The 144,179-nt window shown below is 41.0% G+C and overlaps 1 pseudogene across 1 annotated transcript; it reads right to left on the bottom strand.

Annotated features, from left to right (window-relative positions):
- Window positions 1-10,465: 10,465 nt before the first annotated feature.
- Window positions 10,466-78,539, bottom strand: LOC308339026 (tubulin beta-5 chain-like; annotated as a pseudogene). Its single transcript has 3 exons — window positions 77,138-78,539; window positions 11,232-11,328; window positions 10,466-10,551 (listed from the first exon to the last, which is right to left on the bottom strand). The product of its transcript is annotated as a tubulin beta-5 chain-like (transcript).
- Window positions 78,540-144,179: the final 65,640 nt, after the last annotated feature.

Below are 144,179 nucleotides of genomic sequence, written 5' to 3' on the forward strand. Positions count from 1 at the left end.
CTCAGCCTTGGTGTCTGCTTCTAGAAGGATCAGCCTTGTCAAGAGGCACCCATGCCCTTGCCCATGTACATGGTCTCCATCCCAGCCACTAAGACCACTCCATCCATTGACGTAATGTGTAAACCTTGAGAAGGCTGATGAGAAAGGCTGAGGGACCCCAGAAGTCCATACTCACTATCCCCACTACCAAGAGTTCAAGCACATATCTCTTCCCCAGATATTTTTGTTCCCAACATACCAACCAGGTTCTCTCCAGGCTCCTGACTGACTGACCAATCCCTTTGCCACTGCCCAGGAGTTAACATCTGTACATCAGATCACCTTTCCCCCTATAGGCACAGAGAACTCAGAGCTCTTCTTCCTGGAAAGACTTCGGTCTACCACTGCGTTTCCAGCTCTTCCCTAAGCTGCAGAGATAATATGCCAGCAGCACATCTGAAGCTAACTCACTCTACGATTTGAAATGCATCCTGCACAACATAAAATTCCAAGCCCAGTACCTGTGAAGGTGACCATGACCCTGCAGACACCTTGATTTAGACTTCTAGACTCCAGAACTGTGAGAGAATAAAGGTCTACGGGTTTAAAGGCCCCGGTTGGGGTATTCCGTTACAGAAGCTCTAGGAAACAAAGACACGTATGATGCCAACCCTCTGTGACCCAGACTCTAGTTCTTTTCTCCTCCCTGTCAGTCATGGTTTGAAGGAAAAGAATAATTTAAACAGAGAATCGTGACACAAAATCATGCTTCCTGAGCTGCCCAAATCTGATCGTGAATGTACCACTGAAATCACACAGTAGAGAACCACCAGGCCCTCCCCACTTTCGGTTCCCTGGATTCAACAACACACAATTATGTTGTATCCCATGTTCTCAGTCTATACTGGTCAGGATAAGCAAGCAAGGTGTTTCTCAAGTTGAGAGTGTTTCAGCCTGAGAAGGGACTAACCTTGCTCCTGAACCCCAGGGGGCCTGTGCTACCTACACCTACTAGGGATTGACACGCTTCATTCCACAGCCTCATGCCCCACAGTGATCTCTAGCGTGAACAGCCATGCTGACACCACGGCTTACATGACAAAGGGCATAAATCACAGCCAGTGGCAGCTGGAGTCCTCACTTGCTTTGTGCCCTAGAATCTGGGGGCCTTCGGGGTCATCTGATAGATGGATCAGAGCAGTGCTCCCAAATGTGATGGATTCCCTGCCTGCAAAATTCAGAGAGGCTGTCACCCATAGAGGGGGCCAACAAGATGTTCTCCAGAGCGTAAGGCGATCAGGGTTTCTGTGGACTGGACTACAGGTTGTACTGCTCTCCTTGCCATGCAAAGACAAATTGCTTCTCTTTATCCCTACTGAATGGCATCAGAACAGAAACCCTGTCCAGTCGAAAGCTACACACCAAGCCTGCAGCCTCTGTCTGTCTGCTCTGGTCAAAATCTCCCACCTGGCACTCAGCATCGCAGCTACCATCACGCTGGCACCTGTTGTGGTTTAGGGCTGTCCACGATCCTCTGTCATGACACAGATTATTTTTGTGCAGGTCAGAAAGGTCAACCGAGTGAAGACAGATGGGGGCCAACAACGCCCAATCCTTCATGTGTGATGGCAGCTCTTGTCTCTTCTCTTCCTCAGAGAACGTGGCATTACTTATGATTTACATTTGTGTGTGCGTGTGCGTGTGCGTGTGTGTGTGGAGAGAGAGAAAGAGAGAGAGAGACGGGGCTCACACTTATCTCTTCCTGCCTTGATGTCCCTTCTTCCACAGGTCAGAGAACCAAGGTAAATGTTCTCCCAGCTGCTAATTATATCGACTCCAACTTTATATTGTGGGGAGAGAAATTACCACAGGGTGGACCCACAGAATCATTACATTCACTGTGAGAAGGGACAATGTTTTGCTTGGCTTCTATAAGCACCGCCTTCTATATGGGGAGCAATCATGATGTTTGGGCTTCCTGGCTTGAGTGAGAGCTCAGACACCATATCTAATAATCCTCAAAATCCGATCATTACCTGCCCCTCTCCTGAAAGTACAGACTTCCTGGCGTAGGACTGTAATTACCTTCAGGGAAAGATAGGAGAAATGATCTTGAAGAGATACCACAGAGGTTTTCCTTGATGAGACCTGACCTCTCCTACAAAGAGTTCGTGTCCGTGAACTGCCACAGAATAGTAATCTGAGCTAGAATCCACAATTTTCCACCACAGTGATGGCTGCCTAGCTTCTGCTTGGCAGCCCTTGCTTTCCTTCTGAATGGAAACACAGAACACCCTCATCAACTGTCCATCTATTTAGTGCCTAACGTCACCATGATCCGTCAGCTACTGCCCTAGATCCCGGTGGAATCTGATTGCTATTCCAGCCTCGCAGACCACCGTGGCAGGGCACTGCCTCTAATGGATACATGCTTCTCGTGTTCTCTTATCCCATACCCCGGTGACTGCCACTGATACTGAGGAACCCAGTTAAACGGCAGATTTTCTTAGCCCCAGAATCCCTGGATTCACCACGATATGGAAAATCTATACTTTTTACTTGGTTTCTCTATGCCCGCATTCACCACTAATTCAGATCTACAGAGGACAACCACAACAGAGTTTTTTCAAGGATCCCCTGATCCCCTCACCGCTGCATGTCTTACTGTCTTAGTAAAAGGAATGTTCTCCCGAGCAAACGATGTCAGTATTAGGTTCTTGGGTTTCACAGAAAAAAAATCCTTTCCAACATTCCTACCTTCCTGAACTTTCTGACTTCTTCCCAATAAAATGCCAGAGAGGTTCTGACATGTCCACCTTTCCCTCTTTGGGCATTTTGATGTTTCGGGAACCATACCAGTGACACTTAAGACAAGCTCCAGGTGTCTCTGACAAAATTTATGTCATCAGAAGTGCCTGCCCCTGCAATTTCCCCCATACGCAAGCCTACATTACACCCTAGATGAACATTCTCGAGCTCCAGTCCAACCTGTGACCCACACCCCCAACACCTGCCAGCACTTGTCATCCAGGTCCTGAGTACCTCTGGCACCTAATGTTTCTTTCTCAAGCAGTGATTGTACGTATTGGGGGTATCAATCAATCAACTGGGGAGAGGCGTGTCAAACCCCATCTTGTGAGGTTCCTTCTCTAGGAAGTATCATCACATGTTCTCCAGGAAACACGAAGCTGTTTCTTTCTGGTAACTTATAGGATCTGCTTCTGTCAACGGACGGTCCAGGGGGATCCAAGGATTCAAACTGCTCAATCTCAACCCTCAAAGGCTTTGGGGATCTTTTGAGGGACCTGACATTGACACAGGGACCTCTTACATCTGTGTGTTCAGTTTCCTTTCCAGATCTGTTAGTACTATGATCAGATGGGTCTGATTTTTGGCACAGTTTGTCCTGTGGCTGCAAAATTTAAGTGCCCTCCACAGGTGCATTTAGGGTGACCTTGCATTCAGCTCATGTCCTAAGTTGGGAACTAACTCACAGAATTCCATTATTTTCTTTCTGCAATGCCTTTAATACCATTTTGAAAAGTGACTTCACTCTGAATTTAACAAACAAAACAAATGAGCAAAGGGAAAAACAGAGGCAAACCAAGAGAACAGATTCTTAACTATAGAGAACAAACTGATGGTTACTAGAGGGGAGGCGGGAAGGGGATGGGGGGATAAGTGAGGGGGATTAAGGAGTACACCTCGTGATGAGCACTGGGTGACATATGGAACTGTTGAGTCACTATATTGTACACCTGAAACTAATATTACATTGTATGTTAACTAGAACTTAAATAAAAATGAATGAATGAATGAATGAATGAATGAAAAATCTATCAGAAAGGTTATTTCAGTAACTCTTGAGTGCAGATAAAGCTCTCCCTAGTGGTTAGAAAAGAAAAGGTTTGAATCTTCTTAAAGGTTATGTTTTTTAACCAGTGAAGAGATTATCCTATAAATCGAATATTATCATTTTATTTCCTGTTATAGTTTAAATGGCTTTTTGTGTTAAACTGATTGTTCTAATCATAATTTTATCTTATCATTTGTTCACAAAAACTAGTGAATCAGCCATTATGTTCTTGTCTTCACAAAATTTATATTCTATTTTAAAAAAATAGAAAACAATTACAGGAAAATACACCAACATGTTACTTCTGGTTGTTTGGGGGTATTAAGATTATAGATAAATATTTTTATTTTACGTCATCTAATTTTTTACCTATATGCATGCGTTACTTATTTTAATTATAATAATTTATTTGTAAACTACTTTGGGATTCCTTCATACTTAGGATCATTCCTTTCTAACCCTTCTTCCTTTATTTCTTCTTCTGTTATCGCACTGGCTATGATCTCTAGTTCAATGCTGACCACAGGCCGTGACAGTGGGCACCCTTGTAGTTTATCTAATCTTACAGGGATTGTCTTCAGGGTTTCAGTAATTTTTCTATTTCCTAGATTGCTGATGGACTGTTTATATTGAATGGATGTTGATCTTTATCAAATAGCTTTATTTCTTACTGTCATATTTTTTCTTGTTTGATAGTATGGTAAACTATATCAATCCATTTTCTTACATTAAATCAACTTTCCACAAAAGAAATAAACCTGGCTCAGTAATGATGTATTACCATTTGTGTACATAGATTTTGACATTGTTTTGTTTATGGTTTTGCATGTATGTTAATGAGCGAGAATGACCTCTCATTTTTCCTTTCATGCACCATCCTTGTCAAAATTATATTAGTGTCATAAGTCAGGAATATTGTCTCCTTATCTATACTCCAGAATAGTTTAAGTTTGGAATTATTTTTTTGCTTAAATATTTGAAAAAATCTTCTTATAAATCCAAAAAAAGAGAAGAAAGTGACTTCCCCCATGAATCCTATCATCATCCACACTTAGCCGCACGCTGCACTTACAAGTTCTCCCCGCACTCAACCCTGGGGAGTAAGAGTGAGGGCCAGTGGGAGGAAAACACTCATGATGCACGACAAAGCTGCCCAGGGCTTTTGAGGAAACCCTGCTTGTCGCCTGGATTGAAGGATATTCCTGGATGACCTTAAAGAAACCACATGCCTTGGGATAATCCACGGGGAGCAGGGAAGGAGGGGGAATTAATTGGCTGGCATCTTTAAACTTCTACTATTTCTTTGATCAAATTTTATCTCATGGAAAGTTAACTTCCCACACAAGTGAACAAGTGAATGTCTAAGGCTCAAGGAAACACCTGAGACCATCAGAATCCAGGACACGGACCTACAGCTCCAGACAGCTGCAGAACATGGATATGTTCAAACACAGCAGTGTCTCCCATTTCGTTGCTGTTGTATGATGTGATGCAATGTGGCTTCCCCTCTGTCACTATGAATCTTTAGCATCTAAACCCCCGTATGGTGGTCTTCCCCCACACCAAGCAATTCTCAGACACCAGTGGGGTATCCCACAACTTACCTCAATTCTGACACTATCTACCCAGAGAGAGCGTCAGACGGAGCACTGGGTCCCACTGGATGGTTTCCTCCTTAGTGCTAGTCACCACTCCAGGCTATCACCAGTGGTTCTGATGGCCTGGACATGGATCAGCTTCCCATGATCCCTTTCTTGGGTTTGCTTAATTTGTTAGAGTGGCTCCCAGGACTCAGAAAACCCATTTATTCACTAGACTACTGACTTATTATGAAGGCTCTTAAAGTATAAGGATCAACATCTACATGAAGAGAGCTTGGGACAAGTATGACACCTGGAAGGATTCTGGATGACCAATTGTAAATTCTCTGAACCTCTTCCTTTGTTTTTTTTGGGAATTTCATCACATAAACATCATGGATTAACTCACTGGCCATTAGTGATTGATTCATCCTCAAGCCTCTCCCCTCCCTGGGGGGGACTGAAATTTCCAACTCTTTAATCAGGGTTGGTTCCCCTGGCAACCAGTCCCCACAACAGGTTACCTAAGGGCTTTCTAAGAGTCACCTTATCAACATAACAAAAGAAATCGCCAGGGGTCCAGGAGCTCTAGCCAGAAACAGGAAAGAGGATCAAATATCTATTTCTCATGAAAAATCACAGTATCACAAGGTCTGTTAAGGTAAAACCACTGAACTGTGAGAATGGTATTTGTAGGGAATCAAGGCAAGGGGACAGTTTCCACACCCAGGCAGTGTGAGGCAGAGAGATAAGGACATACCACAAAGGGAGATTCAGGCTGAGTCTCGTGGTCAAGACATGAGAATGTGAGGATATAAACCATTGGAAACTCAGAGAGGCTTGGAGGAGGCCTTGGATTTACTAGATGTTGAACGACGGAGAATGCAGTCCAGCTCTATTTACACTTGCAAGGGCACATGACACCAGCTCACTAATGGATGTCACACAGCTTGCTTATGTCACCAGACAAGGACTGAGTTAAACCAGGTCCATGTTGTGAGTTGGTGGGTACGTGGGAAAGTTCATTCTTGCCTGAGTCTCAGTGACCCCAAACAACTTGTAAGAGACTTGATCCAGGTGCGACTCAAACCTTCCAGTTCTGTGACTGCAGTTCTGGTCAACTGAGAATTTTGGTAAACACATTTAAGTAGGGATTAAAGAAAAACAAAACAAATGCTCTATGAGTCACTTTGCCCTTTGGACCCAATCACATCCCTGCAAATCTCTTATCATGGCAGCTGGGGACAGAAATTCTGCCACACCACACCTCACCATCTGTTCCCTGGTTCTGAAGTAACTGGTTCTGTTCAAAGAATGGGTCATCACTTTATTAGCTGCATTAGGACAAATTATGTTGTGCTTTAATTTAATCTCTGAGAGCCACTACAGGTATTTTAAAAAATTTGATCAAAGTCCAATCTAAGAAAGAAAACACCTATCACTGAATGTGAGTTCTGTATTAAAGTGGCTGAAAGTCAGTATAAGAAAAGACAAACATAACAAACGTCATTAATATGCTGACCTCATTTCTGATCAAAGCCCACATAGTTTCAATGGGAAAGGACTTTAAGGCTCTGGGAGCTGCAACTAAGGTAAATGTGCCTTGAGGTAGGAGGTCCCTCTCGTTCAGTCAGAACTGGATATCGATGGCTTTCCTGTGTCTTAGCACCAAACATTGCCTTCTAATTGATGCAAAGAAGGTTCTCAGTGCCCAGTATCACTCCCCGGCATATCTGGCTTAGATACTTAAATGCCTAAAGTGTTCAAGAGCATTCTGGGTTCTTTAATTACTTCCCCTTGTCTTTTGGCCCACTTTCTAAATAGAGTAGGGTGGCCAGAGTTTAACAATGTTCCTCACAAGGCTTTCCCCTCGGTGGTTAATGGGCAGTCATGAAGGCAGATCTGTTGCATTCTTTGCCAAAATGCTTGGCGAGAGTTTCAAAATTTTAATTAACCTCCATAGTTTTTATATTTAATATTCCCCCTTCTATTTCATGGATAGAGTTGACTTCGAATGGATTTTTGTTTTGTGGAAACTGATTTGGAATGGCTTCCTATTTTAGGTTTCAAAGAAGAGGGCAAGGTGCTGCAAAAGGATAAAGAGAACCACAGACGATCAGCTGTGGCTATGTTCTGCAAGACAGAGTTTCTCCTTCCTGCTATACTTCGCTGTCTTAAAGCAACCACGTTTTGTGGTCAACTAAGTCCCTGGAACATTCTAGATTCAAGCATAAAGCGACAGTGCTATGAATTTTCTTGTACAGCCAGAAACTTCAGGAAACATCAAACTTATTGGCCTGACCACAGTTCAATCAACTGTTAAAATTAAGGGGATGCAGCAGGCACAACCCAACCACTCAGTCAAGAGCTTACATTCCCTCCTGCTCCAACTGCTTTGTTGACTTGCAAATGGGCACCTCTCTGAAAATAAGTGATTGCATTTATGTAATGCCTGTGGGAGAAAAATCTTAAATTGCCTCTCAGATATAATAAAGTTATAAATACATTTTGTGAGCCCCTATTTGCTGTGAAGACCAATAAAAATGCATGTTGCAATACAATTAGAAAATAGGACAGTAATTTGTAGTTCCCTATTTTATACTGAAACCTGAATTTATTTATTGAACCTAATAGTTCAGCATCATCATTCTGAGCCTGAAAATATTTACAGCAGTCTTGAATCTAGAAAAGTTCCACATCAGTAATATATTTGCTATAGCAGAATTTTAAAATGTTACTTTAATGAGAATTAACATGTGCAAATACTATATACATACATGTGTACAATGTATACATATATGATATACAAAAATAGCCCTTTGGTGAAATATCCAGTATCTCTATCCAGATCACAGCAAAAAACTGCATTAAAAAATTTTAGAAAGGGACGCCTGGGTGGCTCAGTTGGTTAAGCGGCTGCCTTCGGCTCAGGTCATGATCCCGGCGTCCTGGGATCGAGTCCCGCATCGGGCTCCTTGCTCCGCAGGGAGCCTGTTTCTCCCTCTGCCACTGTGTCTGCCTGTGCTTGCTCGCTCTCTCTCTCTCTCTCTCTCTCTGACAAATAAATAAATAAAATCTTTAAAAAAAAATTTAGAAAGAAAAACTTTCTAATAACTATAATCGTTACCACAAAAACATATGTAATTAAGTTCATATACTCCGCTAATTGAGAAAGTCTTCATTTGTAGACTCTGATCTGATATCCTAAGATGCAGAATATTCAAAAGAGAAGACTTAATCCTGTATCTCTGTCACATGAATTTTTTGAGGTAGTTGGTCTGATGGCCCTTTTCCCACACTCTTTTCTCTAATCTGAAATTGTGCATGCCACCATTACAAATTAACAAACTTGGTCACAAAGGTTAGCCAAAACAATAATACACATACACAACACTAAGCATGGAGGAGGTTTCTAAGCTCTGGAAATTTACTGTATACACTTGTGCTTTGCTCATTCTTTGGGGATCTGTTTGAATTACTATTGCTACATAATAAAACACTCCAACTTTAGTGGTGGGAACAACCACCTTCTTATTATGCACTTGGATTCTGTGGCTTGGGAATTCAGAAAGGGACCAGCAATAGTGGCTGGTCTTTACAGTGTCTAGAACCTGAGCAGGGACAACTCTAACGCTAAGGGTGAGGACCAGAATCCTCTCAAGACTGGTTTAGTGATTTGGTGCTCAGAGTATGTACCCAAATGTGCAGACTTACAGAAGGAAATTATATTTCACCTCTTAGTGGAGGAGTGGCAAGCAAACATAAAAAAAAAAACAAAAGCATGTGGAAATGGGAAATACGGTTGTAGTCATCCTTGGAAATCACCATTTGCTATAGCATACGGACCCTTGGGTGGGCTTCCTCCCTGATCAATCTTCCAGTTTTAATATGGAACGTTAACATGGACTGTTCCATATGGAATACAGAAATATTTACTGGGGCAGATAAGCCACTCCTCTCCTAAGGAAATTTGGTAATTAACACACGTGGAGGGCCAGCAGAAACCCTCTCCAACATCCACTAGGAAGATGGCGAGCTAACTACCTGCATGATGCTGGAGAACTTAAATCACCTAAGCCTCAGCTTTCTTATTTCTGAAATGGGAATAGTAAGTAATGTATAGGATTTTGGTGAAGATTACAAAAAGTGGCTTTAAAAAGTGTTTACAACAGGCAAGGTATTTTGTATATAACTAGTAACTGTAAGGACCTAGTTTATATTTTTATATTTTAGCAAGAGGCTTTCATTGAGTTTAAACAAAAACCTTGTTGTTTAACCCTTAAACTGTCCCTGCTCCCCTTCCCCCAGGGAATTCACTTAAAAACAAGTCTGGGAAACCAGCTCCAGGTAACAAAGCCCAGATACAAGGGTGGGTCAGGCCAGGTGGAGACATCTGATCAGTGGGGGGTTGCATACTGTCTCCCTAGCTACCAAGGAGCATGGGCCCCCGCCCTTTGGGAACCCTTTTGGCACCAATCCTAATCAAGGTGTAATAGGCTGGTTCAAATGTCTACTAGGGTAAATTGTAACTCAGCTGGTCACCTAGCATCACTGTGAAGTTTCCTGTGTGTGTTACAATCTCATTGGTCACTGTGCGTGGCCAGGCCAATCACATGGCCTTTGCCCTTAAAAGCTAGACTGTGAAACAGAGAAGGGTCGCCCTCTTTTGTAAGAGGTGCGGCCCCGAACGTTCGGTCTGATTCTTGATGCTTGGCACGAAATAAAGCTTTGCTTGACCTTCGCTTTGTATCAGTATCGCTCCTTTAATCACGGACCCATTATTAGGGCATAACAGTAACATCATAAAGACATATTGTCACTGTTTTTCTCTAGTGACTTCTGAAACCCCCATGTGGGTCTTCTGACAGGACTCTGAAGGCTGCTTACAAGGTGTTCCTGAGGTGCGACTCTACTATGAAGAGACCCAACCAGAAGCAAATTCTGTGAGTGAAGACTGTCGCATTCAGAAAAAGGATGGCTAACAGCCCAGCTAACGTGTTTTGTTACAACCTAAACCTATTGGCTAAAATCTACTTTTCAAAATCTCTTGCTATGCCCGTCTGATCTGGAGGCGGAATGGGACTTCCTCGGGGGCAGGAACAAAAACACCTGAATCCACAGGGGTAAAGCGAGAATCTGGAAAAACACCAGAGCCAGGATTCACCCTGAATAATTCAGGGCGTCTCTAACTGGTGATTTCTGGTATCCTGAGGTCTGGGTTTAAATGACATGCATGACCAACGAACAGAAGAGAAGTGTGAGGCCACAGTAGGAGACATGAAGACACTGAAGGGTGAACTCCACAGAAGCGGACAATCCCAAGAACAACTTCACCCCTTTCCCACAGGGTGAACTAGAAGAGTATGTGTCTGTCTCAACCCTGGATAAAGAACATATATATGACCCTGGAAATTCTGGCACGGGAATCTGCACTTAATATATTATCAGCCCCTTAAAAAAAAGAGTGAAAAGACAGGTTTATGTGAGTCCCAAAGTGATAAGCTACCGAGTACCTAGCAGAAGCAAACCTCTTCTGAGGAGATTCACTTTAAAATCGGGTGGCAGGGGATTCTGTTTCTGATCTGAAGGAGGGAGTTTCTAACAAAACGGCCTGCCTGCAGAGAGCAGCTACAAACTCTGGGCAAAACTGGAAATAAACAAGAAAACCTTTCTGAGTGAATTAGAGACTGCACAAAAGCAGGCAGATTGGTTAGGGGAGTTGAAACTTGAGGGAAGCAACCAGTTCTGGTGGGGGGGGGGGGGGTTGGAGGGCTTGGGGGGAGAAGGGGGTCCCGTCTTTGCAGCTTTTCCCTGACCACCTGCACAGGGAGGAGGCAGAGATGGGAAAGATCCTCTAGCGATGCCGTCACAGTCCTTGTTGAAGGAACCAGTGACGGGAACCCGGGTGCGGAGCTGCAGAAAGGAGAGAGCCATAACGGGGAAGTCCAAGTTCTGTGCACAAACTCTGTTACATCTCCAGCATATCAGTGAACCCTGGTGTGCAGGGCAGAGTGAAGAGTGCAGAGACCTGACCAGCCACCTGCAGCACGCCAGACAGAATTTGCAATTCGAGGAGAGCCCATTTCCTGGTGTGTTGAGGCAAACCTTCCTTCTTTTTGGGAAGAATATCATCAAAAAAAAAAAAAATTTTTTTTTTAAGAATATCACAGATTCCAAACCTCCACAACCAAACATTCTCAATGCTGAGGAATCCACAACTCCTCAAGATACAAAGAGGCAGGAAAATATTTTCAATATATTTCCAGAGAAAAACACAATCCACTCTGTGATAACCTGCACGTCCGAATTGTCAGGCAAGGACTTCCAAAGAGCTGTTATAATCACAGTTAGTGGGGCAAAGGGAAATCGCACATATTTATATGAATAAAACAGTAGTAAAGCTCAGAGACAGCGTGATCTGTAAGTACACTCGTGTGTATATATACACACACCAATGTACACACAAAACAAAATATATAATCCCTGAATTTTTTAAAAGTTATTGAATGCATCTAGGAGTGAATACAGATAATAATGAAAGTCAATGAACTTGAAGGGGGATATATATAACTGTGCAATCTAAAAAAGAGGAAAAAACTACAAAAAAATAATAATAAAAGAGCCTCAGAAATTTGTCACAATAACAAAAGTTACAATGGAAGCCCAATTAGCACATCAGAAGAGAAGGCAGAGAAAGAGGCAGAAAAATAATGGGAAAATAATGACTTTAAACTTGCAAATTGGTGGCATCTATTTTCAGATTTAATCATGTCAGCAAACCGAGAAGGGGATAAATACAAATAGACCCATTCCAAGGCACCTGCAGGGTGACTACTGCCAGTGAAAGATAAAGGGACAGTCAAGAGTGCGGCAGGAGAGGAGACAGTCCCCCCAGGGCACTTGTCATGAGGGACAAGACCTCTCCTCAAACTGTGGGGACAGAGACTGAACCATAGCACCCCAGATATGCCCTACAAGAAACATTAAAGGAAGTTCTCCAAGGTGAAGAAAAGGATAAAACAGGGAAACTCAGATCTTCAGGAACGAATGGAATATAACTGGAAAGTTCATGGGTAAAAATACAAATTATAGAAAAAGGAAAACATACACTAAACATATCAATTATAAACATACATTAGTGTGCATATATTACGCTATAACTTGTTTATATATTGCTAATGCATAATTATATAATTTAAAAATATAAAGGTTTATCATCTTAAAATATTTAAATACATATACCTTTTAAAGCAGAAAGTAAAATCTTCTCATGAGGCTTTAATGTATATAAATGCAATAGATATGACACCACGTATAATGAACAATGGGAAAAAGATAGACAGGGACAATATGCAAAAAGGTAAAACAAATAGAAAACAAACCCTGAAAGGCACATCTAAAGCAACACATAGAAAAAACTTCATTAAATATAAAACAGTATATAAATGTGTGTGCATATACATACTACCTCTTTTTTTTGGTGTACATGTACTATTTCAATGAAATAACTAGGATGATCACATTGGATATAAAAAGCAAGAATATACATTGTGCCTATAAAAAATGCACTTTAAACATAAAGCCACACAGCGGTCGAAAGTAAACCAATAAAAAAGATATATTACACAAACAGTAAGAATAAGGAGGCTGAGTGGCTTTGTTAATATTTGATAAGGTAGACTATAACAGAAGTTATAGCATTACTGAATACAAACAGAACAGTGCCTAAGGATAGAGTTGTCAATTCATCATGAAGACAGAACAGCCATAAATGTGTCCTCCCAAAAGAAGAGCTTCAAATTATGTAAAGAATAAACTGATGGAAAAGACATATAGGATTCCATCATTAAAATGGGAGATTTTAAAATCCTCTCAGCAACTTAGGTAACTATCACTAAAGATAGAAAAACCTAAGAAAAGCATAATTAACTACCTTAACTACCATCTATAAAATCCTATACCTAACAACTGAAGAATAAACATCACTTTCAGGTGCACGGGGCACACTTGTGAAGATAGATCCATTTTATGGGCCATAAAATAAGTCTCAGTACATTTCAACAAACTGAAAGAATATGAAGTGTGTTCTCAGGTGTTAACAGAAATAAAATTAAAAGACCAATAAGATATGTTAAAAAACCTCAAACTTTTGGAAATGAAACAATATATCCCTAAATCATCCATGGGTCAATGGAAAAATTACAAAAGAAATTGGAAAATACTTTATACTAACTGATAATAAAAAAAATTAACATTTACATTAACATTCCTTTGAAACAACTAGAGTAGTGGTTAGGGGAAATTTATGGTTTTAAATTATCTTATTAGGATACAGATTTAAGACCTTCCCTAAACTACCGCCTCAGAAGGTTAGAAAATTAAATACAAAGAAACAAGGAAAAAATACAATGAGCAGAAATCGACAAAACAGAAGACAAATAAAAGAGAAAAGAAACAAGGTCAGTATCTGGCTATAGGAAATAATCAACAAAAATGGTATATAGTATACTAAACTGAGGAAGAAAACTGAAAAATCAGGAAAAAAAGGATAAGTTCTCACTACAAATCATACAGAAGTTGAAAGTATCTCAAGAGAATCTAGTATGACGTGTTTATGGCAACAAACTCAACATCTTAGATTAAGTGGATAAATTACTTGAAATGTACATCCAAGCCAAATTGGCACAAAATAAAAGAAACCTATGGAAGAAACTGAATTTACTATAAAAACTTGTCCCATGAAGAAAGTATTGGTACAGGATAACTTTATTGGTGAATTCTATTGAACATTACAGAATAAATACAATTCTTACATACATTTTTTCACAAAATTTAAAAAAAAAAAAAAGGAACACTTCCCAACTTGTGTTATTGAGTCTGCTAGGGCTCTGATAACAAAAACAAGTCTTTAGAGAATCTTAGATTTAGAGAGAGAAAGAAAGAAAGAAAAAAAAAAAGAGCAGTGTCCCTCGGGTTTATAAAAGTAAAGATCTTTCACAAATATAAGTAGATAGGATATGACAAACTTGATAAGGAGGAAAATCTAAAAAAAAAAAAATAGGACTTCTTTTAGGAATATGAGGTTGCTTGATATTAAGATATTAGTCAATGGGACATCCACATTCAGCCAAGATAAAGTAACAGAGGTTATATTTATATTGACCTATAAGCCGCTGTGAAGTCAGAAACTGCACAAAATATTGTAGATTTTGAGAAAAGATAGAGCAGAATCATAGTTTCCAAGGGATGGAAAATAAACAAGTCATATGTTTACACCGGTTTTCAGCGACAACTCTGCATACATGTGGAGGGGTTCCGGAGTCTTTGGCTGAGTTCTCAAGTGCACATTTTACGTAGAAATACCGACAGAGGAGAAAGAACCGTCAGAAAGATACGCTCATGGTTTCTCGAGCTCACACAGGGCTCCAGCCATGGTGGGAAAGCTTTGTAATACGTAGGGCAGAATCTTCAGAAGGATGTTCTTTCCGACAGGAATAAATTTATGCTAGACTGAAAGCTTCTCTGGGCCCACCGTATAACAGCTTAACAGGAAGTCTTGAAAGGTCCCAGTAACTAAGGGCATACAAGAACAAAATCTTACAGTGTGTTAATGAAACAAAATCCAGTAACAAACAACATAAAATTTTCCAGGTCTGGTATCCAATCAAAATTTATGAGGCGTGCGAAGCTGAAGAATATTATGACTCACGAACACTAGTAAAGTCGATCTATAGAAAGAGACCCGTAAATGACAGAGATGATGGATCTAGCCGAAAGTAAAAACTACTAATTAGAAATAGGCTCCATATGTGAGAAGGTGGAGAAAAATATGAGTGTGGTGAGGAGACAAAAGATACAAAAAAGAACTGAATAGAATAGATATGAAATTTCTATTCTAAAAATATCTATTCCATTCTAAAAAATAGAATAGATATGAAAAGTATAATACCAATAACTAAAAACATACTGCCTGGGATGAACACATCAGACATTCCAGAAGAAATGACTGGTAACCTTGAGGACGTAGCCATAAAAACTATTCAAAATGAAGCACAGAAAGAAAAAAAAAAGTTTAAAAAAATAATACAATGGATCATCACTACCTTGGTGGGCATTAGTATGTAGTCCAATATACATATAATTGAGGGAAAAGAAACAAAAATATTTTAAGAATAGTGCCAACTTTTTCCAAATTTATATAGGGTCTAAATCCGAAGATTCAAGAAATTCAGCAAATTCCAAGCAGAATAAACATAGGAAACCATTCCAAGGCAATCCTGATCACGACGCTGAGCACCAAGGATAAAGAGGAAAATGTTATAAGCATCTAAGAAGGGGCTGGGAACGGTGAGCTCATTGCACATCAGAGAAGACAAAGACAAGAGTGGCAGATGATTCATCAAATACCACAGCCAGCAGTCAAGGCTGAAACACCCACGCACCGAAAGAAAAAAAGAAATTGTCACTCTAAAGCTCTTTGTCCAAGAAACCATCTTTCAAAAAAAAGCCAAATAACAGTATTTTCAGCCAAAAAAAAGTAATTAATTGCCTGTGTATCTGCACTGAAATAAAGGTTAAATGAAGTTCACCAGACACCAGGAAAATTACAGGAGCTGGCAAGGTGCTTAGAAACAAAGGAATGAGGAGCAGAAGAAATGGTGGGGATGACTCTGACATACACAGACCCCTACAGCATCCCTCTCACGTTTACATCTTTAAGAGGCAGGACTTCCGGCTCTGACTGCGTGAACAGGCTGAACAGCAGCTTACACGCATGTGCACACACATGCACACACACACACACACACGGACACACGCATAGACATATACACACACACAGAGTCCACCACATTTACAACATGTTCCGGGCTCTGGAAGCCAAAAAAAAGTCAAACAATGACTGGAGACTGTTTATCCATGACATGCTGGCAGAATTTGGGTAAGAAAGGTGGAGATCTGGGAGCATCTTACCGAGCCCACTCACTCAGTGGAGATGGTCTCTGAGGGAGCAGAGCTGGCAACAAAAACAAGCAGCTTTTCTGCTGAGGGGCCAACGCGTATCTTGATGGTGATGATCATTTCTTGGATTGTACCAATCTCCAAACCCAATGTATTTTGGTACATTATAGATGTAAATTATAGCCCAGTAAAACTGATTTTTAAAAAAATGTAGGTCTCAAAGAACTGACATAGATTTTTATAGAACATGAGCTCAAAACTGGAAACACCCATTGTTAAGAGAAAGCATCGACAGGAGCGAAGATCACAAATTCACGACATTGACAATGATGTGGAGACTGTATTAGAATTACACGATCCCAGTTATTTAAAATTTGTTTAATGTGAATAAATAAGATGGTTTTGGAAGTATAATTAACTAATAGGAGACAATCAAATTTATCGTAAGATCCAAAGAATAAACAACAATTCAGCGAGAATCTCAGTGGAGAGTTTAAGCAGACTAGAGAAGGTGGCAGAGGAGTTAGTGGAGAGGTTACTAAGGAAGCAGAATGCAGCAGAGAAAAGGAGATGAAAAATGTGGATGAGAGGGAAAGAGGAAGGGACTCAGTGAGCCGAACCCATGTTAAGTTAGCAATGCAGGGGACCATAGAATGGGGAAGAAGCAATATTCAAGGAAACAATAGTTGAGAATAAATGAACAAGTGGAAATAGAGTCCCAAATTGTGCCAAGTTACAGAACACCAAACACAAAGTGAAAATGCTAGGGGGAAAAAAATTAAAAACATCTATAAACAAAGAAAACGGGACCAAACAGCAGACTTTTCAAGCCTACATTAGAAATTAGAAAAAGTAAAATGATATCAATAAAAGTACTGAAGGAATTTAATTACTGTATTAGTGAAGGTTCTCCAGAGAAATGGAACCAATAAGATATACAAAGATGGATGGATGGATAGATGGGTGGATGGATGGATGGATGGACGGACAGATGGATGGACAGACAGATGGGACATTTATTATAAGAATCAGCTCACATAATTGTGGAAGCTGAGATAGCCCATGATCTGACTTCCGCAAGCTGAAGCTCCAGGAAAATCAGTGGTGTCACTCGGTACACATCTGAAGTTATGAGGACTAGAAGCACAGATGTCTGACGGTAGAAAACAGATGTTTTAGCTCAAGCAATGAGCTCACTGCTCCCTCCGCTGCATCCTTGCTCTATTAGGGACCTCAGTGGACTGGAGGATACCTACCCACATTGCAGAGGGTGACCTCATTTACTCACTCTACAAATGCCGACGTTGATATCTTCAACAGACACACCAGACAGTGTTTTGTCAGTTCTCTGGGCATCCCTTAACCCAGTCAGGTTGACTCATAACATGAGCCATCATGACTATCAACTGGGCATTCCATCCCCTCAAAATCTAGAAATAATGAGGGCAAATAAGGGTATCTTCAAGAAAAAGATGGGGGAAGAAGAAGAGGAAAGAAGGGAGGGAGAAAGAGAGAAAGAAAGAAGAAGAAAGAGGAAGGAAGGAAGGAAGGAAATAGAGAAAATTATACTCAAGGAAAGTAAAAAAGGAATACAAGGAAAGTGATTGCAGAAGAAGGTCTAATATGCAAAAAGAAATGCTGAACAAAGGAAATGTGAGGATGTTGGATGTTATGATTTTCTTTCAACTTTGCATTTCCTGAACTTTCTTTGCATTGTCTTTATATTAGTAATTTTTTAAAAAAAGAATTATGTGGGACCATTTATTACAGGAACAAGCAGTACTGGACTCCCAGCAGGCCCAGAGAGCATGGCATTATCCCACCACAATGATGGATGGAAGAGTCATCACTTAACTGTGTGAAGTCAAAGGCGGAAGGGCTTTGTAGAGGGTCTTACAGAGCCTCTCCCAATTTTTAGTGAGTAAAGAAAGGTCACATTATAATACATTCTTTTTTAAAAGTAGAAACATTTGTAGGTATGTTTTAGGAAAATTTCTATCCAAAACAGTTGAAACCTTTGAAAAGGTTTAACACTTTCAGGGTAAAGTACAACAATGTGCAAAGTTACGTTGAGTGAAACGCTTTATTATCTAGTATCGCCAGATCGATGCAAGCATTAATTGCATCTAATTGCTTAATAAAGAAGTTTGAATTAATAAGGAAACACTTCTAATATAGAACACGGGGAAACAAAGTCTTCCTTTCCAGATGATGAGCTGATAATGGCAAGAAATGTTTATTTGCTTTTGTCCTTCTACACTTCTCCCCATGGGGTACCCAGCCTAGTGCTTTATGGTAAAACATAATCAGTGAACTGCAGGAGAATTCACTGAATCTATTTAAAGTTGTAGTCTCTTTTCATGGGCAGAGAATGGGCAACATAATACAAAAAAGGTCGATCCAATACTTAATAATTAAATATTTGTTTTCCTGATGAATTTAAGATCAAGAAGGAAATCCAGTTTGATGATCCAGAGTATCCAAAAAATAATAATAATAAAAAGAAGAATCCTCTAATTCCTCAGTCTGGGTAGAGTTTGGAGCTATATGGATTAGATCAATAAAAGAGTGTAGGTGAAGTATATGGTGGGGGGGGGATGGGGGAGACAGTCAGAGAGAGAAGGAGAGACAGAGACTGTCAGAAAGAACAAGCACCATCAAGACTACGTTAAATACTCTTGGAAAACATAAACAAGAGGCTGTCGTTAGGGCTATGATTTAATTGTATCAGAATAACAACACGAGATTGAATGTAATGCATCAATGGAGAACTAAATCAACTAACCCAAGAGACAGAAAAAGTACTGTGGCACTCAAAAGGAAGGAAGGAAGTCTTTGTGCACTGAGAAGGATACGAAAAAGAGGCAAAATTGTGCATACAGTACAGCATCTTCCAAGGATGAAAGGGGAAAAGGACACTACACCCTGCCACGTCATTTTGAGTTTTAAACATGTGAGTGTGCTGCTGACTTCAAAAAGATACACACACACACCCCCTCCCAGCTGAACAGTATACCCCCCTGATTAGTACATTTGCTCATTTGCTTTTTACATGTGTCCCATTTTCACATTTCTGCATGAATCACAGATACAAGATGGTATTTAAGTTTGAAGGCCACAGATCTAGCAAGGCTCAGAGAACAGCAGGAAAGACGTAAAAACACCAAACACAGTGAACGTTTCCTGCTCACATTTGCGGGAGGTGCATTGGCTTGTGGGATTCTGTGCATGTATAAGCCAGAAAAACAAAATTAACATCATCTCAGCCCCCTCCCCTCCCCACCACAGAGAGACTGCCTTTCCTGCCTCATGTGAAAAATTGGCACAACAAATATAGACCCAAAACCAAAGACACTGACAGCCCAGGTTGATTTACTTGGCAAAGGCTGAGAGTTTCCAGAGAAAGGTATATAATTCATCCAGAAGTTGAGGAGACCAATGAGAAAGAAAAGAGTGAGCACAATTGGTTGTTTGCATAGAGCGGGGAGAAATATTTGAGGGATTGCTGCCATGACTGTTTTTTTTTTTCTTTTTCTTGCTTTTTTTGGTTGACAGATTGGTTTTCTACTAGTTTTTTTCTTTTTCTTCTTTGAATGTTTTATTGTATTGAACCCTAAGAAGGGATGTATATATACATATATGTGCATATAAAATATGTATACATAGGTACCTGTAATACACATATATACCTGTAATATGTGTGTAATGTAATCTATCTAGCTATCTATCTATCTATATATTACAACGACCAAATGAGAAAATACTATGACAGTGTTTTGTGTACCACAAAGCACTATCATATAGTACTTTCCTCATTTGGTCATTGTAACAAGCTTCAAAGAAAACATTCTTTTTTTTTTTTAAGGAAGCAGGATCAAAATGGTCCAATGCCTTATTCATTACAGCACAGCTAACACTGGAAAGTGGCAGAGTTTAGTTTATGTATCCATTCATGCATGCACGCATTCGTTCAAGAGCTTAGCCTAGGCCAAATACTTTCGTTGGCTTTCAAGATACAAAGAAAAAGAAGTCGAGTCTCTGCCTTGAGGGAGCTCACGTCCTAGCAGAGGATGACAAAGGTCAAGCACCCCCGTGCTGTGGAAGAAATGTCCCATGTATGAGGCAAGCACGAAGCCTGCCAGCTGGGTCACACAAGATTTGATGAACCAGGCCACCTGGAGCTGACCTGGAAAGCTGTGCAGGCATTCCCGAGGTAGATGGGACAAGGGAGAGGGAGAAGAGACGTGCGGAGGGGGAGAGGAGACATGGGGAGGATATCTCTGGCCAAGGAGCTTCCCTAGTGCTCAAGAGCCACACCCCTCCAAGGAGTGTCCCCCAGCCTGCCATTGTGAGACGTGAGAAAGGGCAGTGCTTTCAGGCGGTACAGAGTCAATTCCCAAAAACCCTTCTGTCTCTGAGCCCAATTTCTCCTATGGTCTCCAAACTTCGATGCACGTAAAATCACTGGGGTGAACGTTCGAAAGTATCTGAGGCCACTTTGGGGTTCTGATTTTGATTCACACAGTCAGGCAGAACAGAAGCCAAACTTCCAGTCTTCGGGCTAAGGAGAGATTGTGTGGTGTAGGAGAACAGCCAGTGACGGAGTGCCCAGCACATCCGCCAGCACTGGCTCGACCACCATGAAGCCCCTTCTTGTCTTGGGGGCCACATTTTAGCATCTGCAAAGTGATCACACGTACCGGGGGAGCAGTTTCCAAAACTGTGATTTTTGTTTTCCTAGTAGATGTTGTTGTCGCTGTTCAGACACTTCTTACATGGAACAGGAATAAATAAATAGCCAGTATTGGGATTATTCAGATGCGAAGAGAACAAGCTCTCATGTTTGCTCTGCTGCTCACCCAGAACACTTCTGTGACCAAATGCATGGGTTTTCCCCACACCGAACAATTCCCCAGCTCTCCAGACACAAGCTGGGGACCCCGCAATTTAGTTCCATTCTAACCCTATCAACCTATCAACCTGCAGATCCCACAAGCCAAGGGCTCAGTCCCACAAGATGGCACCCACTGCCGGTGCCAATCACCAGCCCTGTCACTTGTTATTGTCACCTGTAGTTCTGATGGATTCTCTATAAGTCAGGGGTCCCATGAGCCATCCTCAGTTTCAATGATCTGCAAGAATGGCTCACAGAACTCAGACTACCTATGTTTGCCACTTTGTTACATAATAAGGGATATGCTAAAGGATACGGATGAACAGCCATATGAAGAAATACATAGGGTGAGGGCTAGATGGGTCTAGAGTGGAAGCTTCTCACCCCATGGACCTGGGAGGTTAGCCATCCTTCCAAAGTGTGGATGGTCACCAATCCAGATGCTCTCAGAACTCTGCTGTAAGGCATTTTTGTAGAGGCTTCTTCATATAGGCATGACCGATTAGTAACGCAATCTCTAGCCCATTCCCCTCCCCCACGGACAGGAATTGGGCTGAATACATAAAGTTCATTTCCTCTGACCCTACAGTCCCCTGGGTCATCCAAAAACTTGTGGTAAAGCTAGATTGGACTGTGCCTCACAAAATTTATCTGAAAATATCCCAGAGAAACGCCACAAGAAAAACGGGCATAACATATGTGCATCTCATTCATGTGCATCTATAAGTGAACGTCCTGATAAATGATCCCGTCTCTGACCTGTTTCAGACTTTCTCATTGAAAGTGATGAATTGGAGAAGGGAAACAGCTAAGACATGGTTGGAATTACTTGGTACCTACACTGAATATTTTAGAGGTGATATTTACTTTGACCTACAAGGGCAGCCTTGACCATTTTTACTCATTAACACATCTCCTTTGGAGGCTGAGATGCACATCCTGATTTTGGGGAGGTAACAGGGAAAAAATTATTTAGCTGCCCCTAAAATATATAAAGAGTCTGTACAAAAGAGAAATGACTTACACCACCAGCAGCAGCGGGATTTGATGCCACGAAGGGGTTAAGAGATGTATTAATACAGAGACCAGCACCGAGTTGCAGGGCAAGGCTCCCGGAGTGATCCATCACCGGCCACGTGTATGGCGCAGAAAACCGCACAGGTAGCCAAAGAGCACTGATTAGCACAAACAGATGGTAAGGTAGTGACAGCCCAAAGTCAGTCTAGAGCTCACAATTCAATATGCTTTGGCTTCTTCCTAAGTGTGCAATGCACAGAGGAGTTTATGGTGATTACACAATAATTATTAAATAACACATTTGAGTCACACAATCCTGATGGGCTCGCAAGACATTAGCCATGGTTTCCATGTAGCCAGCACAGAGTTCGTGCTTAATGTTAAATGAATAAGGATGAAGGACATAAAACTGGAAAAAAAAAATCAAGTACAATATGAATATTGAAATTAATTGTAAGATAAATGCCATCACAGCTATCTTCTAGAAACAGTTAATAGCTATGTTAATCTAATACTTTTTGTCTGCCTCAGATCTTTTTTTTTTTTTAAGATTTTATTTTTAAGGACTCTCTACACCTGGGGCGGGGCCTGAACTCTCAACCCTGAGATCAGGAGTCCCAGCTCCACCCACCGACATCATTTGCAAAGCCACGAACCTCGGGACTGTCCCTTCGCTGGCCTCTTCTGAGCCCCCCAAGAAAAGCTTTTGAGAACCTACGGACCATGTTAAATACAACGTGAATCACGTTATCAACGAATCCCCAGCCACAGGCAAGTGGGAGAAACGAAGTTCACATCAAATTTGGAAAAAGAAAGAAAGCCAATTCAAATAAATAAGTCAGAATCATCAGTAAGCAATATGGAAAATGAGGTCAGCTTCCTTCTCTCACTCTCAGTGCTGCCGAGAGAAAGAAAACAATTAGCCACTGGTGCTAACTGGAAACTACAGGACACACAGGGCAGCGTCCCTCCCTGCGCAGTAGTGGTGATACAGTGGGATTCTCCTTCTTACTAGGAGGGCTCTTTCTTCTTCCCTTTGCTGTTTTTCACTGTCAAATATTAAACTGGTGGGTGTTTCATGTTTACTTACTTTTCTGGCTTTCGGTATCTACACCTGCCCTGGGTTTGCAAAAAAAAAATTATTAATTCATTATTTATTAATTTATTACTGCGCTATCCTCCTGTGCCTTCTCAGAAACAGAATATTTCGTTTCTAAAGCGACTGTTCCCAATCTAAGAAGAAATACCAAGAGTCTCACTTTCTTTGTATTAATTTTTAGACTCTCTGTTTTATCTTTCTGAGATTTCAGGGCTTTCAAGAATGTACCACGTGAGAAGATGCACCCGTCTCATCTTTCGCTCTCCTACGGACGCCTCGCTTGCTCTGAGAAGCACAGAATATTCCTTCAACAACGTCCGGCTTCCACATCCCGGTGCTTCAGTGCACGATAAAATCAACGGTCTCACCACGTAGGAGTGAGAAACAAAGTTGACCTCCACTGACAAGAAATGATTTAACCAGATTCAGTGAACTTTCTCAAGATCACTGAGATCAATGTGTGATGTTCCTTAGGATCTTACACGAAGAGGGCACCACACAGGTGAAGGAACACAGAACGGGGATGGGATTCCTGTCTCTGAGTAACTGACATTCCTTGAAGCCTATGTACCAATAACCTCACTCCCAGGAAGAACAGAATAAAAGCTAGAGTGAAAGGGAAAAGTCCTACGTGAAAAGCAGAGGAGAAGGAGAGGTTAGTGGTCAAAAACCCAGGAACCCTTCCCACGAGAAATGATATCCGAGGTGCACGATCATTGCAGCTAGAGGTGGTGGAACAAAGCATCTGTGTAGGGTTTGCATTAATCACGTGAGGCTATATGCTTGGAACATGCGTGTTGGCAGAAGGAGGAGGAAGGAAGGATGGTCAAGGACACGAGTTGGACCAGAAGGAACAAAATGCCCGAATAATTAGTTGAGACTTTAATGAGTGGGCACGAAAGATTCCTAAGCAAAGAAATAACATAATCAGGGCTGTGTTCTAAGAAGATTTTGGAAGCAGAGAGTGTTACTCTAGATGTGGAATGAATCTCAATTATGTTTAAATCATTGATGTACCTAATTCATAAAGATTTGTGGGATGACTCTGCATTACTAGAGGACTACTTGTGACTATTACTACTTTATATTTACAGAATGCTTCACAGTTAAAAAAATAAATTTTCTGTTTAGGATCTCATTGTAGCTTTGCAATTGCCTCAAGAAGTAGGGAGCATTATCCTTGTTTATACAATTTTTTTTAAGATTTTATTTATTTACTTGTCAGAGAGAGTGAGCACAGGCAGATAGAGAGGCAGGCAGAGGCAGAGGGAGAAGCAGGCTCCCTGCTGAGCAAGGAGCCCGATGTGGGACTCGATCCCAGGACCCTGGGATCATGACCTGAGCCGAAGGCAGCCGCTTAACCAACTGAGCCACCCAGGCGTCCCTATCCTTGTTTATAAATAGAGAGTAATCTTCTGTCATATACATCATATATATACATATACATCATAATTAGGAGAGCAAAGACCAGAATCCAAGATTCTGGAAAATCTCATGTGATGTCAACAGTTATATGAATTAAATGTCAGTGAGAGAGGAAGAGAGTGGGGGACTTTGGAAATAACAGTGAATAAAAAAGTAAAATTTTAATAGGTGCCAATTCAGGAACAACTCAATGATTTTACATTTGTCCTACTTGAAACACATAATTTCACTTTAAGAGAAAAAAAACAGAGGTTAACATAGAAAAGGGGTACGTGGGTGGCTCAGTCACTTGAGCAGCAAATTCTTGATTTCAGCTCAGGTCATGATCTCAGTATTGTGGGACTGAGCCACTTACTCACAGAATTTAGAATCAGAATGAATTTCAGAAGGGAAACCATTGAGAGGAGGAAGAATCTTAAGATGTGCCCCCCTGAGATTCCTGGGCTCTTGTGTATACACACAGGTCCCAAATCAACTGATCCTAAGATAGGGAGATTATCTGGGTAGTCCTGACCTAATCAGAGGAGTCAAGAGGCTCTTCCTCTTCATGTCCGATTGCACCCATACCCGTGTCTAGGGCTGTGCCCTCTGCCCTGTCCCTGTTCCCAAACCTCAGTATAGAACAAGGCAATTTCACAGTTCTGTGTGTCTGACCCAGCTGGGGCCCCTTGAAGGACCAGAGGCAGTGGAACGGCATGGCCCTCAGGGTGGGACAGCCTCAGATTCAGGTGGCCATCAGTTTTCTTTCTTGGATTCCAAAAATGGGTTTCTGGCAGGACTCTCCACATCCCCCCACGAATCCCGAGTGTTCTCTTTTCTGTGCTGGTTTTCTTCATTGAGTTTCAGTTTCCACACTGGGAATCTGGTGTCTTCTGCTGACAGATCAACTTCCAAGATCCCACACATGACCTTTATGGCTTTAATCCTATGGAGCAGTTCATTAATCTCTCATTGTAAGAATACCATTAAACTCAGAAGGGCAGGTATCCTTACCTATTGGTGCTTTTTGTTCTTATTCGTGTCAGTTAGCACTCCAACATCATATCAGTCAGAATCAAGAATAAAAATCAAAATTATTTTAATTAAAATATACTTTTAGGGACACCTGGGTGGCTCAGTTGGTTAAGCCGCTGCCTTTGGTTCAGGTCATGATCCCAGGGTCCGGGGATCGAGTCCCGCATAGGAGCCCCTGCTAGGCAGGGAGCCTGCTTCTCTCTCTCTGCCTCTGCCTGACATTCTGCCTGCTTGTGCTCTCTCTCTCTCTCTCTCTCTCTCTCTGACAAATAAATAAATAAATAAAATCTTTAAAAATAAATTAAAAAAATATACTTTTACATTTGCCAAGAACCAAAAAAAAAAAAAAAAGATCACAGAGCATCAGATCAAATTAAAAGTACCATTCTTAGTTGTAATGCTAACAGCCATCAGCTACAAAACAGATTATGTCCCAGACTGAGGTTCAGTTTGGTTTAAGTACCGAAATACACATGCAAGCTCAAGTAAAAGGAGATTAAATGAATCTTATTTATCAAAACCCAAAGTTGTCCCATGCCTGAGAATTTTCAAGGCTTAAAAAACAAGATTTTTAGGATGTCCACATTACTAATGTCCTTAAATTTTCTTAAGGGGTTTGAATTTCAGTTATGTTATCCATCTAAAAAACTTCCTTCAGTTGACTTTTACATGGTACTTGAATTAGATGATACCGAATCGTAGTGACATTTGTAAATATGTACACATAGTTTAATTTTCTTTCCAAAGTTAGTAACATGCAGATCAGCCCATTGAAAAATCACTAATTTGCTTTTATCAGCAAATTTTTAAATAACAGCTAATTCAAGAGCAGACCTTCATTTTCTCTGAACAAAAACCACTTGCTTCATTAAGCAATATGTTGACAGCTAATATGATAAATTTAAATAACAAATATGAATTTTACAAGCTCATTAACTGATAACAAAAGATGCAAAAGGGCATACTTTTGAAAAGGGTGATTACCTCATGTACATAATGTTTGTCAAATTTACTTGAAATACACATAATAGAGCATTGATGTTGCATAAATTATCATAGTAATCCACTTTTAATTTCTTTTTTATTTATTTATTTTTTTGAGAGAGAGAGAGCACAAGAGTGCAAGCTGGGGTTGGAGGAGTAGGGGAGTAGGGACAGAGGGAGAGAGAGAATCTTACACAGACTCCACAGAGCCTCATGTGGGGCTGGATCTCACAACCCTGAGGATCTTGTTCTCAGTCAAAGTCCAGAGTCAGACACTTAACCTACGAAGCCACCCAGGCACCCCTAGTTTCTATTACGATACTGCTAGTGAGTACACTCCTCAAAAACAAAACAAAACTATGAGTAGCAGATGAAGAATGGAAAAAATAGGTAAAATAAATTGATGCTAAATGTATGGCCAAAGTATTCGGAGAAAATTTAATCCTAAAATAAACATGACAGGAATAAAGCATATACAGTAGTAACTCCTCCAGTGAAATCCAGACGACCTATTTTGGAGAGGTTTTCCTCTGTTTCTCTACTACTTCTAGAATAAATTCCTCCTTTTTGGCAAGATACAAGCACTTGGCCTCCCAATAGGATTTCAGCAAAAGTTGTGCACAGTGTTTAATAACAGGGAAAGTTCTCGTTCCTGAGGCACCATCAATCCGGTAATAGATGAAGATATCCCAAACAAAATGTTTCACTTGTGAACACCCTCCTACTGGCTTTCTTACTTCTCTTTACCACCACTGATGAAACGTTGCTGGCACAGAATATTCCCTGTGCTTCCTCAGCTGTGAGGGGCCCACATCAGTCAGCAGTTAACGTGTGGTAAAATTCTCACAGAAGATGATTTCATTTCTGTAATAATGCATGACACCAATCTCTGCATACATCTTCCCAAACTCAACAAAGCCAAGTAGGGGCGGGGTCTGAAGCCTCCCTAGCCTCAAGGTACATCCTTTACGGGGTGCCTTCTGTCCAGCGATGTCCCAGTGCGCAATGGTGTTTAAGACTGATGCTGGGTCTCCAGGAGATGACATGAAAAGTGAAACTGATGCCAGTAAGGTGTTCCTCCAGACACCATCCAGCAGCATCTGACCACAGCAGGAGAGCAAAGTCCCAAAGAAAAAGAAACCCCTGAGGAGCACAGACCAGCTTCTTTGGGAAGAGAGAGACTTGCAGGCATGTCAGACAGAGTTCCTCAAACAGTCCACCAAGAACACCCACTTAGGAAGATTTCCATTTTAAAGATTTTATTTATTCATTTGACAGACAGAGATCACAGGTCTGCAGGCAGGCAGAGAGAGAGAGAGAGAGAGAGAAAGAGAGAGAGGAGGAAGGAGTCTCCCCGCTGAGCAGAGAGCCCGATGCAGGGCTCAATCCCAGGACCCTGAGATCATGACCTGAGCCGAAGGCTGAGGCTTTAACCCACTGAGCCACCCAGGTGCCCCAGAAGATTTCCATTTTAAAAAGTAAATCTAAATCCCTGAAAACAAGGCTATAGGACAGGAATCTATACTGGGTCAGTGCAAATGGCTTCTCCCAGAGAACTGTTTGTTTCATCATGGCACTTACCATCTTGAATCTTCTATTGAAAATGTGTTACTATTAGATAACTTTAAGGGAAGTCCTTTTTTCCTGATTCATTTTTGTCTTCCCCTCAACGCCTAACACGGTGCATTCCCTGCAACGCATGCTTGCTAATTTTTTAAGTAAGCTAACAAAGGACTCTCAATTTCTTAAGAATCCAAAGTCCAAATATAGACCGTTGTCATTGTGCCTTTAGGTCAGCTCATCCAGATCCTAAGGTATTTTTAGTCAATCAGAAATGACCCCCGGTTGGGCATACTAGGGTAGTAGGTGCCTTTCCCAGCACAGTCTCCTTATCAACCTCCAAGAAGAACACATTCTCTGAGACTCCTATTGTTTACTCAAAACAATGGAATTGAAATACCTATGGATTTCAGAGGTTTGGTAGAAAAAATTATTAAAAGAGCAGGAAAGAAATAGCACTACATATTTCAAGATAGCACGTATGAAATAAACCGTGCATGAAAAAGAGTATTTTCTTCCCTTTAGGTAGTGGAGAAGTCATGCGGGGGTGTTTTGGCTGGTGGGTCACCAGGGAGGGCTCCTCGAGGTCCGGCGATTCAGCTGGAAGGAACGTGCCCATCCCCTCCACCCCCTTCACCGGCTGGAAATCTGCTCTAGGTTGCCCACCCGAGAAGGGACACTGAGATGTGTGGAGTGACTAAGACTAGAAAGCAAACGAGTCTGCTGAAGAGCCACACAACCACTGACATCTAAATGGATTTCCCTGTCCTCCCTTAGTCTACATTTTAACATCTCTGTCACTAGTAAGGTCTCGTATTCCTTTTCCGAAGTGAGTATGGGAGAACCCGTATATGAGTACAGCACAGAAATAATGTATTCCGTAGGAGACAAGCAGCTCACTTTTAAACTGTTTGACAATTCCTTTCTTCACACTTCATATTATTTTCTTGAAAAACTGGTGTTTTAAAGATTTATTTGTTTGAGGGAAAGCAAGCAAGCACAGAGGAAGGAGCAGAGGGAGGGGGAGAGAATCCCAAGCAGACTCCCCACTGAGTATGGAGCCCGATGTGGGACTCGATCTCATGACCCTGAGATCATGACCGGAGCCAGAGGCAGACACTTAATTGACAAGCCACCCAGGTGCCCCCAAACTGACTTCTTGATTAACAGTCACAATCCTGTCTCATGAGAAAAAGTCTGCAGTTGCTGCCACCGATCAAGATTTCCTACAGATATAAATTTCTCCTTAGAAACAAAGAAATGTCTTTTTCTGCAAATTTATTTGCTTGAAATACACCTTAGTTCGAACAACTATTCCCACTTACCCCGCTGAACCAGGTCAACCTGCATCTAGGTCTCTTAGGACATCCAATACTTTGAACAAACCCTCCCCGTTCTTCTCAAGTCAGAATGACTTCAACCCAGGTTAGAGTCTCACTTGCTGAATCATAAAGCTGTCCTCAATATAATTTAGGAGCCACCTGATAGCTGTATTTGTAACCCGACAGATGTCTAGGTAGTTAAAGCCCTCTGGAGGATGGTGCCATGCAGTTTGGAACTCTTTGAAAGCGGCCCGGTGTTTGTCATTGTTGCTACCACTCGGCCCCTAGGGACCTGACAGATGCAGCAGATGCCCACTGGAGCTTCTTCTGTCTTGCTCATTCTTTACATCCTCTCCTAACACCCAATAATTTTTTTATTAACCAAAGTCCCTTGGCAATACCAGTTGAAATGACATCGTGAATAGAATTCCTTCTAAAGAGGTCAAAAGGATTCATGCAGGAGGCATCATCAGTATGTTACGGAACCAGAATTTTGAAGATTCAGAGGGAAAATAGCACTACCACAATCTAACAGTGTTAAAATTTAACACTATGTGATATTATGTTTGTACTAATGTGAGCTTTTATGCATGCCATTTCATTGCTCAAAATGAGAATTTATAGGAAAACGCCATTTGGCTTTGTAGCAGGGGCAACTGAAGTTGCTACTCCTCCAAATACTTCATGAATTCCCTTCTACGTGCTCTTGCTTACGCGTATGCCTGTGGTGCCCTCGGGGCTGTCAGTCATCCACTCAGAACGCGGCATCCTGTCCTACCTCACTCCAAAACCCTCTCTTCCACTCTGTTCCCCATTGCCACTACATGCACCTGCCCGCCCACTGCCCTCTCCAAGAGACACTCCCCAGAACTGCCATGCAATTAAGACAAGGGCACAGATCAGATGCCAAGAACCCTATGCCATATTCTGTGGCAGGACATTTTAGCCAACAATTTACTTGTGATGTGATTTGTACTTGTTGATTGGCCAAGATGAAACAGACTCAATCCAGAAATTACAATTTTTGAGTGTAATGAGAACTGGACAATATGTTAACTATAACAGAAGGGTAAAAATTATTATAGGATCATAAAACCAACTATAGAAGTATCAACCTTTCTGAGAGGCCAAAAGTCCTTCCTACCTTCAGTCACAGAACAAACACAAATCTTTAGGATGAGAAGAGATGTGTTTCCTCCCACTGAGTAGTTGACAGACTGGGTTTATTTTGAGCTATTTTTCACATACACCCAGAAGATTTTCAAATTCATAGGTCGTGTTTCCATGTAAACAAGCATCGAATTCACCTGTTTAGTGCATAAACAACCTCAAAATGAGTAGTGCATATTAAACAGTATATTTGTCTCTGATCTCTAACTTATACTAAGTAGATTTTAAGATCTGGTAGATTTTTAGGACATTTCTCCTCCATCGTTTCCTAACTCTCTCTGGCACTAAAATGCAGCCATTCCAGGAAAGGACTGTGTTGTGGTGGTGATGGTCTTTCATTCCTGCATCTCTGGGATCTAGAATAAGGCCTGGCACATAGCAGGTGCACAGCATGTTGCTGAACCTTCCAATAAAGACCTTGAGGGCACGATACTGAGTGAAATGATACACACAAAGAAAGACAAATATTGCGCGGTGTCACTTACAAGTGGAATCTTAAACAAAAACAAAAACAAAAGCCAAACTCACAAAAACAGAGTAAAAAAGTGGTTGCCGGAAGATGAACGGATAAAGAAGATGTGGTATATATATACAATGGAATATTATGCAGCCATCAAAAAATGAAATCTTGCCATTTGCAATGACATGGATGGAACCAGAGCATATTATGCTGAGCGAAATAAGTCAATCAGAGAAAGACAACTATCATATGATCTCCCTGATAGGAGGAATTTGAGAGGCAGAATGGGGGGTCTTGGGGGATAGGGAAGGAAAAAATGAAACAAGATGGGATCGGGAGGGAGACAAACCATAGGAGACTTTTAATCTCACAAAACAAACTGAGGGTTGCTGGAGGGAGGGGGGTCGGAAGAGGGGGGTGGGTTATGGACATCGGGGAGGGTATGTGCTATGGTGAGTGCTATGAGGTGTGTAAGCCTGACAATTCACAGACCTATACCCCTGGGCTAATAATACATTATATGTTTATAAAAAAAATTTTTAAATTTTTTAAAACTACGTTTTTCAAAAAAAAAAAAAAAATAGTTGCCAGAGCTGGTGGCAATTGGGAGGAGTCAGTAAAAGGAGACACAATTTCAGCTGTAAACGGAATAAAGTCTAAAGGTCTAATGTAAAACATGGGGACTCTCAGGGAATAACACTCTGTCATGTAATTAAAACTTGCTAAGAGAGTATAACTTAAATGTTCTCTCTCCTTCTCTCTCTCACACACACACACAGAAATTACAAATTTACTGTGAAGGGGGTTGGAAAGGCTCTGCTAATGTGAATGTTTGTTGTAGAATTCAATGGAAATTGCAAATATGTACATTCAGGTGTTTGTAAATAGATTTTATATCTTCCCATTTAACCAGATAAAATTCCTCCTCTTTATTTTTTTTTTATTTTATTGGGGCTATCATAGATATTTAACATAGGAAAATGTGTGGACTGAACTGACCTGTCCCTCCTAAGCCAGAAAACAGAAACAGCCAAACATTATTTTCACCATGGGGGGGGGGGTGTCTTTCCATGTTTTTCTAGAACGGCTTTACACGTGGGCACCAAAAGGAACAAGGCAATCCAAATTACCCCATCCAGTTCCTTGACTATAGTTCATCCAAATGCCTGATGAAGGAAAAACTACAAAGCTCATGCCATGTATTTCTGGTCATCCCTCTTTACATAGTTTTGTGTGATCCTTAAAACCACAATTTATGGTGGAATGTTAAAAAAAATTTTTTTTAATGGTATTTTTTCCAGTCTCCCAGACTTAGATGCACTATCATTTTTACCAGGAGCTACCTTCCTTCCCTAATTCCTCCCACATGGTTTCTAAATGTTAATCCTGTGTTTCGTCATATGAATTTATACAATAAATTAAGTTCAATAATATTAGGCCTCTATTTTGACCGGGTCACTACAGATGCAGTTGCTTTTTCTGAACCCACCTAAGGAAGGGTGAGTAGCCCCTGATGCTCAGAACTTTGGGTCTTTGTACTCCAAGCTACTTAGAGTACCTGCATTTCCAACACCCTCGCAAATAACACCATTGAGAGAGAATTTCACACAATAAAACTTTTTTTCTTAGAATAGTCCAAATATTAAACTAATGAGAGTTAAATTCTCCTTCTTATGCCTTCATAGGTTTTTGCCCATGTTTTATATCAGGCAGCGGGACCCAAGGTGTGAGAAAAGGGGTGATTTCAAAGTCACTTTCCAGATAGCTTCAAGTACCATCCCCATCTTCTACAGGGAAAAAGCTAGTGAAGAGGTGTCACTCTTAGCGATGCTTTTTAGTTATAAATGTACATAAATCGAGATCAAAAGATTTATCACACTGCCCGCACGCTGCCTGGAATTTCTCCTTTCTCAAAAGCCTTTATGGCCACACTGAACACAAAGCCCTTTCCTATTTGTCTACCTGCAAATGCCTACTCAACCTTTCTAGGCTCAACAAGACTTAGAAAACCCTATGGGCTGCTCCTGACCCCATCAGGGTCCAGGTAAACTTACCCACTCTTGTCTTGTATAGTACCCCCACTATGCCCCACACAGACTTTGATGAGAACATGGTAATACTCCAACAGATGCTGAGATTTTTTAAGGAAAAGGACTATCCTTGCATACACAAAGCAGAGCTTCGTTTGAGCACATGATATATTTTCACTAAGTTACTTGTTGAAAGAATCAGTAAATGGGTAAGTCATGAAATTCAAATGATCCACCCGCTCATCCAGTCCCCCAAAGATGTTCCCGAATCACTGGAAATGAGCTGAGGGAGCTTAACTCAGTGTCCTTTCAATCTGCCAATATCTTTTGGGATACTTGAACTGAAAACAGTAGAAACAAACTGGCTAAAAGTAAAAAAGCATACTAACTGGTAGGATAGGTCTAACTAAGGGAACCAAAGGAAGGCTGAAAAACTCTAGGATTCAGCAAATGTCAAACAAAGTCAAGGAGCTCTTGGGGTACACACTGGAAACCACCGTCAGGGTGAATAAGCTCCCCCAGTTTTCAGACCTTGTCATCCCACTCAAAATTGAAATTCCAGGAGAACACTTGATCTTGGCCTGATTTGGAGCAGACACCAATCCTCCACAAGTGAGAGTCGGTCAACTTTCGGCTGTGCCATCTGCGTTTTTATGATGGGGGAAGGATTTGCAGCAAAAGAAAAATTAGTCTGCTGTTATTAAAAGGCAGCAAAATAGATACTGGGCAAGAAAAAAAATAGATGTCCTCTACACTAATCATCTGGGTACCGGCCCTAGCCAGCTTTGACTTGCGTCCTCTATCTTTATCTTTGTTCTGATAGAACTTATTGCTTATTCTTTCATTCAACAAAATCGTATTAGGAAGCTGCTATGCCAGGAAACACTCAAGCACCAAGGATACAGCAGTGAATAAATCTGACACTTCCCCCTGCTCTCATGTATCTTACATTTAAATCAAAGGAGACAGACAATAAACGAATATGCAATATGCCATGAGCCAATTAGTGAAATGGAGAAAAATGAATCAGAAAAAGTAAATACTGCAGTTGCTGAGGGATGGATGTAATTGCCACTTCATAAAGGATGCTCAGGGAAGGAAGGCTTCTCCTATAAGGGGACATTTGAGCAAGAACCTCCAAGAACAGATAGTAAGCCACGCTGGTATCTGGGGAAATGGGAGGAGGAACATTTTAGGGAGAAATAGGGATATTATTGGGAATGTGAATTAATGGTGAGGAGACCAGTGTACCCAAAATGGGGCAAGGAAACATTGTCGCAGAAGAACCACAGGGGTAATAGCAAGCCACATTATACATTTATAACCATAATAACTATAATAATTATAATTGTAATCCTATTATAACCATTAATATACTATAATTATGTGTATTATCTATAATTACAGTTTTATTAATAGATAATGCTCATTTTTGATGACCTTGGTACAATACATTGATTTTATTTTGAATGAGATGGGATTTTTTTTGGAGGTTTTTGAAACACATCTAATTTATATTTTAAAATGGTCCCCTCGATTTTTGTGGGCAAAACAGACTATGTGGGCAAGAAGAGAAACATGGAACCCTGTTATGTTGCTGTTATAATCCTGGTTAGTTACAATTTTTCCTTGGAGTAGACTAAAAGATGTAAGGACAGATTACTGAATGTGTTTGGGGGCGGGGTACCACTAGCACAACGGGCAGTGAGTTACGGACTAGGTGCACTATGAAGGAAAGTATCGAGCCTGATCAAATGCAATGATGGAGTTTGCATTTGTTAGATAAGAGAAGAATATGTAAGGTGGGCAGAAATTTGAAGGCATAGTGTAAGTAGGAATCAGGAAAGCAGGTGTAGACATGCTGATTTATACATACCTGCTGTAAATCCAGCAGACAGTCAGATGTGGATGTTCATTTGGACGGAAGATCCGACCTAAGGATATAAATTTAGAACTCATGTAGGTAAAGATTGTTTTTAGACATATTTTCATTTCTGTCTTTTGTTAACAATCAGTTATTTCATCCAGTCCTAGGCTTTAAAAACTAAGCACATGGCACTCCAATTTTAGAGGTTAGGAACCCGAGTAGGACACATCAAAGGTGATGAAGAGATTGGGCCCAAATTGTCACAAATTAAGACAGGGATGTCCCAGAAGTCAAATGATCCAAGAAAGACTGAAAACTAGTGAGAACATACATATGGTTCAGCCACTGTGAAAACAGTCTGGCACTTTTAAAAATACTTTAGAAAAATTACAATCCTGAAATTCTACTCCTAGGGAACCACCCAAGAAATGAAAATCTGTGTTCACATGAAGACGCAGGCACAAATGTTCGCCACATCATCATACAGAACAGCCCAAAGAGGGAACCAAGTGCCCATCAACTGGTGAGCTAATGAACACAATGTGGTCTACGTGACCGCCGATGACGACATGGCAGTAGTACAGGAAAAAAAAGAAGACATCCTATAGCATGGATGAACCTCTAACCCTGTAGTAAATGAAAACTACTAACTGAAGACAATAAAAACCACGTATTCTATGATTCCACTGATACGAAATGTTGAAAGAAAGAAAGAAAACAAAGGACAGAAAAAGGAAAAAGAAAAGAAAGAAAAAGGAAAAGGAAAGAAGAGAGGAAGCGAGGGGCAGAGGGGGGTAGGGAAGGGGGGGAGGGGAGGGGAGAAGAAGCAAAAGAGAAGAGAAGAGAAGAGAAGAAAAAAAAGAAAAAAGAAAAGAAAGAAAAAGGAAAAGGAAAGGAGAAGAGAGGAAGTGAGGGGGGAGGGAAGGGGGGGAGGGAAGAAGAAGAAAAAGAGAAGAGAAGAGAGGCAGGCAAGTGCACACAGAACACTTAATGGCTGCTGGGATCTAGGGACTGGGATGGGGAATAAGCGCTAAAAGGCACAAGAGGCTCATCTGCGTGATGGCTGTGTTCTAACATTACCTCGCAGTGAAGGCTGCACGGCACAGTGAGTTTACTAAAAAAAAAAAAAAAAAAATCACTGAATTGTACGCTTAAGATGGTTGTGGTTTACTGCATGCAGATAATACCTCAATAAAGTTGTTAAGAGAAAAAAAAAAGCAATCCATCAAGTCAGATGACCTTGGGATTTTGTCACCTGGAGTTACAAGTACAATTGACAAGAGCTGCTTGTGTGGTCTGGGGGGGGCCCTGAAAAGACAATGGGAGGACAACCACTGGAACACTGAAATCATACTTCAATTAATCCAGTTATTAGATAAAGATGGTTTCCCTAGAACTGCTTAACAAAAGCTGAAGAAAATCAAGTTAGCAGTATACACAGTCTCCCAATTTTTCACACACAATATTCAACAATTAATCTAAAATCTCCAGGCATGCCAAGATGCAGTACCAGGGAAAAATGACATATTAGAAACAGACTCAGTGTCTGGAGTTAAGGATATTTACTTCTACTTAAAATAGTGGTGATTGATATCATCAGAAAAATAAATGAAATCATGAATTCTGGTCATCTGGAATTTTACAGATTCCAGAGAACTAAAGATAGTGGGAATTACAGAATTGAATAAGAACTGAAATTAATAATTCAATTATTGTGTTAAATGGTAGATTAAACACACAGAGAATTAATAATGGTCAGTAGTCAATATCCAGATCCTTCAACATGAGGGGGGAAAAAGATGGGAAATAAAGAAAATTTTGAGTCCTACTGGACTTGATAAAATGCTGTAACATCTATGTATTTACTGGAATCCTAAGCAGAAGAAAGAAACAGGACAAAGGCATTCTTTAAAAAGATCACTGAAAATTTCCCCAAACTGAAGAAAAACATGAAATCTCTCAGATTTAGGACCACCAGGAAAAAAAGAAAAGGAAAAAAAAGAAATTCTCACCAAGAAATATTATAGTAAAACTGCTGAAATCTGAAGAAAAATAAAATAATCTAAAGAATTCAGAGGGAAAGCAGCATATTGCCTCAAAAAAAAAAAAAAGCAACAATTAGGTTTATAGCTGATTTCTTAACAGAAATGATGGGAACCAGAATTCAATGAAATGACATATTCAATTTCTGAAAGAAAATAATTGCCTACCAAAAAAAGGTATGTCAAGCAAAACTATTTGACAAAATAAGGGGAAAAAATTCAAAACAAAGGACAATCACGGAGCATCACCAGACACCTCCTAAATGAAACACTGTACACCAGTTTCCAATGGAAACAAGATGAACACAAAAGGAAGCACCGAACTTTCAGAATGAATACAGAGCAGTGCCTGGCAATGATAAAAGGAACTACGTGGATGAACCTCAACAAATATTGATGGTATAACACAAAAACATGAAAATAATAGTAATGATGAATTCTAAATAAATATAAAATTTAAATATATAACAAACACTTAAGGCATCTTCATTTGTCCAGGAATGGCAAAAGGTCACGTTTCTATTATGTAAGGCAAGGCTGAATGATGTAATCTGCAGGTAACCACTGAAATGATAAACGAACAATTCTTTACTCCCTCCATCTGTTCAAGCTGACGTGACAAGATAATACTGCAGCCTGGGAGGCTCAAACAACATAAATTTGTTTTCTCACAGTTCTAGAGGCTGGAAGCTCAATACCAAGGCTGGGCAGGGCTGGGGTCTGATGAGAACCGTCTTCCTGTTTTGCAATAAGCTGTGTTCCTGCTGTGTCCTCAGAGAAAAGGTTCTGGTGTCTCTTTCTCTTCTAATGAGGACACTGATCCTATCAAAGTAAGTCCCCCTTTATGCCCTCAACTTACCTTAACTACCTCCTTAAAGTCTTTATCTCCAAACAGTCATGTTGGGGGTTAGGACTTCAATATTAAATTTTAACCAAGAGACGTGACTCAGTCATTACAATTACTGAAGAAGATTAAATGGATTAAAAAGATTTATTACTCCAAAAGAAGACAAAAGAGAAGAAAGAAAATATAGAAAGATTTGGTAAACAGAAAAATAATAGAATGACATTAGAAATTGAAATATAGGGGCACCTGGGTGGCTCAGTCGGTTGAGCGGCTGCCTTCAGCTCGAGTCATGATCCCACGGTCCTGGGATCAAGCCCCGCATCGGGCTCTCTGCTCAGGGGGAGCCTGCTTCCTCCCTTCTCTCTCTGCCTGCCTCTCTGCCTACTTGTGTTCTGTCTGTCAAATAAATAAATAAAATCTTAAAAAAAAAAAAAAATTGAAATATATCACTCAAAATAAACCTAATCTCTCTATTCTAATTAAAAGACAAAGATTAAAAGAATTTTAGAAACAAATCCCAACTATGCTGAAAATACATAATTTAAAAGGATACAGAAAATTAAAAACAGGATGGAAATTTAGATCATAAAACAATGATTTAAAAAATGATGGTACAGAAGATTGACCACATTGACCTCAAAACATTAAGAAGAGAACTACCCTATGATCCGGTAATCACATGACTGGGTATTGGCCAAAAAAACCACACACTAGTTCAAAGGGATACATGCACCCCAATGTTTGTAGCAAATTATGGAAGCAGACCAAGTCCCCATCGCCTGATGTACGGATAAAGAAGATGTGGCATATATTACACACAATGGAATATGACTCAGCCATAAAAAGAATGAAATCTTGCCATTTACAATGACATGGATGGAGCTAGAGTATAATGTTAACTGAAGTAAGTAAAAAAAAGTTTCGTCTGTATGTTGAATTTAAGAAACAAAACAAACAAGCAAATAGAGAAAAGAAAAAAAGATACAAACCAAGAAAGAGACTCTAAACTGTAGAGAACAAACTGATGGTTCCCAGAGAGGAGGTGGGTGGGTGGGTCGGGGAAGGAAGAAATAGTGGAAAAGAAAAAAAATGGTGCTCACGACTGAATATTGTCCCGCTCAAATTCATGGACTGAAGCCCTAATCTGAGTGTGGCTATGTTTGGAGTAAAGAAGTAATTAAGGTTAAAGGAGGCCATGGGGTGAAGCCCTGATCTGATAGGATTAGTTGTCCTTCTAAGAAGAGGCACCAGAGCTCTCTCCCTCTGCCCCGTGGAGACAGAGGGCGAAGGCAGCCAGTGCAAGTCAGAATGAAGGTTCTTACTGTACATGAAATCAGCTGGCACCTTGATCTTGGACTTGCTGGCCTCCAGAACTGTGAGAAAATAAATTTCTGTTGTTTAAAGCACTCAGTCAACAGTTTTTACGGCAGCGCAAGCAGACTAAGGCAGATGATAAGCTACATTGACAGGAGACAAAGTAGATTACGGCAGAAACAACACTGGTGATTGAGGTATTTCATAATAACAAATGGGGTGATTCTAAAATTTAAAAAAATTCCTAATTTGTTTACACATAATAATGTAGATTTGACATATATAAAGTGAAATTCAAAATCCACACATTTTTTTTACATGCATCTCACAGCAACTGATAGAACAGGAGACAATCAGTAAGGTACCAGATGACTTGAGACACATAATAAATCTGTCTCAAGTAACGTATAAAACACTGCCTCTAATAGCTACGGTATACATGTGTCTTGGATGCACAGAAAAACATTAACCGGAAGTGCTGTTGTGTAGGAACTAAAAGCAAATTCACAAAATGTCAAAAGACTCTCATGATACAGGGCATGCTCTTTAATCAAGTGAAATTAGAAAATATTTAAAAAGTAACTTAAAACATCTCAAGTATTTTGAAATATAGAAATGCACATTAAGAAAAAAAAAACTTTCATCAAAGAAGCAATGTAAATGGGAATGTGAAAATCTTGGGAAATGATCATGACAATGAGTCCTTCTGTGGGATGCAGGGACAGCTACAAATTGGAGTAAATGTATGCCCAAAAACCTGAGTGAGGAAAGACTGAAGACCAATGAGAAAGAAGAAACCCAAACAAGTAGAAGGTAGGAAATAATAAAGAGCGAGGTTTAATAACAGACGAGAAAGAGTTGAGAAAGGCTTTATGCTCAATGATTGATTTTTGAAAAACTAATTGATAAAATAACCTCTTAGTAAGAGCGGTAAGAATAAAAATGGAAGATACAAAGTACCAATACCAGAAATGAAGACAAACACTCCAGGTACATAATAACCTTTTGTAAAAACATTTACGAACAACTCTTTGTTGATAAATAAAACATATGGGGGAAATTGACAACCACTGTTTTAGAAGAACACAAATCACCAAACATTAGATGCTCTAATGAGGGGCGCCTGGGTGACTCAGTCATTAAGCATCTGCCTGCGGCTCAGGTTATGATCCCAGGGTTCCGGGATCGAGCCCCGTATCGCGCTTTCTGCTCAGCAGGAAGCCTGCTTCTCCCTCTCCCTCTCCCACTCCCCCTGCTTGTGTTCCCTCTTTCACTGTGTCTCTCTCTGTCAAATAAATAAAATCTTTGAAAAAATAATAGAAAAATAATAAAAGTTCTCCAGTGAAATATTTTCTGTGTATTAAAAAGTGCCAAACGTTTCAAAAAACAAAACAAAAACAAAACAAAACAAAAAACTACACAAAAAAGGTCTTCATCAGTGAATTCTTCCAAAGCTTCACTGGAGAAATAAAGCCAAATATTTACAGACCAAAAAAAAAAAAAAAAGGAATAATTCTGACTGTTAATTTGTTATGGGGTCAGAAAATCTTATTGTTAATATCTGATGAGGACCCAAGAGCAGATTTCTCTCATAAACATTAGCAAATGTCCTCAACCAAATTAACAATTAAATCATTAACAATAAACATTAACAATAAAACCAGGAGATACATTGTAATACAATGCATGTCTGCTTCTGGGAAGAATGGAGTGGATTATGGCAAATCCAACGTCAGTATAAAATCATATAATATACACCCCTATTTAAAGGCATAAGAGAAATACTGAAAAATGAGATCTAGAAGCCTTTAGATCCTCGCTCATATTGCATAGTCCTATTTTTCGGGGATATCTGCCAGCTTCAGGTACAAAGCAGAAGGTAAGAAGCGAAAGCCACTGTCGCAGACTTGAGAAACCAGTTGCAGTTCTGGCCATCTTCCAGGGCTGGAAAGATCAACATGAACGTGCCGCAGGGACTAGAGAAGCGCGGTTCCGTCCTCGTGTACGTATTTTGACATCTACTGTGTTTTGAAGCTGCCTGGGAGGAAGGCTAAAATGGTAAGGAGTTAGCCTCCGACAAGCAAGGAGGGTTTTCTAGTTTCTGTAATTTGGAGCCCACAAAAATTCAAGCTCAGGAGAAAACCTACAAGTATCCCAGGCTTCAGCCCGAGGGGGATCCCTGCCCGCGAGGACACAGCAGGGAGAGTCAGAAACAGGTTACCCTTACCCAAATGGCAGCCCCCCCCTCTTGGGTCCAGCAGCTCATTTTGATCCATTCTTTCTCCCTGGCAGAGGAGAGCGCAAATCCTCCAGGGACCCTCTACATTATTTACAAAACCTTTCTCATTCAATAAAAATGAGTCAGCATGCCTAGAGGAAAGGGCATGACACCAACCAGACAACAAAAATGATGATATAAGGAGATCCCATATATCATGCAGATATCGAACGTAAAAGACATGATGAATATGTCAGCTGGAGGAAAAAATGAAACTTTGGAGCATCTCACAAGAAAATTAGTTGAAAAAGTTGGTCCCTGGGAAATAAAAAACAAACATAAGACCCGGCAAACATCAAGCAGGAACGATTTCGAAGAAAAGTGGGAAAAACACAAAATACAATATCAGAAATGAAAAGAGTATGACTCAAAGTAATAGAAACATGAAGAATAGGGTAATTATATCATAAACAACTTTACACTTAGAATTTTGAAAAGTAACTTGAAATAACTAGATTCCATAAAAAGCTCCACTTAGGAAGTAAGACATCAAAATAGAAAATTTGGTTGGTTATAACATCTAAAAAGTAATTTGTAGTTACAAATATTTTCAAAAACAAAACTCTGAGCTCAGGTGTCTTCACCAGTAAATTCTTCTACTGAGGAAATAATGTCAACCCAACCAAATTTGCTCAGTTAATTTGACAGAAAAAATTACTTCCCCAGATTTTTCAAGGTCATTTGATTGTCACATAGTCACTTTGATAGCTGCAGATGAAGCATTTGATAAAATTCAAAACCCAGTCTGGCTGAAAAAATTATCACACAAGGAATAAAAGACAATTTAATCTGTTAAAAGGACAATTTAATCTCTTAAAAAATACCCACAGAAATACCCAAAGAGCACACCATTCTCGATCATAAATTACAGCAAGTTTATGCGTGTTCTGTGCCTCCAACTTTCTGTAGAACAAGGACAGCAATACATGCAGGTTTAGGAGGATTATATATGTGCTATTTGTGAAGCACTCATAAGTAGAAAGGTCTCCATAAATGTTTATTATTATTATTATTATTATATGAGCTTAATAAAATTGATGTTACTTGTCAATTATTTGCATACTTGGTTGAGATGGAAAAGGAAGCAAACATTAGCCCCAAGGCTTCAAATCTGGGTGATTTTTAAGTTGTGTGTGAAGAATTGTGAAGAACTGGTAGACAAACCAGCTAGCCCCTGACAGTGTCACAGGCGGGGGTGGGAGGCTGGGGACTCCTGGGTGAGCAGTGAGGGACAGGCTCGTGCCGACAGCAACAGCAGTAGACAGAGGTGCGTCATATTCCTGATTCATGTCCCTGGGTCACTAATGATGGAATTTTTTTCATATAAATGAATTACATAGAATCGGGATCATCTTGTGATGTATTTTAAAGCCAAGAACTGTCTTGCCGTGGTCTCAGATATATAATCACACACTTCTCTGTCCTCAAGAGCTACAAGGGACCAAACCTAGGCTGGGTTGAAGAGTCACGATAATTTACTCGTCCTAAGCAGGGATGGTTTTTCCTTTCCTCTCCTTACTGGGGATTTAACTTGTTGTCTTACAGACACAGTAGCACAGAATTTGAAAATGGCTTTGTAGAGCCTTTATCTTCCTCTGCCCTGTCCTAGGAATTTACTTTACAAAGAGTCCTACTCGGTAGAATTCTAAAGAGTCAGTTATAAGTATGTTTTAGGACATTATCATAGTCTTCTCATATCAGAGGATAATCTAATTGTTCTTAAACTCCTGAAGCCATGTAAATATTATCCTTGCAAGTTCTTAAAAAATGGAGAAATGCACTGCTTTTTAAAAATTGCTTAATATTCACACCACAGAATTGTGAGTACATTGTTGAGTAATAACTACTCCCCATAATGTGCTGACAAAGACAGCCATAAGATGGACAGTAAATTCTATTTTACAGAAAACAGTTAGCTGGTACAGTTGGATGGGAGACTATGAAGTAATAAGAAACTTAAAAATACACTGCTTTTGAAGATGGATTATCATAAACCAGTATACAGAAAAATTTACCGAGAACATTTTGATTTTGTACTTAGCGCAAAAAAATAGGAAGGGGTTTCTGGTAAAATTTAGCTCAGAGTGATGGTTGTCTTGGAAAAATGGGACCTTCAGGTTTCATGATTCTGGAACTAAAATTAAAGATAGGAGGAAGTACAAGAGAGCAACAATTTCAAATGATTACTCTAGTTCCAAACTCCTCTATCTGGAGACCCAGGATTTTACATGGCGAACACGAACGCCAGCTGACCTCCAGCTCTGTCATTCCTTTCCCTTCACCTGATCCTGCTCCCTCCACAGGGGCAGACAGTTCTCCGGGGGTCCCTTGCATGGCCGTGAGGCTGTGTAATGTGACGGACTGAGGGTCCTGTGCATTTTGGAAATGCCTGCTCAGTGAAGGCAGAGACCTTCTCTCCATCAGAGAGAAGAGCGAGCACGGCTACCGCCTGTGGTAAGGGCTTTGGCTTCCTGAGTTCACGGGGTCCCTCCTGTAACAGCCCATCATGCCACCTGGCCCTTGTGCATCACCTGGACGGAAGCAGGGCTTGGGGAACTGGCCCCCAAACAAGGCTCCTCTGCCTATCGCTGTTGTTGAGGGCATAAGTCTACCCCTCACTGCTGACCCAGGGGTCCCCAGAGTCCCATTCACGTGTGGGGCTTGCTGTCACTCTAGAACTTCCTCCCAGTTCTTCGCAAACCACAGCTTCAAAACCACCCAGATGTGAAACCTCAGAGTTCATGACTGCTTGCTTTTCCAACTCAACACTCATATGCAATTAACTGACAAGTGGTATCAATTTTTTAAGCCCATATAATAATAACAATATTAATTAACATTTACGGAGACCTTTCTCTAAGTGCCTTACAAATACACGCATACATGCATGTGTGTGTGTGAATCTATCATCTTCATAAACCTGCATGCATTGCTATCCTTGTTCTATAGAAAGTTGGAGGCACAGAAAGAACACATAACCTTTCCCAATCCACCAAACTCAACTAACTGCCAGACCCAAGAGTCCAGAACATCCCCCTGTTCCCTCCACCTGAGCTCTCAGCCACTCTGCTATGTATCTCTGTAGGTAATCTCCTCCTTTGTCCCCCTCTTTCTTCTGTGCTGTAATTTCTAAGCTCCTAGGGGACAAAAGACCTCATAGTGTAACTTCATAGTCCAATTGTAAAATAGGAGCACAACTTAATTAATGCAAGTAGATGAGCTAATCTCTTTAGACAGTCCAAGAAAAAGTAAAAGGGAGGAGAGGATAAGAAGGGTTTTGTCCTAGTTTAAAGTATCCAGGAAAGATTTCTAGAGAATAAAACACCAATCTGAGTGAAATCGTGTCATTGAAAACTCAGGGCCCCAAATCTCAGCTAAGCTCTCGACCCCACGGAGAAAGTCTTCTTTCTGAGAGAGCTCTTCACACCACCAGAAGTGAGTGGGCTTCCAGTCTTCCCTGCCCACTCCCAGACCCCACTGACCATTCCGTCCACTAGGTAAACACGTCGATGACTTCATTAAGAAGACAGGGTACCACTCCCAAAAATAAAAAGCTAAAAATAAAGATCCTTAAAGAAGTTAGTCTGAAAAGGCTACATACTGTGATTCCAACTCTGTGCCATTCTGACAAAGGCCAAACTATGGAGGCAATAAAGAGAGCGTGGTTGCTGGGGTGGGACGGGGCAGGGAGGATGAGCTGGTGGAGCACAGAACACTTAGGGCCATGAAAACCATGACGCATGACGCTCTATGATGGAAGCATGTCATTACACATGTGTCCAAACCCACTGAGTGTGCAACACCAAGAGGGAGCCCTAACATAAGCCATGGACTCTGGGTGATGATGTGTCGTGTAGGTTCATCAGCTATGACAAACATACCACTATAATGAAGAATGTCGGTCGTGGGGGGGGGTGTGCATGTGGGGGGGGCAGGGGTATATGGGAAATCTCTGTACCTTCCCCTCAATCCTATTAATCTAAACCCACTCTAAACAATGAGATTAAAATAAATAAAATTTTTAAGACACCTTGTGACCCCTGCAACCCTACAAACAAACATCCATGATTACTCAGGACGCCGAGTACAGAGTTTCTCTCCATTTCCTCTCTTCACCATCACTACACTTGTACTTGATTCCATTGTTTACAAATATTTATTTCATCAATTAATTCCCCTTAATTTTGTATCTTTAAATGTTCCTTTCCCATCTTTTCCTCCCCCTTCCCTATAAAATTTTCAATTGTTTACCACTTATTTTTAAAGACCTACTATGAGCTCCAACAGCCAAACTTCTACAAAGAAGCATCACGCCATGGTCTTCACACTGTAACCTCCAATTCTTCCCTGTAGCCCGTCATTTGCCACACTAGTTCTCTGAAGTCATTCTCTGAAATTCCTCATTTCAATATAAATCAAGGTCGATTAATCACTATCAATATTCCTGCTCCTTTTAGCACTGAAATCCAGTCTCCCCTTCGAGACTTTCTCTTGGTTTGGTTTCCACTGCACATTCACTTGTAATATTCCTCCTAAATTTGTGGTAATTCCTTCTCATGCTCCTTCAAGGTCAGGTTAGCTGCTGTTTGCCTCTCAAATAGTGAAGTTGATCTAGATTATTTTCTGAACACTCTTCTCTTGGTACTCAAGGATCTCCTCCCAGGCAATCTTAACCAGACCCATTTTCCAGCACCTACATATCAGGTACTGAATTTGACTGTGGCTTCCTAGAATCCTGAGTTAAGAATGATTCTACGATTAACCATGGGTTTAGAGAGAAGGACTATGAGTGACTAGTGACATCTTCCATGGACACAGAAGATGCAAAGTCTGTGTAGACCCACATTTGCCATTCTGTGCATATATGCTTATAATTGCTGAATTTTTTTCTCCTATTCAGATGCATGTATCTATCTGTGACTTGGACAATGCTATTGCTATGTAGACCTATCAAAAGACTATACACACAGTTTGCTAGAACATTAAATGCCAAGTCTGAAGATATACAAAATATTTTGCTTGCATGATTGACACAGGCTGTAAGATAGAAAGCCTGAATTTATCACCTTGTGCCAAACCTCTTCTTCCTCATATCTTCCTTATTATGAATTGTGCCATTCAAAGCCAGGGCCACTACACACACAGCTGCATAGGTTGGATTCTTCAAACTCCAGGGGCTACTACTCACATAACAGACAGTGTTTGAGGACCCCCTAGACTTGTATGGTGCAGTAAACCTGTCACTTCCTTAACAATCCAAGCCAAAAATCTAGGTTCCACCATGTCCTGAAGTCCAGTAGATCCATACATCTTCCCACTCCAACCCTCTTGCCAAACAGCCTTATCTCCATGCCCACTCCCACTGCTCTGGTCTCATGGTTGGCTTCTAGTGTAAACCCTTGCCAGAATCTGTCTCCATTCATGGTCCCTTCTAATCAGTCCACCTGTATACTACATTAGGCAGGGTCAAGCGTTTGAAACACACTGGTTATGACATCCATATTTAAAACACCAGTCTCTTCAATAAATGGTGCTGGGAAAACTGGACAGCTATATGTAGAAGAATGAAACTTGACCATTCTCTTACACCGTACACAAAGATAAACTCGAAATGGATAAAAGACCTCAACGTGAGACAGGAATCCATCAGAATCCTCGAGGAGAACATAGGGAGTAACCTCTTTGATATCAGCCATAGCAACTTCTTTCAAGATATGTCTCCAAAGGCGAAGGAAATAAAGGCAAAGATGAACTTCTGGGACTTCATCAAGATAAAAAGCTTCTGCACAGCAAAAGAAACAGTCATCAAAACAAAGAGGCAACCCACGGAATGGGAGAAGATATTTGCAAATGACAGTACAGATAAAAGGTTGATATCCAGGATCTATAAAGAACTCCTCAAACTCAACACACACAAAACAGATAATCATATCAAAAAATGGGCAGAAGATATGAACAGACACTTCTCCAATGAAGACATACAAATGGCTACCAGACACATGAAAAAATGTTCATCATCACTAGCCATCAGGGAGATTCAAATCAAAACCACATTGAGATACCACCTTACACCAGTTAGAATGGCCAAAATTAGCAAGACAGGAAACAACGTGTGTTGGAGAGGATGTGGAGAAAGGGGAACCCTCTTACACTGTTGGTGGGAATGCAAACTGGTGCAGCCACTTTGGAGAACAGTGTGGAGATTCCTCAGGAAATTAAAAATAGATCTTCCCTATGACCCTGCAATTGCACTGCTGGGTATTTACCCCAAAGATACAGATGTAGTGAAAAGAAGGGCCATCTGTACCCCAATGTTTATAGCAGCAATGGCCACGGTCGCCAAACTGTGGAAAGAACCAAGATGCCCTTCAACGGATGAATGGATAAGGAAGATGTGGTCCATATACACTATGGAGTATTATGCCTCCATCAGAAAGGACGAATACCCAACTTTTGTAGCAACATGGACAGGACTGGAAGAGATTATGCTGAGTGAAATAAGTCAAACAGAGAAAGTCAAGTATCATATGGTTTCACTTATTGGTGGAGCATGACAAATAATATAGAGGACAAGGGTAGATGGAGAGGAGAAGGGAGTTGAGGGAAATTGGAAGGGGAGGTGAACCATGAGAGACTATGGACTCTGAAAAACAACCTGAGGGTTTTGAAGGGGCGGGGTGGGAGGGTGGGGGAACCAGGTGGTGGGTATTAGGGAGGGCACAGATTGCATGGAGCACTGGGTGTGGTGAAAAAACAATGAATACTGTTACGCTGAAAATAAATAAAAAATAAAAAAAAATAAAAAAATAAAAAATAAAAAATAAAAAATAAAAAATAAATAAAAAAAAAAAAACACCAAAGCCTCCACATCAACCTGCAGCATGAAACCCAAAATCCCCCAGCCCGGCGCCCTGTCTTCCAACATCACAGCCTCCTTCCCTCTCCATCCGAATCCAAGGCAAGTCCTTGACAGCAGCATCCCTGCCTCACACCTCACACCCCCTGCTCCCACCTTGGCAACAAAGCACAGGACTCCTCACACGTTTGCTCACTTCATGCCTTCTCATGTCTTATTTTCTCTCTCAGTTCTCCCAGTCTCATTATCCACAAAATAAATACATGTCATCCACTGTTCTGTGGCCAAAGTTTCCATCACTCCTTCCTCTCTCTGTTTTGCTGCTCTCTTCCTACCTTGTGAATGTCTAACCATATTATTCACTACCGATGTCCACATCTCTCTTCCAGACTAATAGTTCCCTGAGACTGAGGAAAGGGAATGGTCTGTAGTCCTATCCTATGCAGCTAACACAATAACTGGTACCCAGTGGGTCTCGATAAATGCTGTTGAATGCATCAATAGAGGCTTTAAAGATCACCAACCTCTTGTTTCTACAGCTTTCATGAAATAATATTAGCAGAGAAAAAGCAGATTATGAATATTAAAATGACAGATACAGGGTGGAAAAATATACATCAAGAATGCCTAAATGCCTAAATTTTTCAGGGGCGCCTGGGTGGCTCAGTGGGTTAAAGCCTCTGCCTTCGGCTCAGGTCATGATCTCAGGGTCCTGGGATCGAGCCCCGCATCCGGCTCTCTGCTCTGCAGGGAGCCTGCTTCCTCCTCTCTCTCTGCCTGCCTCTCTGCCTAGTTGTGATTTCTCTCTGTCAAATACATAAAATATTTAAAAAAAAAAAAAAAAAGAATGCCTAAATTTTTCAAAGAACACAAGAACAGGTGGAGATTAGTCTTGATGAATACAATCTTTATCTCTTTCTCGTAAAATACATCTCACTGAGAATGCTATCATAGGAGATTACTGACCACTCATGAAATCTTGCTTTCATTCCAAGTTCAATCCCCTTTTCTAATTTCAAAATGGGTTTTGGAAAAATCTCATTGTTAAGAAAATATTTAAATGCAATATCTCATAAGCTGTACTTTGAATGGATGATTTTTTAAATAATAATATAGGGTTAGCATATTTAGCAAATAAAAATATAGGATAAAGAGTTTAATTTTAATATCAGATAAACAATGATTTTTTTTAAGTCTAAGTATGTCTCATGCAATATACAGGACATACCTACAATAAAAAATCCATTGTTTATATACAATTCAAATTTAAATGGTGATTCTTTATTTTAGCTAGCAGTACTCCTTTAATATAAAGTTACAGAAAGTTGAGTTAAGAAGTCACAAAACTCCCAGTACTATGTCAGCCTGTCTTTAAATATAGATATAGCTGTAGACAGAGATACAGATACAGATAGAAATTCTATGCAAATTCTTCCTTTCTTATGCCATAAAATTATAATATTCCCAGACATCCTTTCTTCTTGATAAATAAAAAAGAATAATGATACCGAAATATTATTCAGTTTAAGCCAGGACCATACTTTCTTGACTTGCGGATGGTCCCTATTCTGGGAAGCTGTGCCCCAGTATTCTAATTATTTATCATAAAGGTCATTCCACCATGTTAACATTCACACTGAAGCATGACCCTGAATAATCACAGGGCAATTTCTTCCAAATAAATTCTCTTTCTGTACATCCTATCCTAAATTCATGTAGCTCTTTTTGGACTAATTAGTCTAATGAGGTATTCAATATAGGGATCCAAGTAGTTTTCATAACCGCATTCTAATTTAATGATGGAGAAGATGATGCCTCACTTAATCTTCTAATCACAAGGAAAATGACATAAACAGTTTATCCTCTTTCATTCCCCATAGATGTCTAGGAGCTCAGTAGACCCTTAAATGCCCAGGACTAGATTGAGTTTCTTCTACTGGTAGTTGTAAACACATGTTTGAAGCCAAAAGGTAAGTCACCAAGAACATAAAGTAAGAAAGCAGATGCCACAAGAATTGATCCACTCTCTTAATAAGTGAAGTAGCAGACATGGATAAAATTGACATGACATCAATATAAATAAACAGGAAAAAACAGTCTAATAAAAGATTCTAAAACAAAAAGGGAAGAGAACATAGCTCAGGAAGGGGCAGGAAAATAGTTTCACTGCAGAAACCAGACATTTCAGAAGGGCATATTTTCTACTTGCAAGAGAAAGCAAAATTTTTGTTGAAAATGATCTATGAAATATTAAATTGTTAGAGCACAGACTCAAGGAAATAAGGCAAAGGGACAGACACAAATTAAAGGTGAGTCAGATGAAATAAAAAATGGTTTGTACTTAATAGAAGAAAAAGTTTGATCCTAGAAATTGAGCCAGCATTAGAATAGTAATGAACAGAAGCAACACTGCAGAAAATCGAATTAGGGTAGTAGATGACAAGCTGCAAAAACTTCCTGGTTTTCAAGATCGGAAAAAGAGTTAAACGTTATCTAAAAGAAAATGTGGGTATAACTGACATGACATTGCCTCTAAGTTGGGTTCCTTGAAAAACACAGAGTAGCACCAAACGCATATTTGTCATACTGGAAAGCAGCTTTTTTTTTTTTTTTTTTTTTTTTTTTTTAGCAAAAACTATATGTAAAGAAGAATTCAACATCTAGATTCCATCAGATGAAAATTTAACTCTTAAAGGCAAAGGAACGAATCTTACAGACATGAAATGAAAAAAATTAATGAGTCAGAAAGAAAACTTCGATTGAGCTACGATTTCTTCTCCCCAACATCAGATAACCTTCCAGAATCATGAATAGAAAAGTTTATGACTTACAATTCTATATTCAGACATTCATTCGATAAAAATGTATTGAGGGCCAGTGTTGTACCAAAAATTGAGCTAAAGTAATGGCAGTCATGTTTAGAGGCAAGAGGACGGCTGAGAAACAAACTCTTCACATTCCTCTGTCAGTGGCCTCCAGGAGCACTGTACGCTGCCCTGCGCTAAACCATGCCAAGGAACCCCAAGAAGACAAGGTGCAAGAGTGTTCTGACTGGAAAAGAATTAACCAGACACATGTCTGCTTACTGCTCCTTGTCACTGGGGCAGAGGCTGTGGCCTCAGAGTCAACCTCCCCTCGCCCCCTTTTTCAGTTGTTTATAAACTTCCCACTATCCATGCGGTGGGAATATGACAGGAAGAACGTGCTGTTCTTGGACTGGCTCTGGGAGGGGACTTTGCTTACCGGCCATGGGTCAGCGCCCCTCCACGAACCTGAGACGAAGCCACACCTGACTGTCATAATCTAAATCGCAGACACAACCATAAACAGTTTCGGCTAAGTCTTGCCGTTAAGTTCAACGACAAAAGGATTGATGAGTAGCAAAAATATCGTGACAACTTACATTTTTCTGAATAATTTTTAACAGTTATAAAATTATGCAAATATCATTACTATATTGACATGTCATATATATATGTATATTTAAATCTAGTCAGTGAACTGTGTTAGTATTAGTTTCGGGTGTACAATAAAGTGATTCAGCACTTCCCTACGTCGCCTGGTGCTCCTCACAAGGGTACTCCTCAATCCCCACCCCCTATTTCATTGTGATTCCCTCCATCCTCCTCCCCTCTGGTGACCATCAGTTTGTTCTCTAAAGTGAAGAGTCTGTTTCTTGGTTTGTCTCTCTTTTTTTCCCTTGCTTTTTTTCTTTCTTAAATTCCACATATGAGTGAAATCATATGGTGTTTGTCTTTCTCTGACTTATTTCACTCAGCATCACAATCTTTAGTTCCATCTATGTCATTGCAAATAGCAAGACTCGTTCTTTTTTACGGCTGAATAATATCCCGTTGTGCGTGTGCATTGGTGTGCACGTGTGCGTATGCATGTGCCTGTCCGTGAATGTTTGTTCTAGTTCTCTGAAAAATACTATCGGTATTTTGATAGGGGTTAAATGAGTAGATTGCTTTGGGTACTATAGACATTTTAACAGTGTTTGTTCCTCAGATCCATGAGCAGCATGGAATGTCTTTCCAATTTTTTGTGTCGTCTTCCATCTCTTTCATCGGTGTTTTACAGTTCTCAGAGTACAAGTCTTCTGCCTCTTTGGCTAGGTTTATTCCTAGGTATCTTACTGATTTTGGTGCAATTCTAAGGGTTTGATTCCCTAATTTCTCTTTCTGCTGCTTCATTGTTGGTGTATAGAAATTCAACAGATTTCTGTACACTGATGTCATATCCTGTGACTTTACGGAGATCATTCATCAACAGGTAAGATACCTTATCCAAAATAAGAATACTCATCTAAGATTTCGGTAGAATCACTAAAAACTGGTACTAGTTTCAGAGAAATAAGGGTAACAAATATTTCCTTGTATTTAATGAGAGTGTCAGTAGAGTTTGTTTTATTTCTGACACTGACATTCCCAAATACTGTCTCAAAAATGTTTTTGAAATTGGTAAGTATAACTGAAGTTCATATAAAAAATAGTGGGTTCATCTGCTCAGGCTACAAGAACAAAGTACTGTACACAGGGTGGCTTCAATAACAGAAATTCATCTTCTCGTAGCTCTGAAGACTAGAAAATCCAACATCAGGGTTCTGCCAACTCAGTTTCTGGGGAGGACGCCCTCTTGGTTTACAGAGGCTGCCTTCCCTCTATGTCCTGACATGGCCTCTCAGTGCGAACTCAGAGAGAAAGTGTGCGTTCCACAGTGTGTCTTCTTACAAGGACACGAAACCTTTCAGATCAGAGCCCCACCCTTATAACCTCATTTAACCTTAATTATTTCCTTACTCCAAATACAGCCACATTGGCATGGGGGGAGTGGGCTAGGGCTTCAACCTGTGAACTTGAGGGAGGGGCAGAGACACAAAACTCAGCCCACTACAAACAGAATATACAGTCTTTATATTATAGACAGAGGAAATGCATAGTGACGAGATATGATAAAAGGAACGAAGGAGAGAATAACAAAGTGCCGAATGATGACAGAAGTAAAATAAGACTATTAGGCTAAGACTATGGACAAAACGGGGAAAACTTCTCTTTCAAGGGGAAGACTCTCAGATTGAATTATTTACTTTCCACAATAAGTGAATACCACCACCAAAACAAAACACATTACAAAAGCTAACATAAAACATCCATAAGTGGGGGAGACAAGATGGCGGGGAAGTAGGAGGAGGCGCCTTTTCAACCTGCACCCTAAAGTGAGCTGATTACCTACCAAAGAACTCCGATCACCCATGAAATCAGCCTGAGATCAGAATTATACACGTCTGGATCTCTACGGGGGCCAGAAGACGCCAGTGGGCAGGTAAAGTGGAGTGGGAACGTCGGACTGATATCGGAAGATAAACAAAAGGGGGAGGGAGCCACCAGAGGCGACCGACTGGAAAATAATACCCCAATACGAGAGTGCCCGGCATCTGGGGACCAGCATTAACTTGGAGTCTTGTTGAAAGCACTCAAAAGAGCAAAGACTCGAGCGGGGAAATTGTGGGAATCGGGGCGGATAGGGATAGGGGCTTAAGTCCCCAGACCCAGGGCAGCATCCCCTGGCGCTGAGCCGGAGAGTGCGGCGGAGAAACCTGGTCTTTGTCCCGGAGCCGCCAGTGCGCCCGAGAACGGGTGGAGTCCGGCTCCCGTGAGGGGCTGGGAGCCACACCAGACGGCAGAACGCGCACCTTACTGGAGATGCGCGCGTGCCTCAACCTCCCCTGAGAGAGGTGCACGCCCAGCCTGGTGTTCTGGGACCCATGCGGCGATAGACCCACGCGGCGATAGAGCCGATAGAGCTGGAGGCGCCGCGCCCCAAACCATCCCCTGGGAGAGGTGCGCGCAAGCCCTGAGTTCTCAGCCCCAGCCAGCGGGAAAATCTCAGTGTGCGATGGCTGCTTGGAACGTCTCTGGCGGTCTGGAGCTGCCCAGACAGCCACAGCTGCCTTGGTTTTGCGTACAAGCAGGAGATCCTGCGTCCCCAGGGACCGCGACTCAGAACCTGCTCTGCCAGCGGCCCAGCGGCTGCAGCACCTGCAGGGGAGCAGACTGAGGCTTCTCTCTGAGAGGGAGGTTGGGGTGCAGTTTTCTTTCCTCTAAACCTCCAAAAACCATCAAAAGCTGTCAAGGCGAGAGAAAAGAAGTGAACAAACATAAAAACCTCCAGAGAATAAAAACCTGAAAAAAAACGTTTTTCTCAGAGCCCACCCCCTTGAGGGGGTCGGGAGGACTTAACTCAGGGAACATCATTGACTGAAAACCCACGTGGCAGCCCCCTCCCCCAGAAAACAAATCAGGAAAAAAAAAAAAAAAAAGACTACAAGAGAACAACCACCACTACTTCATAGATACAACTTTTATTTTTAATTCTTTCCCACTATTCTGTTTCATTTTTTTTCTTTTTTTATATAGATAATTTTTTAACCTATTTACCATCACAGTGAGATGTCCAGTACATCAAATTCCATGATAAACTTCTAACCTGAATTTTTTTGATACATACACATGTGTTTTTCTTTTGCTTTTCTATTTTCTTAATTTTTAAAAAAATTTTTAATTTAGTTTAGTCCAGTTTATTCCTTTTTTATTTTTATTTTCTAACATTCATATAGAGTTAAACTTCAAGGTAACCCCCTTTCTCCAAGCAATGCTACCCCTATAGGTGAACCAATTTTTAATCCCCCTTTTTCTTAGGAAAGTTGAGTCCTTTAACAAAGATATCAAGATACATCCAGGAAGAATCAAAATAACCTTCCTCGCCCACACCGAGAATCTATAACCATGCTCCCATCTTTTTCTTCTGCCAGTGTCTCTGTGTATTTATGTTGGTCTGGATAGTATATAAATCTTATACTTGGGGTTCTTCTTGACGAGGCTCCTCCTTTTTTTGGCTTATATATATATATTTTTTCTCTCATCATATACTTTTATCAGTCTTTTTGTTTGTCTGTTTTTGTTTGTATACGTCATAAACCTTACCCTGGGGCCCATTTGGGCTGAACCTTCACTTTTATCTTCCCTTTTTTTCCTGTCTCTCTCTCTCTCTCTTTTTTCTTTTTCTTTTCTTTTTTCTCTCATTTGGGTGGGGAATCCTGAGTGCTCAGAAGCGTTCCAGGGTGCACCTTGACTGCACCACGGTCAATACATCCAGCTACATCTGTCCAGTCATCTCTCACCAAAATGACTAGGAGGAGGAATCCCCAACAGAAGAAAAATACAGAGGATGGGCCTTCTGCAACAGAGCTAACGGCTATCAACATAGACAATATGTCAGAAAGAGAATTCAGGCTAACAATTATCCAGGCAATAGCTAGGTTGGAGAAAGCCATGGATGACCAAACAGAATTGATTAGGGCAGAATTGAAAGCGACCAGAGAGGAGGTCCATAATGTTAGGGCAGAGCTGAAGGCCACCAGGGATGAGGTTCACAACGCTCTCAATGAGTTCCAATCTAATCTAAATTCTCTAAAAGCTAGGGTAACTGAGACAGAAGATAGAATTAGTGATCTGGAGGACAAACAAATAGAGAGAAAGGATCAGGAGGAAGCCTGGAACAAACAGCTTAGAAGCCACGAAAACAGAATCAGGGAAATAAATGATGCCATGAAACGTTCCAACGTCAGAATTATTGGAATCCCTGAAGGGGAGGAGAAAGAAAGAAGTCTAGAAGATATAGTGGAACAAATTTTTCATGAAAATTTTCCCAATCTTGCGAATGGAACAAGTGTTCATGTACTAGAAGTAGAAAGGTCCCCCCCCAAGATTATAAATTCAAAAAAAACATCCAGGCACCTCATAGTAAAATTGAGGAATCATAATTGTAGATACAATCTCTTGAAAGCCGCTAGGACAAAGAACCTCCTTACATACAGAGGAAAGCCCATCAGAATAACGTCAGACCTGTCCACAGAGACCTGGCAAGCCAGAAAGGGCTGGCAAGATATATTCAGGGCACTAAATGAGAAGAACATGCAGCCAAGAATACTTTATCCAGCAAGACTGACATTCAAAATGGATGGAGAGATAAAGAGTTTCCAAGACCGGCAAGGCTTGAAAGACTATGCAACCACCAAGCCGACACTGCAGGAAATATTAAGGGGGGTTCTATAAAAGAGGAAAAATCCTAAGAATAGCATTGAACAGAAATATAGAGACAATCGACAGAAAGAAAGACTTCAAAGATAACACAATGTCAATAAAAACGTATCTCTCAATAATCACTCTCAATGTGAATGGCCTAAATGCACCCATAAAACGACACAGGGTTGCAGATTGGATAAAACGACAGGACCCATCCATATGTTGTCTACAAGAGACCCATTTTGAACCTAAAGATACACCCAGACTGAAAGTGAAGGGATGGAGAAGCATCTTTCACGCCAATGGGCCTCAAAAGAAGGCCGGGGTAGCGATTCTCATATCAGATAAATTAGATTTTAAACTAAAGACGGTAGTCAGAGATACAGAAGGACACTACATCATTCTTAAAGGGACTATCCACCAAGATGATCTAACAATTGTAAATATCTATGCCCCCAATATGGGAGCAGCCAATTACATAAGAAAACTATTAATCAAGATAAAGAGTCATATTGATATGAATACATTAATAGTAGGAGATCTTAACACGCCTCTCTCAGAAATAGACAGATCATCGAAGCAGAAAATCAATAAAGAAATAAGAGCATTGAATGACACATTGGACCAGATGGACCTCATAGATATATACAGAACATTCCACCCTAAAACAACAGAATACTCATTCTTCTCAAGTGCACATGGAACCTTCTCCAGAATAGACCACATACTGGGTCACAAATCAGGGCTCAACCAATACCAAAAGACTGAGATGATTCCCTGCATATTCTCAGATCACAATGCTTTGAAACTGGAACTCAATCACAAGGAAAAGTTCAGAAGGAACTCAAATACCTGGAAGCTAAAGACCACCTTGCTTAAGAATGCTTGGATCAACCAGGAGATCAAAGAAGAACTTAAACAATTTATGGAAACCAATGAGAACGAAGACACTTCACTCCAAAACCTATGGGATACAGCAAAGGCGGTCCTAAGGGGGAAATTCATAGCCATCCAAGCCTCCCTCAAAAAAATTGAAAAATCCAGAATACACCAGCTGTCTCTACACCTTAAAGAACTGGAGAATCAACAACAAATCAAACCAACTCCACACGTAAGAAGGGAAATAATCAAGATTAGAGCAGAGATCAACGAGGTAGAAACCAGAGATACAGTAGAACGTATCAACGAAACTAGAAGCTGGTTTTTTGAAAGAATCAATAAGATCGATAAACCATTGGCCACACTAATCCAAAAGAAAAGAGAGAAAGCCCAAATTAATAAAATTATGAATGAAAAGGGAGAGATCACAACTAACACCAAGGAAGTAGAAACAATCATCAGAAGCTATTATCAACAGTTATATGCCAATAAGCTAAGCAACCTAGATGAAATGGATGCATTCCTGGAAAACTATAAACTCCCAAAATTGAACCAGGAAGAAATTGACAACCTGAATAGACTGATATCTAGTAACAAGATTGAAGCAGTGATCAAAAACCTCCCAAAAAACAAGAGCCCAGGACCTGACGGATTCCCTGGGGAATTCTATCAAACTTTCAAAGAAGAAATAATACCTATTCTCCTGAAGCTGTTTCAAAAAATTGAAGCAGAAGGAAAACTTCCAGACTCTTTTTATGAAGCCAGCATCACCCTGATCCCCAAACCAGGCAAAGACCCTACCAAAAAGGAGAATTTCAGACCGATATCACTGATGAATATGGATGCTAAGATTCTCAACAAGATCCTAGCAAACAGGATCCAACAGCACATTAAAAAGATTATCCACCATGACCAGGTAGGATTCATCCCTGGGTTACAAGGATGGTTCAACATTCGCAAATCAATCAATGTGATAGAACAAATCAATAAGAGAAGAGAGAAGAACCACATGATCCTCTCCATTGATGCAGAAAAAGCTTTTGACAAAATCCAGCATCCGTTCCTGATTAAAACACTTCAAAGTATAGGGATAGAGGGAACATTCCTGAACTTCATCAAATCTATTTATGAAAAACCCACAGCAAATATCATCCTCAATGGGAAAAAGCTTGCAGCCTTCCCATTGAGATCAGGAACACGACAAGGATGCCCACTCTCACCACTCTTGTTCAACATAGTATTAGAAGTCCTAGCAACAGCAATCAGACAACAAAGAGAAATAAAAGGTATCCAAATTGGCAAGGAAGAAGTCAAACTCTCTCTCTTCGCAGATGACATGATTCTTTATATGGAAAACCCGAAAGACTCCACCTCCAAACTACTAGAACTCATACAGCAATTCAGTAATGTAGCAGGATACAAAGTCAATGTCCAGAAATCAGTGGCTTTCTTATACACTAACAATGAAAATACAGAAAGGCAAATTAGAGAATCGATTCCATTTACTATAGCACCAAAAACCATAAGATACCTCAGAATAAACCTAACCAAAGAGGTTAAAGATCTGTACTCGAGGAACTACAGAACACTCCTAAAAGAAATTGAAGAAGACACAAAAAGATGGAAGACCATTCCATGCTCTTGGATGGGAAGAATAAACATCGTTAAAATGTCTATACTGCCCAGAGCAATCTATACTTTTAATGCCATTCCAATCAAAATTCCACCAGTATTTTTCAAAGAGCTGGAGCAAATAATACTAAAATTTGTATGGAATCAGAAGAGACCCCGAATTGCTAAGGAAATGTTGAAAAACAAAAATAAAACTGGTGGCATCACGTTACCTGATTTCAAGCTTTACTACAAAGCTGTGATCACCAAGACAGCATGGTACTGGCATAAAAACAGACACATGGACCAGTGGAACAGAGTAGAGAGCCCAGATATGGACCCTCAACTCTATGGTCAAATAATCTTTGACAAAACAGGAAAAAATATCCAGTGGAAAAAAGACAGTCTCTTCAATAAATGGTGCTGGGAAAACTGGACAGCTATATGTAGAAGAATGAAACTTGACCATTCTCTTACACCGTACACAAAGATAAACTCGAAATGGATAAAAGACCTCAACGTGAGACAGGAATCCATCAGAATCCTCGAGGAGAACATAGGGAGTAACCTCTTTGATATCAGCCATAGCAACTTCTTTCAAGATATGTCTCCAAAGGCGAAGGAAACAAAGGCAAAGATGAACTTCTGGGACTTCATCAAGATAAAAAGCTTCTGCACAGCAAAAGAAACAGTCATCAAAACAAAGAGGCAACCCACGGAATGGGAGAAGATATTTGCAAATGACAGTACAGATAAAAGGTTGATATCCAGGATCTATAAAGAACTCCTCAAACTCAACACACACAAAACAGATAATCATATTAAAAAATGGGCAGAAGATATGAACAGACACTTCTCCAAGGAAGACATACAAATGGCTACCAGACACATGAAAAAATGTTCATCATCACTAGCCATCAGGGAGATTCAAATCAAAACCACATTGAGATACCACCTTACACCAGTTAGAATGGCCAAAATTAGCAAGACAGGAAACAACGTGTGTTGGAGAGGATGTGGAGAAAGGGGAACCCTCTTACACTGTTGGTGGGAATGCAAACTGGTGCAGCCACTTTGGAGAACAGTGTGGAGATTCCTCAGGAAATTAAAAATAGAGCTTCCCTATGACCCTGCAATTGCACTACTGGGTATTTACCCCAAAGATACAGATGTAGTGAAAAGAAGGGCCATCTGTACCCCAATGTTTATAGCAGCAATGGCCACGGTCGCCAAACTGTGGAAAGAACCAAGATGCCCTTCAACGGATGAATGGATAAGGAAGATGTGGTCCATATACACTATGGAGTATTATGCCTCCATCAGAAAGGACGAATACCCAACTTTTGTAGCAACATGGACAGGACTGGAAGAGATTATGCTGAGTGAAATAAGTCAAACAGAGAGAGTCAAGTATCATATGGTTTCACTTATTGGTGGAGCATAACAAATAATATAGAGGACAAGGGGAGATGGAGAGGAGAAGGGAGTTGAGGGAAATTGGAAGGGGAGGTGAACCATGAGAGACTATGGACTCTGAAAAACAACCTGAGGGTTTTGAAGGGGCGGGGTGGGAGGGTGGGGGAACCAGGTGGTGGGTATTAGGGAGGGCACAGATTGCATGGAGCACTGGGTGTGGTGAAAAAACAATGAATACTGTTACGCTGAAAATAAATAAAAAATTAAAAAAAAAAAAAAACATCCATAAGTGGGGCGCCTGGGTGGCTCAGTGGGTTAAAGCCTCTGCCTTCGGCTCAGGTCATGATTCCAGGGTCCTGGGATCGAGCCCCGCATCGGGCTCTCTGCTCCGTGGAGAGCCTGCTTTCTCCTCTCTCTCTGCCTGCCTCTCTGCCTGCTTGTGATCTCTGTCTGTCAAATAAATGAATAAAAAATCTTTAAAAAAAAAAATCCATAAGTTACGTTAAGCCACAATAACTTCAAGAGGAGAAGGATTACCGTATTAATAAGAACAAGACAGAATTTAAAGTCAAAATAAAATTAAAGAGGGATTTCCTATGAGGGGGTATAATCCACCATGAAGATGGAACGGAAACATGTATCCTCCAAGAATACACCGTAGAGATAAAGAACACAAATACTGGCTTTTTCACAAAAGGAGAAATTGATAGGTGTAAAGGGAAACATCATGCATTCTTTCACTCAGCTGCACTTAGAGCAAGCAAAATATAGAAAATCTGTACTGAATGCATTTGCATTATATCAGATTATCTGCCATAACAAATAGAAAGATTATTTACTTGCAGCATTCAAGAAAGACAAATGGAAATGTATTTGAACTAATAAGAGAGCTCAGTGGGATATACAGGTTGCAAAATATTATTTTAAAAAATCAATAGTTTCCTTTATACCAGAAATAATAATCAGGAAAACATATTGAAAAACATCCTGTTCATAAAAAAATAACTGACAAATACTGCCAAGAAAATCAACTTTAAGATACATGCTTGACTGTATCAAGAAAACTACAGAACCATAGACAAGGTCCTAGAAGATGGTTTAAATAAATGAAGAATCAATCCCTACGTGGCACGAAATCAATAGGATAAATCTGTCAATTCTTTCCAAATTAATTTATAAATTTTAAGTTATTGCTCTTACAGAATTGTATTGGATTGATAAGGCTGTCAAAACAAAATACCATACACTGAGGGGCTTACACAGCAGAAATCTCTTTCTCATACTTGTAAAGGATGGACATCCAAAGTAACGGTATCGGCAGCTATGGCTGGTCCTGAGGTCATCTTTTTGGCTTGCGAATAGCTGTGGTCCCACCGTATCCTCTCCTGGTCCTTCCTCCGAGCTTTTTGTGTCCTAATCTTTTCATCTCCTCAGGAAGACAGCAGCCACACAGGATGAGGCCCACCGTAGTGACCTCACTCAACCTTATGTACCTCCTGAAGGGTCTATCTCCATGCTGAGTTACTGGGGGTGAGGGCTTCAGCACAGGAATTCGGGGGGAACATTTCCAGCCCATAACAAGAGCACAGCAGGGACCTCACAAATCACCAGTCCCCATTTCCTGTGCCTGCACCCTGTGCCACTCCTGTGAACATGTCACCAGATTCTGCTCCGACAGGAGATGGGTGGAAGCGCTGTGCTCCGCATCCTGATGGCCCCAGGTCTCTGTCCCCACCCAGTCTACTGTGATGTGGGAGGACTTTGGTTTACATGACAGCATCATAAAAGGAAAGCAGCCAGGAGCTCTGACTAAGGAGGTGGAGAGCCCTGCACCCACCGGTCTGCCTCAGGCTATGCAAATACAAGAAACAAAGCAGCCCTTCTGTGAGGTCAGCGGGGTTTCCTCTGGCAAGCCAGCGAATGTGAAGACTAATGCTGAATGGAGTGCGCACATGGCACCGTGGACTCTGGAGCGCTGCCCTCATTTGAGAACTCAAACACTGTCATTCTTAGTTGTATCTGCCATTAAGCATTTCAGTATTACACTGAAAGGGGGTGTTAATCTAACCGTAGTTAAAATATTAAACCCTCTAATCTTATGACTCACAAAAAATCTTAACGCTATAGACTAAATTCTTATGTTAAAACCTAACTCCCAGTGTGCGTTTACCAGGAGTGGGGGCCTCTGGGAGAGGATCAGACCATTGAGTGCAGTCTTCAAGAGTGGGGTTAGTGCCCGCACAGAAGGGACCCCACAGAGCTCCCTCACCCCTCCTGCCATGGGAAGACAGCGAGAAGATGGCCTTCGGTGAAACGAGACAAAGAATGTAACAGGCCTTGGTCCTGGACTCCCTAGTCTCCAGAACTGTGAGAAATAAGTGTCTCTTGTAGAAGCCACCTGGTCTACGGTGTTTTTATCACGGCAGACAGATAGGAGCAGACTGACACAACCTAATTTACGCGACGACCAATGTTATCGCAGAAAACGACAGCCCCTCTATAAAGGCCTTTGGGGAGGAGGGATTCTAGAGACTCCCCAGTGATGCCATGAAAGGACACTATGTCTGCCCTGCCTGTACAAAGAAGCCTTAAAAACAGTCCAAAGTGTAAAGTGATATCAAAATACATTAGTCCTGACATGCGGCCGCAGGACCCCCAGCATAACCCTCTACTGATGAGGAGATCATGATGGGATACAAAAATCACCACCTTGCAAAACTCCAGGCCACCGCAGGTAGAGAAGCTCAGCCGCGCTACAATGGACATATGGTAGAGCCCATTATTCTGCCAACTTCTGCTCTAATTCAATCTAAAATTATCCTCCAACGGAAAAGCAAAGGACTTGAAAACTTTTTCAGTGCTTTTAAAGGTAGACATCCAAGGACACAGAGACCCCTGAGCAGACACGCAGACTCCCAGCCAAGCTGCAGCATGCACGGCGTGCCGAGAGGAGAAGTGCTCTCCACGAGAATAATTGTGAGAAAGTTTACAGTGCCTATTGATGAAAGCACCTCCTTTAATTAGTATTGATGAAGGTTAAAATTTAGCCCTTGAACACGAGCATCGGCAAAAACTGGAAAATTTTTGGAAGAAGCCATGAAAATCCTTATGAAAAACAAGAACCCTTCCAAAACAGATGGGCATAAGGCAAGAACAGTGCGGTAGGCAAAGATCAGGCCAAAAAATATGCACCAAAAAAAAAAAAAAAAAAAGATTTCTTCTTTGTGCAGTTAGTTGAGATTTTACAGTTGCTTTAATAAGACTGTAATGGAAATGATGTACTATGCCCATCCATGCACACATGCACACACAAGGTGACCATTTCCTGAACAGCATGATGTTTTCATCCACTTGGTGTAACTTCAGATATCCTGCTTCTCTCCCAAACATGTCACACCTGGAGTGTGTTTTAACTAGTCTCAGCTCTGGCTCGTTGTGTAGCTCTAAACATCACACATCCTTGAAACCTTAGCAGCTCGAAAATATTCACAAAATGTCACTTGAACGCTCAATATCTCAAAGATGAGTAATGTGCTCCTGGAATTATCATACAGATGTAAGCTGCAGATGATCTGACAATGCTTTGTCATTGGCAAGGAGAAGGTGTAAGCTTTTGTTTTCCTTTGCGAATTCGTCATCTAACATGGAAACAACATGCCTGAAATTAATATTAGGAACAGCAATAGACTCAAATCATTCATACTAAGCAAAGAAGTTTTCTGAAACTCTCACTAGAACTCCTATTTGTTTCTAGTAAGACATAGCATTCCTATCTTATTTTGTCCTCCCCATCAATCAGGAAAAAAAAAAAAAAAAAAAAAAAATATATATATATATATATATATATATATATATATATAGTAGCAAAGTCAAGATAAAACCCTGTACCATAGGGTCCACATGGACCTGGCATGACTGGTAGATAGGTGGGCAGAGATCTCATGCCATGAGCAGAGAGAAGTGGCTTGAGGCTGAAGACCACTCATTGCCAGAGGGCAGGGGTTCGTTCAGACAATGGGACTGTCACTCTGTCCAAGAGACCTAATGCAGAAAAATCTGAAACAATTAAAAATCTGAGCAATTAGGAAACAACCCAAACAGCTGCCTTCTCTCTACCATCAGGAAGGGGTTAAAAGTGCAACACCAGTGGTGCATTGAGAGCTAAGTGATGGGATGGACTGCGGTGGAGAGGAGCCCGTCATTCCTGCAATGACTGTGGGGACATGACACAGACGAGGTACCCTGAGCAGTGAGCGGGGTCAGATTACGCTTGTGACAGAAAAACAGCGCAAGTATGTATCAAAGAGTCAACAGTGCCAGCAGATGCCAACAGAGCCAACAGCTCCCCAATATGGGGAGCTAGAGCTGGAGAAGAAGGAAGCCACGGTGTTCCATAAGGCCCGCAAGGATCAAGAGGACAGCTTCTGCGAGCTTCTGCAAGCTCATGGGAAGCACCAGCTGGCCAAACCCAGAACTGACAGGAACTCAGGTGGAGTTCACTGGGGGCAGAGATGGAAACCAGGGATCTCTCTTTCATTGTCTAGGACATTAATTTCATCATCCACATATTGTAGACAAGAAAACATGAATTTCACTTAGAGAAATAAACGGCTGAACTATGTCTTTGGTGCACGGATGTTTGTTCTTCATGGTGATCCCAGTGAGTGAGTGGATGTGCCCTCCAGGGAAGGGGGAGTGGAGAGCCTACCCCAGGCCATGTGCCTCTTCCTCCACGCTGCCCCTTCCCACCCAGTCAGTGAGCTTAACATCCACAGGTGAAGAAGTCTACATAAGGAAGCAGAGAACGACTCATGAGTTCCATGTACTCACATTACTAGCATGATAGAAAAATCGACTCAAAAGTCCTTTTGAACCCTTGGAAATAATCATTTAATGATTGAAGACTGGCATAGGTGAAAATAATTACAGATAAAGGCTTATGATGAAAATTTGTGGGTAAAAATAATTTAAAAGTAAGCTGTATACTTTAAAAGTATATTAGAGAATTATGTTTAGAGAAAAGGAATCCATAGAAAGGGGACATGAGATAAGGCGAAAATAATAATAAAGCCCATTACAAAAATTATCTGTAAAATCTAGGAAACACAGATAATAAAAAGTATTCCTTACCAGACAGTATAACAGTGTCTAAAAGAAACAAGGCAGCACTGCTGATTAGATAAACAGATCCATGAAACAAGATGGAAAACCCCACATCAGATGCACATAGAAAATTTTAGTAAATAATGATGACGTGTCACATCAGCAGGAAAAAATGTCAATAATGTTGTGAAGACAACAAGAGAGACATTTGTGGGAAAAGGTCCGTCTCCGACCGACCGCCAAGAAACAGCCAGAGGCACAGAGATTTAAACTTGAGAAGTGAGACAAAAAGTACTCGAAGGGGGAAAATAAAGTTGTTTCTATTAGTTTATAATGATCTAAGCATTGATAAGAAATAACCCAAAAGGGGCGCCTGGGTGGCTCAGTGGGTTAAAGCCTCTGCCTTCAGCTCAGGTCATGATCCCAGGGTCCTGGGATCGAACCCCGCATCAGGCTCCCTGCTTGGCGGGGAGCCTGCAGCTCCCTCTCTCTCTGCCTGCCTCTCTGCCTACTTGTGATCTCCGTCTGTCAAATAAATAAATAAAAAGATATCCCAGGCCAAGAACTTTAATAAAAAAAAGAAGAAGAAAGAAATAACCCAAAAGAAATTGGACAAAAATGTAAATTTGAGAAGACATTTTATAGAGAAAGAAATACAAATATATCTTAAATAAAAGGTAATAATTCTCAACAATAAAATCACAGTGATTCCAATGAGATAGGCTTCACCTGTCTAATTGAAAATTTCAAGTAAATGACAGCATTCTGTATTGACAGAAACAGGAGTTAATAGGTGTGTTCATGTATTGCTCCAGGAAGGGCAACTAAGTTCAACCTAGAGTACCGGGCAGTGTTTATCAACATTTACAATCCAAATATCCTGTAACTAACGATTCGACTGTTCGCAGTGGTGAACAGAGAGACTCACACATGTATGAAACAATGTATGCACAAAGAGAGTTACTGTATCTTTCCCCATTAGCACCTCAGGGCAAAGGGTTATCCCTACTATTCATTCATGACACGCTTTCATCATTGGTCCATAAGTGACCCTTTAATTTAACTATTGCTTTTTCACATAATGTAAAACGTATTTACAAATACTCCATCTTGGGCACCTGTGGCTCAGCTGGTTAAGGGTTCAACTCCTGATTTTGGCTCAGGGCATGATCTCAAGGCTGGGAGACTGGGCCCTGCATCAGGCTCCACACTGGGCATGGAGCCTGCTTGGGATTCCCTCTCTCCCTCTCCTTCTGCCCCTCACCCCTGCTCATGTGCACGCTCTCTCTCTAAAACAAAACAAAACAAAGCCCACCAAACAAAACAAACAAAACAAAATAAAGGCTATGACCTTGAAGATGATATGCCATCCCTTCCCACACCCCAGTTAAGCCTTGTCCTGAAACCATGTTCATTGTTACTTTATTTTTCAGAGAGTTTAACTGCATCTGTACATATTCCTAAAAAGTACAATACATATGTAACACATATATATCATATGTGTGATATACAGATGTGTATTATATGTATCATATCATATATATCATATATGTAGGTGGTTTGGACTTGGACCATATATGTATGTAATGGGATTCATTTTTCCACTTAATTTTTTACTAAAAACATCCATGGAGTTCACTGCCACTGTAATCAGTTTGAGATACGATCTGATGATATCCCATTATAAAACATACAATTTATTCATTCATTTTCCTGTGGATGCACAATTGGGTTGTTGCCAGGTGTTGGCTTTTATAAACAGTGTTGCTACAAATATTCTTGTTCATATCTCTTGAAGAACATGTTTAAGGGCTTCACTTTGGTGGGGTTGCTGGGACATAAGTTCAGCCAATATTTAACTTTAGGAGTTAACACTAATGTGTTTTCTAAAGAAGCTAGGACAACTGAGATGATCACCAGTAATGTCTAAAAGATTCCGTGGATTCATACCTGCTACAAAACTTGATAGTGTCGAGTTTTTCATTTTTGAGAATTTTTCATTTTTGGACATAAAATTGTAACTCGCTGAGGTCTTTAATTGTATTTTCCTGATCACTAGTGATATTGAAAATCATTTTATGTTTTAGTGGACAAAATATGTTTTGTTCAATCAAATGCCTGTTTATCTTTTGCCAAGTTTTTTTTCTTATGAAATTATTTTTCTTATTGTTTTGTAAAAATTCTGCATATATTCTTGATAGGTCTTTTCAATTGTGTTTGTGAAAATCTTGTGTTTTATAGTCATTTATATCTTTTTATTTTTTATATCTTTTTACTTTAAAATACCTGTTGATGAACAAGAGAGCTTATTGTCATAGTCATTTACCATTTTTTTCCTTCATAATCAAAGCACTTTGTATCTTATTTAAGCAACTTGATCACTCCAAGATCCAAAGACTTTCACCTATAATTTAAAATTTTACTTGTATCTAAGATTATATTCATTTGTATCCAAGATCTATAAAGAACTTATATAACTCAACACCACCCTCCTCAAAAAAAAAAATAATCGAGTCAAGAAAAGGGCAGAAGACATGAACAGACATTTCTCCAAAGAAAACATACAAATAACCAACAGACACATGAAAAAATGCTCCACATCACTTGGCATCAGGGAAATGCAAATTAAAACCACAATGAGATCCCATCTCACACTGGTCAGAACGGCTAAAATGAATAAGACAGGAAACAACAAATGTTGGTGAGGATGCAGAGAAAGGGGAACCCTCTTACATTGTTGGTTGGTGCAGCCACTGTGGAAAACAGTGTGGAGGTTCCTCAAGACATTAATAATAGAGCTACCCTACAAGCCAGCAATTGCACTACTGGGTATTTATCCCAAAGATACAGATGGAGTGATCCGAAGGGGCACAAGCACCTCAATGTTCATAGCAGCAATGTCCACAATAGCCAAACTGTGGAAAGAGCCAAGATGTCCATCAGCAAATGAATGGATGAAGAAGATGTGGTCCAGATATATGATGGGCTGTCACTCAGCCATCAGAAAGGATGAAATCTTACCACTCACATCAATATGGATGGATGTGAAATATGAAATATGAAATCTTACCACTCACATCAATATGGATGGAACTGGACAGTATTATGCTGAGTGAAATAAGCCAATCAGAGAGAGACAATTATCATATGGTTTTATTATCATATGGTTTTAATCATATATGAAATATAAGAAACAGCACAGAAGATCACAGAGGATGGGAGTAATCAGAAATGGAGAAACACCATGAGAGACTCTTAACTATAGGAAACAAACTGAGGGTTGCTGGAGGAGAGGAGGGTGAGGAGATATGGTAACTGGGTGATGATGGGCATTAAGGAGGGCACATGATACGATGAGCACCGGGTGTTACACGCAACTGATGAATCACTGACCTCTACATCTGAAACTAATGATGTTGGCTAATTGAATTTAAATAAAAACATAATAAAGAGTTTGGTTTTTGTTTAATTCCTTAATTCTTCTGCAATTAACTCATTAATATATGAGATGGTAATTCAATGTCATTGTCAGAAATATAGCTATTCTCCAGTTCTAGGAATCCTACCACCTCTCCTGACTGATAAGACACATGGCATGTGTTGGTCTTTTACAAAAACACTAGTTCATTGGCCAATTGTCTGATCCTGAGCCAATATCACACATTCATAATAAAGTCTATTAAGACAAGTCTCTTCTTTCTGCCCTTTTTCTTCACAAGTGCCCTACCAACATCTGCCATATCTTTGCTCCGTATAAATGTAGAATCATCTTGTTGAGTTCCACGGCAGAGGGGGCGGGGTGGGGGAGCCCATAACATTTTGATTGGACTTGCATTGCATCTGCACATCCATCTGAGAAGAATTAAAAATTGTACATTTTTTAATAGATTTTATTTATTTGTCAGAAAGCAAGCAGGCATAAGCAGTGGGAGCAGCAGGCAGAGGGAAGCAGGCTCGCTATTGGGCAGGGAACCCAATGCAAGACTCCATCCCAGGACCCTGGGATCATGATCTGAGCCAAAGGCAGATGCTTAACTGCCGGAGCCACCCAGGCGTCCCTAATTTTCACAACATTAAGTCCTATGTATTCACAGGACAAAGAATTAGGCTCACAATATATAAAGAATCACTACAAATTGATTCACCTGTGTATTACTTTAGATCTCTGTAAAATTTTAGGACTTTTACATAGACATTTTATACATCTACTGTCTAGTTCTATTCCTACATACATGATATCATCAGATGCTATTATAAATTCCCTTGTCTAATTGTATGTTTAAATGTTTACCGTGCTTATATTTCTAATCATTATTCCATAGGTTTTCTGGGATTTCCTACATAAACAATCAGAAGTGGGAACCTGTGGGGTGGGGCGCTAAATCTGGGAAGGGAAAGCTCCTTCAGCGTAGGAAATTCTAGGGGAGGGATTCAGATGCTGGCAGTCAGCAGAAGCACACCCAGGAGCTGGCACCTGGAGGTGTAAGTACCTAAACTCCTGAAAGTGGGTGAGGCTTGGGGTACCCGTGTGCACTTCTTGGTATCCTCCATGCTCTGACACTATTCCCCACTGTGGACCAGACACTACACAGCGATGCTAGCATCCCCCGAGCAATTCCAGAGACCCATTCGTCCAAGACTTATGCAGGGATATGGTTCCCAGCTCCTAGGACCCTCCTCAAGGTGCCTCTGTGGCTCCTGCAAAACTCAGGTGGCTCATGATGGATGAGGGCTGACAGCTATAAATGTAACCCAGTAAAGCCCAATGGCAGCGACTGCGCCACATTTGGGATCATCACCACAGGAGATCGACACAGACTCTGGCACTTGATGTGACAGCTGATAATTTAGTGAAAACCTTCTCAGTAGGAAGAAAACAAAGCAGTTTATCTTCACATAATGGGGAGGGCAAATTCACTGTTTTGCACTCCATCTATGCCAACTCGCACTCTCTCTTATAATATAGTTCACAGGGGCCTCATTTATTTTCGCATGCTTTTGAACATCACTTTGATCCAATATTGATTAAATCATTATGCCTGAACCTGGAGAACAACAAGTAGTAAGTACCCTGGTGCCAGAGGGTCCCATTAAAATACAGGGACTTAATCTATCAATAGAGGTTTAAGGGTCTGGTGCTATAGGACATATCATAATACTCTCTCTAAGATACAGGGCAAGTCCTTCCATCTCCCAAAGTTTACTACTCAAAAGGAATACCATTTGGGGCGCCTGGGTGGCTCAGTGGGTTAAGCCTCTGCCTTCGGCTCAGGTCATGATTCCAGGGACCTGGGATCGAGCCCCACATCGGGCTCTCTGCTCAGCAGGGAGCCTGCTTCCTCCTCTCTCTCTGCCTGCCTCTCTGCCTACTTAGGATCTCTGTCTGTCAAATAAATAAATAAAATCTTAAAAAAAAAAAAAGGAATAGCATTTGGTGGGCCTCTCTTGATTTTCTTTAATAGACTTTATTTTTTAGAGCAGTTTTAGGTTTACGAAAAAATTACATGAAGGATACAGAGTTCTCATCTGTGAGATGAGAACTCACTCTCATCTCATCTCCCCCACAATTTCTTCTATTATTAATGCCTTGCATTAGTGTCATTCATTTGTTACAACTGATAAACCAATATTTATGTATTACTAATAACTAAAGTCCATAGATAAAACTAGGGTTCACTCTTGACATTGTACATTCTATGTGTTTTGACAAGTGCACAGTAACTTGTAACTACTATTTCAGTAACATTAAGAATAGTGTCACTGCCCTAAAAATTCCCTGTATGCACCGATTCATCCCCTTTTCCCTCCCCTGGCAATTACTGATTTTTTTATTATTAATTATTTTTATTAACATATAATGTATTATTGTATTATTTGCCCCAGGGGCACAGGTCTCTGAATCGCCAGGCTTACACACTTCACAGCACTCACCATAGCACATACGCTCCCCAGTATCCACAACCCAATCCCCCTTTCCATACATACACCCCCTCTTTTTTTTTTTTTACTGTGTATAGAGTTTTGCCTTTTGTCACAAAGTTGGAATTATACAGTATGAAGCCTTTTCATATTGGCTTCTTTCACTTAGTAATATGCATTTAAAGCTCTCCTCCGTGTCTTTTCATGGCTTGATAGCTCTCTTTTTTTTTTTTTTTTTTTTTTTTAGCGTTGAATAGTATCTCATTTTCTGGATGGACCAGAGTTTGTTTATCTTAGTATCCTAAGCTTGACAACTCATTTAGTTTTATTGCTGAATAACATTCCATTGTATGAACGTACATTCAGAAGTGTCCTACATATTCTTGACCATTTTTTTTTCTTCTTTTTAAAATATTTTATTTATTTATTTGACAGAAAGAGTGAGATAGCGAGAGCAGAAACACCAGCAGGGGGAGTGGAAGTGGGAGAGGGAAGAGCGGGCTTCCCACCAAGCAGGGAGCCAAATGTGGGGCTCGATCCTAGGACCCTGGGATCATGACCCGAGCTGAAGGCAGAGGCTTAACAACTGAGCCACCCAGGCACTCTGACTATTTTTTCTTCTATCTAAATTTTATAATTGTCTTGTTCATTTCCATTTTAAAAAAGCAGATATTTTTATGAATTTTCATCCCTACATCAACTCAAGAAAAACTGAGTAACATTTTGATTGATTCCAATTTGGGGCAATTATGAAAAAAACCTGCTAAAAGCACCTGTGTGCAGGTTTTGTGGGGATGTAGGTTTTCAACTAATTTGGGTAAATACTAAAAACATAACTGCCTCTTTGGATTTTGCAGGCAGCAGGCATGACACTTGGAAATCCAACCTGACCCATTTATTGGGGGAACTCAGAAAGCTCCATGTTTAAGTTCAGCCAAAGCCAGAGAGAGTTTCTATAGGTTCAGACTCTGTGCAAGCTCCATGGCCTTATAGCCCTGTAGATCAGTGGCGGTAAAAATACTTTCTGGCATCTCTGGCAATCCCTGAAAGGAGACTTAGCACATAGAACCTGATGCCCAGACTACAAGACAGGTGACAACATATCTGCAGCTGTCCATTAGAAGGCAGATATTACCAATGCCACTGAGGCACTGGTTCTTACTGGCCCATCAACCATCCACTGTGAGATGAACAGCTTTTTTTGAGCAGAGTCTTTGCAGATCCAGAAGGTATGAGAAAATTAAATGCATGACATAATGACATGTTCCTGTCAATTCACATAATGGAAGGGCTCTTTATGAACAACTGATGAAAGAAGGAAGAATGTGTGCCTAGTTCCTACATGGGTCAGTGCATCACATGGTTACCACCAGAAAATGAGAAACTGTCACATTACAGCCACTTCCAGAAGTGGTCTTAAAGGGCAATAGTGAAAATGACGCTTTCAGTGGATTGAGCTGGAAGTGGTGAACTTGGAGATCTACTTTAAATGGAGACAGAACTAGCTGAGGTATATACTCCAAGGCAGAGGTTACCCAGCGTTTTGTTCAGGAGCAAAACAGAAAAACAATAGGAAGGCTGAACACTTGAAAGTATGGGAGAGAGATTACTGAACCTATAGGACAGGCATAGAATAGGCAGATTCTTGACACTCGTGTTCATGACCACCATGGAGCTTTCCCTACAAAGATGCTCTTAACATGTAGGAAGGATGACTTCTGTCACAGGTATAAATCTCTCTTCCTAGTGTCCATAGGGCTGAGGCAATGAGCCCATGAATTTAGTCACCTTTACTGGTAGATAAAGAACCTATTTATGAGCCCGAGATACAAGCTCCCTTTGATAACAGCTAACATAGGGACAAACACTGCTGAATTTCTAATCCGCTACCGGCAAAGACAAACAACGAGTCCTTAAAAAGGCACCATGCTCTGAGGAATCAGTGTGTACTTGGCTTCTATGCCTACCATGCCCTGAAAAGTTCCACACTCTGAGGACCCTCATGATGCTTTCTCTATTAACATTATATCCCAAACAGTACTATCTCAGACCAAAGAACCCACTGCGCAGTAAAACAGTGGGAGAAAAACTGTAACCTATTCTATGTCCCAGCCTAAGTTTCTGATAAAGGCTGAGATAAGAAGCCACCCATCTTACCAAGAGCTAGAATAAATGAGCCAAATAATCAAGAAGTGGAAGAGGCAGTTCAAGATGCAGCATAGGAAGATCCTAAACTCACCTCTTGCCACGGACACGACTCTGCAGCTCCATATGGGTCTGAAAAAGATCTGAAAACAAGCAGAACAGCTTCTCTACAACAACTGATAAAAGGGTCACATCACAGTAGACAGGAGATACAGAGATAGAGTCTCACCAATACCCCACCCCCAGCAAGGCAAGCCTCACTGGGGAGAAATTTCATAGTCTGGAGATTCTCCCTAAGAAATGAAGGGTTTGTGCCTCACATCAAGTACCCCAACCCTAGGGACCTGCACCAGAGACACAAACCCCCAAAACATCTGGCTTTGAAAACCAACATGGCTTACATTCAGGAGACCCCAAGGACCTAGGGAACTGAGATTCCACTCTGAAAGAGCTCACACAGACTCACTAATCCCAGGACACAGCACAAAAGAAGTTGGAAAATCACATGAACCATATGCAAAAAAAGATTCATTTGCTGATCTTAAAACATCCTCTGGAGGGGTTCCTGGGTGGCTCAATGGGTTAAAGCCTCTGCCTTCAGCTCAGGTCATGATCCCAGGGTCCTGGGATCAAGCCCCACATCGGGCTCTCCGCTCAGTGGGGAGCCTGCTTCCTCCTCTCTCTCTTTATGCCTGCCTCTCTGCCTACTTGTGATCTCTGTCTGTCGAATAAATGAAATCTTTAAAGAAAAAAAAAAAATCCTCCGGAGAGGGAAGGGATTACTGGGACTCCCTCCAGGAATGGAGGTACTGGTAGACACCAATTCTGTGCTCTCCATCTGTCTTGCCAGCACTAGCACTGGCATGCTCCACTGGTGTGCCCTGGCCCTATATTCCTCTCCAGGGTCCCACGGGACTGAAACAATAAAAGAGACAGTTCCTGGCAGACTACCACCTCCCAGGGCATGGGGAGGTGGGGGAGAGAGAGGAGGAGGAGGAGAAAGAGGAAGAGGTGGTGGTGGTTATCCTATAACTTCAGCATGAGTGGCAGGCTTCAGAATGACCACACATCTAGAGGCTATGAAGGTGCTCTAAGGGAATGTAGGCCAGGTACGCCATCTTTGCATCCCTCCTTTGCTTTGCTACATCTTGTGGGTACCTCCCAGAAAAGAGTTTATACACTAGAGCCCTGATTTTCCCAACTGTCACTCAGGGCACACATTCGGATTGCCCAGTCTAGAGGCTAGCAGGGTTTACAAATGTGGCCCCAAAGGATTGTACAGTGGGTACTCTTGAGATACCTCCCCTTGGAGTACAGACAGATCTTGGCAAATACAACAGTTGGAACTTAAAAAGAATAAATCAGGGGCGCCTGGGTGGCTCAGTGGGTTAAGCCTCTGCCTTCGGCTCGGGTCATGATCCCAGGGTCCTGGGATCAAGCCCCGCATCAGGCTCCGTGCTCAGCAGGGAGCCTGCTTCTCCCCCTCTCTCTGCCTGCCTCTCTGCTTACTTATGATCTCTCTCTCTCTGTCAAACAAATAAATAAAACCTTTAAAAAAAAAGAATAAATCAGGCAGTTTAGATAATCACAAAAATTCAAAAGACAACCAAGAATTTGTGTAAGGTTGAATGATAAGGTTAACCTCCTACACATGGACACTTCTTCAAGATACATGAGGACACTCCTTCAAGACTGGGAGAGGTAGATGTTTTGCCTAATGCATACAAACAAACACAGAGTCAAGCAAAATGAGGAAATAGGGGATATGTTCCAAACAACAGGATATGACAAAACCTCAGAAAAAGACCTTAATGAAGTAGAGTTAAGTAACCTACCTGATAAAGAGTTTAAAGTCATGGTCATAAAGATGCTCACCAAAATTGGAAGAATGAATGAATGCAATGAGAACTTCAACAAATAGACAGAAAATAGAAGAAAGTACTTAACAAAAGTCACAGAACTAAAGAATACAATAGCCGAATTTAAAAATACACTATAGGGCTCAATAGCAGGCTGCATTTTAAAAATACACTACAGGGGCTCAACAGCAGACTACATGAAGAAGAACAAATCAGAGCTGGAAGACAGCAGTGGAACTCATGCAAACAGGGCAGGGAAAAAAATTTTTTAAAGAATTAAAAAAAAAAGAAGATAGCTTAGAAGTCCTATAGGACAACATCAAATGAAATAACATTCATTATAGGGATCCTAGAAGAAGAGTGAAAGAGGCAGAAAATTTACTTGAAGAAGTAATGCCTGAAAACCTCCCTAATGTAGGAAAGGAAATATACATGCAGGTCCAAGAAGTCCAGAGAGTTCCAAAAAAGATGAACCTAAAGAGATCCATGCCAAGACACATTATAATTAAAGTACTGAAATCTAGAGATAAAGAATCTTAAAAGTAGCAAGAGAAAAACAACTTGTTATGTACAAGGGAATTCCCCCTAAGACTATGAGCAGACTTTCTTTTTTTTCCAGCTGTCATTTATTTTTGGCTCTTGGGGCAATATTATCTTTTCAATATGAAAAAAAGCAAGTTCAACACAAAACAGAAATTTGAAGTGTAGGACAAGATGAAGCCTGTCCTACAGGGAATAGCAAAAGGAAAAAATGAGATGTTGCCAAAGATGGGAGGTTCTCCTTGGCCCCTCTCTGGAAGAATGATTCAAAAGATTTAGGTGGCAGTACAAACCTTTCTGTATATACACAGCAGAGCTGGTTATTTGCTAAGAAAAGGTGGGGATGGGAAGGGTCTTTCTGGAGGCTAGTCCCTCTCCCCCTTCTCCAACCAGGGGAAAAGGAAGGAATCCAACATATGAAGGAGGTTATGTAGGAAAGGGAAGGATCCTGCTTAACAGAGTAGGGCAGACCCCTGCAAAAGAAACACCTCAGGACACAGGTTGGAAGAAGATGAAAAATAGAGATAATACTGTCAACACCTCTCCTGAAGCCGAGAGGGGCAGGGAAATTCCTAGAAATTAGGACTCAAGAGCAGGATATCCCTCTCCAAAACTGCTCTAGAATAGAAAACCCTACCCCTTTCTTATAGGTACCTCTACTGCTATGAGGTAGCTTGGTTTCCTTTCCCTCGGGTTACCACATAGGCTTAGGATGGTGGCCATCTACTGGGTTTTAAGCACTTGGGTCTAAATGGGATCTGATGAGACCCAGCTTCTAGGAGAATTATCTTAAAAAACAAAGGGAAATACCAACAGGACAGATGGGAGAAGGGGACACCAAAAGGAAATACAGGGTTACCCAGAATGGCAGAAATCTAGGTTTCCCAGACTGGAAGAGAGTAGACATTCAACAAACAACAAGTATTTATTGAGTGCCTATTATGTGCCAGGCACTATGTTCTAGGATCTCCCCCACATCCAAAAAAAGAAGAAAAAAAAAAAAAAGAGACAGAGGCAGAAAATACAGTTCTGAAGGAAAGGACAGGGGCAGCTAAGGAAGAAGGCTGAGGGAATGGAGAAGCCTGAGGTGATGGTGCTCTGCCATAAGCCTCCTCTTCAGCCTCCTCACCAAAATCTTCCTCCTCTTCTGTGGTGGCATCCTGGTACTGCTGGTACTCGGAGACAAGGTCATTCATGTTGCTCCCAGCTTCAGTGAATTCCATCTTATCCACGCCCTCACCTGTATACCAGTGGAGGAAGGCCTTGTGCAGGAACATGGCCATGAACTGCTCTGAGATGCACTTGAAGAGCTCCTGGATGGCTGTGCTATTTCCAATGAAGGTGACTGCCATCTTGAAGCCACGAGGTGAGATATGGCAGACTGCTGTCTTGACATTGTTGGGGATCCACTCCACGAAGTAGCTATTATTCTTTTTTGCACGTTGAGCATCTGCTCATCTACCTCCTTCATGGACATCCGCCCACGGAAGACAGCAGCCACAGTGAGGTAACAGTCATGGTGGGGGTCACAGGCAGCCATCATGTTCTTGGCTTCAGAGACCTGCTGGGTGAGTTCAGGCACAGTGAGGGCCCGATACTGCTGGCTTCCACAGCTGGTCAGAGGTGCAAAGCCAGGCATGAAGAAGTGGAGCCATGGGAAGGGCACCATGTTGACAGCTAGCTTCTGGAGGTCAGCATTGAGCTGACCAGGGAAGTAGAGGCAGGTGGTGACACCGCTCATGGTGGCTGAGACAAGGTGGTTCTGGTCTCCATAGGTTGGCGTGGTCAGTTTGAGAGTGCGGAAGCAGATGTCATAAAGGGCCTCACTGTCAATGCAGTAGGTCTCATCTGTGTTCTCTACCAACTGATGGATGGAGAGGGTGGCATTATAGGGCTCAACCACAGTGTCAGACACTTTGGGTGAGGGTGCCACACTGAAGGTATTCATGATGTGGTCGGGATACTCTTTTCAGATCTTGCTGACGAGCAAGGTGCCCATTCCAGAGCCTGTGCCCCACCCAGTGAATGGGTCAGCTGGAAGCCCTGCAGGCAGTCACAGCTCTCGGCCTCCTTCCTCACCACATCCAGGACTGAGTCAACCAGCTCAGCCCCCTCTGTATAGTGGCCCTTGGCCCAGTTGTTGCCTGCCCCAGAGTGACCAAAACCAAAGTTGTCTGGTCTGAATATCTGCCCAAAAGGACCTGAGCGAACAGAGTCCATGGTCCCGGGTTCTAGATCCACCAAGATAGGACGAGGAACATATGTGCCACCTGTAGCTTCATTGTAGTACATGGAGATGCGATCCAGCTGCTGGTCACTGTCACTGCGGTAGGTTCCAGTGGAGTCGATGCCATGTTCATTACTTATTACCTCCCAGAACTTGGCACTGATCTGGTTAACACACTGACCGGCCTGGATGTGCACAATTTCCCTCACTGTTAAAATTCATTTTAATTTTTTTGCTCGCCTCAAGGTGTGTATAGGCAAGAAAATGATATGGAATTTTTTTTTCTGTACTGCTAGTCACAGGATGGAAGGATGGGATGTGTCCCATTGGCTGGAGCAGCGAGGTATGAACACAGCCACAGGAAGGTTCTGAGAGAAAGTATGAGCAGACCTTTTAGCAGAAGCTTTGCAGGCCCAAAGGGAGTGTCATGATATATTCAAAATACTGAGAGGAAAAAAAAAATAACAAAACACCATCCAATCAAGAACACTCTACCCAAAAAGGTTGTTATTCAGAATCGAAGGAGAGATACAGATTGTTCCAGATAAGCAAAAGCTAAAGGAATTCATCACCACTCAACTAGTTGTACAAGAAATACTGAAGGACTTCTTTAAGCTGAAATGAAAAGGTACAAATTAGTTACAAGAAAATATTTAAAAGTAAAAAAAGAAAAGGAAAGAAGAAATCACTGGTAAAGTTAAACATACAGGAAAGATGGTAAATTAATCATTTATAAACATAGTATGAAGGTTAAAGGACAAAAGTAGTAAATTTAACAAAAACTGCAGTGGTTAAGAGATACAGAAAGTAAAAATATGTAAAATATGAAATCAAACAATGTTGGGGGGATAATAATGTAGAGTTTTAGAATGCATTCAAATTTAACTTGCAATCAACTTAAAGTAGACTGTTATATATAGGCAAATACATGCTAGCTTCATAAAATCACAAAGCAAAAACCTATAGCAGATAATGAGAAAAGAATCTAAGCACAGCACTAAAGAAAGTCATCAAAATACAACAGAGAGAGCAAGAGAAGAAGAAAGGAACAGAAGAACTACAAAAGAGCCAGAAAACAATTTACAAAATGTCAATAAACACGTACCTACTAGTAACTACTTTAAATATAAATGGACTAAATTCTCTAGCAGAATGGATAAAAAATAATTCATCTGTATGCTACCTATAGGAGACTCACTCCAAATATAAGGGCATACAGACTGAAAGTGAAAGATATTCATGCAAATGGAAACAAAAAGAAAGTTGGGGTAGCTATACTCATTAAGAGACAAAATAGACTATAAAACAAAGACTGGGGATAAAAGACAAAGATGGACATTACATAATGATAAAGGGGTCAATCCAAAAAGAAGATACAACATTTATAAATATTTATGCACCCAACATAGGAACACCTAAATGTATAAGGCAAATGTTAACAAACCTAAAGAGAGAAACTGATAGAAATACAGTATCCGTAGAGGATTTTGATACCCCACTTATATCAAAGGACAGATCAAACAGACTGAAAAAACACTAAGGAAACATCAGCCTTAAACAACACATTAGACAAGATGGACCTAATAGATAATATATGGAATATTCTATGAAAAGCAAGAGAATACACATCCTTCTCCAGTGCACATGGAACATTCTCCAGAACAGATATCATGTGAGGCCAAAACAAAGCCCCAATGGGCAGCTACATGCAAAACAATGAAACTGGACCATCCTTAACACCTTACACCATACACAAAAATTAACTCAAAAATGGATTAAAGTCCTAAATGTGAGACCTAAAACCATAAAACTCCTAGAAGAAAACATAGGCAGTAAACACTCTGATTGCAGTCTTAGCAATATTTTTTTGGACCAGTCTCCTCAGGCTAGGGCAACGAAATCTAAAATAAATGGACTACAACAAACTAAAAAGCTTTTGCACAGCAAAGGGAACCATCAACAAAATAAAAAGGCAAACTATAGAATGGGAGAAGACATTTGCAAATCACATATAAGGGGTTAATTTACAAACCTATAAAAAACTTTCACAACTTAATATCCAAAAACAACAACCTTATTAAAAATTTGGCAGAGGACTTAGACATTTTTCCAAAGAAGACATACAGATGGCCATAAGGCATATGAAATGGTGCTCAACATCACTAATCATAAGGGAAATGTAAATCAAAATCACATTGAAATATTGCCTCACATCTGTCCCATTGGCTATTATCAAAAAGACAAAAAATAACAAGTATTGGCGAGAGTGTGGAGAAAAAGGAACCCTCATGCACTGTTGGCAGGAACACAAGCTAGTGCAGCCATTATGGAAAACAGCATGGAGGTTCCTCAAGAAATTAAAAATAGAACTACTATACTATCTAGTACTTCCACTTCTGGGTATTTATCTGAAGATAAACAGCACCATTTGAAAGAGATCTACGCAGTCCTATGTTCAATGCAGAAGTATTTACAATAGCCAAGATACAAGAACAAATTAAATGTCTCTCTATGGTTGAATGGATAAAGAAAAAGAGAGTGAAGTGTTACTCAGCCATAGTCTTCTGATGCATCGTCACACACACTATCTGTTGCCCCACTGGTCCTCCTTTCAGCCATCAAAAGAATGAAATCTTGCCATTTGCAACAACATGGGCATAGGAGAGGTATTAGGGTGAGTGAAATTAGAGAAAGACAAATACCTTGATAACTTCATTAGAGGTGGAAGTTAAAAAAACAAATGAAATATAACAAAAATAGACTCGTGGATACAAGAAAAAACTATTGGTTACCAGAGTGGGGGCAGGGTTGGGAGTGGGTGAAATAGATGAAGGGGATTAAGAGGTACAAACTTCCAGTTATAAAATAAGTCTTGGGGACATAAGGCATAGCACAGAGAATATAGTCAATAACACTGTAATAACTCAGGTGACAGATGGTAACTAGATTTATCATGGGGATCATTTTGTAACATATAAAATATCAAGTCATTATGATGTACACTTTAACAGGATATTGTACGGCATATATACTTCAAGAAAAGACAAACAAAACGTTCTGCTCTTTGAAATGCAAGACAGTGAGAGAGAAGATGAGGGGAAAGAGAATGAGCAGGGAGGAAAGGGAGAGGTTTTTATTTTATTTTTTTTAAACAGGATTGCTTTGGGTTTTATTACAAATCTTTAACACAAGAACATTTGAGGAGGATAGTGGTCCAGGAATGCCAGGGACTGAACCAAGCCAAGCGGTCACTTCAGGACACAGGACGTGCATGTTGACATGAGGAACCCCCACTCCCCCACTTCCACGAGCTCGCTCTGTGAGGACCAGTGGAGGGAGATACACGCCTGTGAGTGGAGAGTGAGCAGATATCACCTAGCCCAGAAAGGTGGGTGCAGAACCTCACTGAGGGCCATGAGTAAGACCAACCACACAATTTAGAGAAATCAAAGTGTCATGAATGTGGGTGGTCGATTCCTGATCAGAGAGAGGAGTCAAGATGGCGGAGAAGTAGCAGGCTGAGACGACATCGGGTAGCAGGAGATCAGCTAGACAGCTTATCTAACCATTGCAAACACCTACAAATCCAGTGGGAAATCGAAGAGAAGAAGGGCAACAATTCTAGAAACAGAAAATCGATCACTTTCTGAAAGGTAGGACCTGCAGAGAAGTGAATCCAAAGCGACGGGAAGACAGACCGCGGGGGGAGGGGCCGGCTCCCGGCAAGCAGCGGAGCAACGGAGCACAAAATTGGGACTTTTACAAGTCTGCTCCACTGGGAGACATCGCTCCAGAGGCTAAACCGGGGGGAAACCCAGGCGGGGTCAGCATAACCCCAGGTCCCGCGGGGTCACAGAAGGACCGGGGGTGTCTGAGTACCACAGAGCTCGCAGGTATTAGGGCGGGGAAGCTGGCTACAGTGACAAAGCCGAGGAGTGAGCTCTCAGCCTGGGGTTACCTTGTGCCAGTTGCAGGCTGGGTGGGCTTGGAGCGCGGCCGGAGGCCATGGAGACGGAAGTGACCGGGTGCTTTTCTCCAGGTTCCAGCAATTGACTGCTTTCCTACCAGCGCAACCGCAGGCCAGGGAGGCTGGGTGGTTGGGCGCTTTACTCTGAGGGCGCACTGAAGAGCGGAACCCCAAGCTCTCGGCTCCTCCGGGCCGAGAGATTGGGAGGCTGCCATCTTCATTCCCGTCCTCCGGACTCTACGGAAAGCGCTCAGGGAACAAAAGCTCCCGAAAGCAAACCCGAGCAGATTACTTAGCCCGGCCCCTGGCAAGGGCGGTGCAATTCTGCCTGCGGCAAAGACACTTGAGAATCACTACAACAGGCCCCTCCCCCAGAAGCTCAACAAGAAACACAGCCAAGACCAACTTCACTCACCAAGAACAGCAGAATTCCACAGCAGGAGAAAGCAAATCTTATCTGGACAAAATGACAAGGCGGAAAAACTCACCTCAAAAAAAAGAAAAAGAGGCCGTACCGAAGGCTGGAGACCTAATCAATACGGACATTGGTAACATGACAGATCTAGAGTTCAGAATGACGATTCTCAAGGTTCTAGCCGGGCTCGAAAAAGGCATAGAAGATATTAGAGAAACCCTCTCTGGAGAGATAAAAGCCCTTTCTGGAGAAATAAAAGAACTAAAATCTAACCAAGTTGAAATCAAAAAAGCTACTAATGAGGTACAATCAAAAATGGAAGCTCTCACTGCTAGGATAAATGAGGCAGAAGAAAGAATTAGTGACATAGAAGACCAAATGACAGAGAATAAAGAAGCTGAGCAAAAGAGAGACAAACAAATACTGGACCACGAGGAGAGAATTCGAGAGATAAGCGACACCAAAAGACGACACAACATTAGAATAATTGAGATTCCATAAGAAGAAGAAAGAGAGAGGGGAGCAGAAGGTATATTGGAGACAATTATTAGAGAGAATTTCCCTAATATGGCAAAGGGAACAAACATCAAAATCCAGGAGATGCTAAGAACGCCCCTCAAAATCAATAAAAATAGGTCCACACCTCGTCACCTGATAGTAAAATTTACAAGTCTTAGCGACAAAGAGAAAATCCTGAAAGCAGCCCGGGAAAAGAAGTCTGTAACATACAAGGGTAAAAACATTAGATTGGCAGCAGACCTATCCACAGAGACCTGGCAGGCCAGAAAGAACTGGCATGATATATTCAGAGCACTAAACGAGAAAAACATGCAGCCAAGAATACTATATCCGGCCAGGCTATCATTGAAAACAGAAGGAGAGATAAAGAGCTTCCAGGACAAACAAAAGCTGAAAGAATTTGCAAACACCAAACCAGCTCTACAGGAAATATTGAAAGGGGTCCTCTAAGCAAAGAGAGACCCTAAAAGTAGTAGATCAGAAAGAAACAGAGACAATTTACAGTAACAGTCACTTTGCAGGCAATACAATGGCACTAAATTCATATCTCTCAATAGTTACCCTGAATGTTAATGGGCTAAATGCCCCAATCAAAAGACACAGGGTATCAGAATGGATTAAAAAAAAAAAAACCATCAATATGCTGCCAACAAGAAACTCATTTTAGACCTGAAGACACCTCCAGATTGAAAGTGAGGGGGTGGAAAACAATGTACCATGCTAATGGACATCAGAAGAAAGCTGGGGTGGCAATTCTTGTATCAGATCAATTAGATTTTAAGCCAAAGACTATAATAAGAGATGAGGAAGGACACTATATCATACTCAAAGGGTCTGTCCAACAAGAAGACCTAACAATCTTAAATATCTATGCCTCTAACATGGGAGCAGCCAACTATATAAACCAATTAATAACAAAATCAAAGAAATACATCAACAGTAATGCAATAATAGTAGGGGACTTTAATACTCACCTCACTGAAATGGACAGATCATCTAAGTAAAAGATCAACAAGGAAATAAAGGCCTTAAATGACACACTGGACCAGATGGACATCACAGATATATTCAGAACATCCCATCCCAAAGCAACAGATTATACATTCTTCTCTAGTGCACATGGAACATTCTCCAGAATAGACCACATCCTGGGTCATAAATCAGGTCTCAACCGGTATCAAACGATTGGGATCATTCCCTGCATATTTTCTGACCACAATGCTCTGAAGCTAGAACTCAATCATAAGAGGAAATTTGGAAAGAACACAAATACATGGAGACTAAACAGCATCCTTCTAAAAAATGAATGGGTCAACCAGGAAATTAAAGAAGAATTGAAAAAATTCATGGAAACAAATGATAATGAAAACACAACAGTTCAAAATCTGTGGGACACAACAAAGGCAGTCCTGAGAGGAAAATATACAGCGGTACAAGCCTTTCTCAAGAAACAAGAAAGGTCTCAAATATACAACCTAACCCTACACCTAAAGGAGCTGGAGAAAGAACAACAAAGAAAGCCTAAACCCAGCAGGAGAAGAGAAATCATAAAGATCAGAGCAGAAATCAATGAAATAGAAACTAAAAAAACAATAGAACAAATCAACGAAACTAGGAGCTGGTTCTTTGAAAGAATTAATAAGATTGACAAACCCCTGGCCAGACTTATCAAAAAGAAAAGAGAAAGGATGCAAATAAATAAAGTCATGAATGAAAGAGGATAGATCACAACCAATACCAAAGAAATACAATTATAAGAACATTCTATGAGCAACTCTACGCCAACAAATTCGACAATCTGGAAGAAATGGATACATTTCTAGAGACATATAAACTACCACAACTGAACCAGGAAGAAATAGAAAACCTGAACAGACCCATAACCAGTAAGGAGATTGAAGCAGTCATCAAAAATCTCCAAACAAACAAAAGTCCAGGACCAGACGGCTTCCCAGGGGAATTCCACCAAACATTTAAAGAAGAATTAATTCCTATTCTCCTGAAACTGTTCCAAAAAATAGAAATGGAAGGAAAACTTCCAAACTCATTTTATGAGGCCAGCATCAACTTGATCCCAAAACCAAAGATCCCATCGAAAAAGAGAATTACAGACCAATATCCTTGATGAACACAGATGCGAAAATTCTCACCAAAATACTGGCCAATAGGATCCAACAGTACATTAAAAGGATTATTCACCACGACCAAGTGGGATTTATTCCAGAGCTGCAAGGTCAGTTCAACATCCGCACATCCATCAACGTGATACAATACACCAATAAAAGAAAGAATAAGAACCATATGATACTCTCAATAGATGCTGAGAAAGCATTTGACAAAGTGCATCATCCCTTCCTGATTAAAACTCTTCAAAGTGTAGGGATAGGGGGTACATACCTCAATATTATCAAAGCCATCAATGAAAAACCCACTGCAAATATCATTCTCAATGGAGAAAAACTGAAAGCTTTTCCGCTAAGGTCAGGAACACGGCAAGGATATCCGTTATCACCACTGCTGTTGAATATAGTACTAGAAGTCCTAGCCTCAGCAATCAGACAACAAAAAGAAATTAAAGGCATCCAAATTGGCAAAGAAGAAGTCAAACTATCACTCTCTGCAGATGATATGATACTATATGTGGAAAACCCAAAAGGCTCCACTCCAAAACTGCTAGAACTTGTACAGGAATTTAGTAAAGTGTCAGGATATAAAATCAATGCACAGAAATCAGTTGCATTTCTTTACACTAACAACAAGACAGAAGAAAGAGAAATTGAGGAGTCAGTCCCATTTACAATTGCACCCAAAACCATAAGATACCTAGGAATAAACCTAACAAAAGAGGCAAAGAATCTATACTCGGAAAACTATAAAGTACTCATGAAAGAAATTGAGGAAGACACAAATAAATGGAAAAATGTTCCATGCTCCTGGATTGGAAGAACAAATATTGTGAAAATGTCTATGCTACCTAAAGCAATCTAAACATTTAATGCCATCCCTATCAAAATCCCATCTATTTTTTTCAAAGAAATAGAATAAATAATCCTAAAATTTATATGGAACCATAGCAAAAGGAATATTGAAAAAGAAAAGAAAAGAAAAAGAAAGCCAAAGTTAGTGGCATCACAATTCCAGACTTCAAGCTCTATTACAAAGCTGTCATCATCAAGACAGTATGGTACTGACATAAAAACAGACACATAGATCAATGGAACAGAATAGAGAGCCCAGAAATAGACCCTCAACTCTATGCTAAGCTCATCTTTGACAAAGCAGGAAGGAAAGACCAATGGAAGAAAGACAGCCTTTTCAACAAATGGTGCTGGGAAAATTGGACAGCCACATGCAGAAAAATGAAATTGGACTATTTCCTTACACCACACACGAAAATAGACTCAAAATGGATGAAGGACCTCAATGTGATAAAGGAATCCATCAAAGTCCTTGAGGAGAACACAGGCAGCAACCTCTTTGACCTCAGCCGCAGCAACGTCTTCCTAGGAGCATCGCCAAAGGCAAGGGAAGCAAGGGCAAAAACGAACTATTGGGACTTCATCAAGATCAAAAGCTTTTGCACAGCAAAGGAAACGTCAACAAAACCCAAAGACAACTGACAGAATGGGAGAAGATATTTGCAAACGACATATCAGATAAAGGACTAGGATCTAAAATCTAAAAAGAACTTATCAAACTCAACACCCAAAGAATAATCTAATCATGAAATGGACAGAGGACATTTCTGCAAAGAAAAAACAGACATTTCTTCAAGGAAGACGTCCAGATGTCCAACAGACACATGAAAAAGTACTCCGTATCACTTGGCATCAGGGAAGTACATTTCAAAACCACAATGAGATACCACCTCACACCAGTCAGAATGGCTAAAGTTAACAAGTGAGGAAATGACAGGTGCTGGCGAGGATGCGGAGAAAGGGGAACCCTCCTACACTGTTGGTGGGAATGCAAGCTGGTGCAACCACTCTGGAAAACAGCATGAAGGTTCCTCATAAAGTTGAAAATAGAGCTACCCTATGACCCAGCGATTGCACTACTGGGTATATATCCTAAAGATACAAATGTGGTGCTCCGAAGGGGCACGTGCACCCGAATGTTTAGAGCAGCAATGTCCACAATAGCCAAACTGTGGAAAGAGCCTAGATGTCCATCAACAGATGAATGGATAAATAATAGGTGGTATATATACACAATGGAATACTATGCAGCCATCAAAAGACATGAAATCTTGCCATTTGCAATGACGTGGATGGAACTAGAGGGTATCATGCTTAGCGAAATAAGTCAATCGGAGACAGACAACTATCAAATGATCTCCCTGATATGAGGAAGTGGAGATGCAATGTGGGGGGTTGGGGGGTAGGAAAACAAAAAATGAAAGAAGATGGGATTGGGAGGGAGACAAATCATAAAAGACTCAATCTCAAAAAACAGACTGAGGGTTGCGGGGTGGGAGGGAGGACGGGAGAGGGTGGTGGGGATATGGACATTGGGGAGGGTATGTGCTATGATGAGTGCTGTGAAATGTATAAACCTGGCGATTCACAGACCTGTACCCCTAGGGATAAAAATGCATTATATGTTTATTAAAATAAATAAATTAATTTTTAAAAAGTCAATCAAACTAAGCAGGGAAAGATTGCTAATTGGGATAATTAACTGTAGCAACTGATGAGACAAATACAGGAATTTGGGAAGGATGGATAGAAGTCTCACTGCACATTCTCGAATTTAATGATGGACAGAAAGAGTCAAGGGACAGGAAGGGCAAATCAGACAGCTAAAAGGCTAAAAATCCTGTGTTTCCACACAAAGACAGACAAACTGCATGAGTGGAGATCAGACCGAAGGACAGAAACAGAGCAAGAGACATACTCTGCTGGGTTAAAGGACAGGAAGGCGCCGTCTCAGAGTGGAGGGTTTTGCACTGCTGCTCCTCAGAGTGAACTTGCTTGGACCACCCGCCCTGGGGCCACCAGAAGCCTCTTGCCGAGATGCCCACATTTGTGGGTTCCAAGACACTATGTTAAAAGTTGAGATATAAGGAATAGGACATTAAACAAATTTGGGCAAAACTACCCCTGTGGATGCTCGGGATACCGGATGTACTCTGGCTTTCACCGAGTCCGTGATCTTCAACCACCCGGGGAGGCGATCGCTGCCCCCGCAACCCCCCCGCACGTCTCCATAAGCGCATGACTCTGCGAGCAGACAGCACAGGCTGGCTTTCGTCACCGGCCCCCGGCACCGCGTCCCTGACACCTGCTGCTACTCTCCCAGTCCCTTCCTGGAAGGAAAGGCTGACTACCCCCGTTCATCCCCTGGGCCCGGGGAAAGATGCCCTCCACTTTGGACGAGGCAGGAATGAGGATCCGCGGCCACTGCATGCCACAGGGCCGAATGTGCTGGACCCCACAAAAGTGGGCACAGCGAGCCTCAGCGTGCTCCGGCCGACAGAACAGACCGCCGGAGGACTCGTGAGCCACGACAGTCCTCTCTCACGGTCCTAGAGGCTGCAGGGCCAAGACCGAGGCCCGGGCAGATTCAGTGTCTGGCGAGAAGCTACCTCCTGGTTCACAGTTGGCATTTTCTCCCTGTGCCCCCAAACGATGGAAAGGGTGAGGGAGCTCTGTGGATCTTTTTTCTGAGGGCACTGATCCCACTCACGAAGGTGCCACCGAACTGCCCCCCTCCTCATATGATCACGCTGAGGGTTAGGATTCAGGGTACGAGTTTGAGGAGGACACAAACCACTCGGCATCTGGCAGGGCACGCGTGGGAAGTGGATAGTGCCGATCCCCCACTCTAGGGGCCCTCGAGGTTCTGTCTACTCTCGGGGGCTGCTGGAGCGACAGCGGAGGATCTGGGCCTCAACCGATACAGTAAATAATTCTGCATTCGACCCAATATTGGGGGTTCACAATGCAGTATGTAATGGAGACCTAGGTCCTCCTCAGGCAAGGGCTCTTCCGGCAGCCACCAGCCCCATGTGGCTACTGAGCCCACAAAATGCAGCTGGGCAAAAACACAACAAGCTGTAGGGATAAAATACACTGGATTTCCATGATATAGTCCCCCCCAAAAGTAAAATATCTATAAATAAAGTTTACATCAATGACATGTTGAAATGATAGTATATTGTGTTAAATAAAATATAGTAGTAAAATTAATTTCACCTTTTCCTTTTTCTATTTGCTAGAAAATTGAAACTTATGTATATGGCTCCCATTCTAGGTCTTTTCGGCGATGCAGCTCTAGATGGTGCTTAATAGCTAATAGATGAGGGATCAATCTTTCAACATGCACCGTGGTCTGACACCTACAGCCATGCTCTCGGACCTAAGCCCCCACGGGAGGCGGTCAGACACTAGCAGACAGTCTGATTCAGCAGGTCTGAGGGGCCCAGGCTACTGACCTTGGAGCAGGTGACACAGATACCACTGGGCCAGGGACCAGACTTTGAGAACTGCCATCACAGCACGTCAAATGGGCTCTACCATCTCGTGCGGCCTGAGAACTGGCTCGAGGAAAAGTTTTTGTTCGCACTGGGTAGGACCTCTGGTTGGCCCTCATAAATTTCAAACCGAACAAGCCTTCCAGGACAGATCATCCACCAAGTCATCCTAGGATCTCACAACAAACGTGAGGAGGGTCGTAAGATGTTGCCTAGTAGTCTCAAAGCCAGCAGCAGGTAAAGTGCTGCCAAAACATCTCCATTCACCTAGAGTAACAGAAAAGAGGTGGGAGTGGGTCTGAGTTAGCGCTCAGGTGCAGGAGCAGGGACAGCAAAATCCAAAGGGGAGAGGAAGCGGACAACGGCTTACTGAAACCTGAACCCTGGAGCTCACAGCACATCTCTTCTCTCTGCTGTACCCCGCGGGCAGCCTGGCATATACCGTGTGCACGTGGTTTTGTTTTTCAGCAGAGGCTAAGTCAATACCCCACTCTCCTTCCTTCACGTTATATTTATAACTTGAGGAGTTATTGCAAAGACAGAGTGCCAGGCCCTGGCTTGTCCCTTCTCCTGATGGGAAGTCAGGGAATGGCCGAGCAATAGGCAAAGATTGATTTGTCCCTCCCTGGATCTTAAGAACAGATCCCCACAAAGCGAGATTTAAGGTTAACCAGACTGGGTCAACCGCTAAGGAAGTGCTTGAATAGGGGACCTGCAGGGTCTCATGGAAGATCTCCTCCTGCCACCCACTGTTTCACTGGACCTCACCTTGTCTTTATTTCGCATCATTAAAGGGGCTCAGATTTGGAGGCTGTGTTTGTGGCATTCTAAAGCCCAGCTCTGCTCTATTCGGAGGACACAGAGACCAGCCATCTGCATCTCTCATGGGAAAAATGCAGTTGCATTCATTCTTATAGTTTAAGCATAAAATTAGCATTTTTAATTTCATTTGTCTCATTAATTCTCAAGGAAATTGTTTCTACAGAGCCCATTCCCAGTTCCCCAAAATTCAGTCGCCAGAGCCTGCGGATCTCGACAGGTGCCTTACAGGGATCGCGACACATACAAACCTATGCAGACACATTCACATTTGCTCCACACAGGTTCCCAATGTGCCCGTGTAAACTCGTAATTTTATCACCTGTATTGACGAACATGTAGAATTTTAATTTTACCAGTTTCCTAGGTGATCATAGTTTCCTAGGATTTTAAAACAATATTCTCTACAGAATATACCAATATAGTCTCAAGTAATCCATACGGAAATAAGCAAATGAAAAATAAAAATCTCCACTCACCAGTCCCCATGCTGCCCTCTTGAGAGGCAAATTCTGTTACGATTTTGATGTAAATGTTTCCAGAACACCTGCTATATGTTTACACGCAGATCTGTACACCTGTAAATCTCTCTGTTATATAAATGGGATTAAGTTCAACACACTCTGTGGAAATCCTTTTTGTTCCTTAAGAAGAACATTTTAAAGTTTGAGACGATGTTTTATGTCCGAGAATAGAATGCACGTGGGCTCATGTAGGCACACGTGTGTGCATAAGCAGCCGGGGAAAGTACTTCATGGGATAGATATGCCTTTTTTTATTTTTATTTTTTTTTAAGATTTTATTTATTTATTTGACAGACAGAGATCACAAGTAGGCAGAGAGGCAGACAGAGAGGAGGAAGCAGGCTCCCCGCTGAGCAGAGAGCCCGATGTGGGGCTCGATCCCAGGACCCTGAGATCATGACCTGAGCCGAAGGCAGAGGCTTAACCCACTGAGCCACCCAGGTTCCCTATGCCTTTTTTTAAAAGTCATTAACCATTACTATTTAACCATGTCCTTATGAATAAACATTAACTTTCTCTCCAGTAGTCCTCTATTCCAAGTTACGCTAAAATGAACATTGTGCTAATAAAAAAAAAGTGAACATTTTTCCAAAATAGAAAACTGAAAATGGAATTGCGTGTGTCTTGATACTGATATCGCCCGTCGCTCTTCAGGAAGATGCAGCCAACTTCTACACACAGTATCGACACACCGACATCAATGCTGGATGTTAGATTTTTCTGTTGAAAGAGGATACAGTGAACATGCATAGATCATTTTCTAGGAACACTGTCACCAGTCAGTCAGTCTACCCCACTCACTCCTAACACTTTTACCGTATTTGTCCCTGTGCTGATACCGCATTATTTCAACAGCAAAGATTTACACTGGGATTTTCTTTTTCAAAGTTTCCTTCCTAGTTTTTTAGTTTTTCACTTTTCTCAATAAGTTTGAAAAAATGTTCATCATCACTAGCCATCAGGGAGATTCAAATCAAAACCACATTGAGATACCACCTTACACCAGTTAGAATGGCCAAAATTAGCAAGACAGGAAACAACGTGTGTTGGAGAGGATGTGGAGAAAGGGGAACCCTCTTACACTGTTGGTGGGAATGCAAACTGGTGCAGCCACTTTGGAGAACAGTGTGGAGATTCCTCAGGAAATTAAAAATAGATCTTCCCTATGACCCTGCAATTGCACTGCTGGGTATTTACCCCAAAGATACAGATGTAGTGAAAAGAAGGGCCATCTGTACCCCAATGTTTATAGCAGCAATGGCCACGGTCGCCAAACTGTGGAAAGAACCAAGATGCCCTTCAACGGATGAATGGATAAGGAAGATGTGGTCCATATACACTATGGAGTATTATGCCTCCATCAGAAAGGACGAATACCCAACTTTTGTAGCAACGTGGACAGGACTGGAAGAGATTATGCTGAGTGAAATAAGTCAAACAGAGAAAGTCAAGTATCATATGGTTTCACTTATTGGTGGAGCATAACAAATAATATAGAGGACAAGGGGAGATGGAGAGGAGAAGGGAGTTGAGGGAAATTGGAAGGGGAGGTGAACCATGAGAGACTATGGACTCTGAAAAACAACCTGAGGGTTTTGAAGGGGCGGGGTGGGAGGGTGGGGGAACCAGGTGGTGGGTATTAGGGAGGGCACAGATTGCATGGAGCACTGGGTGTGGTGAAAAAACAATGAATACTGTTACGCTGAAAATAAATAAAAAATTTAATTAAAAAAAAAAAGTTTGAAAAGTGGATTGTGAGGATCCAGAAAAAAAAATTCTTGGAGTTTTTATTTTATTTTTATTTTTTTAAAAGATTTTATTCATTTACTTGACAGACAAAGATCACAAGCAGGCAGAGAGGCAGGCAGAGAGAGAGGAGGAAGCAAGGCTCCCCGCTGAGCAGAGAGCCAGATGCGGGGCTCGATCCCAGGACCCTGGGATCATGACCTGAGCTGAAGGCAGAGGTTTTAACCCTCTGAGCCACCCAGGCGCCCTCTCTTGGAAGTTTTTATTGGCATCCAGTCAATCTTATAGGAAAATTAAAAAAAAAAAATTATAAAGTTAAAATCCTTATTTATTTGGTAACATGATCTGCCTTTCTAATTTTTCATGCCTCCTCACATAATTTATTATGTTTATTTCAGTGTAGGGTTGTTTGGGGAGATCACAGCTCTACCACATAATGCTGTGCAACCTTAGATAACTTATCCTATCTGTGCCTCCTTTTTTTAATCTAGTAAATGAAAAGAATACTAGCTATCAAAATAAGTCTTGTGTAAAAGTGTCAACTTTTCTTTTTCTTTTTTATTTCTTTACTTTTTTTTAAAAAAATTTATTGGACAGAGAGAGAGCACAGGTAGGCAGAGCAACAGGCAGAGGGAGAAGGAGAAGCAGGCTCCCAACATGGGGCTCAATCCCAGGACCCCAAGATCATGACCTGAGCCGAAGGCAGACGCTTAAACCACTGAGTCACCCACGTGCCCCCAAAGTGTCAGTTTTTAAAAACAATACCTACACTCCCACTCATTTCTAATGTATTTGTGTAAATAGATTCTTCTCTTAATAAATTTAACAAAGGCTTATCGGTATTATTGCTTCTTTCAAACTATCAGGTTTTTTGTTTCATCGAATATTCAAGAATATCCTTTTGTGGTTTTGTTTTTATTTTTGTTTTTAACTTTGGTAACTTCTTACCTTTACTTTCCTTAGATTTGTTTTAGTCGTCTTTATCTTGTTGAGGTAAATACTCAGTTCCAACACAAAGATGTCTCTATCCTAGGAAGGATTTCTGATTGTTTCCAGGTGTTTGCATGTAGAGTTGAACTTGAAGAACACAGGTTTGAATTGCATGGGTCTGTTTATGTGCAGTTTTTTCCCCCAATAAATATAATACAATGCTGTAAATATATTTTCTCTTCCTTATGAGTTTACCATTTTCTTTTCGCTAGCTTACTTTATTGTAAGAATACAATATGTTTTACAGAGAACACACAAATGTGTTAATCGACGTTATATTACTAGCAAGGCTTCTAGTCAACAGGAGGGTATTAGTAAAGTTTTGAGGGAGTTAAAAGTTATAGGTATATTTTCACCTATGCAGGCATTGTCGGCCCTAACCCCCATCTTGTTCAAGTGTCAAGGTAGATAGTGTACACAGATACACTTTTTAAGGTATGGTATGTCCTACCACTCAAATTTTGGAAAGGAGAACCCTGAGATGTTACTTAACTTCTCCAAGGTCAGACAAGAAAATAAAGGCAAGGAAAGGACAGGAGTGAAAAGTAGGCATTTAGTTTCAGGGTTTGTGTGCTTTGCCAACTCAACATTCTGCCTCTGAGTACAACCTGCAAGTTCCACCTCCACAAGTTTCTATGTGAAATTCCACCACTGTTACTCATTTGAAAAAGCACCTTTTTTCTTCCTCTTTAACATGAGTTATTTTTAAGGGTTTTGGTTTGTTGTTGTCTGTTAACTCCAAAAAGACAGTTTGGGCATGGTAATGACACTTGGTATTTATTTTTGCCTGTCTTTGTTGTAATTGCTAGGTGCATTGCATTGTTTTAAGTAAATATTGTATGTATGATTTTTCCCTTTTAAAAACCTGAGCTTCTCTTTCTTAATGCAATATTTTTGGTAAATATTGGCTTGTGTTTAAAATGACTACATACTATGTGTTGAGTACAAATAGGTACCATATGGTTTTATTGAAATATTCATATGACTGTGTTGTTTGTATACTGCCCTGTTGACTGTGAGTAAAGATTTGCTTTCATTCTGTGACTATGTCCTTTTTATTTATGTTCCAATTATTTCTGCTGTATGTATTTTAAAGCTACATAAGAAGCTTAATAAAGGCTGTGGCCTCATTTTTGGAGTAGATTAAATAGTTTACCAATATGAAATCTCATTTCCCCAGTTAAGGGGTTTGAGAGTTGCCTTTTTTTTTTTTAATATACTGTCATATTTATTTTCCCCTTTGTTTGAATTTGCCTTTAACGTCTCATTTCTTTATTTGCAGGGGTGCTCTAACATTTATTGTATACTTCTTACACTACAGCTGGGTTTGTAAACCAGTCTCTTTTACTTAGAATTTAACTCATTTACATGCATTTGGTTGTGAATATGAACTGGGTTTTTTCTTTGACCTCCATTCACTCTAAAACCCCTGTAGGAAATGCACAGTTTTATAGATTCATCTTCATACCTTTAATCTTTTTTTTAAACCTATTTTTTTTCCTTTTCCCCATAGTCTGAGGCAATTTCCCAGTATTTTCCCAATCACTATTTTTGTCTTCAGTTACAACTATTTTTTTTTAAATAACATGATTAATTTGCAAGACTAATTCTTGTTCTCGGATTACTTTTTAATGGTATTATTATTTTATGGAAGCACAATAGTCTCACGTATCTTTAGAAGTATTCTTTGGAATATTTTTTACTTCTCTTTTGTTCCCTGAATTCTGTTGCTTCTAGAATCAGTTTGTCATTTGTTTGCTTCACTTTGATCCTATTACATAAGACTCTACACAGCATGGTGCATGTGTAAGGTACATCATGGTGGACTGTGGTTTATAACACTACTGCATATTTGGAAGGTTCTAAAAAGTTCTTAAAAGGCCTAATCACAAGAAATAAAAACTGTATAACTATAAGGGATGATCGCTAACTGAAATTATTATGGTAATCATTGCACAGGATATAGAAACATTAAATCATTATGTTACATACCTGAATGATGTTAATTATCCAATAAAGAAAGACTTAATAGTTTGGTGATCCTTGCTTCTCCCCTCACCCCACTTTAAGTATAAAGGCTTAGCATCACTTATATAGGTACTTGGACAGATTCTTGCCAGGGTCATAAAGGTCTGGTTTTTTAGGGACTAACTTCCTGAATTGGAATGCTGACTGCCAGTGGACAGACTTCCCTGAGTGGATACAGATAGAAGTCAGTCCCATTTGGGATTCTGAACGGCCAAAAGAATGACATCTTTACTCTAAGCTTTGAGGACTGGAATGAATTTTTCTTTTGGGTAGAAATTATATACAGAGCCCCCTTTTCCACTGTTGCATAGTATTCTGTGAAGCTCTCGAGTTATCTCCATGTCTGGTCTCTCAGTTCCCTGAAGCCAGTATACTCAGCATGAAGCAGATGGTTGGCTTTGCTAGGTTTGTGCACAAGTGCCAAGTGTGTGTGGTGTGCACACGTGTTGACAGGGAGGGAGAAAAAGCTGAACTCTGGGCCCACTGTCCCACAGTCAGTCACCAATCACCCTAAAGATCATCTTGAGGCAATCTCCTGTTCTTGTTCTGAAAATTTCTCTGGCTTTACTCCTGGGTGACAGCAGCTTTTCAGCTTGTGTTTTGAGCTGTGGTGTTGCTGCACTTATAAATCCCATTCTTTCTAATACAAAACATTTGTTCTCTATTTTCCAGGAACACCTCTTAATTTTGTTCTGAGGCTGGCAGCCCTTCTTACTACAGAATAAAGATTTATTCTTTGAAATACTAGGTTAAGAAAACACAAGAGAAACAACCTTTAAGCTTTGGGAAATATGAAACTCCTAGAGGTTAAGATCCGTGATGCTGAAGTGTGAATCACTGCATGGAGGAGGTAATTGAAGATATTTGAGAGTGAGAGATAATACCAAAGAACAAGACAAGGGCAGAGTCTCAGAAAGAGAAATTCACGGAGAAAAAGAGGATTGAGGTCCATATAAAAAAGGAATTTTTTTTTTTTATTTTTTTTTGGTCAGAGAGGCAGGAGAAAACCCTAACATAAAAACAGAAAATTAGAGAAATACAGACAGGTCCTCTACAGCTATAAAGACATGTATATTTTAAAGTACCAACAGAAGAGATTTTTCAAGGGGGAACGCCTGTTAGAGAATCATGAATGCCCTGGAACTGTGGTTCTTAAGCTTTAGCATGCATCCTGATCACCTGGAAAGCTTGTCAAGCCACAGACTAACCAGGTACCAGGTGTGACTGCGGCTGCTGGTCTGGGGAGGACAGCCAGTCAAGAGCAGGGGAGAGGGAGGAGGAGAATTCACAGGGCACATGAGATGGAACAAGTTGACAGGCCTAGATCGTGGTGTGGGTAGCATCAGCAGAGCAGCCAGCAGGAATTAGAAGAATAGACAGTAAGAATGTGCAAGGAACCCAGAGGCAAAAGACAAGAATGAGAGGCAACTGCATTGTCATTGCAAAGACTAAATTCACCTCCAAGCTTAAAGTCCTATAAATTACAGTCCTTGGTTATTCAAAGAAATCCCTTCTCTGTCTCTTTGCAAAAGAACGAAACTCAGTTGAAAGTTGAGAGGCAGTGACTACCTCATGGAAACAGTGACCTCCATGGAAATGCTGGGTTCGGAGAAGGTTCTGGGTGGTGGGAGTGGGGAAGGAAGGAAAAGCTTTAGTGAGGACCAGGTCCCTGCTTCTGGTTCCTGGTGGAGAGAAACCCAGGTAAAACACAGCTTGTTGAGGAACTTAATGTAATAAAATTATTTTTATTAAAGGTGAGATATCATACAAGAATCCTGAAAACCAGTGCAAGAAGTTCCAGATGATTCAGTAATAATAAGAGTAACCATCCTAACTGTAGCAAACCAAAAAAAGGTTTTGTGACTTAACCAAAAATAATGAAATTGTTATTTTAAGAAAAGTATGCACCAGTATTTCATTTGAGGGAAAAACTGGACATGAGTGAATTAATCTGGGCAAATTCAGACACTCACTGTGTGTGGCCTCTGACAAGTTAAACTTTGACCTTCTGTTACCTTATTTGTAAAATGAGGTTTATTATATCTTATCTTCCAGGATTTTAATTATTAAAGAGAACATATGTAAGAAGTGTCTGGTATAAATTACAGGCTTCTAAGGAGTAGCTGCTGCATTATTATTATTATCTCCAGTATTTTTTAAGTTTTTAATATTTATAGCAATTCAGAGCCCGCTTTCCCTCCTCCCCTTGCCGAAAGGCTTAAGAGGAAGTCTTTGTTGTAGGGCTGGTGATGCTCAAGGAGACAGGAAGAAGCCCACCAGAGTTCAGGGGAGCCCATGGGAATGACCAGGGTCCCTAGAACCCACCTTTTTCCTCTCACTCACAGAGCCTCAAGCTGTTCATTCAGATGTGTAATCTGCCCTAAATAAAATAACCAAAATAAGTCCGAAGGCAGGCGTTCTCACGGTGTGAGGAGGACTAGTCAGTCAGTCCTCTGGGCTTATGGAGACACAATATTCATACACGGGAAGCATGTCTTTCCCTAGAGAGGGCACAATATGTTCATTTCCTGATTATTGATGGCCATTAACCTTGGACGCCAACACACCTTAACCCCTTGTTTGGAGCCAACTGCTTCATCTTCATACTAATGAATTTTCAAGCCATCAAGTGGCATTTTTTGAGGAGCTGAAAATTATCTGACACATGACAGTGAGGGACACTTCTGCACTCTGCTCTCTCTTCCTCATCTGATTTACAGAGGAGGAAAGGAGTCCCCTGGGAAAATAACTCAAAGCCTCCGTGTGTCTCTGAAGCAAATATCCTCTGGAAGTTATGTGAGGCATCAGAGGACAAACAGCAAAGAGCACTGCCCAGCCTTCTAAAAGCAAATCCCTCCTATGTAAGGAATGACAAAGAGGGCTGAGCAACGGGCCAGAGGAAAAGCCAAGCCTGAAGTGCCACAGCGGCCTTTTGTCGGCCCACACATCAGCGCCAGTGGAGCACATGTGCTCTGGGGAGGAAAGACTCTGGAAAAGTGAGAGAAACACTGTTTCACCTTCCTCACTAGCCCCTGGATCCTCTAGAAATTAAGAGCTAGGGAGACACAGGCTTGTATCTTTAAAGAAGTCAGCCCCTCATACTGTGAGACAGAGTAGTGGAGGAAAAGTCCATTCAAATGGCAGGATTTAATGGCAGGGTCCTGAGCAAGGCAGGTACTCATCAAAATGGGATGACAGACAAATATAAGAGCCTCAGCGCAAAATAGAAGTAAATTTCAAATTGGGTATTCACTGAGAACCAGCCTCCGAGGAGGTTTCGGTCAGTACCAACTTGGTTGTGATGCAGTAACAAGCAGCCCCACATCTCAGTGACTTAAACACTCAGATTACATGTTCATCCTGGGTTGGCTGGGGGCCCCCATTCTCCCTCACAACAGAGACAGGTCCACAGAAGTATCAATATCACCGTCTGCAATGGCTCGCCTTACAGAGCCTGAGAGAAAGGAGAGCATGAAGAAGCTAAAATCATGTGAATAGCCCCAGGCACTCTTGGAAATCCTCGAGGACACCACCACACAGGGGCAGATGCCCCAAAGGAACACAAACCATGCAAGAGTGAAATGTGGGTAATTATGGTTATCATGACTCCATTTGCTCTAACAGGTCAGTTCTTACACAACTAGTGGATGAGGTAGTGATATAGCACTAGCTACAAGACACGTCCTCATCAACGCACGGTGACTTACGAGGAACCCCAAAATATGGTCTGGGTTACAGCTGTATGTAGCAAAGCTACTATAGGATGTCTACATAAGAACAGGAGTCTGGCCAGAGAGACAAGGAGTGCAATTCCCAACCACTCCGTTCCCATTCCCAAATCACATCTCTGATTGAATCCCAACCGTACCAAGCACCATAAATGGCAGCCCAGTGCCTTCTAAGGCTGCTTACCTTCTATTAAACTACATTCTCATCCATAAAATGGGGATGACAATTTCTACCTCATGGAGTTACTGAGGGGTTTTCAGTTGAGCCGTATACAGTGACAATACGCAGCTGGTGCCCAACCAGTGTTGGTTCCCACACCTCACTGGTGTCTGGTTTTCTAGCACTCCCTCTTGTTAAACTGTGGGCTTCTGATGTTGTCTTCTTCCTCACAACTTTTTTTAAAGATTTTATTTATTTATTTGACAGAAAGAAGAGAGATCACAAGTAGGCTGAGCAGCAGGCAGAGGGGCGGGGCGGGGTGGGGGGAGCTGAGAGAAGCAGGCTCCCCGCTGAGCAGAGAGCCTGATGCAGGCTCTATCCCAGGATGCTGAGATCATGACCTGAGCTGAAGGCAGGGGCTTAACCCACTGAGCCACCCAGGCACCCTTTTCCTCACAACTTTATGGAATGCCTTAATATTACATTGTTTTGCCCAGCACACTGGCTCTTGGAAATAAATTGTCAGCACCACCTCATTAATAAATAAACTAATCCACAGTTTGGCAAGCAAGAGGACTCTGTGAGCTTTCCATCCAAATGGACTCAAGATGGCTAGTCAGAGGCACGAAATGCCAAAGTCCTGATTGGTTCCCATATAATCCATAGCCAAGGCTCTCAATTCTCAGAGATGGAGCTTTGCTTATTGATGACACTGAAAAATTGTGTGAAAAGAAAATAAAAAGGAACTTAGCTCTGCCTAAGTCTTTCAGCATTTGTTTGCTGCCTTTTTAGATAAGGAAATGTGCAAAACAGTGTGAGTGTATCTGGCTAGAGGCCAGGGGATAGCACAGACACTTGGAATGGTGCCCAGAGTGGCATCCAAGGGGCCAGCCTCTGCAGAGGGACAGCTTAGCAGCCACTGGAGAACCGGAAGCTGCTGTTTGGGGTACAGTGCGGCCTTGAAGGTCCATGGAAAGGTGTCTGGAGACCCTGAATTGCATGAGTGAGAAGTGTATAAACATACATGTAGAAGTATATGCACACACACTTCTGACAATAAATACACACACGCATTTTCTGACTGTCCATATACACGAATGTGCACGTTTTCCCCAGAAAGAATTCCATTTCTTTCAGCAGATTCTCAGGTTGATCCAGGACTTAGTGCCCAAGAGGAAAACACAAGAAGCCAAAGTAATGGAATTTAAAATCTTCGCAAAAACAGGATGAGTTCTAAAGCCCATTTTTGTAGAGCAGACTTTCCTGAATCACCCCCTGTTTTAGAACACCCAGCCCTCCTTCATTTGAAACAACTCCAGATTCTCCATTCACTCCAACCAGCCTCTGTTAAAATGTTTGCCCTAAATTTACTTGTTTACAAGTTCCCCTGTAGCCAAACTAAGCTTTTATTTTCCCATCTTTTTTATCTATACGTGTTGTCACTCACCAGACTTGCTGGTTCGAGACCTTCGGGTTTTAGTAGAGAGTTCCTTTTTGGCCCTTGCCAAAGCCCTCTTGAGGCATCTTTGTGGCTCAGAATGAAGGGGCCCAAAGTGGCTCAGGGGACAGAGCCTAAAGGCTTCACCTGCCTGCTCCACCCTGCAGGTGTCCCCTGGCATTTCAGAAGATGCCACGTCGGGCACTGTCAAATTCCCAATTAATTGATTACCTGTTGTTGCCTGATTGTGCAGAAATTGACTATTTTTCTACCTTCTATTTATTCCTCATGTGCATCAGCTTTTTAATTCAAATCACTAAGGGATCCTTCCTCCCACATTTCTAATCTTAATCCCGTCCTTGATTTCCTGCTTAACACACACATCAGTATAGTGCAACACATACTCAAGGAATGGTTCCTGTCAACCCGAGAGACGTTCTACAACCAGGCATGGTGTCATTCACACCTCAGAAAACCAAAAATGGCAGACCATTAAGGGATGGTCATCTAGTGAATGTGCTGGCAGGTTCACAAACCTCCAACACAAAGAAGAATGTGAGAGTATCTTAGAGACTGCTCCAAGGTTTGGAGAAGAAAGAAAGAACACCCAGTTAAATGCAATCCCAAAAGGCTTCCTGGATGAGAGGTCACGACCCAGCCTTAGAAAATAGTGGGAAACCCAGAAAACAATGAGTAGCTGCATTAGGCTGATGCTTAGGTTTTATTTAGGGACATGGTGGAAATTACAAGGTAGGTTGGAACCATCACACGGAGTTCTTGACACGGAAGGGCTAAGAAACTCACTGCACTTGTTAGATGTGATTCATTTACTTTATCAATAAATATGTCTTTTGTCATTTCCCTCCCCTGCCACCCAACACCACCTGTGCTAACTCACCACCTCCCCCTTCCCCACTCCACATTCACATGGCTCCTGCCTGAGAAGCTTTACCCCTTTCATTTGGGGATGTATCTCAAACTCAACATATTCAAGATTAAACACATCTCCCCCCTACCCCCACCAAACTTGCTCCCTTTTTCATGGGAATGACAGTTGGTCAGGTTGGAAACAGAAGTACCCCACATCCTTTAAGGGCACCACATCTAATTCATCACTAAATTCTGTCCATTGTACCACCTGAGCTCCTGTGAATCCAGCCCCTTCCCTCCAACCCCCGCCAGTGCCTGAGATGAAGGCCAGGTCACTTCTCACTAAGATTACCCCGCCAGCAGACTCTTGGTGGACCCCTACCGCTCTACCCACATTCCCTTCTCATCCTTTTCCACCCAGCTGGCAGAAGAATATCCCCAAAATATTAGTTTCACTGTGTCATTTTCCAGGTTAACATCTGTCCAGGACTCATTACAGCAGTATTGAGGTTCAAGCTTCCTTAAAATGATGCATGAAGACATCAAGAACAGGCCACTCTGCACTCCTTCATCTCTACTCAGTCTCAGGCTCATGCCCACAGCCCTATTCAGGGGAAGATGAGCCCCCTCTGGCCACCTGATCCAGCCAGGATTCCTCCTGCTCCCCCCACTAGCCTGTAGCGCCCTCCCAGCTCACTCATGCCCCCATGCCCAGCCCCTTGGGAGATCGTTCCCTGGCCACCTCCAACAGGGAGCAATCTCCCAAGGGGGTGAGCATGAGGCTAGGCACTCCTCCTATGTGCATTTTCTTAGAGCATCATCTGTGCTGCCACTCTAGGAAAGGACAACATCCTATGTAATTTTTCCCCTTCTGTCCTGCTTCCATTCTATGTTAGACTGTAAGCTTCCTAGGAATGGAGACCATGTCTTCACATTCAAACCCTCCCCTCCCCACTCAGAGCATATGCCAGCCAGTGGCAGACACATGGTTGTGGGGTGGAGGTGGGGAGTGGCTTAGTGCATTCCTGGACTCCCCCAGCAGAAAAGTGTATGGACTGTGGAGTCATCATGGTCCAGGACCTCAGAGACCTTGTCCTGTGCATCCAGATTATCCTATTTTACAAATACAAAATGAATGGAGGTGATTGAAATGCGACCAAGAATTCTTATGGATGGCTCCTCATAAAAGTAGGAAATGAACTCCCTGGCCTAAAATTCCATCTTAGTATCTAAAGTTTCTTCAACCTAGAAAATATTTAATATCAATTCCTCCCTCAACTTAGCAGTAGCCCACTGAATCTTTATTATATACCAGGTTCTGTTTCAGGTACTTTTTCCAAGAGGTTTTTAATCTCTACAACAAGCCCATGAGGAAAGTATCATGATTATTCCCCCATATTACAGACAAGAACACCAAGGCACAGAAAGGGCAGATAACCCCCCCCCAACAGCACAGCCCTGGAGAGGCGAGCTGGGGCTCACACGGAGGAGCACAGGCTCCTCACAGCCGCACTGCAGCAAGGGGGGGGGGGGTTGCTCTCTTTTTCCTTTCCGTAGCTCAGGACTTTTTATTATGACTTTCATCCAATATTTCAACCAACACTTCCCTTTCACATGCTGGAACTCTGATAGTTTTGAGTTCACTTTTCAAATAAAGCCATGCTTGAAAAGACCACATAAGCACTAATACTTGTCATCTGTTCACCAGTGTATCCTAAGCACTACTGGAATCTGCCATAAAATTCCCCACGAGGCTCACAGCAGAGTCCTCTCTTCTCCACATTTCATGTCTTAGACCCCGCTGTCTACTGTACATACTCTGATGCAAAAATGGCTGGATTCCTCCTTGCAAATGATAAAATGCTTCCTAAAAATACCAAAGTTAGTCTGCATTTTTTAAATAAGCCCTTGATTTTTTTTGTGATTCAATTATAGATTAAAGCTTATGGATGATCTTCTGAAAAATGGAGAAAGTCTGTCTTAAAATAGAGTAGGGAAAACCCAATTCACAGAGAATAAAAAAGAAAAGTACATTTTGATAAAGATAAATAAGCTAGTACGGACATGAAAATAATTTAAACTTCTAGGACATGTTCATGTGTTAGTAAGCATTTGATTGACCTTTAAGGGATAACTGAGCAAAAGGGTCAATTTTTTTAAAATAAATTTGAAAAGTACTGATTGAATGTACAAGGTTTGCTGAAAACATGCTCACTTCGAAACGTGATCACCCTCATGAACTACAATTCCCAAGCTTTCCCAGTCCCCACGATGAGTAGGTCTGCTGCAGGACCCTCTGATTGGGCATCTTTGCACTGTTCCTAAAGTAGAATTAAACACACAGTTCTTACCTTCAAAGCCAGAAGCAGAGAGGTCTTCTCCGCAGCGAACTCTTATAGTGGCTGACTCTCAAGGTTGGTGGGGGAAAATTCCAAGAAGTCAAGGAAGCTGAGAACACAAGGACTGGAAGGATCTTGAAGAAAATCTCACCCAACACCATCACCTCGGAGACCCCTGGGCCCCCAGATGGGGGAAATGATCTACCAGTGCAGGCACAAACCCAGAACACAAACATTCATCTTCTAACTCTGGATTCAAGGAATTTCTAGCCACTTCACAAAAACACAGTGGGACAGACATCAGAAGTTTTAGCCAGCATTCTAGAGCAGCAACGGTGACCACCAGGACAAGCCAGCTAGGGCTTTAAGTAGATTCGATCCCAGGAAAAGAGCCCCACACCCAGACCCAGGAGAAGTCAGTCAAGGAGGCAATTAATGTCAGTTGGGTTTTGCACTGGCCTCCCCTTCCCAGGCAAGGGCAGAGGTGGTTCACATGATTTCACAAAAACCCCAACTCACCTTTCCTGACTCTTCTCACTGTCTCCTCACAACTAACTCCTATAAACCCTGTATCCTGTTAGGCAAACCCCAGTCTTCAACAACCTCTAGGAAGATTCTCCCAGGCTCAGTGCGGTTTTGTTCAACTTTTATTGAGAACCGCCCCCCTCGGACACTCATTTTCCCCTGGTCTCCTGAGTGACCCCCGAAGGCCAGGTTTCACCATCAGTGAATTACACATGCATCCATTCTGGGCCAGTGACAAAATCCTAAACGCATCTGATGTGCTGCTGACGTGAAAACAGCAGTGCCGCTTGAGAAAGGGCAGGATTTCCAGCAGCTGTCACAGAAATAGCACAGCCAATGAAGAGTCCAGCTGCAAAGAGACAAAGATACAGTCTGGGGCAAGAGTAACTGCGCTGTGGGTTTGTAGGAAAACAGACTGGCTTCTTACTCTCGGGTCCCGCGATAAAGACTTAGAGCAGGGCCGGCCAGCCGGCAAGCTCATTAAGTCTCCCCCCTTCCCGTCTGTTCAGCCCAGCTCTCCCGCACTCCACCACGTGGCGCAGACTGCCACAGTGCCTTTGGATGCCCTGCTTTTCCAGCTGGTCGTCTTCAGCTGGAGTCAAAGAACTTGCCCGAAACAGCTCTCAGGAGAAGAATTTGATTTCATAAGGAGAGAAAACGGCAGGAGAGATTGCATTCCTGGAAACAGCTAGAGAATGTGTGAATATGGGAACCACGGCCCCAGTGGAAGCCCCTGTCGAGATCTCACTGCTCGCCCGGCTGTAGGTGGAAAGTGAGGCTGCATCGATTTCCAAGGGTCTGGTGTACTTTGGTGGGGGGAACACATCACTCTCGCATCGAGGGCTGAGGGCAGGCACACCCCGGTGCATAAAGCCCTGTTTTCTATTAGAGCCAGAAAGGGCTACAGTCCAGTCCAAGCCCTAAGATTTCGGAGAGAATAAACAACATGTTTGTTTGTCCTCACAAACTCCTGCCTGCCAGTGTTTGCCCCTCTCCGGGCATCACCTGTCTGATTGCTGAAATACAAATCTAGACTTCTCCCTTGATTCTTCCTGTTTGAATTCCCCAGTAAGTCCTGATCCTTTTTATTCCCAGAGCGTATTTTTAATTGTCTAATTCTCTTTATTTCCACTGCCTTCATCCTAGGTCAGCCTGACACCCTCTCTTCCCTGGACATCACAAAACTCTGTACTTCTTAGCTTCCTGGGTACCCCTCGCTGATGCGGCCACTCGTGCCCCCCCATCTCCTCGTCATCCAACCATCACACATATCGCACACGTGAGTCAGATCAAGCCATTCTTGTCTGAAAACCCTGCAGCAGCTTTTCCTTTCTCTCTAAAACAGAATCCAAACTGCCAGTCGTGAGCCTCAAAGACCTCTGTTTCTGGTGCCTAAGGACCCACCCAGCTGGCCCTCCGGCACCCCTAATGCTCAGAGCATCTTACTTCCCCTCCCGCAGCGGCTCTCCATGCGAGCCCCTGTGGTCAGTGAGTAGGAGCCTTTGCACGTGGCTCGGAGGTATTACGAGAAGGCACAGAAACTCAGGCACAGGGAAAACAAACGAGAGGCTCTCAGCGGTCAGCGTGGCTTCACGGAATCAAGAGAAAGCACAACAGGGGTGCCTGGGTGGCTCAGTGGGTTAAAGCCTCTGCCTTCGGCTCAGGTCATGATCCCAGGGTCCTGGGATCGAGCCCCGCATCGGGCTCTCCGCTCAGTGGGGAGCCTGCTTCCCTTCCTTTCTCTCTGCCTGCCTCTCTGCCTACTTGTGATCTCTGTCTGTCGAATAAATGAATAAAATCTTTAAAAAAAAAAAGAGAAAGCACAACACCCCTTTTTTTTTTTAAAGATTTATTTATTTATTTTAGAGAGACAGAGAGCATGTGTGAGTAGGGGGAGGGGCAGAGAGCGATAAAACAAAAGTGACAAAAGTGGTGGAGCAGGAGTATCCATAGAGAAGGGGTGAGCGAGCACAGATCTGCCAGCGAGTTGGGATGACTAGTGAAGGTATTTCTCTCCTGAAGCCAAGTCGGTAGGCGCAGGAGGACGTGACAGCTTCTTCAAACATGAAGACAGCAACACAAGACCGCAAGGAACAAAAAAATCAAGGAAACATCACCAAAGGAAGGCAATAACTTCCCAATAACCGATCCCAAAGAATGGAGATCGATGAATTGCCTAACAAAGAATTAGAAATAATTGATTTATGCCTGAGCTCTAAGGACATTTTCAACATACCCCAATCAATAAATGTAATATACTACATTAACAGAATGAAGGGGAAAATTATGTTCTTCCCAGTAGATGCAGAAAATGTATTCAGCAAAATCCAACCTCCTTTCATAATAAAAACTTCTGAAAAATTATTTATAGAAGAAAGGTACCTCAATATAATAAAGGCCATTATGACAAGTCCACAACCAATATCAACTCAACAGTGAAAAGCTGAAAGCTTCTCCTCTAAAATCAGAAACAAGACAGGAAACAAGTCACTTTCACCACTTTTATTAAACATAGTATTGGAAGCCTTAGCCCAAGAAAATAGGCATGAAAAAGGAATAAAAAGCATTCAGATCAGAAAGGAAGAAGTAAGACTGTCTCTGTTTGCAGATGACACAATTATATATATAGAAAACCCTAAAGATCCCATAAAAAAAAGTTAAATAAATGAATTCAGTAAAGTTGCAGGATATACAATCAACATGCACAAATCAGCTGTTCTTCTACTAGCAACGAACTATCTGGAAAAGAAATCAAGAAAATAATCTTACTTACAATGTCACTAAGTGAATAAAATATTTAAAAATGAATTTAACCAAAGAGGTAAAAGCTCTGTGCACTGAAAATTATAAAACACTCATGGGAGAAATTGAAAAACACAAAGAAATGGAAAGACATTCCATGTTTGCGAACTGGAAAAATCAATACTGTTAAAATATCTATACTAACCAAAGCTATCTACAGATTCAATGCAATCCCTATAAAATTCCAATGGCATTTTTCACAGAAATAGAAAAAACAATCCTAAAATTCATACAGAAACCCAAAAGCTTCCAAATGGCCAAAGCAAGAAGGACAAAGCTGGAGGCAGCACAGCCCCTGATTTCAAAGCCACAGGAATCAAAGCAATAAGATGCTGACATACGAGCAAACACACAGACCAATGGAATGGAACAGAGAGCTAAAAAGTACGCTTGAAATGCCATCACTCAGTCTTCAAGAAAGACACCAAGAATACAAAAAGAGGAAAGGAGAGTCTTCTTACCGTGTGGTGTAGAGAACACAGGATATCCAATGCAAAAGAGTAAAACTGAACCCCTACACCGTACACAAGAGTCAACACAAAATGGATTAAAGAGGTAAATGTAAGACCTAAAACTGCAAAGGTCTCAGAAGTAGTCACAGGGGGAGAGCTCCTTCCCATTGTCCTCGGCAATGGGAACAAGGATAACACCAAAAGAGCAGGCAACAGTAGCGAAAATAGGTAAGTGGGACCATACTGAATTGCACCGCCAAGGAAACAATCAACAGAGTGAAAACGCAACCTAAAGAATGGGAGAAAATACTTACAAACCATATATACGATAGGGATAAGCATCCAAAATATTTAAGGAACTCATACAACTCGATATTCTAAAAAAATAACCCCATTAAAACTGGGCAGAGGACCTGAGTAGACATCTTTCTAAAGAAGACATCCAGATGGACAGCAGACACATGAAAGTGCGTTCAACATCATGCATCATCAGAGAAATGCAAATTAAAACCACAGTGAGATACCCCTCCCACCTGTCAGGATGGTTATTATCAAATAATAAGTGTTGGCGAAGATGTGGAGGAAAGGGGAACATTACGCGCTGCTGGTGGTAGTGCAAAAATGGCGCAGCTCCTACAGAAGAGTATAGAAGTTCCTCAAGATTTTTAAAATAGAAATATCGTATGATCCAGCAACCCCACTTCCGGACATATATCCAGAAGAACTGCAATCCGGATCAGGAAGAGATACCTGCGTTCTTGCGTCTGTCACAGCATTATTCACGGTACCCAAAATATGGAAAGAAATGGCTAGCGATGGATGAACGGATGAAGAAAATATCATATATACAAATAAAATAAAATATTAGCCTTAAAGACAAGGAAATCTCTCCATTTACGACAGCATGGATGAACCTGGAGGACATCATACTAAGTAAAATAATCAGACACAGAAAGACGAATACTGCACAATCTCACTTACATGTTGAATCTAAAAATGTCACTCTTACAATCAGAGCAGAATGGTGGGTGCCAGCAGTTGGGAGGAGTGTAGGGGTTGGAAATGGGAAAACGTTGGTCAAATGGTACAAAATTTCAGTTACAAGATGAGTAATTTCTGGAGAGCTAATGTACAGTATGGTAACTATAGTTAATAATAATGACTTGTACACTCGAAATTTGCTGAGAGACTAAATCTCAAACGTTCTCAACCACACACGTGAAAAGATAACTATGTGGAGCGTGGGGCGGTGGATGTATTAACTAGGCTGACTGTGGCAGTCATTTCACAGTGTACATGTATATCAAACATCACCATGCGTAACTTAAGCATATATTATTTTTGTCAATGATGCCTTACTAAAACCGGGGGAAATGTGTGGTTCAGGTATACAGAGACAGACAGTCCTGTACTTGTTAGTGGAAGCATAAACCAGTGCCATCTCTAATTTAACAGTTTCACACCATGTAGAATGATGAAAGCAAAAGACGTCATGGCAGCATTGCTTGTAATATGGAAAGACTGGAAACTATTTAAGTGTAATTCAGTTAGGGAGTGACTGGAAAAATTGTGGGTTTTCCACAAAACGATTGGTGGGAATGCAAGCTGGTGCAGCCACTCTGGAAAATGGGATGGAGTTTCCTCAACGAGTGAAAAATAGAGCTACTCTATGATTCTGTAATCTCGCTACTGGGCATTTACCCAAAAATATGAAAACACTAATTTGAAAGAATATATGCACCCATGGGTTTACTGCAACATTATTTACAACAGCCAAATTATGGAAGCACCCCCTAGTGTCCATCAATAGATGAATGGATAAAGAAGAAACGTGTTGTACATATACAACGGAATAATATTCAGCTGCAGAAAGAATGAAATCTTGCCATTTGCAACAACACGGATGGATCTAGAGGGTATAATGCTAAATGAAACATGTCAGCCAAAAAAAAAACAAATGCCATATGATTTCACTCACATATGGAATTTAAGAGACAAAGCAAATGAAGAAATCAAAAAAAAAAAGAGACAAACCAAAAACATAGACTCATGATTACAGGGAAGGAACAGAGGTTACCAGAGGAGAGGTGAGGGGGAGGATGTGTGAAACAGCTGCAGGGGGCTAAGCGTGCCCATATTTTGACGAGCGCTGAGGGATATATACAATACTGAATTGCTATTTGGCACACCTGAAACCAATATGACAACCATACGTTAACTACACTGGAATTAAAATTTGCTAAAATAGGCACGATGGGGACGCCTGGGTGGCTCAGTGGGTTAGGCCTCTGCCTTCAGCTCAGGTCATGATCCAAGGGTCCTGGAATCGAGCCCTGCATCGGGCTCTCTGGTCAGCGGGGCGCCTGCTTCCCCCTCTCTCTCTGCCTCCCTCTCTGCCTACTTGTGATCTCTCTCTCTCTGTCAAATAAATAAATAAAGTCTAAAAAAAATAGGCACGAAGGATGCAAATTAAATCTTAATAAGTTTGGAAAAAAGAGGTGTAAGAAATAATAAATAAAAATATATCTTTTAAAAAAGAAATGATATGCAGCCTCTAAAAGCAATTCTTGAATGATCTTACAGTTACGTTGATAAGAGAAGAAGGGGAAGAGGGAGGGAAGTACATATGTACCTTATTTACATAGAATGTCTCTGAAGGTAACAGCAAGAAACAGATAACTTAGATTGCCAGCTGCATCAGGAATAGAAGTAGGTAGAATATTGCTGTAACTTCTCGGTAACTTAATTTTTTTTACTTTGTGCCCAATATTTATTTATATATCTATATACACACACATACATATATACATACATATATATATTTTTTAAATGTATATATTTTTTAAATGTGTGTATACATATATATATTTAAATTACAAGACTTATAGATAGGAGAAGGTAAGTCCTATCAATGACAATAATTTTCTAAGGAGAAAAATCTGAAGTTGCTATGCAGTTGTTGATTTTGTTACTGTTACTATGTTATTAGACAAAGGCATCATTGAGAAATGGGTTGTCAGTGTCATGCACACACACGTACTTTTTTCTTCCCTTGAGCTCTTTTTTACTCTTTGTACGTTATCTTCTGCTGTTTAGAAGTTTTGGCCTTTTAGAAAAAACAACCACTCTCAATCTAACACCAACTTTGGGAACCAAGTACACAGCCTCATTCCAAAAAACATTTTGAGACAGTTTACGCTAATACATATGGTACAACATAAGTCAGAGAAGACTGGCAAAGTAAACCCACAAATGTTAAAAGATACCCCGAATGTTTCATGCTTTTTAAAGACTGAACAATATTCTACTCCATGTACATACGTCTTCATACTTATTCACATGTTGATGGGCATTTATGTTGTTTGCAAATCTTGGCTATTGTGACTAATATTGAAATAAACATGGGAATGCCAATATGTCTTCGAGACCCTAATTTCAATTCTTTTGCATATAATATGGATGAACCTTGAGGACATTATGCTGAGTGCCATTAGTCAGTCACAGAGGTACAAATACGGCATGTTCCTATTTACACGAGTCATCTGAAACAGTTAAGCTCACAGAAACGGAGAATAGAATGGTGGCTACGAGTGCCTGGGGGAGGCGGGCTATGGGGAACTGTTGTTTCAGTGATAGAAACTTTCAGTTATGGGTGCCTGGATGGCTCAGCTGGTTAAGCGTCTGCCTTCAGCTCAGGTCATGATCCCAGCGTCCCCCACATCAGGCCCCCTGCTCACTGGGGAGTTTGCTTTTCCCTTTACCCTTCCTCCCACTCATGATCTCTCTCTCTCTCTCTCAAATAAATAACTAAAATCTTAAAAAGATAAAGTTTCAGTTATGCAACATAAATGTTGCAGAGATCAGCTGCTGTACGACATTGTACCTACAGTTGACAATAGTGTACTGTGCACTTACAGTCTGTCGGTATATCTCGTGTTAAGTGTCCTTACCATGATATTAAAAAAAAAGAAAAAAGGAAATACCCTCAGTGAATGAGTTTGGTATAGTTTTACAAAGACTGATCCAAATTTGTCTTATCCTTTATTGCCAAAAAACACTTACTTTAAAGATCATACTAATACTGGGGCGCCTGGGTGGCTCAGTGGGTTAAAGCCTCTGCCTTCGGCTCAGGATCCCAGCGTCCCGGGATCCAGCCCCATGTCAGGCTCCTGCTCAGTGAAGACCCTGCTTCTCTCTCTCCCTCTGCTGCTCCCATTGCTTGTGCTCTCTCTCTCTTTCTCTCTCTGACTGTCCAATAAATAAATAAAATCTTAGGAAACAAAAACAAACAAACAAAAAACACCTCACTTCACACTTACTGGGAGAGATAGTATTTTTTAAAAAAGACAACAAATGTTGGCAAGGGCATGGAGAAATCAGAAGCCTCGAACACTGTTGGTGAGAAGGTAACACGGTCCTGCCTCTATGCAAACTAGTATGAAGGTTCCTCAAAAAATTAAATATAGAACTTCTGCATGACCTGGCATATGCTCTCACTTCTGTGTACTTATCCAAAAGGACTGAAATCAGGATCAGAGAGATATTAATGCTGCCATGTTCACTGCAGCACTATTCATAGTAGCCAAGACGAGGAAAGAACCCCGATGCCCTCGATGACTGAATGGATTTAAGAAAAAATTACATACAATGGAAATTATTCAGCCTTAAAAGAGAAGGCAATCTTGCAATATGTAAGAGAATGGATGAAACCTGAAGACAGTACACAAGTGACATAAGCCAGTCACCAAGGGCAAACGTGGTGTGACTGCACCTAAAACAGATTCGTGGAAGAGCCAAACCCATGGAAAGAGGGAGCACCACAGTGGTTGCCGGGGGAAGGCGGGGGAATGGAGAAGCTACTGGGTATGAAGCTTCAGTGAAGGAAGATGAACCCGCTCCGGAGACGTGCTGGACCATATTGTACCTACAGTCAACAATACTGTGTTGTTACAAAGGTCTGTGAGAGGGCAGACCCCGTGTTAAGGGATTAGGATAATAATAAAAATAAAGTAAAAATTAGAGGTGCCTGCACTGCTCAGTCAGTTGGGGTCCAACTCTCGATTTTGGCTCAGGTCATGAGATCAAGTCCTGCCTTGGGCTCTGCGTGGAGGGTGGAGTCTGTTTGGATTTCCTCTCACCCTCTCCTTCTTCCCCATCCATCCTGCTCATGCAGACATGCTCTCTCCCCCTCTCTCTTAAAAAAAAAAAAAGAAATAAAAATAGTTAAGTAAAAATTAAAAATTAAAAAAAAATCTCATGGGAAAGACTATTGTTACATTGTGGATATTCAAAATTTCAGTAAGTTAACCAAAACCCCACAGCTATTAAAGGACCAAACCAACGTTTAACTCCAAAGCCATTTTTCCTCTCCATAAGATTCTATAAGCAAGGAATAGGACTGTGGGACTGTGGTCTGGAACAGAAAAATCATGACAGGGCTGGTGGACAGGATTCACATAAACAAAGGAGGGTAAGGAGGATGTTTTAGGTGAGGTATGTTATTATTTTAGAAATTGTATTATTATATAAGAAATTACAGAAGAGGGGTGTGTGGGTGGCACAGTCGATCAAGCGTCTGACTCTTGATTTCAGCTCAGGTTACGATCTCCGGGTTGTGAGATCAGGCTCCACACTGGGCTCTGTGCTGGGCAGAGACATTCTCTCTCCTTCAACCTCTGCCCCCAACCCCCATGTTCTCTCTCTCTAAAATTAATACATCTTTAAAAAAAAAAAGATTACAGAAGAAAAAAAAATACTACCTTGACTACAGCGTTGATTTTATATAAAGGAAGCAGCTAATTAACTAACCCTGGACTAATGAATATAAGACACACATACTACACGTGAACTCAACACGAGAGGTTCTCTGTTTTTTGCAGACAAGGATTAAGTCCATCATGATTTGCGATACAAAAATGTGGAGATGCAGTGTACTTAGAAAGACGTCATGCTGGGGTGCCTGGGTGGCTCAGTGGGTTAAAGCCTCTGCCTTCGGCTCAGGTCATGATCCCAGGGTCCTGGGATCGAGCCCCGCATTGGGTTCTCTGCTCAGCGGGGAGCCTGCTTCCCTTCCTCTCTCTGCCTGTCTCTCTGTCTACTTGTAATCTGTCAAATAAATAAAGAAAATCTTAAAAAAAAAAAGAAAAGAAAGACATCATGCATTTTCAGATAGAACAGAAAGGAATGAAAATGTAGAAAGTTACATGTGCCAGGAAAGAGATAACAAAAGAATGCACAATAGGAATTGGCAAAAGGAAGAAATTTTGTAAACGAAAAATCACAAATCCCTCATGACTTTTCAGAATCCAGTTGAAACTAAGAGCTGAAAAAGTCAAAGTTTCTGTTAAAACTGTACAAAAAAAGAATTTAGAAGACATTGTAAAAAGAAGTGAAGAGCTAATTAAATCATCGAGAATATCAGTAATATTCCTCGGTCACTGCGCAGTTATCGAACAGACCATTTGTATTAACTCAGTCCCCGCCTGGGAAATGATACCATTGCTTCTAACCTCGTCAAGAGGCACAACCAGACTTGCTGAAACATAAAGAAAATGAGGCCAGTCCAAATCATGTGGGATCATCTGTTGGTTCTACCAGAGAACAGAAAAATAAGGAATTCATAAAATCAATATGTATAGAAGATAATTTCATAAGAAACACACGCTTTCAAAATAAGAAAATGACGTTTTAGCTGTCAAGAGCCTATAATGAATTTTAAAAAGGGTCAATAAATAATTTGTATAACACCATGGGTATTCGTTTTGAAACACTGCTCTCAACACTGAATTATCGATGGGAGGGACTAAGCAAGTCACCTAAAATACGGAATGGTCATTGGCGTCTCTTAATTTGTTGCCATTGGAGTAAGCGTGATGATCCCTCCATTTTAAGATCTCATCACCTCAGGAAAATAATTCGCTCTGATGGGCAGATAGTCCTGTCAGCCAGGGTGTTAAAAGCTTAAACAGCAAGTAACTGACACCCAAATGACACTGAGCAAAATATCCCGAGATGGCAAATCAAGGAATAATTTAACCCTTGATAACTCGGGGGGGGGGCGGGTATTGATGAAAAAAAATTGTGAATGCTAACAAAATGATTGCCCCAAATTAACTAAACTTACCAATGTTAATGTACTCATTCAGCCCACTTTTACTCGCACTGGAGATACAAGGAAATTAAAAATATGGACCTTCCCACAAGGAACATATTGTCTAGTAAAATGACATATACAAACAAGCCATCATAGAATGAAATTTTGACACCCACTACCCCATGGATGGACCTTGAGGACATTATGCTAAATGCAATAAGCCAGATTCAAAAGGATAAATGCTGTATGATCCTCCTTATACAAAGTACCTAGAATAGCAATTCTTAGAGACAGGAAGTAGAATGGTTTTCCAGGGCTGGAGAGGCTGGAATGGGCAGTTAGTGTTTCATGCACACAGATTTTCAGATTAAGAGTATGAAAAAGTGTTGGAAACACCGTGGTTAAGGTTGTACAACACTGTGAATGTCCTCAATGCCATAGATCTGTATACCTAACAATGACTAAAATGGTAAGTTTTGAGGTATGTATGTTTTACTACAATAAAGAAAATGCCAAAAAATGATTATAAGCAATTATAACAGGCCTCTAGGCTAAACTAGTAATCTTTCCCCATATTAGAAGTAATTTTTAAAAAGGACTAACTTGGATAAAAATATATTTATCACTTACAAATTTATCCTTTCTCCTTTTTAATTATAACTTGAAAATCAGTTAAGGAAAGAAACTAAAGCAATGTTTATAAATTTCTATCTTGAAATTACATATATTTGAAAGAAATAATATATACTAATATAATATGTAATAATTACATATTAAAGTGTATTATATATAATTGAATAGTATAATTATCATATAGTATATTATACATATGCTATTTTATACATTGTATATAAATCATATAATATCTCATATGTAAATATGCTAAGTAAATAAGCCCCAAATATTTTTTAAACAAAATGAGGGGCAAGAAAACAAAGCAGAAAATGTGCTTTGAACATTTTCCAACATTCAGCTTGCACTTAATTGATTTTTTGACAGAATAGGGGATGCCGAGCAGGTCCCACAGTTTTAGCTAACCACCTAGGATGTGTTGGTCAAATGGCAGGTAACTTGCTACTTAGCGGAGCCCAGATAGTACTAATCTCTTGTGTGAGCTAATGTAGAGAGAGAGAGAGAGAGAAAGAAAAAGAAAGAAAGAAAGAAAGAAAGAGAGGGAGGGAAGAAAAGAAAAAAAATGATATCATTGGAAATAGGAGAGTACTAAGAACCTCCCAAAATCATCTCCCCAAAAAAAAAAAAAAAAAAAAAATCCCCCTAAAAGCAATACAAACACCAGCAAAATGATCAATCAACTTTGTCAGAACTCTGGAAATGAACCAAAAGCTGGAAATAATCTTTCACATGAAAACATGTTCCACAGTATTAGTTGCAGGAACTGTAAACCGAAACCACAAAGACACAGCACTTGATGCAAATGGTGCTTCAGAGAACAAGTTTGGCCACTCCTCAAAGTCACGGATAGAGCTGCCACGTCATCTAGTAATTCCACTCCGAGGTATACATCTCCCGAACCCTTGCACACGAATGTTCCCTGGAGCATTGTTCGCGACAGCCAAAGAGTGGGAACAACACCCACGTCTCGATAAACGGACAGAAAAAAAGCATATGCGCACAGTGGAATGCCAGGGTCATAAAAGGAACCCCAGGACCGGATAACCCTCGAACGCAGTGTGCTGTGATAAGGCACCCACGGTCACAAACTACATGGGTTCATTTATTTGAAATGTGCCAGATAAGCAAATCCATGAAGACAGAAAGCAGGTGGGTAATGGCCAGGGCTGGGTGAGGGGGGAATGTGGAATGATTTCTCACGAGTACCAGCTTTCCTTCTGAGGTGCTGGAATTACATAATGACAGGCACTGCAGGATACTGGGACTACACTAAAACCCACTGTGTTACCTGCATTAAATGGGTGGATTTATCCCTTGTAAGTTATATCTCAATCAAAACAAAAGCTCCAGCTGGTATTAAGTACGCAAGCTATGACCAAAACAGACATCGAGGTGACAGGACGGGAGGGTGCTGGGCAGCAGAGATAAAAACCAGCAAGTTTTTCAAATATAAAGAAAGAGGGCTTGAATGTGAAGATCAATAAACTTCTAGAACAGTAACAGGGAAATGTGGTGAAAATGGAAATTTTCGCTAATTTAGTCTGTGGCGATTGCATGAGGGTATGCCTGTCATGGAGCTGTACTTCTATCATTTATCCCGTTTACTGTATACACATTATACCTCAACAAACACAACAAGGAGAGTTTGTATCAACCTAGTCCACACACATGTACATACGCACACACACACACCCAGAAGAAGCACTCGCACACCTGAAAAAAGTTTTAAGAAACATGATTACTCTTCTATCTTAGGATATATATTCCAATCTCTTCTAATCTTGGGTACACTTTATGTATATTTTAAAGTATTTCATAATTCAAAATCATTTTGAAATGTAGATGTGCTCTCACTTTCCAGATGTAGATGAGACATCTACAGGAAAACAATGAGGAAACTTCGTGCAACTTGCAGCTAATAAAATGTCATGATGCCAGCTGCCTGAACCAGTAGCAGTCCACGTCTTGGTGATCAGAGCCATGTAAATCATAGATTCTGTCCTCAAGGGTCCCTATGCTACTAGACGCTCTACTTATTAGCGGCTATCCCTATGATGTATACTTGGAGATACGAAACTTGAAGGTATGGGGGACAAATATGGACAGATTTAGAATCCCAGATGTATACGCAAGTAAGAACAGTGAGTCAAATTTAATAATATGACATTTTATGGCAATAAATGCAGTTTTTCATACCCAGATTCAGAATAAAACTTGCCTCCCAGAACAACAGGGTATGGACACGTGGCTTCTTCTGGGAATTCGAGCAGGTTCCTCTAGGGTCAGAAGTGGGAAGGAGAGCTAGGAAAACCAGTTCATCATATGAGTTGATAAATGGACAAATAAAACAAAGCGCACCCAATAATTTAATAAAACTCATATATTCCTACCCATATTTAACAAAGTATTGTCATACTTGCCTAGAAGTTTTTTAAAGTAATAAAATATAATAAATACCATGAATATTCACTTTCTTTGATTCCCCTGATCCCATTCTCTTTATTTCCCAAAAAAGAAGGGAGTAACTTATAGTTAGCATTTATTATGTATATGAATTTCCTTATAGTTTGATAGCATGTTATGTGTGTGGCACGTAGGCACATATCTATATCCCTAATAATAAACAGAATCATATATATGCCCATAGGACATAGCCTTTTGCAACTAATGTTTTTCCCATAACTTTATATTTTCCTAGCAAGTCCTCCTTTTCTATACCCGTAGCTCTAGACTAAAATAATACCCGCATATTATTAGTTCATATCAAGTCAAGAACACACAGTCCCAGTAGAATCCTTTACCAGAATCTTTCAGCTCTAACAAGGAAGAGGGCAAAAACCACCATGGTCCTTTTTCCAGGATTGGTGGTCTTTACCCCTGTTCTGTGGATAACAACTGAAGAAACATGTAACACTGAATGAAGGAAAAAAAAAAGAGCTATGGCACACAAACTGGAAAAGTATGAAATCCTAACTAGAAACAAAGTAACTCTGGCTTCCAGTTCCACCTGTGACAGTTTAGCTGGTATCAGACATCCTCCGACCATAAAACCCATGAAGCCTACGGAAGAGATGACAGTTATTTCCAGGAACTGGCCGATAGTCAAGGAGGGCTGCTGCAGTCCCTGAAGAAGCGGAAGCGCTTGCGGCATGGCCACAGGCACCCACACCTGCCCTGTGGGTCACTCTCCTCTGCCATGACTCAAAGAAGCAGCGCTGAAGTGTGGAGACTCAGTGTCACCACGTAGCGAAGCCCAAATCCTCCACCGAGAGAGTGAAGATTGGGGCTGACAGCAGCAGTGAGGACTTGAGGGCGGGCAGAACCACACAGAAGAGACCTCAGAAATCCACATGGTGATTTCTGTTAGTCTTCGGTTGACTCTTGAGCTACAGACGTTTGGAACAAGACAACAGAAACACTATCAAAGAGCAATTTTTCAGGAGGCTGGTAAATGAGCCATGAATGAGGAATCTGAACAAAGATGGAGAGACACTGACATCTGGGTCAGGAGAAACCGTGATGACATGGTGCGGTATGTCTGTCAATATAGTAATTTAAATAAATTTAAGAATTCCTTGAAGCACACAACATAGAAGACAAAATACAAAATTTCAATTGTTCTACCTGTTAAATAAATTGATTTGGCACCTAGAAAATCTAATCATAAAGAAAATTCAAAGACCCAAAAGAGTCATTGTGGAATTTTAGCAAACCTTCAATAAAGAAATAACAACAGAGGTGCCTGGGTGGCTCAGTGGGTTAAGCCTCTGCCTTTGGCTCAGGTCACGACCCCAGGGTCCTGGGATCAAGGCCCGCTTTGGGCTCTCTGCTCAGTGGGGAGCCTGCTTCTCCCTCTCTCTCTGCCCGCCGCTCCACCTACTTGTGCACGCTCTCTCTGTCAAATAATAAATAAAAAAAGAAACAATGCACAAATTCTTTCAGAAAATGGAAAAACAATGAGACTACTTGGGGCACCTGAGTGGCTCAGTGGGTTAAGCCTCTGTCTTCGGCTCAGGTCATGATCTCAGGGTCCTGGGATCAAGCCCCACGTTGGGCTCTCTGCTCAGTGGGGAGCCTGCTTCCCTCTCTCTGCCTGCCTCTCTGCCTGCTTGTGATCTCTCTCTGTCAAATAAATAAATAAAATCTTTAAAAAAAAATAAATAAAAAAATAATGAGACTACTTGCCAAATCATTTCATGGTCAAGGATAACCATAATATAAGACACTGACGAGAGCACTAAAAGAGGCAAAAATTATGCCAATACTTCATGAATATAAAATAATAAAAATATCAAAAATATAGTAAAAACAATCTAGCAACACACACAAACATACACATGCACACACACAATCTCACACATAATGGCCAAGTGGGATTTATCTCAAGAAGGCAAGTTTTGTTTTACATTTGTGAAAACTGGATCAATGTAACTGACCACACTGATATAATATAGGAGAAAGGTGATACAATTAGATCAACAGATGAAAAAAAATTATTTGAAAATTCAACACTTCATTATAATAAACGTATCAGTAAAGAGAACTAGAAGGAACACCCCCAATTTGATAAAATCATTTTCAAAAAGAAAAACTAATGATAATACCCTAAAAATGAAACTTTTTTCCTCTTAGATTGGGCACAAAACCAGAATGCAATGTTTACCACTCCTATACAACTTAGTAATGGTGATCTCAACTAATGCAATAAGATAAGAAAAAATAAAAGTACAAAAATTGGAAGGAAGTAAAACTGCCTTTCCACAAATAGCATGATTATGTACATAGATTATATGGCAATACCTTCATCGATAAAAGCTCAACAAATTCTCAAAAAGTAGTAAATATAATCCAGCAACATATCTAAAAAGATAATACATCATCACCACATGAAATTTCTTCAAAATGCCAAAATAAAAAAGAATCCACAAAAACTATTTGAATTAAAAAGTGAATTTTGGAAAATCTCCAGATAAAAAGTCCATACAGAAATATCAAATGCATTTTTCTACAATAGATAGTAACAGACACTACAAAATTAAAGTTAAAAATTGATACGTCCTATAATAACATCACAAATGTCCAATACCTAGGAGGAAAAAAATCTAAGGCAAGATGAGAAAGATCTCCATATAAAAAGTACAGTACATTACTGCGAAAAACTAGAGAACACTTAAATAGTCACCATTCATGGATTAAAACCATAATACTGTTAAGATAAAAATCCTTCCTAAGCTGACTGATAAATACAATTCCTATCTGATTTCATTAGGTTCTTCATAGAGATTAACCAACTGATTCTAAAAACTACATTGAGGGGAACCTGGGTGGTACAGTCAGTTGAGTAACTGACTCTTAGTTTTGGCTCAGGTCCTGATCTCAGGGTCCTGGGAGTGAGCCCTGTGCTAGGCTCCCTGCTCAGTGGGGAGTCTGTTTGAGATTCTCTTTTATCCTCTCCCTTTCCCCCTCCCCCCATTTACACATGCGTGTGTGCACTCTCTCTCTCTCTCTCTCAAATAAATAATCTTTAAAACTACATGAAAATGCAAAGGATCTGTAATCACCATAAAAACCCTGAAGTAGAAGTAAATGTTAGAGAATATATACCACTAGTTTTCAAGATTTAGTAGAAAACTATCTTAAAAACAGTGTGACATTGATACACAGCATAAACAAATTAATGGAACAAACCAGTGTATAGAAATAAATACATTTATACATTGATTTACAACAAGGGCACAATGTAAATCAGTGGGAAAGTATGACCTGTTCAATAGACAGTGCTCAAGAAATTGGATAGTCTCTTAAAAAATGAAAACAAGCCTTGATCCCTACTTCACACACAAAAAATTAATTTGAGGTGAACCATTAATCCAAATATGAGGTTAAAATGTTGAGACTTCTACAAGAAAGCTTTGGTGACTATCTTCATGAACTTAGGTAGGTTAAATTTTTTCTTAAAGGATAAAATATGTATTAACCATAAAGGGAAAAAATAATAACCTAAGTCCAATAAAATGAAGAACTTCTGGTTATCAAAAAGTATCATTACAACAAACAGGCAAAGGATTGGAGAAATTCACAGTTCCTATATTTGAGAAAGAACACATCTGGAATATATAAATACCACCTGCCAATCAATAAGAAAAAGGAAATCCAATCTTTAAAAAAAATGATGCAAGACTTGAACAGGTGCTCCACAAAAGAATATTTCTAAATGACCAACTCGAATGAAAAGGTTTTCGTGAGGTACATGTAAATTAAAAAGAGAGTGAGATGCTAGACCAAAAATATCAAGTGTTGGCAAGTCTGTTGCACAGCGGAGTTCTCGTGCACTGCTGGCAGGAATACAAAGCTGGTTCAAGAACTTTGGGGAACTCGCAGTATCTACCAGGGCTAACTTTAAGCCCATCTGCTGACTCAGCAATTCCACTCCTAGTATACAGCCTACAAAGATGAGTGCCTATGAGCACCAAATGATATGAAAAGGAGTGTTTATAGTGGCTCTGCCCATCCACATTCTATACAATCCTGCCTACATGAGATCAGAACAGGCAAAGCTGGTCTATGGTCACAGAAATAAGGACAGTGATTAACAATGTGAGACGTCTAGACAATGAATGGGAAGAGACATCAGGGAGGGTTCCAGAATGAGGGGCACGCTCCCTATCTTGATTTTGATGATACTTACATGAGTGTGTGTGTGTGTGTGTGTGTGTGTGTGTGTGTGTGAATTCATAGAGCTATACACCTAATATTTGTATGTATTTTATTAAACATTACTATATAATGTTAACATAAGAACCTCCTCCATTAACACACTTCTAGAATGTTCAGTTCTTTTTGTCTGTTTCACATTCTAGAGTCCAGCTTGAACAGGTCTGAAGTCTCGAGTGACAAGTACATTCCCGTCTAAACTAACAGTTCCCACGAATGACTGGGGTATTCTTTTCATTGTTACCATTTCCTTGGTGTGAGGTTTTGTTTGTCGATATTTCCCATACCATTTGGTTTGCAGTTGGGTCCTATTTACTGACCCTATATTTTTAGTTTTAAAGTCTTTGGATCAGCCATGCATGTCTCCTCATAGTTCATCTCTCTCTTCACCATTCTCCAAAGCTCACACCGAGCAGCCCAACATCCCACACACTGCCTCAAAAACAGAACCTTGATTCTCATCATTTCCTGGAGTTTAGAGGGGAAGGAGTCAGAGTAGGAGGAGCTGGGTTTTGAGGCCCCAGAGATCACCAAATCCCCAAGTGTGAAAAACCCAACATAGTTACACAAATGATCTGGGATAAAAAAGACTGCAGTAGACACAAGTCAACCTCTTCTGTGTGTATACACTCCGTTAAACACACCCTGAATCTGGCACAGGAGAGACAGGAACTTTTCCAGGGCAAGCGTGGACTGTTTCACTAATATCTCTACCACCAATACCCCAAACACACCACTGTAAGTTATCTAAAAATACAAAAGTAATTATGACTATTATCTGAAATTCACATTCTCCAAAATTTCGGGGGTATACATATAAACTAAAATAGCCTACAAAGAGATTTCTCAGTCCAGCTCAAAAAAAAAAAAAAAAAAAAAAAGCTTTCTTCCTTTCTTCCTTCCAAGTCCTTTGAAATTGTGGCTCCAAGCCAGCATCTCTAACTGAGCCTAATGTTACAAAAATCTATAAGCCATTAACTCCAGCCATATTAAATATATAAAAATCAATTCTAATGCCCTGTTCTTCTTCCAAAGTCCCAACCTGCAATTGGAAATATACAAGAAAATACTACCTGCTCCCCAATGTCCTTCAGCTTTTTGTTTGATTTATTCTGGAAATGCTACCTGTATCAGGGAAATTAGAAATCAGTCAGCAAGCCTGATGGTCTCTGCCATGCACACTGTCAGGTTGTTCATTCAGGGGCCAAGCCAGCTCTCAGGTGGTCATGCCCGGTCACAACAGCTGGAGGGGAAAATCCCCCGCTATCATCCCCTGTGCTTCTTTCCTCTGGTTCAAAGCAGGCTTTGACATGCTGTCTAGTGCTCAAGTTCCTCCTTACAATCGATGCAACACAGGATGCTTTCCTGTCCTCTGAATGTTCCTGATTAACCCAATGACAAAAACGATATTGTCAAGGGAATTTTCTACCCTCCGCTTTTAATATGTATAGTTTTACACATGGCGGCCAATATTGATGGCCTATTTATCCTCAAATGTGTACTTTTGTTTCTAGTTCTTCATTGCGTGTATTACTAGTTCTGTGTATAAGAACTAAAACACAAGGGTGCCTGGGGGGCTCGGACGGTTAAGCATCCAACTCTCAGTTTCAGCTCCCAGCTCAGGTCCTGATCGCACCCTGTGTCGGGCTCTGCACTCAGTGGGGAGTCAGCTTGAAGATTCTCTGCCTCGGACCCTCCTCCCACTCGTGTGCTCTCTCTAAAATAAGCAAAATCTTACCAAAAAATACTAAAGCACAGAATCTTCCCTTGCTTTCTCAGAACCCTTTCCTATTATGAATATTTAAAAATTTAAATTTCTAAACAAATACCAAATCAGCAGCATCTCATAAAGTTTGGTAAGTAAAGTTTTCATTATCAGTCATGAACATTTTCTAATTACATATATGGAATCTTCTTTTTTCCCATAAGTGAATGAGAAATATGGAGATTTTATTAATGTGTGCACCTAAAACTGTAAGAGATTTTGTGGCTATTTGTAAATTGGATCTACAATTCATTTTGATTCCAGAACAAGGTCTTTTAATATTGATTCTTGCAATTTACTGGGGGAGGGGGGGGGATCTTCATTTTGGTTTAATAGATAATCAACCATTGTAAATGTCCCTTGCATTGTGCAATGATTCTTCACACAGTAATTGCTAGGTACAGAGATCTGGGGTTTCAAGAGCAATATAGCAAAACAGTGAAGTCACAGACGTTAACGCCCAGTTACCAGCTGTGTGATCTTGGATGACTCACTTAATCTCTCTGTGCCTCACTTAACACACCTGTTAAATGCCTAGTATATCTCAGATGCTATATAAGTGTTAGATGTTATTACACAAATCCACAGAATCAAGGTTTTTAATCATTCAGATATTCTTTATGCTTAGGTGTTACCCATTTGATTTACCAATTACTAAGAAAGGTATTTTAAAATCAGTCTTTGTAGCTGTTATCTTAGCCTGTTTTCTCTTAAAAGCAAACTTAGACAAGGACTTCGGTACAAGTCATTTACTTGGGAGGTGGTCCCGGGAAGCAGTGTGGGGAAGGAGGGAAGTGGGACAAGAGGTGGAGGGTTTGCATTCATTAATTCCTCACTATGCGGCTCAGTCCCACTGGGACCGAATAATGAACCACCCCCCCCCCCCCCCCCCGCAAAATAGCCACACCCTACTCTCTGGAATCTGTGAATGTTACCTTATACAGGAGGAAAAAAAAGACTTCAAAGATGTGGTAAATTAAAGATTTTGTGTTGAGGGGATTGTCCTGGGTTATCCAGGTGGCCCCAGTGCATTTTTATGGGAAGGAGGCAGAGAGGTCTTTCCTACAGGAGAAGGCAACACGACCATGAAGTCAGAGAATGGAGAGTTGTGGCCACAGCGAAGGAAGGCCCGCAGGCAACAGCAGCTGGAAGAGAACGGAGCTGATTTTCTGCTGGAGCCTCCAGAGGGGGCACAGCCCTGGCAACACCTTGCTTTCTGCCCCGAGAAACGGACTGCAGACTTCTGCTTCCAGAGCTGTTAGGAAATAAGCTACCAGTTCTGCGGCAAATGGTTAGAGCAGCCAGGCCCCCTTAGAGAACCGCCACGGAACACAACTCAGCACTGAGTGGCAAAAACCTGGAGTGTCCACCCACCAACTCTTCTGAACCAGGAGATGTTCCTAAGACACTACTAAGTCTTCCTCACAGCCAGCTGCCCACCTCGGGCTCTGAACACACTCAAAGCCAAAGAAGACGCGCAAGCAGACAGACACGGAAGGTAATTGGCTCCACGAGGGGGTTAAGTCAAGGGAACTGGAACAGGATTTCGGCAGCCTCCACTATGGATGAAACACTGTCAAGCTCTCTCAACTTCCTAGTTCCACGTCTGAAGGCTATGTTAGTTCATACAGACCATTGCTTAGTGCGTCTTGGTAAACCACTTTTTGTGTCATTGGGTAATGCTCCTCGTTATCTGCCGCAATGTCCTTAACCGTAAAATGATGTTTCTTCTTCTGATATTGTTTGGTACAGCAGCTATTCATCTGGAACATCTAGGTTCATCTATGTATCTAGAATATCTATTTTCCATTCCTTAATTTTCAAATTTCTCTCTGCCACTGCACTTAACATGCCTCTCTTATAAATACCATATACGAGATTTTTTAATCCAATCTAAGAATCTCTTCTCTTTTGCCACATACATTAATTCACTTCCATTAGCTGTGATTACAGGTACCATCACTTTATTATTCTCTACTTGCTCCAGTGCTTTTGCTTAATTCTTTATCCTCCTTCTTTTTCCTCCCTCATTAGATTTACCCTAGCTTCCCTCTTTCCTAGAAAAGAAAGTATATACTCTAATTTTATTGTTTACATGGCTATTCTTAAAATTTTAGAATAAATAAGAATGGGACTTATTCTCTAAGTCTCCATCCATCTTTCAAAAAAAAAAAAATTCAAGTGTTCAAATTCTAATCATGCTCTACCTCTTTCCCTTATGATTCTTGTCCAGTATTTGTTGCACCTTGTTCTTGAAATCTAAAATTGGCTAGGTTCTTTCATTCTCAATGATGTATTTTGACCAGCAGAATTGTTTTCCAACTTTATTGCTCATCACTAATAGCTGCATTTCACTCCCTCCTTCCGGAGGTCAGTATTTTTCTTAATACCTCTTACAGTGAGAGTTTTTGAGTGGGCAACTCTCAGTCTTTGAAAATATATTTGTTTTGTCTTTGCTCTTGAAAAATATTTCTGCTGGTTATATAATTCTAGATTATTTTTTCCTTTCAGCATTTTGAAAAAAATTACCATCTGATCTATATAATGAATGTGATCTATTAGAGAGAAGTATGCATTCAGCCTTGCTTATATATGACTTATTTTTTTCCTTTTAAAATACTTTTTCATCTCTTCAATTACCTGTCCACTCTGCTGTCTATTTGAGGAACTCTTTCTAAATGGACCTTCTTCCAGCTTTTATTCGTTCTCTGTCCCTGCCTCCCTCCCACTTTTCCTCCCCCTCCAATATACACATTCTGTATAACTTCCCAGATCTGTCTTCTACTTTATCTATTCTCTCTTCAACTAAGTCTAACCCTTTAAATTCATATAATTATTTAATTTTAAAAACTATGTTTTCCTGTTTCTATACATACTATTTATTTCTTTTCCAAATCAGCCTGCTTTTTATAATTATTTTATTTTATTTTATTTTATTTTTTCAGTGTTCCCAGATTCATTGTTCACTTAATTTTATACTTCTCATCATTCTGACATCTTTTTCAGTTTTTTGTCGCTTTTGTTCCTTTTTAAAAATATAGTTACTTTATAGACTCTTACAGATTGATGCATTATCTCAATTCTCCTATTGTTTGCTAACTCCATTGCATGATAAATTATTTCTCGGGACGCCTGCGTGGCTCAGTCAGTTAAGCTGCTGCCTTCGGCTCAGGTCATGAACCCAAGTTCATGGGATCAAGTCCTGCATTGGGCTCCTTGCTCGGCAGGGAGCCTGCTTCTCCCTCTGCCTCTGCCTGCCACTCTGCCTGCTTGTGCGCTCACTCTCTCTCTTTCTGTGACAAATAAATAAATAAATAAATAAAATCTAAAAATTATTTTTCTTTGTGCTTTGTACTCTTTCTTTGGTTTTGTTTGTTCTTGTGAATATTTCTTCGTTCTTTGTACAGTGATAATTTCCATTTACTTGTGTCAGGTACCCAGTAGATTTTGGGTCTAGGACCAGGTCTTACATTCTCAGTTTCAAGTTCCCATACAATACTGAGACTATAAATTTGGACTCAAAACTATGTATGGCACAGGCTTGGTATTATATTTTTTCAAGGAAGAATTTTCTACCCAGTATTTCTACCCTAGCATATGACAATGGATGGAGTCTTTCTAAATTATTTTAAATGGAAAAGGTGTCATTTGAAGGCTTCAGCTTTCCTACAGAGGTCTCAGTCTTCATTCTCTGCCTTTCTTCAAGGACCATGTTCTCTGTTCCTGAGCAACTACCAAATTATAAGGTCTATACTCTCTCCATACCTGGGATTCTGAGGTATGAGAAAGGTACTTATGCTTGGGGCTTTGATCTTCCTTTCTTGCTGGCAACTACTTATTTCTATCTCCTTCCTTATAAAATAATTATATATTACATATATGAAACTGAATATATGATACACAATCAAATATATATTTCTATATACAATTTCAATGATAGATATATAATTTTGAATATACTTGTATATTCAAAATTTTATGTTGGAGTTTAACAATGTGTTTGGAAGCAGGAGTGGAGCTTATCCTAATTCCATATACCATATTTGCAGAATCTCGCCTCCATCAGGAAAGCAAGTTAGTTTTTGCTACCTATGTAATTTATTAGTCCCTCCAGTAAAAGGCAACATTTTATGATGTTGCAAGTCACTAAAACTGCCACTTCAGTGCCTGAGCTTAAGTTCCCCAGAAAACACGGCTTAAAGCAAAAAAATCAAGCATCAGCAGTTTATTTGAGAGTGTGATACCAGGGCAGCCAGAGTGCGGGAAAAGATTGAGGCCGGGCTAAGCAGAAGGCAGATATAAGGAAGTGCATTGCCAGGCCGGCAACGGTTTTTGGATGAGCTGATCACGTAGTCTCACTGGACATCTTCAGACAGGCCATACAAAGCAACTGTGTTAACGCACCAACCATTTGATGGAAGGAAATTAAAATACATTACATCCTGTCATCCGTAAGTCATAGTCCATCCCAGAGGGCACCATTACTCATGGATCCCATGTGACCTTCATATCACGGAAAGATATTTGGTCTGTGGCTCTGGTTCCTGGTATATACTTCTCCAAACCCTAGGAGTTTTCTGTGATTGAGGTGATAGATATGTTGTGTTCTCATGAGGGAACTCTTGGTGGGCCCCTACACAGCTTCAGAGGGAGGCTGGTAGCCAGAAAGACCAAGCATTGATTAAAGGTTTGGAAATCTTAGCCCTATCCCCCAACCTCCAGGAAGGGGAGAGGGGCTGGAGATCAAGTTAACCTCCAATGGCCAATAATTGATCATTCCTACATAGCGAAGCCTCATAAAAACCCCAAAACCAAAGAGTTGGCGAGATTCTGGGTTGGCAAACGCATCAAGGTGCTAGGAGAGTGACTTTCCTGGAAGGGCTTAGAAACTCTGCTTCTGCCTCCCCTCCATGTCTTATTCTAAGTGTCAGTTCAATGTGGCTGTTACTGACTTGTTTCCTTTATAATAAACTGGTAAACAGAAGTAAACACATTCATAAGTTCTGTGGGCTCTTCTAGCAAATTTTTGAACAAGAGAAAAGGCTTGTGAGATCTTCCATTTTATACTCAGTGGGTAAGAAGTACCAGGGGCTCAGATTTACAACGGGGATCTGCTGTGGGGACAGTTCTGTGGGACTGAACCCTTTAACTTGTGGGATCTGGTGTTAACTCTGAGTAGTTAGTGTCAGAACTGAATTCAGTTGGAGGACACCCTGCTGAAGAACCTGAGAATTGCTTGCTGGGGGAAAACCCTCATCAGGTCCCTGAGCAGCCATGAGGTTTTGGCCCTTAGCAGCAGTAGGAAGCCCCACAGAGCGATGAGGAGGTCGCAATATGGGTATGAGGCAGATGCCACGGGGCAGGCCTGCACTGACCTGAGTGACTAGGAGCAGCATTGCCGCGAGCCCCCTGGTAACCTGCCCCCCACAAATGCAAGAATGGCCCAAGCATTTGCTCAGCTCCCTTATAAGAAAAGTGAGGATGAGAAGTACGTTTCCAGAAATTAGTTCACTACTCAGTTTAAATACTGACTGACAGAGGTTTAAGACCACTGCCCCCCGCTGAGTGCTTGCACCCCAAGAAGGCCTGCACTTTTCTACACATGTGTATGGAAAACAATTTAATGAAGTTACTTTGACATCTCACACAGTTACCCCTTCATCTAGTAAATACAAGTATGTAAATATCAAAGAATTACTTTCATTTCAAATCAAAGTATTTTTATTTAACTTTCAAAATTCCTGAAGCAAAAATGTCCCAGAGAAGTAAAAATGTTTCCTTTTGAGGACTTGTCAGCCCAGGAAATAAAAGGGGAAAATCACAACATGTTAGAAAATTCTTGAGAGGACACAGGCTAAAGTTTGTATGCAAAGTCAAATCGGTTGTGTTGAAACTAAGCCATACATCAACTGGTAGATGGAACATTTGAAGAACAGAATATAAACTGCAATTTTTTACTTTAAAAATAGTTTAAAAATTTAATATAGTTTAAAATGTTTTAGTTCTAAGTACATAGTAGAGTTGTTTTAATAGCTCCGGTCTCAAAGTGTAAAATGCTATTTTACAACTAGTGAAGCATTCAGTATTTTTGTCTTTTTTTTTTTTTTAACCAAATGACTCCTAGAGTGAAACAGTGTGAAAGGAATATCTCTTCTTAAATTCTTATTTCGTTAAGTACTTCCCCATGATAAACAAAAGTTTTTCCACTAGACAAAATAATCACCAATTGAAGATATTCTATATGTGAAAGCTGTAGGGTATAAAACACAAGACCGTGAAATCAGACCATCTGGGTTTGATTTTACCATTTAATAATTCTGTGATGTTGAGCAAGTTAATAAAGTCAACAATCCTCAGTCTCGTCGTCTGTAAAACAGGGATAATAATGGTACTTAAGGCATCGGATAGCTGGGAGGAGTCACCAAGATCGCAACTATATGAAGTTCAGCAAAATTCCTGGAACATAGCTAATGTCAGAAAAGGTGTTCTACATTATGATTTATTTTATGCATTTAAGAAGCCAGTCATCTAACAGAAATACAAGAGTTTCAATCACTCTCACATAAAGCAGGAGGTAGCAAGAGCCATGAATGTATTATAGATGATTTGCATCAGGAATTGAGTGAACAACTAGATGTCCCCATCTTGGGGAAGAAAGAAGGAACCCTGAAAAGATGGAGTGAAGAAGTGGCATTTGGGGTGGACTTTGAAGGATGGAAATGATCTGAAGCAGCGAGAACATCACGAGCAAAGGGCTCATGTGTTGCATGTGGCTTGGCAGGAAGACCACACTGGCTTGTGCGTGATGATGGTGGATAAAACTGGGAAGACTTGATCGTGTAGACACTACAAAGCTTGGGCCATGGCATGCGCTATTTAAAATAACACAGAGGACATTAGGAGAAGGAAAGGAAAAGCGAGTTGGGGGAAATCGGAGGGGGAGATGAAGCAGGAGAGACTGTGGACTCTGAGAAACTAACTGAGGGTTTTGGAGGGGAGGGGTGGGGGCAGGGTGAGCCTGGTGGTGGGTATCCAGGAGGGCACGTAATGCACAGAGCACTGGGTGTGGTGCATAAACAAGGAATCTTGGAACACTGAAAAAAGTAAAATTAAATTAAAAAAATAAAAATAAAAAAATAAATTAAATGACATTGCTTATCCTATACATTTGCCATAACCCTGACTACTTTCTATTCTCTTAGCACCACAGATAAATTACCGACCTATTATTGACTGGCATCATAACAGTTATTTATTTATTAGTACATTCAGAATATGTCAGTTTATTTTATTAATCTCCATAATAGCCCTGCTAGACCGGACAACTCACATCGCCCACCTCTAAAACGAAGTCACTGGGGGCAGGGCTCATATACCGGACAACACTGCAGCTCTCCTTCCAGAAACTGAGCTCGGGCTTCCCCCAGAGTTACTAAGAGCAACCGGACGCAACCTCCCCAGCAGGTCAGGTAAGTGGCTTGCATTCCGAGAATGGCAGGACAGATGTGCTAGAATCCCTTCAAGCAATCAGAAGCATGCCATCTGAGCTGTCCATTCTCTCAAGGTCTTTGTGGGCAATGATGACATCCAGATACAAGGAGGAGCTGTTGGGCAGGTTTGAGCCAGGATCACATGAACAAAATACAGATCTTCCTTGATTCCCGGTGGGGTTACACGCCAATAAACCCATCCTAAGTTGAGAACATCGTTAAGTCTGAAAACACATGTCAGACACCTGACCTACCGACATCCTGGCCTACTTAGCCTCACCTAACTTAAACATTCTCAGAACACTTACAACAGCCTGCAGCTGAGCAAAGTCACCTCACACACAGCCTATTTGATAATAAAGTGTTGACTATATTAAGCAATGGATTGAATACTGTAGTGAAAGTGACCAACAGAAGGGTTGTATGGCTTCAGGATGGTTGTCTGTGTATTGGTCATTTACCTCCGTGATCACATGGCTGACGGGGGATGTGGGTTCTGCTGCTGCCCAGCATCATGAGAGAAGATCATACCACCTACCGCCAGCCCAGGAAAAGATCCAAATTCAAAATTCTAAGTACGGTTTCTACTGAATGCATATCACTTTGGTACCATTACAAAGTTAAAAAGTTGTAAGTCAAATCATTGTAAGTCAGGGAACCTAAAAGTTTAAAAGTTAAAGCTTTAAATTTAAAAATTAAGTAAAGGCTCCATTTATACTTCTTACACAGAAACTTAGAATTCATCTGCACTTCCTTTGTTCTAATAGCATAAAATTTCATTTGTTCTAATACAGATACACAGAAAATTTAATGAAAAATCATTAACGAATGTTCAAGTTTTCAGCCTAAGTTACATATAAATGAGAATAAGCCTCTAGCCATTACCATCCACCAAAAAAAGGATTTGCTGATTCAAGTATTTAGGGCAGCACTAAGTACTCAGAAAATAAGCAATTATAAAGATTAACTGTATTAGAGCTAAAATTTACTAAACAGCCGACCCTACAAGCAAACTCAAAGCACCACCTCAAAGCCATAGCATGAAGCCCTAAGCCTGTGTGTTGGTCGGCTTCAGCTCTCTACCCCCAATCCACCCCAATCCTCATTGAGTATCAAAAATATAGACAAGTAAAAATGTTTAAGGCTCTAGGCGCTGCTATGACTCAGATCATTCGCAGGTGCAAACCAGTCCTCACCTATCTGAGAAGGTGAAATCACTAAAGCATGGATTTCACTTGGATTCCTAGGACTGACATCAGTCTTGCTTGAGTCACCCATACCGCTAGCCTCCCTGCCTAGTAGGTAGAAGTTAGCTTCCCCGCTTCAGGCCTACAGTCTGCCCAAGGCAAAGTGTTTTTTTCTGCTCGAAGCTAAATAACTCACCCAGGGATCTCCACTTCATTAGCACCATGATCTAGCCAACTGAGCAGACTGCCTCTGATCCATATGTTCACAGATTGCGAACAAAAAGGAGAGACGTTTCTGGAACTCCTCTGCTCTCCTTTATTGGTTTCAGTCTGGATTTACTTAGACCACTCAAGTGTTGGGTTCCTATCCAATATTTAAATTGCTCAGGCAAAGGAGCTTGCCCAGTCTGTCTTTTTTTGACAGATTATAGAAGTCTGTGTTTATCCACATCCTCTCTTCCCATTTTAACTCAAGCCTGGGAAAGACATCAAGGATACTGTGAAAATGAAGCCCAAAACAGAGTTTCTGCAAAAGAAGGAGCCAGGGGAATGTGCAGGCTTCCCTGTCAGCTGTGGATCTGAGTAAGGCACAAGTGGGGCCAGGTGAGGAGGGGACAGGTAGGGGACTGTGTGACTAGGCTCACCAAAAACTGCAGAAATGCTGAGGCCCAGGGACACCAGAGATAAGGGAGCAAATGAGACCAGGCTGCCCTGGCGCTAGAGATGGCGTCTTTCTGTGGTAGTCACCTTGTGGCCAACAAAGAATGACCAGACCTAAGAAGGAAGTAAGCCATTAAAGATATTATCCCCTGGGGCGCCTGGGTGGCTCCGTGGGTGAAGCCTCTGCCTTCAGCTCAGGTCATGATCCCAGGGTCTTGGGATCGAGCCCCGCATCGGGCTCTCTGCTCAGCGGGGAGTCTGCTTCCCCCTCTCCCTCTGCCTGCCTCTCTGCCTACTTGTGATCTCTCTCTCTCTCTGTCAAATAAATAAATAAAATCTTTAAAAAAAAAAAGAGATATTATCACCAGACCTTATTCAAACCAAGACGTCTTAAGAATGACAAGGCCACAACTCCCTGCGCAGTTCTAAACAAAAGACTGTCAGTGCCGGTCCCTGTTGGCAACCCAGTCGGGACCCCTCTCATTCCTGAGAGCTTTTTCTGTTTTCTTGTTTCATAAAACTCCATCCCTTACGGACTCTCCTCATCCATGAGATAGAACCTTCTACTCCGTAAGACAAGAACCGCACTCCCTGCTTCAGATCCGTGTTTCTCCCTCTCCTCCCTTTTGCCCACATGGGATGGGGACAGAGAAATCACAGCCATCTGGTAAGTGTCCACTCTGCGTCAGGTCCTGAGCTGGTACTTAATTATTCTGTTTCACCTTCATTGTTCGTGAAGCAAATATGGCTACTCCCATCTCCCAAGGAAACAGTCTCAGAGTATTATCAAAAGTCACACTTAGTAAGTCTCAGAGGTGATATTTGAAAGTAGTTATTTTTAACTCCATGGGCCTGGTAGAAGTGAAAGACGGGAAATTAGGAGACGGGATTCGAGGGTCTTCCCCGGGGATCCTTGCAGACACAGTCACTGGTGTCTCATATCTGGATTTCCGAGGAGCTGACAGAGCCAGGGTGGGTGGGAAAGCAGGCTGAGAACCAGCAATTCTTTCTAGCACTAAACTCCAAAACTTAGAAATGTGACTTAAAGTCCTCTAGCATTTTACCTCGATACTTCCATTCAGTCTACCAAAGCAGGAGGTTAGAAAATCTGTTGACCAACGATGGTATGTTATAGAACAAAAAGCATGTGTTTGGTAGGGGATTCTCTATATTCCACCTTCTAGAAAACCGGGTATAGATGAGAAGAGAGGGAGTATGTGTGAGAGAGAATGGAAACATTCAAGGAAGTCTTACTTTAACCTAAAAACCTTGCCAATACATGGAAATTCCATATCCAGGCATACAGAATAACGTACAGCAAGCCAAAGTTCCATCTTGGAACAAGTACACGGCTTAGGTAAAGTACAAAGGAAACTCAGGTATTTAATGTGTCAGGGAGCTATGGACACACAAAAAGGACACCATGTCCAGAGAAGGAGGAAATGTTAACATGTGCGCTAGGTATCGGCAGACACGCTTCCCTGGGGGCATCTGCCAAGCCACTGAAAATTCTGCTTTGGCCAAGGCAGAAGCCACAGCTGGAGGAAGAATTAAAAACAGGAGAGATTTTAATGTTCACCTGGGCTGGAGCGCCAACACTGGAGACCACCACAGCCAGTCTCCCTTCAAACGTTTGCTGACTTCTGAAGTAGTGCAAAGCAGGAACTAAGGAAGGAAGTAAAAGAACACAACACAACACAACACAACACAAAAGAGAGCAGAAGAAAAATTCCAATAGTCCCTTTGTTTTGAGGAGACAAAGACTCACCAGGCTCTCACTGGAAATTGCCATTAAAGAAAATGAGGTAGTAAACTAAGAAAAAGTTTAGGAAACATATCCAAGAAGGGATCCAACAAGGAGACAGGTGAAGATGAACCCAGGAGGAGAGCGGCGAGGGGGGCATCTGGCCCGGGGGTGAACAGGACAATCTCAAGAAAGAGGTCTTCTGGGGAAAATAATAGAATATCTAGTACATTTCAGTAGTTGGAAAAGAATCTTGATAGACATTCAGCAGATATGTCAGACCATTCCTAAATATATTATTGATGGGAACGAAGAAGACTATACCAAAATTGAGGCAAATATTTACCCTATGAAAAATTAAAAGGTGCATGAGCTGTCTACTTTATTTAACCATGAACATTAATAAAATATTAGCAAAAAAAAACCCGTAATGCAAGCATATTTAAGTCATGGAAAGAGACAAAATGTGATTGAAGAGAATGCGTAAGGAGGTAGATCTTCACCCACACAAGAAAACCAGCAAATAATATCTAAAATGCAAGTTTTGTGGTTTTTTTTAACCAGAAGTAAAGACTTAATAAACCCTGGAACAAAAATAATTGAAATCTTTTACTTAGGTAGGGATGAGAGGAGGACAGTATAATTGCTAATCTTCATTATAAGACTTTTTAACACTACTGGCTTTTAAACTATGCCAATGGACATGCTTAATAAAAAATATTCAGCATTTCTTAAAAGCCATGAAATAATTTTATAAAGATTTCCACTGAAAATCATCAAAATAAGTTCATTCCCCAAAAAAAGGCCTCTTTCATCCTGTAAAAACTTTTGTTAATGGAGAAAAGCCAAAAGGAATTTTCATATATGTGGTATATAACCTGTGCATTCATACAGCATCTGAGAATAGGAAAAAGAAACAAACAAACAAACAAACAAAACCAAAAAACTATCCCCTGAATCTCAATTGTAGTCATGGATACCTTGGGATTTCTGGGAGAAAACTGCTTGCAAAACCAACAAACCACCTAAGACAGACAGCATTATTCACAAAGCCCAGCTTTTAAAATTGTACCAAATAATCATTATTTATTGACGTCTTCAGTGTAATGATACAATTATCTTCTCATGAACTTGCATACATTTATCCAACAAGTATCTACTGAGCACCTACTAAATGCCAGGCAATCGCTAAAAACCTAGAGTACAAAGATGAAGTTTAAAAATAGGTCTTTGGGCGCCTAGGTGGCTCAGTGGATTAAGCGTCTGCCTTCGGCTCAGGTCATGATCTCAGGGACCTGGGATGGAGCCCTGAGTGGGGCTCTCTGCAGTGGAGAGTCTGCCTCCCCCTCTCTCTCTGCCTGCCTCGCAGCCTATTTGTGATCTCTCTCGCTCTCTCTCTCTCTGTCAAATAAATAAATAAAATATTTTTTAAAAAATAGGTCTTGCCTTCAGGAAACCCAAAGAAGCTCATGTAGTCTCTCATGGTCACCGTTAATCTCAAAGAACAGAGATTCCCTACCTCGTGATTTAACCCCAAACCAAGTCAACATCGACAGACATAGACACTGTTCAGGGACTTTGGTGCGGTGATTCTAATAGTATTACCACAATTCCTAAACACTAACCATGGTCCAGAATCCCTATGAAACCAGGACACAGGACACAAAGTTAGTGGACAAGATCAGGGCCCCATCAATCTGCCAATGGAAAACCAGCGGATTGCTCCGGCTGAAATAGAGAATATCACTCCTTGTGACAGCTGTGAAGTCAGTCTCAACATGTTTGTAACTACAGACCGAGTCCATTCTCCTCTCTTCTAGACTTGGGGATAAAGAGCCACCTTAATAATTTCTTGGTTAAGGGGCACCTGGGTGGCTCAGTGGGTTAAAGCCTCTGTCTTCAGCTCAGGTCATGATCCCAGGGTCCCGGGATCGAGCCCCGCATCAGGCTCTCTGCTCAGCAGGGAGCCTGCTTCCCTTCCTCTCTCTCTGCCTGCCTCTCTGCCTACTTGTGATCTCTGTCTGTCAAATAAATAAATAAAATCTTTAAAAATAATAATAGTAATTTCTTGGTTAATATATAGACCACAGCAATTCATGTACAAGCAGCTATGACAAAAGAAGACGGTTTGACCACAAGCCACATGTGACAATCAGTGGAATATCTTGTAATTATATACATATTTAAGGCTGTATTTTCTCTATAAAAAATAAATATAAAAAACTAACAAGACCTGTAAGAAGTGAAAATAAGTTAGTTCACTTCAAGTAGAACTGTATATAATGTACTATCATCAGTAGTAACCATTTCGATAGGAAAACCATAAAAAAATACTATAAATTCATTTAGTCCTATTCAAGATAAATCTAACTTTAAATGCTTTTCTGTATAAGGATAAACAATCAGAAGGTAGTGAGTCCCTGGTTACAGTTCACTTTAGTATATTATTAAGAAAAGGAAAAAGATGGGTCAATAAAATTTCATTTGCGCCAAACTTCCCTTCTCCTTTCAGAAAATAAACCTGACTTACATAGTCAATGTTAGCTCAACCTTTGAACTTAGAAAGAGAAACAACCAATTATATCTCCCCTCATATACTAACGAGAGTTTGTAGAAAAAACACAGAGCAACGCCCTGAGGAGATCGGTAATGAGCAGGAGTCAATCTGCAGCAGGACCTATGACTTGCTTCTCAGGCACGTACGATCCCGGACTGGCGAGTCTCTGCAGATCAGAAGTCAGTTTGACTGGAAAGAGCCTCTTTTTTGGGTATCGTTTTATAAGATACTCCTTTTAAGAGACAATATTGCAAAGTGGTTAAGACCTTTTAGAATCAGACAGTTTGATTCCTGATTTTGCTACTTTGTCACCTGAGGTAGGTCACTTCACCTCAGATTTAATTAAAAGAATATAATAACAACCATTTTCTAGAACTTGCTGAGAATTATATAACACTATATATAGCAGGAGACCAGTAATTATTTGTTACCACCAGCAGTGTATTAGAAAACGCATTCCTAATATGTTCTTCCGTTATTGCCAATCCCCAAATCTATAGTTAACAGTTTCTTTGCTTTTGTAACATTGTGCTTTATTGTGTTTGGAACAGACTGGAAAAAGATCATTCATTCATCTATTGTGCTGGTTTTTTTTAATAGATTTTATTTATTTATTTGACAGAGATCACAAGTAGGCAGAGAGGCAGGCAGAGAGAGAGAGAAACAGGCTCCCCACTGAGCAGAGAGCCGAATGCGGGGCTTGATCCCAGGACCCAGGACCCTGGGATAATCACCTGAGCTGAAGGCAGAGGCTTTAACCCACTGAGCCACCCAGGGGCCCCTACTGTGTTGATTTTTTAAGATGTAAGTTCATTTTCTGTTTTATTTTATCAAGTAAATCCAGTATTATTTTATTTTTGAATTCACTAACTTTCCTTCTATACTAATTCCTCCCACCGAATTCTTTGCTTATTGTGTTGTTTTTCTCAAATGGTTTTTACCTGAATGTTTACTTCATTTACAGGAATTGCTACGTTAATATTTTCCTTACATTTTTCAGAATAGGTTGTTAGAGTTTTTCTCCATCAGTTATAGCCAATGTACCATTTTTCACAACCAAAATTCAAGCCTTAACTATGAACTCACAGAATGCAAATAAACAGCCCTGGTCGTGTCTGCCTTGACTCTGGCAAACATGCAGAAATAAAAATGAATGTGGAAGATACAACGAGACAAAGGGCAGTCATTCTCAACTCAGTCATTCTCAACTCAGGCTGCACAACAGAATCACTCAAGGATTTTATTTTTAAATAATCTCTGTGGCCAGCATGGAGCTTGAATTCCCGGCCCTGAGATGGAGAGTCTCAGGCCCTACTGACTAAGCCAGCCGGGTGCCCCAAGATCACTCGGAGTCTTCTAAAGTATGCGACAGCTCAGCTGTACTCAGACCTGACTGGACTGGCATGGGACCCTTTATCAAGATTCTTCATGCTCCTCGGTTGTCCACCTCCAACGCATGGCATCATGATTTGAGAATTTGGTCTAGGGGACTGCAAAACTTTAGAGGGTACCTTCCTACCTTTTGTGTACCTCTTACATGTATTACGTTCTTTCTGTCTTTCCTAATTATCTACCAGACTTATTTCTGAGACAGGTATACTTGACGTCCCCAGTATGAATGCGGCTTTAGCATTTTCTGGCTATCTTAATACATTCTGGTGCCATGATGTTCTGAAAATAAAAGTTGTAGGGTATATCTTCTTAATTAATTTTTATCTCATAAAAATAAAATGAAACGGATATTAAGAGGGGCACGGGTTTTGATGAGCACTGGGTGTTGATGAGCACTGGGTGTTGATGAGCACTGGGTGTTGTTATGAATCTTCGTTATAAGCTGAAGAGATGAAAAAAGAAAAATCTTTTGTTTAAACTTGCAATGTGGGACAAATCTATTTCTTAGGACTGAATGCTTCTGTCGTATTACATACATAGGAATATACATTAATTCTAACATACAAAAAGGTACAAAAATCATACAATGTAATTAATGCCCTTGTACCCATGATCCAAGTGAATCACAGTATCTTTCTCACTTTATATCCACAATGTCTACATCTTAATATGCTGAATATAATGTTTATGGGATTGTCCATTCATTATTTATAATTTCCCTATATATGTATGTTAATATTTATTTGTCCATATATATTTGGACATTTTAATATTTGGAGATTATTTGGTTTGAGAAACTAAATATTTAACAACCAATGTGGCACAGGCAATAGCTTTTGTATCCCAGGTATTATTTTTTCAAAGATTTATCTACTTACTTGAGAGAGAGAGGGCAAGAGAGAGAGAGACAGCACAAGAAGGAGAAGTAAAGGGAGGAGAGAGAATCCCAAGCAGACTCCAAGCTGAGTGTGGAGCCTGGAGTGGGGCTTGATCCCTTCACCCTGGGACCACAACCTGAGCCAAAACCAAGAGTCAGATGCTTAACCAACTGCACCACCCAGGCAGCCTGGTATTAGATCTTTAGAGGCCACGTCATCTTCAAGTTGAAGGAATACCAGGAGAGTAGCCAATGCAACGGGCACAGACAGTAAGAGTATGGTGCACTCAGCACATACCAGAGAGAAATAGTTCAGAATATAACAAGGACTACCATTCTATCTTGTGCACTGACCTCATATCTGCTCTAGGAATCAAATTATATGTGCTTTTCTGCAAATTCCTTCGTTTTCACTCAGCATTGCATTAGCACGCATAACTTTAATGCATTCACTTATTCTCTGTCCCACCACAGTCCACTACATACTCCGCCATCATTCGTTCTTCCATTTTGCTGCCGATGGACACTCAATCCCATTCTTCTGCAGTTACACAGTTGTCCTGAAAACTCTTGTACCTCTCTCTTTACCTGGAACCTGAAGTACGGTGCAGTGGTGTATTTGCGTATTCAACTTGACTCCTTGAGAAGCAAACTCAGGTGCTTCAGCTGATACTCACACTGGCCAAACCTAAGTGTTGCTGTTGCTTCCAGTGTGGCCAACATCTGGTCTTATTACTTTTACACATTTGCCAATCTCCTGGATGGAACTGTGTTTCTGTACTACTCATGAGCTTGACAATGTTTCATGCCCATCAATCATTTGGCTTCCCATCTCCGTGATATGCCTCATTATGCTTTTTGCATACTTTTTATTGAATTAATCTTTCTCAATTGATTGAGAGTTCTTTACCCTGGTTATGCGTATGTGTGGAGTAGATGCACCACAAATATCTCCTTAATGACAGACCCCTCTATTTTCATGATGTTGTATTTCTTGATGAGTAGAAGTTTACGGTTTCTTTTTTTAAATTTAATTGAGGATACCGAACTTTTCTTGTCATTGTTTCTGTTTTTGTTATAGGAAATGCAGATGGAAAAATCTGTTCTTTAAAATTTCCTTCCAAGTTTGGATTGAAAGTCTTAAATCCATCTAAAATTGCTTGGTGGGGGGGATGTCTAGGTGGCCCAGTCAGTTAAGCATGCAAATCTTTTCTTCTCAACTGTCTGTCTATTCCTAGTCTTTTGTCCTTCCATTTTATTTTATTTTTTGCCTTTCCATTTTAAAATTTCCTTACCAAGTTACATTTTAAAACCTGTCAGAATTTTGATTAGCACTGTATGCAACCTATATTATAATTTAGGAGAAATGACCTTTATTATACAGAGTCAATAAAATAAGGAGGTTCTTCAAAAAATCAGAACCACCATAGGATCCACATATCACTTCTGGGTATATATCCTGAGGAAATGAAAGCAAGATCTTGAAGAACGATCTGCACTCCCTGCTCATTGCAGCATTATTCATAATAGCTGAGATATGAAAGCAACCTTTGTGTCCGTCAGTGGATGAATGGTTAAAGAAGATTTGGTATGTACACCCTCACAATACAGAATATTATCCAGCATAAGAAAAAAGAAAAACCGGGGTGCCTGGGTGGCTCAGTGTGTTAAGCCTCTGCCTTCAGCTCAGGTTATGATCTCAGGGTCCTGGGATCGAGCCCTTCATGGGGCTCTCTGCTCAGCGGGAAGCCTGCCTCCCCCTCTCTCTCTGCCTGCCTCTCTGCCTACTTGTGATCTCTCTCTCTCTCTCTTTCAAATAAATAAAGAAAGAAAAAAGAAAATCCACCTTTTGGTACAACATAATGTCCTGAGGACATTATGCTAAGTGAAATAAGCCAGAAAGAGACAGACAAATTGCTGCATGAATCACTTATACATGGGATCCGAAAACAAAGAATCAAGCTCAGAGAAACAGAGAAGAGGCAAGTGGTTGCTAAGGGCTAGGAGTAAGGAAAGGTTGGTAAAAGACGAATGAGGTCTGAGGATCTTACATATAACATGGTGAATATAGTTGATCCGTATCTTTTATAGAGAGAGGAAATAAGGAAATTGTAAAAAGTCAATAAAAAAGGGCAAACAATGAATACATTCTGGAGATCTAATGTACATCGCGGTGATTGGACTTAACATTACATTACACACTTAAAAGAAAGTAAATTTAAATGTACACACACACACACACACACACAAATGGGAATTCTGTAACATGTAGCTAACACAATGACTGGCAAGCATTTTGCAATATATACATGTGAGAAAATCAAGTTTGTACACTTGAAACTTACACAGTTATATGCCAACTGTATCTCAATAAAGCTGGGGGAACAGGAGGCAAACAACCCAATAGAAAAAAATGGGCAAAATATCTGAATAGGCACCTCACAAAAGAGAATATAAATGCCCAACAAGCATAGGGAAAAGGTGCTTAATTTTACTAGTTAACTGGAAAATGCAAATTGAAACCACGATGTGACAGCACGACATGCCCACGTAAATGACTAAAAAGATGGACAATACCAAATGTTGTTAAGGATGGAAATGAAGTGGAAACCTCATCCCGTGGCTGGTGGGAATATAAGGTGGGAGAGCCCCTTTGGTAAGTAGTTTGGCACTTTCAATGAAAGCTGAACATTTGCGTGTCCTGTGACCCGGCGCTTAAGTTTCCAAGGTGCACAGAAATGTCTACAAGCGTGCACCAATGCAGGAGCACGAGAATAGGCACACAAAGACTCCATTAGAGCTCAAACTGGAAATAACCCAATGTTCATCAACAACAGAAGGGCAAATAGGGGCACCTGGGTGGCTCAGTGGGTTAAAGCCTCTGCCTTCAGCTCAGGTCGTGATCCCGGGGTCCTGGGATCGAGCCCCGCATCGGGCTCTCTGCTCAGCAGGGAGCCTGCTTCCTCCTCTCTCTCTGCCTGCCTCTCTGCCTACTTGTGATCTCTGTCTGTCAAATAAATAAATAAAATCTTAAAAAAGAAAAAAAAAGAAGGGCAAATAAATTGTGGTGTGTTATCAACAGAATGTTACAGAGTAGAAATCAGCAAACTGAGGCCCCAGAGCCAAATCCAGCCCACCGCCTGGTTTTAAAAACAGTTTCACAGGCACTCACCCACTTCCTTCTGTTTACATACCATCTACGGCTGCCTTCACACTACAGCAGCAGAGCTGAGCCCTTAAAACAGCTACCATATGGCTCCCCAAACAGAGTGCATTTACATCTTTGTGCTTTACAGGAAAAAAGTGCCAATCGCTGTTACATCCTAATGAGTCAAAGCAAATTAGAACTACAACAAATACAGTATATTAGGATTCTCCCAATATACTGAGGAGCAAAAAAAGGCAGACACATATCGATTTTGTTGCCTTATATAAAGTTCAAATACAGGCAAAGCTGATCTATGGTGTTGGAATTCAGGATAGAAATCACCTGAGTGGCAGGAATGTGCCCGGAAGGGAATAGTAGATGAGTTTCTGGGGTCCTGGTAATACTCCAATGTTTGGTTTGAACACTGGTTACACTAGTGTGTTTGCTTTGTAAATCTGGTCAAATTAGACATTTATGACTTCTGTACTTCTGTACTGAAGACACATATGTGTATCTTCACATATGTGTTTCTTCAATAATAAGCATTTATTTTTGGCTCCATTAAAACAAAATCTACCAACTATTGTCATGTTACTACAATGTTATGATGAGATAAAATAGTGTCATCATAAACAAAATAGTAAAATAATTCTGGAAAGTAAAAGCCTGACCATAATGTAGACAATATTAGCTTACAGTCTTTTCTTATGGCTAAAGAAAACAAAGCCAAGAGAGGTTATTTGATCATCCCAAATGGATTCATCTATTTCGTATAAGAGGGAG

Source organism: Martes martes (assembly GCF_963455335.1).
Source record: "Martes martes genome assembly, chromosome: 2".
Taxonomy (NCBI): Eukaryota; Metazoa; Chordata; class Mammalia; order Carnivora; family Mustelidae; genus Martes; species Martes martes.